The 144,179-nt window shown below is 42.7% G+C and overlaps 3 protein-coding genes and 2 pseudogenes across 21 annotated transcripts; 1 reads left to right on the top strand and 4 right to left on the bottom strand.

The window, feature by feature from the left end:
• The window catches only part of Gm5466 (predicted gene 5466), a 2,428-nt pseudogene extending 74 nt beyond the window's left edge, over positions 1-2,354 (bottom strand).
• Positions 2,355-28,146: 25,792 nt separating this feature from the next.
• Polr3k (polymerase (RNA) III (DNA directed) polypeptide K) lies at positions 28,147-34,617 on the bottom strand. The gene is made up of 3 exons (NM_025901.3): positions 34,408-34,617; positions 32,944-33,031; positions 28,147-30,773 (listed from the first exon to the last, which is right to left on the bottom strand). Exons 1-3 carry the CDS (start codon positions 34,516-34,518, stop codon positions 30,646-30,648), a joined length of 327 nt encoding a protein of 108 aa, NP_080177.1. The 5' UTR covers positions 34,519-34,617; the 3' UTR covers positions 28,147-30,645.
• A 6,899-nt stretch (positions 34,618-41,516) lies between these two features.
• On the bottom strand, positions 41,517-68,818 carry Pcmtd2 (protein-L-isoaspartate (D-aspartate) O-methyltransferase domain containing 2). 7 transcript variants are annotated; one of them, NM_001291211.1, is made up of 7 exons: positions 60,993-61,123; positions 57,639-57,822; positions 56,272-56,602; positions 54,479-54,581; positions 52,338-52,509; positions 47,268-47,395; positions 41,517-44,039 (listed from the first exon to the last, which is right to left on the bottom strand). In NM_001291211.1, the coding sequence occupies exons 3-7, from the start codon at positions 56,576-56,578 to the stop codon at positions 43,919-43,921; spliced, it is 831 nt and encodes a 276-aa protein (NP_001278140.1). In that variant the 5' UTR covers positions 56,579-56,602; positions 57,639-57,822; positions 60,993-61,123; the 3' UTR covers positions 41,517-43,918. The 7 variants fall into 7 exon arrangements, with proteins under 7 accessions (NP_001278140.1, NP_705822.1, XP_006500683.1 ...); NM_153594.3 differs by having other exon boundaries at positions 47,268-47,391; XM_006500620.4 differs by having other exon boundaries at positions 41,525-44,104; positions 60,993-68,818.
• Positions 68,819-71,201: 2,383 nt separating this feature from the next.
• On the bottom strand, positions 71,202-135,645 carry Myt1 (myelin transcription factor 1). 13 transcript variants are annotated; one of them, NM_001171615.1, is made up of 23 exons: positions 135,557-135,645; positions 116,336-116,436; positions 109,401-109,455; positions 108,398-108,428; positions 104,149-104,211; positions 103,083-103,330; positions 100,994-101,893; positions 97,826-97,960; positions 97,072-97,162; positions 95,948-96,061; positions 93,836-94,050; positions 92,337-92,461; positions 91,317-91,586; positions 88,578-88,732; positions 87,750-87,812; positions 87,554-87,622; positions 83,866-83,928; positions 83,364-83,447; positions 78,749-78,970; positions 76,954-77,045; positions 76,218-76,321; positions 73,436-73,579; positions 71,202-73,073 (listed from the first exon to the last, which is right to left on the bottom strand). In NM_001171615.1, exons 1-23 carry the CDS (start codon positions 135,579-135,581, stop codon positions 72,933-72,935), a joined length of 3,510 nt encoding a protein of 1,169 aa, NP_001165086.1. In that variant the 5' UTR covers positions 135,582-135,645; the 3' UTR covers positions 71,202-72,932. The 13 variants fall into 13 exon arrangements, 11 of the variants coding, with proteins under 11 accessions (NP_001165086.1, NP_032691.2, NP_001165087.1 ...); NM_008665.4 differs by lacking the exon at positions 135,557-135,645 and adding an exon at positions 131,636-131,948; XM_006500577.4 differs by lacking the exon at positions 135,557-135,645 and adding an exon at positions 131,510-131,597 and having other exon boundaries at positions 71,208-73,073.
• Gm18895 (predicted gene, 18895) lies at positions 81,363-82,299 on the top strand (annotated as a pseudogene).
• Positions 135,646-144,179: the final 8,534 nt, after the last annotated feature.

Raw genomic sequence — 144,179 nt, 5'->3', positions numbered from 1 at the left:
GGATGAGGGGAAAAAAGAAAAAAAAACCCAGAACTCAAAATAGAAAAAAAAAAAGTTATCGTTTGGGTCACAACAGAACCCAGAGAATATATTCTTATAATTGAAAAATTATAGGTGCTTCATAATTGACCTTCTGATACAAAATGGCCTATTGAATTTGCAACTTGGTTCTTGGTGTGGAGGTCCACAGACAAACTAGGACGTCTTCAGATCTTAGCTGGATGCCATGAGGGGTTATTTGGCTTTCAACTCTTTTTTTCTTGTCTAAGAGGTAGCAGCAGCAACAGTGCCCACCTTCTGGGCAGCTTCTTTCTTGGCATGATGAGCCTGCAAGACTGCCACAGCTTCATCCACCTTGGAGCGGAGGGACTCAGGGGACTCCTGCATGTGCAGCAGCTCAGAGTTGTCTATTTCCAGCAGCATCCCGGTGATTTTCCCAGCCAGGTTTGAATGCATTGTTTGGATTAGCAGGGACAGACGCTCCCCCAGCATCTGCTTCTGCTCCTGGGGTGTGTGTGGGGGCGGGGGTGGGGGGGGAGAGACGCTGCAGCAAGCATGGAGGCAGTCAGGGGCTCCTGAACCTGGACGTGGACTGCAGGCTGGGGGGCCTGCAGCGGCTGGATGGCAGGGTGCGGCCTGTGGACACTGGAGGTGTACTTGTATGGAGCCACAGCCCTGGGAGCAGGAGGTGCAAGGTTTGACACAGCTGTAGGGACGCCTCCAGACTGGCAGCTGTCAGTCAGCCCTTGCTGGGCGGCACCAGCCCCATCAAAGTCCATAGCCAAACGGTCCGGGCACTCAGACCCAGTTGGAGCCAGATGTGGAAGAGCTGGACGAGGCCCAGACTGCTGCAGAGGACTTGGCATTCCTTGGAAGCCTTGAGGTCTCCCGCCTTGCTGCCAGCGTGGGTTAGGCCTCATCTGTGCTAACTGGTTAGGCGTGTAATATGGGGTCTTGCCTGAGCCTGCGGAACTGCGGGCACAAAGTAGCCACCAGCTGCAGGCTGGAACTGATTTAAGATGGCACTTGGCAGGGAGTGCTCTCATCCCCACCACACGCTGCATGTACTGATTAGTCAGGTGAGCCTTCCCCTCTTCCTCTGGGCCAGGGCGACTTACAGAGGCTTGGAGCCCACAATGCTTCCGTTCATCTCGCCGACAGCTTTGGTCGCCTCTTCAGGAGAGGAGAAAGAGACAAAGCCAAACCCTTTGCTTCTTTCGTCTTCTAGCATCACCTTCGCACTAGTGATTGATCCAAAAGGAGAAAACTCTTTCCTTAATTTCTCATCATCAATGGTGTCATCCAAGTTCTTACTGTAGAGATTCACTTCCTGGTGCTGGCTAATCGTCTCCTGCTTCAGCTACTCAAACTTCCGCTTTAACTCAGCCTGCTGTTCTACCTTTTTCTGTGCGTGGCCTACAAATATGGCTTTCCCGCTCATTTCTTTTCCTTTCATTTCTTCCACAGCCTTATTGACATCCTCATGTTTCTCATAACTTACAAAGCCAAAGCCTTTGGACTTCCCACTGGAGTCTCTCATCACCTTGACACTTAGGGTCTTACCAAACTGGCTGAAGAGCTCTTTCAGATTCCCATCATCCACCTCTTCTCCGAAGTTTTTGATATAAACATTGGTGAATTCCTTGGCCTTGGCTCCAAGCTCCGCTTCCGCTCTTTGCGAGACTTGAATCTACCCACAAACACTTTACGGTCATTGAGAAGCATGCCGTTCATCTTCTCGATGACCTTGTCGGCGGCCTCTTGGGTCTCGAAGTGAACAAAAGCATAGCCCTTAGAGAAAGTGTCATACAGTGCCTTGTTGTCTATGGATTTGTCCAGGTTCTTGATGAAGACATTTCCCACCCCAGACTTTCGCAAAGAGGGATCCCCCTGCGACCACATGATGCGGATTGGCTTTCCCTTTATCACGTCGAAGTTCATGGTGTCCAAGGCCCTCTCAGCATCAGCTGGCTGCTGGAAGTTGATGTAGGCATAACCCAGAGAGCACAGGGTGAACTTACCGCGACAGACCCGGATGGACAGCACAGGCCCCGCAGGGCTGAACTTTTCATACAGCATAGGTTTGGTGACGTCCGAGTGCAAATCGCCCACGTATAAGGAGGCCATGGGGTAGCTGCTGGCTGCAGAGTTCATCTCCCCCACCCCCCACGACCCTGAGCCCCGCCAGGAGGACTTCTAACAAGGCCTACTGCAGGACAAAAGGGGCTCCGAGGAGCTGTGGCACACGCCTCAGCGCACAGGTGGCACCAGCGACTCCAGGGAAGGCTGGAGCAGGGAGGCTCTGAGCCGGGACCCAAGTGCAGGACGACTTGCACGGGACTGCAAAAGCCCCAAGACAAAAGGCTCTCAAAAACAATATGGCCCGCTCCTGGAGTTTATACTCTCCAGCTGTCCTGGCTTGGGGCTTAAAACATAAAAATTAAAGTAGGAAATCCCCTCGTAGAGGGGGCAAAAAAAATTTCAAGAGGCAATCAGATGCTGTGCTCACGGCCGCCTTGGGAACACGCGCGTTTCGCAATAAATATAGGCCCCGGGCTCCCGGAGGTTTACAGTTACAGTGGCCCGGGAAGGGGGAAACCAAATCTTTGTGGGTGCCAGGGAAGGGCAGCACGAACAAGTGGTGCGGCCAGCTGGGGCACGGGGCTGCCACGCGGCGCGGAGGCTTGCAGGGGCGGGCCAGGCTGAGGGGGATGGCTCACCACCGGATGGACAGACAGACGCCTGTCCAGAAGCTGTGAAACTCACTTCTCCAAGGGCTCCCAGCACAAGTCACTGTCTGGTTCTTTTTCTTATTTTTTTTCCCTTTTGCTTTTTTTTTTTTTTTCCTCTTCTTTCCTCTTTTCTTTCTTTCTTTCTTTTTTTTTTCTTTTTAAGGTTTTTGAGGCTTTTGTATTTTTTTAAAGCTTTTTCTTTTTTCTGCTTCAGGCTTGCTGAGCCCAAACGCAACACTGACTCTGCGACCCAGGGCGGAGAGAGCAGTCTATGTCTTTTTATTGGGGAATTGAGTCCACTGATATTAAGAGATTTGTTGCTTTTAAGATTTTTGTTGTCGGCTCTCTTCTTTTAGGTTTGTTGAAGGATTACTTTCTTGCTTTTTCTAGCACGTAATTTCCGTCCTTGTATTGGTGTTTTCTCTTTATTATCCTTTGAATGGATGGATTTGTGGAAAAATATTGTGTATTTGGTTTTGTCATAGAATACTTTGGGTTCTCCATCTATGCTAATTGAGTTTTGCGGTGTATAGTAGCCTGGGATGGCATTTGTGTTCTCTTAGGGTCTGTATAACATCTGTCCAGGATCTTCTGGCTTTCATAGTCTCTGGTGAGAAGTCTGGTGTAATTCTAATAGATCTGCCTTTATATCTTACTTGACCTTTTCCCCTTACTGCTTTTAATATTCTATCTTTATTTAGTGCATTTGTTGTTCTGATTATTATGTGTCGGGAGGAAATTTCTTTTCTGGCCCACTCTACTTGGAATTGTGTAGGCTTCTTGTATGTTCATGGGCATCTCATTCTTTAGGTTAGGAAAGTTTTCTTTTATAATTTTGTTGAAGATATTTACTGGTCCTTTAAGTTGAAAATCTTCATTCTCATCTATACCTATTATCCTTAGGTTTGGTCTTCTCATTGTGTCCTGGATTTCCTGGGTGTTTTGAGTTAGGATCTTTTTGCACTTTCTTTGATTGTTGTGTCCATGTTCCCTATGGAATCTTCTTTCTGTACCTGAGATTCTTGCCTCCATCTCTTGTATTCTGTTGCTGATGCTCGCATCTATGGTTCCTGATTTCTTTCCTAGGGTTTCTATCTCCAGCGTTGTCTCCCTTTGGGTTTTCTTCATTGTTTCTACTTCCCTTTTTAAATCTTGGATGATTTTGTTCAATTCCATCACCTGTTTGTTTGTGTTTCCTGTGATTCTTTAAGGATTTTTTGTGTTTCCTCTTTAAGGTCTTCTACCTATTTAGCAGTGTTCTCCTTTCTTTCTGTCTGTCTGTCTGTCTGTCTTTCTTCCTGAGAGAGAGAGAGAGAGAGAGAGAGATTTGAGACAGGGTTTCTTTGTGTAGTCCTGGCTGTCCTGGAACTCACTCTGTAGACCAGGCTGGCCTCGAACTCAGAAATTCACCTACCTTTGCCTCCCAAGTGCTGGGATTAAAGTCGTGCTCCACTACGCCCGGCTCTTCTGTATTTCTTTAAGTGAATTATTAATGCCCTTCTTTAAATCCTCTACCAACATCATGAGATGTGATTTTAAATCCTAATCTTGCTTTTAGGGTGTTGGGGTATCCAGGACTCACTGTGGTGTGCGTACTGGGTTCTGATGATGCCCAGTGGTCTTGTTTTCTGTTAGTAAGATTCTTTCGTTTGTCTGTCACCATCTGGTAATCTCTGGTGTTAGATATTCTAGCTGTCTCTGGCTGGAGCTTGTTCCTCCTGAGATTCTTTAGCCTCTGTCAGCACTCCTGGGAGACCAACTCTCTCCTGAGTCCCATTGGTCAGAACACTCTGCAGGCAAGCTCTTCTATTGCAGGGAAGGTGCACAGAAGTCTGGAGCTCAGATCCACATCCTGATTCCTGGGATCAGAGCCCTCCCTAGAGGCCAACTCTCCTCTGGCAGGGAAGGTGTCCAGAGGTCTGGGTCTCAGCTCTGTCTCCTGACTGAGGATGAAGGCCTGAAAGGACCCTGTCCAAGAAGCTCTGTTGCTTCTGCTGCCCACGTGCTCTCCTGCATAGACTGGTCTCAGTGATCCCAAGATTTTGGGTGTGCTAGGGCCTACCTTTGTCCTTTGACCCTGTTGCTGCTAGCACAAGACCTTCTGGGTTTTTTGGAACTGATGTTGCATTCCATTCACCAGTGATCTGAAGATCCCAGGTGTGCTAGGGTGGCTGCAGCATGGAGAGTCCTCTGGGGACCTTGGGGCCCTCCACTGAGATCATGCCCAAGATGGCAGGGGGGTAGCACCGACCCGAACGAACCCCAGCCACTGGTCGGGCAGGTGTCCTTTGTCCCTGTTCCTGCAAGCACAAGACCCTCTGGGTTTTTTGTAACAGATGTTGCATTCCACTCACCAGTGATCTCAAGATCCCGGGTGTGCCAGGGTGCCTGCAGCATGCAGAGTCCTCTGGGGACCTTGGGGCCCTCTGCCGAGATCGCGCCCAAGATGGCGCAGGGAAATTACACATTTTTAAATTAGTGTTTTATAAAATGTCATCTCTATAGCCACCTTGACTCAGCTCCTGTAGCAGGTCTCCTGGGGCCTCCTGTCATGTCTCCAAGTTGGGGACCTGCAATACATACTGGTGCACAGTTATTTAGGGGTGGGCCCACTAGTACTCAACCAAGTCCTCATGCAGTGCCTTGGGCTAGTTCTTGAATCTTTGAGGGAGGCATGTCCAAGTCAGTTGTCTCTTGAATTCTCTCTTCAAGTCTTGCCATTCAAAGGCAAACAAGCACTGGCTTTTGGGCAGCAGAAGCAGGCTGCAAAGCCATCCCATTTAGTGGCTGATGCTGCCAACAGATGTTAAGCACAGCTTGGTTAACAAAAGCCCTGTTCACAGCCGACTGGTGCTCTCTGGCTTCTGGGTCAAAAGGAGTATAGGTTCTATAGACTTCGAAAAGTCATTCTAGATAATCTCTGGGGCTATCATTCTTTTTTCTGCATCACTTGGCTCACCATAAGTTACATAAGTTTGTGGGCCATCTGGCAGCCTCTTGAAGGCCTGCCATCAGAATTTTGGCGGTGGACACAGAGCCTCTCCTTACCTTCAGCAGTGTTAAAGATCCCACTTGGGTCAAGTCAAAGAAAAGGCTGCATTGATATCAGCCTGGATTTGAGTGGGCAGTCCATTTGCTTCTGGAACTTATTTTCAGGCAACTCCCACAATCCTCTCTATTTCCTTTGTTGTGAGTAGAACCTGGAGTAGATGCTGACAGTTGTCCCAGGTAGGCTGGTAAGTCAGCATTATCAAATATAGAAGATCTGTGAGAGCTGATGGTCTTCCTAAAAATGGGGACTTCTGCAATTTCTAATTGTAAAGATAGATACTAGCAAATGGCACATGTCATGAACTGTCTCCCCTGAACATCTGGGGGTCCCGTAGCCTGGAGGTGTAAGGCTGTAATAGAGTTGATCCTTTGGGCAGTATGGGTCAGCGTGTGAGGTGGACTTCAAGTGGAGTCAGGAGAGTCAGGGGAAGTCAGGAGCTGTTCTTTCCTCTGCCTGTGCTGGCTGGGCAGGAGCAGGGGCAGCAGCAGTGGCAGCATGATCAGGAACATAAGGAGGGAAACAGAGATTCCCCCTCGGGAGCAGAACAGGGAAGCAAGACAGGGGGCCAAAGCTGACCCTCCTTTAGAATAAGAAGGACGGAGAGCAGTACAGCCCATAACAAACATATTTCATCTAAACAGGGGCCTTCTTAAAACAGGTATTGCCACATGGCACTTGTTCTGTGTGCCCCAAGCCTCATAAACTAAATCCCTGTAAATGAAGGGGAGATGAAAAGCCCCCTTCTCGGGCCATACATGGGCCATTCATTCCTGCAAAAGATGGTTAGTTTGCAGGGATGAAAAAACAGACCCGAGTCTTCTGTGACTCAGCAAACATCTTCAAAATGGTTCAGGCCCAGGCCCAGTGGGGTGATTTGTGCCTGTCCCAATCTAGGAATCAAAGAAAAAAGTTTACAAGAGGACCAAAACCACAAACAGAATACAGACAGACAGACACAAATGGATATTCCCAGGAAAACAAAAACAAACCAAAAGGCTGCCTCAGAAGGTCTCCCTCTCTATGCATGAGTGGCCCATAGACCCACAGGTAGTTCAGAATCCAGATGAGAACTAGCAAGTTCTACAGCTTTTGGTAGGGGTTTGGGTAAATCTTCTATTGCCCCTGGCCAGGTAACAAAATATGCATTTGTTTTGTCCTTCTTGGCCTCCAGATTAAACCCAAAGTTAACCCTGAAACAGAAACACAGGTATGGATAAGACAAAAGGCAACCAGGAGACTGGACATAATGACTGGAAAAACACTCTACTACTTGGTCAGAGGGTCTCCAGTGAATTCTGGATGAGCCCCTAGATGTAAAGGCTTAAGATTCACTGGTGAATTATACCTGGGACTCAAACAGTATATACATGCAAAGAGTGCTTTATTCTTCAGAAATCCAGCATGCTGGGGTCTCCCATTACTGAGATAGAGAGACAAGCAAGTGAGCTGCAGGCTCAATTTAAAGCAATTGGGATTCTGGGGTAGATGAGCTTTATGTCACTCTATCTCTAGGCATTCAGGAACTATTACCAGGAGGTGAAGTTGGAGCCGGGTTTTTGTTTTTGTTTTCAATTAGTAATTGATTTAGTCTCCTTAACTGCCAATTCGAAATTTGGCATAGATTCATCCTAGCCTTCTCAAGACCAAATCCACAACAGGTAAGACCCTGTATTATAAAGAAATCACAAACTATAGACATACAATTTGGAGAAATCAAGTTAGAACTGATGTGACAACTTCCTCCCTGAGGACTAGCCCTTATAGAATCAGAAGATGATATAAAAATAATGAAGGGAGAAGGGCAATCTAATTCCTACAAGCCTGGAGCCATAGCAATGACCAGTGTGGAAAGACATCCCAACAATTAATAAGTGGTACTATTATCTTGGTGGTACCCAGTAGCTATCTAATTAGACTGCTCAACAGGAGTGCATTGTGCCTGGTACTATAAATCTAGCCAACCACCTGTGGGTAGAGAGGTCATAGATCCTTGTGTAGTGCCAAGAGAAGTGTTAGTGAACCCCCAAAACTAGACAGGAATCTATCTGATACACATCACAACAGGCCTTTATTTGAGCTAGCTTGGGCCCCTCAGCCCACAGCCAGCATGTAGGACAGTTTTGGTGGAGAGGTGCGCCCAATATCTATCAAGGTAAGGTTTTATAGAAAACAACATGTGGGGAATGGGCATTTCTAGCCTGGCAAGCAATATTAGTTGGTGCTGGGAGTCAAACCCTAAATTTCTGCATTGGTGGTCATTAGGCAGGGGGTAGGCTTGTTAGGAATTAACCTGGAAATATTGGGAGAGATTAATCTGGGGATGCTTGTCTGTTGGGGTTAACCTAGAAACTGGGACAAAGCTCTGGATTTGTTGGGGTGGGGAAAAAACTGGAAAACTAAGGCTAAATAGTAGTCTTACCTGAATTCAAGTTCTCTAAAATGGTGTCTGAACTTAAAAGATTTGGCTTCTCACTATTAGACTTAGATTTTCCAAAACCTACTTTAATAGGGGTTCTCTAATGCTTCAACCTCCCTACTAGCCCATCATCCAAAGGTAGGGAATATATAATGATAAAGAGAACAACGGGATGTGGACCTGCTTAGAAGTAGTTCTTTGAGGTGATTCCAATCTCTGTTGTCCAGTTCTGTAGTGTCAGGATACTAAACACGAATCAGCAATTGTGGCACCGTCTAGAACAAACCACCAGGCCTCTAATGAATTAGTAAAAGTTAATAGGAACAACCAAATCCAACCAGAATGCCTTGAGAAGTTCTCTGCCATGCCTCTCTCAACTAAATGAAGATCAGTGAAGATACAAGACCGACAAAGTATTGCAATGTTAGCTATGCAAGTGCCCTGTTCCTTTCCATTGAATCCTATTTATATGCTCTCAAAACATCATGTGTCCTTCCATGGGTCTTGCCTCAGCAAAACATCACGTGAATCTGCATCGCATGACACAACTAGAAATTTCCTCTTCAGGTCCTAGAGGAGGAATCACTATCATTATCCTAAACCAATGCATTTTTAACTGTATTCTGCCAGGTCTAGCCTGGCTGTGTAAGAGGAGGTGTGACACAGTTCCTGCCCCTGGCGCATCACCAGGCTATTGATCAACATGTGTGCTAATAGTTGCTGTTGCCTTGAAGCTGATCTGCTGTCTCTTCTATTTTACTTTCTATCTCTCTTTCTGGGGAATATACATCCCACATTACTCAGAGCTAATCACTCCATAATAAATGAAACATGCAGTTCTTGGGAATGAGGAATTGAGGTGGTCATGAGGCTGTAGAGGATGAGGAACAGGCCTTCTGCTTGGCCTTTAGGGCCATGGGAAAGGATCTAGACAACATAACCACAGAGGCCATAAAAATCTACATGGCTCTTTGTAGGGACCTTAAAATTCATGGTGAGACTTGTTCTTGAACTTGGAATTGTGAGAAGATACATATACCCTCTGTTCCAATGACTGAGGCATTAATTAGCAAAGGTGACCTTGGGGACATCAAGGATAGAGAGTTAAAATGTTTTCAAGAAGAAAAGGCATGGACAGGAAAAGAAATCTATAGAAAATAAGCAAATGATAGAAGGGATTATTTTGTAGGAAGAAGACTTGTATACAATGTAGAAACAAATATTATTAGAAGGAGAGTCCATAAGGCCATGGAATTGCTGAGATAGGAAACAAAGTTTAGAGAATTGAAACCTGATATATAAGCATATAAAAAGTTAGTACTTTGCTTTCTTGGCTATTTGAAGGATTTAAGATGACAATGCCTATGTTAGTTGCATAAATTTTAAAATTTTGTAAGAAATTATTTTAACCTTAGTAATCTGTCACCTTTCTGTTTTTTACCTGAAAAAATAGTTACTAGACTATTGTTTGCCATACCAGGAAGCTAGAAGAGCTCTGTGCCCAGCTATTCACGAAGAACAGGCTGTGTAAAATCTATGAGGAAATGTGCTTTGGCTTTGTGTTTAGCTTTTGTTTTAAGGAAGCAGGGGTTGAAACAAATTATGTGGAATTCATAAAATTTATGTAAACTAAGTATTTCTAAAAGTATTATTAACGGGGCTGGTGAGATGGCTCAGTGGGTAAGAGCACCCGACTGCTCTTCTGAAGGTCTGGAGTTCAAATCCCAGCAACCACATGGTGGCTCACAACCATCTGTATCTTCTGGAGTGTCTGAAGACAGCTACAATGTACTTACATATAATAAATAAATAAATCTTTAAAAAAAAAAAAAAAGTATTATTAACAATGATTAAAGCCTTGGTGGTGTTTAAATTTAAATATATTAAGTAGAAGACTGGGTTTAGGCTTTCTGGTTGGGGTTAATCAAAAGAAAGAGAAGGCAAAAGAATAAAAAGGGAGAAGGTGTGGAAAAGGGAAAATTCACAAGAATGTGTAGAAGGAAATCAGAGGAAGGAAGAAAGGGAAAGGAAGAATGATGATAATCCTCCGGTAAAGAGAAAGGACTTGAACTGACAACAGTATCCACTACTGACTCGGAATTATTATTGAATCAACACCGCTCCCACTCCACCCCTTTTACAAGACACTCCTCATGCTGAGGTGGGACCTTTGCAGTATTCTAAACACAGATCCTTACAACCACAGGCAACTCTCACACCTCACTAAAGGAGCTTCTTTTTGAGGCAGATGAAAATTGTAACAAGTAGTGATCAAAGTGAACAGAATATGTGGCAATGAGATATATCACCCCAACTTGTACATTTACAGTGCAACCCCTGGACTTATGGCTTACAGAGCATCACAGAAGAAGCAGAAGGAGCCTAGGTCCACAATGCCTACGGTAAGACATTGCCTTCTAGGCATGAATGAGAAATGGCATTCATGCAATCTTCATAATATTGCTGCCCAAACAAGACTTGAATAATGATAACATCTGTCAATATGCCAATGGCAATGGGAGAAATTTCACTATGACCAACTCCTAGATAGATGACGGTTACAGAGAGAGAGAGAGAGAGAGAGAGAGAGAGAGAGAGAGAGAGAGAAAGAGAGAGAGAGAAACTTTATTTCCAAAGATTGTACCATGATGTTATCCAATCCTTAAGCAGTCACTTCTAAACTTATGTACATACTAGCACCAATAAATTGACACAGTATGTTATGTGTGTGTGTGTGTGTGTAGTTTTTAAAGAGGTGATAAATTCGAGAGGGGTGAGCTGAAAGGAAGAGAAGGAGGGCTCTAAATTATATGTGCAGAGTTCTATCAGACCTTCAAAGAAGATCTAATCCCAGTTCTTCACAAACTATTCCACAAAATAGAAACAGAAGGTACTCTACCCAACTCATTCTATGAAGCCACAATTACTCTGATACCTAAACCACACAAAGACCCAACAAAGATAGAGAACTTCAGACCATTTTCCCTTATGAATATCGATGCAAAAATACTCAATAAAGTTCTCGCTAACCGAATCCAAGAACACATCAAAACAATCATCCATCCTGACCAAGTAGGTTTCATCCCAGGGATGCAGGGATGGTTCAATATACGGAAATCCATCAAAGTAATCAGTATATAAAAAAACTCAAAGACAAAAACCACATGGATCATCTCGTTAGATGCTGAGAAAGCATTTCACAAAATCCAACACCCCTTCATGATAAAAGTCTTGGAAAGATCAGGAATTCAAGGCCCATACCTAAACATAATAAAAGCAATCTACAGCAAACCAGTAGCCAACATCAAAGTAAATGGTGAGAAGCTGGAAGCAATCCCACTAAAATCAGGGACTAGACAAGGTTGCCCACTTTCTCCCTACCTATTCAACATTGTACTTGAAGTCCTAGCCAGAGGAATTCGACAACAAAAGGAGATCAAGGGGATACAAATTGGAAAGGAAGAAGTCAAAATACCACTTTTTGCAGATGATATGATATGATAGTATATATAAGTGACCCTAAGAATTCCACCAGAGAACTCCTAAGCCTGATAAACAGCTTCAGTGAAGTAGCTGGATATAAAATTAACTCAAACAAGTCAATGGCCTTTCTGTACACAAAGGATAAACAGGCTGAGAAAGAAATTAAGGAAACAACACCCTTCTCAATAGTCACAAATAATATAAAATACCTTGGTGTGACTCTAAGGAAGTGAAAGATCTGTATGGTAAGAACTTCAAGTCTCTGAAGAAAGAAATTAAAGATCTCAGAAGATGGAAAGATCTCCCATGCTCAGGAATTGGCAGGATCAATATAGTAAAAATGGCTATCTTGCCCAAAGCAATCTACAGATTCAATGCAATCCCCATCAAAATTCCAACTCAATTCTTCAACAAATTAGAAAGGGCAATCTGCAAATTCATCTGGAATAACAAAAAACCTAGGATAGCAAAAACTATTCTCAAGGATAAAAGAACCTCTGGTGGAATCATCATGCCTGACCTAAAGCTTTAACTACAGAGCAATTGTGATAAAAACGGCATGGTACTGGTATAGCGACAGACTAGTAGACCAATGGAATAGAATTGAAGACCCAGAAATGAACCCACACACCTATGGTCACTTGATCTTCGACAAGGGAGCTAAAACCATCCAGTGGAAAAAAGACAGCATCAACAAATGGTGCTGGCACAACTGGTGGTTATCATGTAGAAGAATGCGAATTGATCCATTCCTATCTCCTTGTACTAAGGTCAAATCTAAGTGGATCAAGGAGCTCCACATAAAACCAGAGACAGTGAAACTTATAGAGGAGAAAGTGGGGAAAAGCCTCGAAGATATTGGCACAGGGGAAAAATTCCTGAATTTTTCCTGAACAATTGGCTTGTGCTGTAAGATCGAGAATTGACAAATGGGACCTCATGAAACTGCAAAGCTTCTGTAAGGCAAAAGACACCGTCAATAAGACAAAAAGGCCACCAATAGATTGGGAAAGGATCTTTACCTATCCTAAATCAGATAGAGGACTAATATCCAATATATATAAAGAACTCAAGAAGGTGGACTCCAGAAAATCAAATAACCTCATTAAAAAATGGGGCTCAGAGCTAAACAAAGAATTCTCACCTGAGGCATACCGAATGGCTGAGAAACACCTGAAAAAATGTTCAGCATCCTTAATCATCAGGGAAATGCAAATCAAAACAACCCTGAGATTCCATCTCACACCAATCAGAATGGCTAAGATCAAAATATCAGGTGACAGTAGATGCTGGTGGAATTGCAAGCTTGTACAACCACTCTGGAAATCAGTCTGGCGGTTCCTCAGAAAATTGGACATGGTACTACCAGAGGATCCCGCAATACCTCTCCTGGGCATATATCCAGAAGATGTTCCATCTAGTAAGAAAGAAACATGCTCCACTATGTTCATAGCAGCCTTATTTATAACAGCCAGAAGCTGGAAAGAACCCAGATGCCCCTCAACAGAGGAATGGATACAAAAAATGTGGTACATTTACACAATGGAGTACTACTCAGCTATTAAAAAGAATGAATTTATGAAATTCCTAGGCAAATGGTTGGACCTGGAGGGCATTATCCTGAGTGAGGTAACCCAATCACAAAAGAACTCAAATGATATGTACTCACTGATAATTGGATATTAGCCCTGAAACTTAGAATACCCAAGATAAAAGTTACAATTTGCAAAACACATGAAACTCAAGAAGAACGAAGACCAAAGTGTGGACACTTTGCCCCTTCTTAGAATTGGGAACAAAACACCCATGGAAGGAGTTACAGAGACAAAGTCTGGAGCTGAGACAAAAGGATGGACCATCCAATGACTGCCATATCCAGGGATCCATCCCATAATCAGCCTCCAAACACTGACACCATTGCATACACTAGCAAGATTTTGCTGAAAGGACCCAGATATAGCTGTCTCTTGTGAGACTATGTCGGGGCCTAGCAAACACATAAGTGGATGCTCACAGTCAGCTATTGGATGGATCACAGGGCCCTCAATGGAGGAGCTAGAGAAAGTACCCAAGGAACTAAAGGGATCTGCAACCCTATAGGTGGAACAACATTATGAACTAACCAGTACCCAGGAGCTCTTGATTCTAGCTGCATATGTATCAAAAGATGGCCTAGTTGGCCATCACTGGAAAGAGAGGCCCATTGGACTTGCAAACTTTACATGCCCCAGTACAGGGGAATGCCAGGGCCAAAAAGTGGGAGTGGGTAGGTAGGGGAGTGGGGGGAGGGTATGAGGGACTTTTGGGATAGCATTGGAAATGTAAATGAGGAAAATACCTAATTAAAAAAAAAGAAAACACGCAATCCAGTTAATATAATTACAAGCTATGTGCCTAGATTGGGCAGATACAACACTATACTAACTTATTCCCCAGCTATAAGAACCCCTTCCTACTTACAGGTTCTCCTGGCCACGTGGTTCTGGTCTATTGTGCTTCCTCCTCCTGCATCCTCTCTCCTTCCCCTCTTGTCTTCTTCTCCTTCTCTACCTGCCCCCACTATTGAGCCCCCAGTCCCAACTTTCCCCTTCACTACCCAATCACAGACTCTAGCCTTTATTGATCAGTTAAAATGGGGAGAAGGTTCACATGAGATCACCTGAGTAGCTGATGGACTGCTGGGGCAGGCCTCCTGAAGAAGCAAAATTAACATCAGAATATGAACAGCATCTGGCCAACCCACAATAGGACTGAAAAAAAAAAAAGAGTATTGGATAAGAGTGTTGAAACGAGAGTGCAGTGCATGGGAAATTACTGGATAGAAGAGGGGATGGGGGACTTCACAGGACATCGTGGGGCCTAAGGGAGAGAAAGCCCAGATGAAGAAAGGAATGAGCAACTGAAGAATGTCAGTGCCTGGGGCTCCTTGTGCTCAGACAGAGGAGGCAGCCTCATGTGGCTGGAAAACATGGACAGAACGCAGAAAAGCCCCTTCTAGAGGGCATGAAGGGCCTTGAACGCCACAGCAAACGCTTGGGATTTCTATCTGTCAGTCATTCTGAGCCCAGGAGCACCATGATTTGTTCTGTCTTTCCTAGGAGAGGTCCTGGGAATAGAAGGAAACCATAAAAATAAAGTAATTAATTTAAATATTTAAAAATAATTGGAGATGGAAAGAAAGTTAAGTTTAGCCTATTATATAAAGGAAAAGCCATCACTATTACAGAAAAGAGAATCTGTTTGAATAAAAAGGTTGTCACACATGCATGTGGTATGGCATGCCTATGTATCTACAGCTTGGGAAGCTAAGGCAGAAGAGTGAAGAGTTTGAGACCAGCCTGAGCTACATACTGAGACCTTGTCTCAAAAATAAAAACAAAAGAGCAGAAAAGAGAAGAAAGAGACAAGAGGGGGAAGAAAAAAGATGGGAGGGAAGGGGACTGCTTTCAAGTAGGGGTAGCTCTTATAAATTAATGGTTGACATTAATTGTAAACAGTGCCAAAATTTACAGAAAGGGTAAGAACATGAAAGCTAAATAAAGATTGGGGATTTGAATGTAAGAAAAACAATTTGGCTTATGTTCGACCTCACATACTTCCTGTAACAGGCTGGCTCTGCTCTATTTTACAAGCACTAGAAACAAGTAGTTACTAGTGCTTGTATGATACAGAATATGTTTTGGAAAGCAAAATGCTTTTCTTTAATGCTTCAGACTCATGAACATATATGAACTCATGAATTCTGGAGAACATATAATTTGACTATTTTATTACTTCCTTGTTGGAGGAGGTGCTCTTTGTAATAAAAAGGCATTTGTCTCAGGCTACTGTCTTAAATTTATTTTTCTTTTTGAGTTCAGAATATATGGTTTGACTAGAAAATTGAAGATAGAATGCTCTTTTAATTTAAAAAAAAGCATCTGACAAAAGATAATAGTAACAAAAATATAGTTACAGAGAACTAGCACCTTCCACATTAGCAGGACAGCTACTGGAAGTAGAGCTAGAAACAAGAAATTGGGGACAAAGGTTATTGCCCCACTTGTACAGGACCACGTGGGCTTTGGTCTTTGCTCTCATAAAGCTGCCATCTACACATCATTACAGACTGCTTTGCAGATGGTGCATGGTACATGCATTTTTCCACTTCCGGACCCAGCTATAAAAAAAGAGTCACAATAATTTCCAGCACAGAAACACTGGAGATACTGTCAGAGTGACAGGCTAGGTGTCTGCTGAGGTCCACAGATGTCCATTCCCTGACTGCAATCTTCTTGCTGTGTTCCCATGGCAGAAGGAATACCGGAGCTCTCAGGGTCTCTTTTCTAAGGCTAGAACCACACTCATGAGTACTCCATGAGGGATACACACTTATGACTTGATAATCTGACAAACGCTCATAATCACATTAACCTGTGGTCCCAGTTTCCACACACAGATTTCAAGAGGACATAAACATTCACTCTACAGCACAGAGTAGTATTTCAGTGGCTTAATCTCAAAACTGAGGAAGAAGTCTGAGTGTCTGGGTCTTTGGAGAAGGCTGGCCGGGGGCTAATGCTGACAATGTAGAAGCAGCAGATAGGTTCCTGGTCAAGGCTTAGGCTGAGTAGATTGCTCCATGTATTTCCTAAGAAATACACTTCTAGAAAGCTATGTGAGGACTGGTAAAATGGCTCAGAGAGAGAAAATAAAAAAAGCATGTACCACATAAACCTAAAGACCTGAGTGCAATCCCAGATCTCATGCAAAGGTAAAAAGAACCAATTCCACAAAGTTGTCCTGATCTTCACACATGTGCCATAATATGTATGTGCCCACACATTCATCAGACACTATACACACAATAAAATTAATAATATATGAATGGCATATTTTAGTATATTGGATCTTATACAAACTGCACTACAGATAACTTACATTAGTGTAGCAATCTCTTTGCTTGTTATTTAGACTAATGCACACATTGGCCAATATGATGTGAGAAGTATAATCTCTATTGTTCATATGAGAAAAGTGAAGCTCCCAGAAGAATGGAGGGGTGACATACCAGCATCAGAGGAGTTTACAGAAGAGCCTGAGTACCACCTGCTTATGGTCCAGAGAAGGGGCTTTCAACATGAGAGATGAGTGGCAGAGCTAGTTGGCACCCAATGGGCAGGAAGTGAGGGCTGCAGAAGCTCAGAGAAGAGAAGTGGAACCAAGGTGGATGTGGAAGGCAACCTGAGCAATGTAGGTGTTCCCTGAAAAGCTGTATGAGATCCGTGCCATGACTAGCTTAGGAACAGAAAAACCAAAAGCACAGTTTTGTGCTATCTTTTTTGGTCTCACCTAATATGTAAACCATCCCTTTGTCTTGTATCCAGTCTGTATCTGTCACCCACCCATGTGTAGCTCTATCACTGTCTTTGTCTCAAATCTACTGTCACTGCAGCTGTGTTCAGATGACCCTTGCATAGAAGCCCATTGCTGCCAGAGTGCTTGTGTTTTCTGGCTCCCTTTACCTTACTGTGGAGTGGCACTGCCATCTCACATCATCACAGGAAAAACTGTGCATGTAATATTTTAAGGGGAAAACAGCCTGTTTGCATTACTTTTACTGTAGCATACAGTTAAACATTGTTGTTAACCTGTTATTGTGTTTAATTTAAGGACTAAAGCTTATCATCAATATTCATGCACAGAAAAACAGCATGCATAAAGCTTAGTGCTATTCCACAGGAGTCTCATCATGCATTTCCCATGAATAAGGGACTACTATTGCTACTAAAGGACAGAGTACCGTACAAAAATACATACTGAACACACTTACCAGACTTAATGTTTGTGCACACACACAGTCCAAAAGAAGAAAATGAAAGCCTCATTTAACCAAAGCCTCCTTAGTAAATGTGTTTTCCACATATGTAGAATTTTCAGCCAACTAAAACTTAAGTACCAAAATATTTTTAGTTAAAGCTGTTTTATATGGGAATATTTCTACAATGAGATAATCCCTATAAAGCATAGAACACAAGTACTGGCACATAGAGTTCAATAAGTGTTATTAATTTTTAATGTTATTTAAGTGTATTATGTAAGTGCCTGCCTTAGGAAAACAGAGTAAACAGTATAATTACTCCTCTTGATCACCCAAGGTCATCATAAATAGTAATTACTTAATGAGGCTGTGAGCACAAGGACATCTTGGAAGTTACCAGGAATGCTGGGGTTGTTGGCTCCTGTATAAAAATGTGAGGGATGGCTAATGGTGAGACTGGCTGTCAGCTAACTACTACTACTACTACTACTACTACTACTACTACTACTACTACTACTAACTACTACTACTAGTACTACTACTACTACTACTACTACTACTACTACTACTACTACTAACTATTACTCACTCTATCAAGCTGTCAGTTCTTATGGCTGTCAGTGTGCCTGCACTGGCTATTTCTCACCTCATCATTTCCTAACACTAAGCATCTCTGAGTTGAGACACTGAGCTAATTAAGTATTGGAAATACATACAAACAAGGACTGGTCTGTTTAACCTACCTCTACCCATTTCCTGATTGTTCGGAAACCCTGAAGTTTCCAGAGTGAAGTCTGTGAGTCTATCCAGCTGTGATGCTGCATACCTATAATAACAGCAATCAAGAGGCTGAGGCAGGAGGATAGAAAGCTTGAGGCCAGCCTGAGCTACATAGAGATACTCTGTCTCATAAAATAAAATAAAGGAAGAGGTAAGAGACCCACCTGCCCTCCGACCTTTCCCATGCCCTCAGTTTGGATGTCAGGAACACCTAACTAAGAAGATCCCCCAAATCATATGGGTAGTATCTTAGTTGGGGTTTTTACTCTCATGAAGGGACACCACGGACATAGCAACTCTTATAAAGGAAAATATTTAGTTAAGGTTGGCTTACAGTTAATAGGTTTAGTCCATTATCATCATGGTGGGAAGCACGGTGGCATGCAGGCAGACATGAATGGTGCTGGAGAGGAAGCTGAGACTTCTACATCTGGATTAGCAGGCATCAAGAAGAGAAAGGCAACAACTAGGCCTGGCTTGAGCATCTGAATCTCAAAGTCAACCTGACACTGACAAACTTCCTTAAAAAGGCCACACTTCCTAATAGTGCCACTCCTTATGGGCCTATGGGGGCCATTTCATTCAGACTGTCACAGGTAGAAATAAAATATGAGTGTGATTGTTAGCCACTGTCACAGTGTGGGATGTACTGTATGAGAGAAGAAGCTACTTTCAGTAAGTTTTGTTTTTTTTAATCAATGTTTCCTTCACACTTACATGAGACAGCCAGAACAGATTATGGTTTAAACTATACGTGGCCATTTCACCCACTTCTGATTACATTCACATTTGTTGGTAAACTGTCTTCTTACAAAGTGGAAACTATGTAAGACAACCAGGCCCCTAGAGATTCGTGAGGTTTGAGTTTATGGAGATGATGAAGCAGCAATAGCAGCGGATGAAATAGCTGACATTCTCAGGCACAAATTTGAAGAGGGAGCAGAAAGACAGTGCTTCATATCCCAGAATCCTCGGCCTTATCCCAATGGTCCTCAAGCTTCCTAACATGGCGACTTTAATACAGTTCCTCGTGTTGTGTTGACCCCAACCCTACGCTTATTTTAGTTGCTACTTCATAACTCTAGGTTTTGCTACTGTTATAAATCTGATATCTGGGCAGCTATGACTGCAAGACTTAAGTAGTTTGCACAAATGTTCACATGTCTCTTCCTTTGTCCCTATCCTTTAGAATGCAGAGTTGACATTTAATCAAGATTCTAGAGAAATTAAAGCCCCCATGCTGCTGTGCAGGACTTGTGGTAGATCCTTGCCTAGCCTAGCCTTTTCTCTTATTCTTTTAGCCACATCCTTTAATCACATCTTCTGAGAAAAGACTTACGCATTTGATTCTTCTGATATCACACAGGTGCAGGCAGGAAGCAGGAAGGGCCATGGTGACTGCTAGTGGAGAACAGGCCCATTATTGATGGTAGTAGTGGTGTGAGGTCTGGTCATTTCAGTTCTTCCTGAGGATGCTATTTTAAAGAAATCTCTTTCTCATGATTTTCACGTGTAAGACATAGACCAGCAGCTGGTGTATTAGTGACATGTCATGGCCTCACTCTACACATAGGTATAGGGGAGTTCACAGGTTGTGGATGTGGTAAAAGAGACTGTTGGTGGGTAGTAGGTGTGAGAACCACAGTCTATTGTTTCCAACAAGATCCCTATTTCTATTTTTCTTCCACAGTACTAAATGACTCATTCCCACTGTTTCATTTTCTCTTTGTTAAAGTTTATGTTTTTTTCCTGTTGAACTTGTCTAAAAGGATGCAGTATTCCTAGAGAAGTCTATTTTCTTTTCTTTTCTTTTCTTTTTCTCTTTTCTTTTCCAGACAGGGTTTCTCTGTGTAGCCCTGGATTTCCTGGAACTCACTCTATAGACTAGGCTGGCCTTGAACTCAGAAATCTGCCTGCATCTGCCTCTGCCTCTGCCTCCCAAGTGCTGAGATTAAAGGCATGAGCCATGACTGCCCAGCTGCTGAGAAGTCTATTTTCTATTGTCACCTTGTGTCCAGGACACCTTAAGTAAGACACAAGTGGAAGACAGCACTGGGGGTACCCTCTGGTGGCTTCTACTGAACTGATTTCATATAATGAGGTGATGATGAAAGACTAACTCTGAGAAAGGTACTATACTGTGTACAGTAAATTTCCTTTAAACAAATGTTCATTTGTGGTACTTATTTTATTTGAAAATTTTTATAATAGTTTTTAAACATAATTTTAGTTTAATTTAATAGTTATATTGTATATTATATATAAATAAATTTTTAAAATAAAAGAAAATAAAAATTAAATTTAAAAAGTTTTCATGATCTTTAATTTTAAAAGAAAAATTGTTTCTGGGTGATTGAATCTTTGAAGCACACTTTTGGTAGCCAATTCCCGATGTGATCAGTACTCTAGCTGAAGGATGGGATGTGCAAACTTGCTCAACTACATGTCTTTTATATGACTGTCCTCCCACACAAAAGGGAATATTCTGATCTGTAGGTTAGGTGCTAATTAAGGCATCTAGGTAACACATTATCTTCTTCAAATAGCCATAGAGCCTTTTGATATCTCAAGTAAATTTCAACTACCTTCTAAGGGAGGGGAGACAAGAATTCTTCTCCATTTTTTGGCAAGAGTTTTATATTTATAGTCTTAATACAATTTCAGTATCACTATATCCATAATTTAGTTAATATACTTAAATTTAATTTTCTGATAATGAACAAATTTATAGTAGACTAAGATGACTAGAAGGAAGAAATACGCACTGCACTTAACAACAGTTTTCAACAGCAGACTCTGTTAACTGTGAATGTGTGCATCCGAAAGCTGCTCTCTTAATTTGCTGATACAAAATTAATTGCTGAGCACACTCCAGAGAAATAACACTTTTTGTTTTTGTTTTTGTTTTTTTTTTGTTTTTTGAGACAGGGTTTCTCTGTGTAGCCCTGGCTGTTCTGGAACTCACTCTGTAGACCAGGCTGGCCTCGAACTCAGAAATCCGCCTGCCTCTGCCTCCCAAGTGCTGGGATTAAAGGCATGTGCCACCATGCCTGGCTGAAATAACACTTTTTAATTTAATGTTTGCTAGTGAAAATTTCATGAAATAACAAATTGGAAAGGTGATTTCCTGTATAATGTGCTTCCTGTGAGTCAGCTGGTCAAGAAGTGATTGATACTCAGCAGTCACAACAAGGTAATTGTTGTTACCCTCAATGCATGTCAAATTGTGTAGTGATAGCAAGAACTCAGATGCATCCACCTTACAGTGTAAGTCACCTCAGATGTTTTACAATATTCAATATAATGTTGATTCTAAGAAAACACATTGAATTATTAGACAATTGTGATCTCTGAATGCACATTACAGACCAGAATTCATTACCTGTTCACCAGACATTACCAAGGAAAAACAGTGCAAGACCACAGAGACCAATCACAATTCATGCTTTACATGATGTAGAAGAACACAGGAGGGAAAGCTTTAAGGAAAACACACAGGACTTTTCTCTCCCTGACCATCACTAAGGAAATGGAAAGGCACTCTGGTCATTGTGTGTTCTTCCTATGAAACTTCCAAATTCTGAAGAAGCTTGGAATTAAACATTTTGAAAACTAATAGTCACATAACAGGGATCTTTCTGGAACTGCTTCAATGCGTCAGCAGCAGATCCCATATTCTGATGCTCTGTTGAATGGCAAGGAGGTGGACATGGAGGATGGTCTAGAAAGACTGCCATGTGAATCTTAAAGATACTCATCTCTACCCTATCCAATATGTGTCTGTGTTTAAATAAACGCTATCAGAAGCTAGAGGGAAGCACCTTAGGACCCTCTCTTGCATCTCATAACACAATGGAGTTGGTTCTCTTTGCCCAAGGATCATTAAATATGTTAGAGCATCTCCTGGAGTCCTTATCTGGCTTGAGAGGGCCTTTACTGTGCTTTAAACTCTAGTCCCTCTTGGTCATTTTGGTGCCTCTTATTGTCTCAAGTGGAACAGACTGCTTTAGAACTAATGCCTAGGCTTACTCCATATCTCTATAGTATGGGCTTCCAGGAGCTAACAGAAGTGGAGGCATGACTGTACTCTCTGAGTCTACTCCTCAATATTTTCACCACCTTAGCAATTTCCCAAAGATTAGACAGTTAATTTGTGACTCAGGGTTCCACATCCATGGATTTCTGCTTGAAAAACCTGGGCATGATATACACACCTATAATCTCAGCCTTCAAGAGGTAGAGGTAGGAGGATTTTCAATCCAAGACTACCCTGGGCTACATGTGAGATTCACTGTCCTCATGGAAGAAAAAGAAATGGAAAGGAAAAGAAGTTGTAGAAGGATATAGATGAGGAAAAATGGAAGGAGAGAGGAGGAGGAAGAAGAGACTATTTTTAAAAATGTTATTTCTGTATCAAACATGTGGAGATCTATTTGCTTGTTTTAATTTCCTAATAATTCAATGTGTTTTCTTAGAATCAACATTGTATTGAATACTGTAAAACATCTAAGTTGATTTATGGTGTAAGGAGGATGTGTCTGGATTCTATGCTATTACTACACAATTTTACATAGGAGACCTGGCCATCCCCAAATGTGATACTGAAGAGGCCTGGAATCAAGGTCCCATGTATACAGAGAACTGACTTTATGCTGACTGTTAACTACACCTTACAGAAATTGTCAAGGTGATAATCAGAATCTAGGGGAAGATTCATTAATACAGATGAGTCTGGCCCATGTATGGTTACACATGGTCAGTGTCAGGGAGGTGTCACAGGGTCAAACAGTGATCACCAAGAGCCCTCCCATCTTGTCTTTTAGTTAGCCTGTTCTATAACAAGAGGTATCCAGATGAAAAAGAAAGCAAAACCCAGAGACAATACCTTTCATTGCTCTCTGCTTTTTAACTTCTTTCTGAAAACATCTGTTGGGAGGCCACCTACAAAAAGTACATTAAACAGCATCTAACATAAACCTGACCAATCTCTCCCCTTCTGTGCACAGCAAGTACCCATTACTTACAGTGCAGTAGTACTTTTCAAGGGAGGACACAAGGAGAAAGGTGGGATTCATTTCTCCTGCTAGTCATAGGTCAGCCTATTTGTGGTCTGATGAAGCAAGATTTTTTTCTATTCAAAGCAATAAAATATCTATTACTGTGTGCTAAGAATCAGAGCTTTTGCTCAGTGCTTTCTTCTTTTTAAAGATTTTATTTATTTTATGTATGTTTGTACACTGCCATTGTCTTCAGACACACCAGAAGAAGGCATCAGATTACATTACAGATGGTTGTGAGCCACCAAGTGGGAGCTGGAAATTAACTCAGGACCTCTAGAAGAACAATCAGTGCTCTTAACTGCTGAGCTAGCTCTCCAGCCTTTGCCCAGGGGTTTCAATACCTGCCCAGTAACTTGAGTTTAGATATGATCATGAATAGAATCCCTATGATGGCACAAATGGCTTCATAGGGACAAGTAGAGAAACCTCATTATCACATTTGCTCTGCCTCACTAGGTGATGCCCTCATCATGTTATGATGTAGCAAGAGGGCCCTGATCAGATACTGTTAGTGTGTTCTTTAAACTCCCAGTCTCCACAGTCATGAGCCCAACAAATCTATTTTCTTTAAAATATTACTTAGGCTGTGGCATGTGGTTATAATTACAGAAAATGAACTAAAATAGTATCTTTTGTTTTGTTTTCTAGTCAACTTGAGTATCGAAACTTTGAGGGATATAAATATAAATTTAAAGAATTTATTTAGGGCCAGTGAAATGTCTCAGTGGGTTGATGATCTGAGTTCTTGCCCCAGAATAGATATGGTGGAAGAAGAGAACTAACTTCTGAATGTTGTCCTCTTGTCTCTACATGTGCACCATAGTACTCGCATGTGTGCAAGTAGGTACACCCACCCACACAAGTAAATAAATATTTTAAAGTTACTGTATTTTGTAACATTTAACTCAACAATATTAATAAACATATTTATTGATTAAGCTACGCTGTATCATAAAGCACATGCAGTGCTGTATTCACTCAATAATATTAACTCTTCTACTTTTGTTTCCAGTTTTATATTAACTTTTCATGTGACTATTGGCAAAAGGTATTTTTATAATTTCTACTGTCAATGTTGAGCCTCTTAAAAGCATTCTAAAGTCCATGACTTTTGTGTCTGACCTCTATTGAAGGCTGTGGCCATGCCAACTAGAAAACGAGTTCAAATTACAAACTTCCATTGACTGGAAAATAAGCTCAAATAAGCTGCTACCTTATGATTGACTAAGAAAGATGATTTCTTTCATTAATCCTATCATAAGCTTCAGAATTTGAACAATTACCCCTTTCTTAATTGGTGTTTAAAGTCGGTGTACAGTGACTTTCAACAGTTCCAATGTGAAGTCCTTATACTCATTATTAATCCTTTCTCAAGTGGATTTCCTTTTATAGTTTTTAAATGATTTAAGTGGCCTCTGTTAGCACCCTAAACTGACATTACTAGAGGTGTTTTTAGAGTTAAATGTCCAAAATAATTTACCTGTGATCACATTCTACATTGTGAATCTTTGTAGTGATTTGACATTCGATGCTTCTTCCTGATGAGTAAACTTTAGGAGAGGAAAAGCAACATTGTCTTCTCATAGCAGACACAGATGTGGTCATTGTCGATCATCACAAGGACAGACTATTGAGCTTCTTGACTTGGGTGCTGAGAACAGAACACAGGCCCTCTAAAAGATCAGCAACTGCTCTTAATTTTTTAGTCATTTCTCCAGCCCCCAAATGTGGGTATATTAAAAAAAAAAATAAAAACTGGACAAATCCCTGCTGAGTAAGGTAAAATAAAAATATTACTAAAATAAAGTAGAGAGTAAAAGAGACAGAAGGTAAAAAGGCAAGCGAATGATTGCCTGCCAACAAACACATTCAGGTTGGCTGTCATTCTTTCCTTAGGTGTCCATTATATTCTGCTTTCCATAGTGTGTAATAGATATAGTTACTTGGAGCCTTTTTATAAAGAAGCTGTCTTTTTTCCCCCTAATTTGAAGCTCCTGGAAATTTCTCTTTGTATTTGATGTTTTGTTATTTCTCTGACAAAAGCAGCTCATTTAGTTTTCTTTATATATGACTCATGAATTGTTTCTTCAAACATTGCTTTTATTCACTCCTTGCTATTCTCTTCTCTTTATTTTATGTGTTTTGTTAGCCATTTCATATATCTATGGATCTATGCTCCATTTTAATTGCACTTGTATGTGCATCTCTCTCTCTCTCTCTCTGTGTGTGTGTGTGTGTGTGTGTGTGTGTGTGTGTGTAAACCTCAGAAGTCCATGTTGAAACCAGAAGATGACTTGAGGAAGTTAGTTCTCTCCTTTCACCATATGTGTCCCACGAATTGAACTCGGGTCATTAGACTTGGTGGCAAATGGCTTTAGCTGAGCCACTTGCTGTCCCTGATTAAACACTTTATTGCACCAGGATTTTTTTTCCAAGGCAGGATTTCACTGTGTAGCCTTGACTTACTGAAACTCGCTTTGTAGATCATGGTGGCCTCAAACTCAGAGACATCCACCTGCCTCTGCTTCTGGACTGCTGGGATTAAAGACGTGCCACATCACCTGGCTACAACGAGATCCTTAATTCTTAAATTTATTGCTTATTTTACAGCCAAAACATGACTCAGTTGCAAATACTTACCTGATAATGACATACATTTTATTACTAGAATATATTTTATGCAGACAGGAACTGTAAAATGTTGACATAAATCCATGAGCCTATGACTTTAATAGGACTACCCATTTCTTAGGGGACACTCACTAAAGCCCATAGAAGTCTTTTTTTGAAATATGTTAACCATTTCTAAACTAAAGCACTTAGTTGTAGTATTAAAAAGAATTTGAAAATTATGAGTCTTTTTCCCTTGTGTGTTGATTGACATATTGAACCAGCACTACATCTCTGGAATAGACCAGCTTAATCATGTTAAGTGACTTTTTGAGATATTATTGAATCAAGTTTGCAAGTATTTTTTAAAGAAATTTTGCATATATGTATACTTGTTTTGGACATTGGTCAGTAATTTTTTATTTTGTTTTTTTACCTTGTTTTAGTATCAGGCTAATACTAGTTTCATAAAGAGTTTGATAATATAGCCTTCCTTTGCTATTTAGTAGAATAGTTTGAGAAGCATTTGTGTTAGTATTTCATTAAGTCTGGTAATTTTTAAATTAGTAGATATTTGATTACTGCTTCACTTTTATTGCTTTCTACAAAGCTGCTAAATTTTAAAAATATCTTCATAATTTACTTTTCGTAAGTACTATACATCTAGAAATCTATGTTTTCAGAGTTTTCCAATTCATTGGTGTCTTAGTCAGGGTTTCTATTCCTGCACAAACATCAGACCAAGAAGCAGTTTGGGGAGGAAAGGGTTTATTCAGCTTACACTTCCACACTTCTGTTCATCACCAAGGAAGTCAGGACTGGAAACTCAAGCAGGTCAGAAAGCAGGAGCTGACACAGAAGCCATGGAGGGATGTTCTTTACTGGCTTGCTTCCCCTGGCTTGCTCAGCCTGCTCTCTTATAGAACCAAGACTACCAGCCCAGAGATGGCACCACCCACAAGGGGATCTCCCCTCTTGATCACTAATTGAGAAAATGCCCTACAGCTGGATCTCGTGGAGGCATTTCCCCAGCTGAAGCTCCTTTCTTTGTGATAACTCCAGCCTGTGTCAAGTTGACACACAAAAGTAGCCAGTACAATTGGAATATTTGATTTTTAAGGTAAGACCTAGCAATTTTTCTAAATTTTATTAATGTGTGTGGTAATAACTCTCCTTACTCTCCAGGTTATTAGCTTTGAGATATTTCACCATGATTTTTTTATTAAATTGTTTTGAGAATTTTATATGTGAATACTATATTTATCTCATTCTCATTCCTCCCTTTCCCCCAAACTCCTCCTACTTACTCAAATTCACACCATCTTTTTTGCTTTCATTTCTTCTCTCTAACCCTAACACTAAACCCCCAACCCTAAACCATAACAGCAAACTCAACCCTAACCCTAACAACCCTAATAATTAACCCAACTATTAACCTTAACCCTAACCTCCTAGCCCCCTAACAATACCCTAACACCCTAAAAACACCCTAACACCCTAACCCTAATCCCCCAACCCTAACCCCCTAGCCCCAAACCCTAACAACCCTAACACTAACAACCTTAACCCTAACCCCCTAGCCCTACCTTATCCCCTAACCTCAAACCCTAACCCCCTAGCCCTACCCTAATCCCCTAACCCTAATCCCTAACCTCAAACCCTAACCCCCTAGCCCCAAACCCCTAACCCTAACCCAAAACCTAACCCTAACCCCCTAACCCCAAACCCTAACAACCCTAACCCTAACCCCCTAGCCCTACCCTAACCCCCTAACCTCAAACCCTAACCCCTAGCCCTAACCCTAAACCCTAACCTAACCCTTACCCCTTAACCCTAACCCATAGCCCTAGCCCTAAACCCTAACAACCCTAACGCTTACCCTACCCCCAACCCTAAAACCCTAACTTTAAACCCGAACCCTAACCCCCCTAACCCTAAACCCTAAAACCCTAACCCCAACCCTAACTCCCTAACCCCCCTAACTCTAACCCTAACCCTTAATTTTAACCCTTAAGATAGGAAAAGAACTCAGGGTAGGGTTGGGAAGATGAAATATGTGGGTAAAAGGCTCGGTATCGCAAACCTGTTTGATACCCAGAACCCACAAAAAGAAATGCAGATAACCAACTCCACAAAGTTGTCCTCTGATCTATGCATGAGTGTCGTGACATGTACTCATCACTACCCACTACCACACTTATATGCACTAATAATTTTTTAAAAGATTAATTTAATGTGTATGAGTACACCGTTGCTGTCTTCAGACACACCAGAAGAGGGCATCGGATCCCATTACAGATGGTTGTGAGCAATTGTGTGGCTGCTGTGAACTGAACTAACCCTAACTCTAGAAGAGCAGCCAGTGCTCTTATACCACTGAGCCATCTCTCTAGTCCAATAATAAGTTTTAACACATGACCTTTGAGTTTAACTTTTCCCAGCTGTAAGTCTATAACTCACAAAGATAGTTTCTTTGTTGACAGTCAAAACTTAAACCTTAACTCCCTTGTAACGTGATATATTAAGAACTGTTTGAATCCTTGTTATCTACAGAATCACTCTGTGATCTGAAAATAGGGGTGGGGGTGGAGTATTACTGAACAATCCTCTTAAAAGGCCACCCAAATCATAAACATGGCTATTTTTAGGATACTTGACCCAATTATTGTGAAATTCTTTTCTGAGGCCTAATCCTGTTGTGGGAAATATTAAAAAGAACGGCAAGTTCCCGAAAGGGGTGTTCTTATCTCAGCAGACTCCACCTGACTCGCCAAGTTCTCTTGGGGGGTTGTTGCCACACCAGCCCATGCAATGACCACCTACCTCCAGTTAGCTGTCACAATTCCTAGTAACACAGTAAAATCAAAACTCTAGAAGCTTATAATTAGTCAGATTTATATATCAATAAATTCTCAATTCACAAGATACCCACACAATAATTTCAGAGTCAATCGATGATACAAGCTGCCCACCTAGATTAGACAAGTTATCCCAATTATTCTATCCCTATACTACAGCTACCTGTGGCTATTTAAAGCCACGCAGAATCTGAATTGTCCTGTTTGTCCTCCATTTTCTTCCTCCTCTTCTCCTCTGTGGCTCCCTATCTCTACAACTCTGTCCAATCACAGGCTTCTTATTGTATTAATAATTAAATTAATTGGACAGGGAAAATCCTGCTACATAATCAAAATACCAGCTTTGCTGAGAAAAGTTTACTGAACGAACTGAGATTGACGCAGGCAGAAGCATGGGGCTTTATCTTCCCTTCCTATACTGTACCATCTTCTACTCCCACCAGCAAGGTGAGAATGTCCTAACCCTCACCAACAGTAAACATCCTCATTCTTCCACACACCTCTGCCATCCAGTACAAGAACTGAGGCCAGAGCTTGGCATATACAAGTGCTTTAATACTCAATACACCTCATTCAAAGAAGACTTCGTGGCTCTACTTTGTAACGGAGTTATTTAAAGGAGATAAGCAACAAAGTTCCAAAGGCTTGAAAGCAACCAGAGATCAAAAATTTCAAAGTCAGCTTTGGTTTATGAATTATTCATCTATATCACTATTTAAGGATTTTGAAAACATCAGATACTCATGGGAGGAATCTGTTATTTTAGATTTCCTTACTAGCTACATTTCTTATCATGTGTAGAACTGTCCAGTTACACAGAACAGACCAGGACTTCCCACATACAAATATGTCCACCTTACAGAGCAATACCATTAGTGGTTTCAACAAATATGCAACTTTTCTGTTACTCTTGTTTGTTAGAGGAATTCGTGCTTGTGAGCTCTCTGAGATACTCTCAGACACTCTCATCTGAAGTTGGTCCATATATAAGCTCATTCTTCACATAGCCTTAATATGTAACTTTTCTAAATTTATTGAGGTTAAAATAGATTTTTGGATGGGGTTCAAATGGGGCACAAGCTCTACTGTAGACCTTTCTCCAAATCAGGTAATAGAAAATGGTTTTGGTTACTTTTTAAAATTCCTATCAAAATCATCCAGAAAGTCCAACTCACAGAATAGTTTTGTTTAGTTATTAATCATACAAGATGAATCGAGTAATTCCAGACTTTTAAAGTGATTTTTCAGTATCTTTATAAGTATTTTTCATAATTTCTCTAGAAAGAAAAAAAGGGCTAGAGATATAGCTCAGTTGGTAGAATGCTTATCTAGCATGCATGAGGCTTAGAGTTTAATCCCCAGAACTGCATAAAATGAAAATAGTTCACATGCCTATAACCCTAACACTTTTCCAACAAGAGGCAAAAAGATTAGAAGGTTCAAGGTTATCATTGGTGGTCATGGCACACACTTTTAACCCCAGCACTCTGGAGGCAGAGGAAGGTGGATCACTGAGTTCAAGGTTGACTTGTCTACATAACAAGGACAGCAAGGACTACACAGAGAAAACCTGTCTTGAAAAACTAAATAATAATAATAATTTTTATTTTTACTGACTATAAACCAAGTTCCTAGTTTGAATGGTAAGGAACAGGACCTGAACCCAAGTGAGCATCCTTATGTGTATCTCCCAAGGACCTGACGGCCCCTATACATCAAGGACTTTATCTGTTAACTTGCAGATGAGTTATATTTCACCCTGATCCTTCACCACAGAAAAGTCAGCTTACTATCATATAGCAAAGACCTTCAGTACACACAAAATTCATGCTTGCAGCTGGGCAAGTCCTGCCCTTAATCCCTCCAGCGATGTCCACACTGAGCATTGCAGCACTTATAGAAGGTGGTCATTGGCTCGTCTGCAGAACGCGTCTGAAGCTGCATGAAGTAGGCACGGGGATGTTCGCATTTTGGACATGGCTCTGACAAACAGAAAAGCAAGTTATCCACATTACAAAAACATTAAGTGTGGGTAAACATCTCATCTCCATGCTCAGCTAGACTCCCTTATGGTCTCCCTTACTCCAGCTAATGGTGAGTTTGCCAATAGCAACATCCTTCCCACAGCACATCAATAATAAGGAGACTAGAGAGACCTTGTTTTATAAAAGCAACAAAAGCCTTGAAATTTGAAAATGAGTAGATGTTTAAAGGTTTTTTTTTTGAAACCCCCTCCCCTTCTATCCCTGGGTTTCACTTCCCTTCTCAAATCTGGTTGAAGAATGGCTGGAAAAGCATGGGAAGGGTCTATTATAGTCTGTTTGTGGGAATGTAACAGAAATACACACCCACTGAGGTAGCACACAGCTATAATCTAGCACGTGGGAAACTGAAATAAGAGGCTTGCTATAAAGCCAGCCTGGAATACATAGGGAATTCTACCTTAAAGATAAACAGATTAAAAACAAACAAACAAAAATTTTAAGCCTCTACTAATTCTCAACTTCCAGGGCTTTTGTTGCTTTTATAAAACAGGTTCTTGAGGAAGGCCTCAAAGTCACTATGTAGCTAAGATAAAATTGAACTCCTGATTTTCCTGTGTCCATCTCTCAGTTGCACTACCACACCTAGCTAATGATAACTGTTAACATAGAAGATCTGTATATTCCTCTATAGAGGAATCACGCACTGCTACTCCTTCTAAAACAGCTACTATTTAAGGTCATCTTCTTTCATTCCATTATCACATTTAAGTCTATCAGACATAAATCAAGATGTAAACATTACTTTTTAATACCCCCAGTTGCACCGGGCATGGTGGCGCACGCCTTTAATCCCAGCACTCAGGAGGCAGAGGCAGGCGGATTTCTGAGTTCGAGGCTAGCCTGGTCTACACAGTGAGTTCCAGGACAACCAAAGCCATACAGAGAAACTCTGTCTCGAATTTCCTCCTCCCCCCCTTTTAATTTTTTTAACATTATTTTATGTGCATGTTTTGCCTTCAGGTATTCCGTGAATCATGTTCATGCAGTACCCTTGGATGCCAGTAGAGGGCATGAGATCACCTGAAACTACAAGTACAGAAGGTCTGAGCTGCTATGGAAGTTGGGAAGGAAATCCAACTTAACCACTGAAATCCTACCCAACTATTTCTTGGTTGACAGACTGACTGAGGCAGGGTCTCATGAAGCCCAGATAAGCACTGAGCCTTCTGCCTATACCCGGAGAGCACCAGAATTATAAGCTTGAGCAACCATGCTTCACCCCTAGTTACAATTTTTTTTTAATTCATATAATAAAAAATAAAATGAAAATAAAAGACCAGGGCTGATCATTTTTTCAGTGTTGGTATTTGAAAATACATACAACATAACTCTCGAGAAGCCTACACCTGCTAGAGCATGGATCTCTCTTTCCCTCTCAACAGCTATGTTTACATCAATGTTGAAACTTTTTTGTAATGAACTCCAATTTTGCTTCAAGAAGAGAATATGCACCAGATTTATTTTTAATTATACTTTTCCATATCTGACTTGAGAGTCTAAATGAAACAACAGTTCAGGTATCCGTATGGTAACTTTCCTTTAAAGAATACTTGAAAGAATCTACTTTAAAAAACATTTAATACAGCCAGGTGGTGGTGGCATATGCTTTTAATACCAACATACGGGAGGCAGACAGGTAGATCTCTGAATTTGAGGCCAGCACAGTCTACAGAGCAAGTTCCAGGACACCCAGACTACACAGAGAAACCATGTCTCAAAAAACAAAATCAAACAGCAACAAAAATGTAAAACCTTGTTTAGAGTTAGTGACAAACACTAGCTATTTGTCATTACTTTGTTATTTACATCTTCTTAAATTCTTTTACACTTACACGTACGTACGTGTGTGTGTGTGTGTGTGTGTGTGTGTGTGGTGGATGGTACAGAGTCACAAAAAAAAAGTTTCCATCAGTCAGCTCTCTTCTACTCTCTGGGCTCCAAGAATCTAACAGGTTTGGCAACAAGTGCTTTTACCTGCTGAGCCATCTCACTGGCCCTAATAACAGACAGGGTTACATTATAATAATAAATTTATTATTATTAAATATAATAACGAGTAATAATAAGCAGGGTTGAGTCCCTAGCTCTGTTATGGGAAAATCCTCACCTGCAGTAGAGTCCACATTCTCCCATGCAGCTGCTCCACCAAGCACGTCGTCCACTTCTTTTAGCTTTGGATACTTTCGGTTTGTTACCTAATAGAAACAAGACATCAGATTTGAAGTAATTGTACAGTTTTACAAGTGGGCCACCAAACTACAATCTCCCTCCAGCATTCCCTCTACAAAATTTATCTTCTTCAAAGAGCAGTGTGAGTCACTGAAATGTAGGGGTCTTGTGACTGGGATGTCCCCCAAAACAGCACAGAGGTTCAATGTCAAAGGTCTCTAGAAACAGAAGGAAACACCAGACAGAGCAGGAAGAAAAATCAGCCTAGTAAAACCTCACTCTTCTCTCATACCCCTCAGACACCTAATAATCCAACAGGAGTGACAGACATTTAACTGGGTATACCAGCACTCCCCAGGTCATTTTGGCTGCTTTCCTAAGTTTATCAGGCATCCTTCTAATTTCGAAATTATGTCACAACTCATCTTACCACAAATCCAGACTCTAAACTCCTACCATACAGCTCTAATGAGCAAACATTAAGAATGAGATGTCACCAAGGCCCAGTGGTGCACACCTGCAGTCACTGAGGTAAGGAGGAACAAAACAAGAGTTGAAGGGTACACAAAACACCAAGGGCTAGAAATACAGCTTTCTGGGCTCCAACACAAGCACCACACACACAAAATAGCAACAAGGATATAAAATATTAGAAGGCAATGCATTCTGTGAAAAATATAAAAGGAATGTGGATAAACTGAAAGTGCTGGGGTTTGGTTTGTTTCCTGTGCCTGTGCGTGCGTGTGTGTGCGTGTCTATGTGCTATGCAGCCCAGGTGAGCCTTGAACCTATTCTCCTGCCGCAGCCTCTCCAAGTGCTAAAATTATAGACATGCACAAACAGCCAGAAGGGCAGGAATCTAAATAAGGTAGCCATTATTTTAAAAGAGGAGAGGGAGAGAGAAAGGAAGAGGGAAACAGAGACGCATACATGCACACATACACGGGGGTAGGGGGTAAGGCGGAGAATGAATAAGTGTGATATGTGCCTGTGTAAGAATGACTCGGGCAAAAGGAAGGACCTAACAGTACTGCGTACATGGTGAAGATTCTCTAGAATAACGACAGGGGCTGGGAGCAAAAGAGCCACAAGAAGAACCCAAGGATTTCAAATCAGAGGCGAGGCGCGGACTGGTACGCCAAGGACAGCACGAGGGGAGTGTAGGTTTAAAAGGTATGAACTAAAATTCTCACAATTTTCGGAGTATCACAAAGTGGGCAACGGAGAGCTAGAGGGGGGTGGGGGGGCTTCGACGTGGCCGGAGCGACGCCACTGGAGCAGCGACTGCTGGACTTGGGGTACCACCGCAGCGAGAGCACAAAAGCCTGCAGGAAGGTCTGAGCGCGCCGACGCTTGCTGTGCCTCCCAGAAAGCAGAGAAGGCACCCGTCTGTGGAACTTACCTTACGGGTGATATTATGGACGTAGGGGCAAGTGTTGCAGGCGAAGCGATGGCAACGCTGCCCCTCCTCCACAATGAGTCCGTTCCCGCAGCCCGGGCAGAACAACAGCATACTGCCAGCTTCCACACCTCGCTTCTGTCTGGCGCTTCCGTGGTGCAGGCGCCCAATCAAAAGCCGTCTCACTTGCTCCGTAACTGGCAACCCGGGATCCTCAAGACGTTCCCAGTAGGCACTGCGGCGGGCAGCCTCGCACACTCCATTGGTCACCGCAGATAATCCTTTCCCATCCAGCCAATAGCATGCTGCCTGCACGCCCAGCCCTGTCGTTTCTGCGCGTGTGCACACGTCTCCCTAGCTGAAACGCCAAGAGGACTGGACCGATAATGCTGGCACCACCAGAGTACCCAGGTGAGAGGTTCTGGGTGATGAGGAGACACTTGCCGCACTCCGAGCCATGGACGTGTTACAGGAGGATCATGCTGCTCCGCAATATTCTCATCCGGAACGGACAGAAAATAACCAAATGTCCCAGGAACACTGTCCCCATTGTTAATACTACGTCTCAACTGCTGTCTGACTGACGTACGATATCCTATCTGGACCTGCCATTCCTCCATCTGGCCATTTCTTCACCTAGTTTCATTCTGCCCTTTCACTTACACAGCTAGACTCAACCCTGCAGGTAACAAATACCAGCAGCTCCTTTTCACAGACGTCCAGCTGACTCTTTTATCTCATTTCCTATAGACATTTATATTTCCCAGCTCTGGCTTCTCAGATTTCTTTGAAACTCCTTGCCTCTTTAATCCTCTGCAGTCATTCTGCAACATGCACATGTATGTGTGTGTTGTTTTCTGTTTGCTTTAACTATACACAAACTAAATATCCAGGGAGAGGAACCCCAATTGTGAAAATGTCACCATAAATTGACCAGTAAATAAGTCTCTGGGGGCATTTTCTTGAGTTAAAATTGGTAGGAGAGGGTCTAGCCCATTGGGGGCGGTGTCACCACCAAGCCAGTGGTCCTGGGTGATATAAGAAAGCAGAATGATGGGGCTGAAGAGATAGTTCAGCTGTTGCTTGTTCTTATAGTGAACACTGGTTTAATTCCCAGCACCAATATGGTAGCTCACAAACGTCCATAACCTCCAGTTCCTGAGAATCCAATGCCCTCTTCTGACCTCCGTAGGCACCAAGCACGTCTTTGGTGCACGAACAAGCATTCAAAAAAAAAAAAAAACAAACAAACAAAAACCCTCATACACTTAAGTAAGTCTAAGAACAAAATGGAGAGAGAGAAAAAAGCAATCTGAGAATCTGAGTAAATCATGAGGAGCAAACCAGTAAGCAGCATCCCACCATGGTAATGGCTTCTGTTTCTGCAGCAAGTTCCTGCATTGACTCCCCTAAACAATGGACTCTTGACATGTAAGCCAAATATTTATGGCTAGTTTTGTGTCAACCTGACACAGCTGGAGTTATCACAGAAAAAGGAGCTTCAGTTGGGGAAATGCCTCCATGAGATCCAACTGTAAGGCATTTTCTCAATTAGTGATCAAGGGGGAAAGGCCCCTTGTGGGTGGGACCATCTCTGGGCTGGTAGTCTTGGTTCTATAAGAGAGCAGGCTGAGCAAGCCAGGGGAAGCAAGCCAGTAAAGAGCATCCCTCCATGGCTTCTGCATCAGCTCCTGCTTCCTGACCTGCTTGAGTTCCAGTCCTGACTTCCTTGGTGATGAACGGCAGTGTGGAAATGTAAGGCAAATAAACCCTTTCCTCCCCAATTTGCTTCTTGGTCATGATGTTTGTGCAGGAATAGAAACCCTGACTAAGGCAAATTGGTACCAGCAGAGTGGGGTATTCCTGTGACAGCCTGACCATGTTTTGGGGAGGACTGTGGAAGGACTTTGGAACTTTGGGCTAGAAGATTCACTCAGTGTTAAGAGCTCTGTCAGATGTTGTGTAGGAGCTTGGAAGATAATGTTGAGAACAGTGCAGAAGATGGAGGCCTGGCTTGTGAAATTTCAGAGGGAAAATTAAAGACTCTTCAGAGCCATTGCTATTTTGGAGTTTGATTATTCTGTGGTTCTGGTTAGCTGGAGCTGAAGAATCAGCTGTGATTAACAAGATACCAGAACTACTAAAGCAAAATCTTTGCATTACTGGCACTATTGATGCTGGTTAGCTGGAGCTAAGAAATTAGCAGTGATTAAGAAGAGACCAGCATCGTTGAGGTGACATCTTCTGGGAAGTGTTTTCTGAAAGCACAAAGAAGTTGTGTTCCAGAGATAACCAAGGTTGTACTCCTGCTGCAGTGGGACTTGGTAATGTGTAAGGGTCACCCAGGTGGTACTGGTTTTGAAGGCATGAAGGGGTCACGCAGAGCAGCTGAGGCTCGGCACTGTGAGAGGCCATGGAAGGCCATTGGTGAAGGTGCAGCCTCAGTTGCAATTGACAGCCCAGGACTGAAGGGGTCATGCAGTGTTTTGGAGATGCCAGTACCATGAGATGACCACCAAGAGCAGCAGCAGTGGAGTACAGGCATCTGGAGCCTAGAGGATGACGTGTGTGCTACAAAGGGCATAGCTGAAGAAGTGGCCCAAGCCCTTGGAGGAGCCCAGAAGATCGTGAGTTGGATCCCAGACATTGGATGGTTGGAGATTGATTTTTGCTTTTGATTGTGACTGTGCCCTGATATTTTCCCTCTTTAAGGAAGGAAATATTTTAGTGGATCCCACAGTTAAGAGACTTTTAATTGTAAAAAGACTTTGGACTTTAAAAGATATTGGACATTTTAAAGGGATTGACTTTTAATATGTAAAGACTGTGGGACTTTTAAAGTTGTTTAGATCTTGGGGATGAATAAGAAACTAAGGGTTGAGGCTTACTAGTGATGTGTTTGTGTATCAAGTTGACAAGGGGTCAATTGTACTGGCTAGTTTTGTGTTAACTTGACACAGCTGGAGTTATCACAGAAAAAGGAGCTTCAGTTGAGGAAATGCCTCCATGAGATCCAACTGTAAGGCATTTTCTCAATTAGTGATCAAGGGGGAAAGGCCCCTTGTGGGTGGGACCATCTCTGGGCTGGTAGTCTTGGTTCTATAAGAGAGCAGGCTGAGCAAGCCAGGGGAAGCAAGCCAGTAAGAAACATCCCTCCATGGCCTCTGCATCAGCTCCTGCTTCCTGACCTGCTTGAGTTCCAGTCCTGACTTCCTTGGTGATGAACAGCAGTATGGAAGTGTAAGCAGAATAAACCCTTTCCTCCCCAAACTGCTTCTTGGTCATGATGTTTGTGCAGGAATAGAAACCCTGACTAAAGAAGTGTTTTATCATAGCAATAGAAACCTAATTAAGACAGGTATATTTACTGTGTGCTGTGTAGTGTGAGATTTGATAATAAATTCATAAAAAAAAGAAAAAACTTCATTCCAGCCAATATTACAGAGTAAAGCAGGAATACTTTACAGTTGATTTCATTGAAACTGCTATATCGGGGGCTGGCAACATGGCTCAGCGGTTAAGAGCACTGACTGCTCTTCCGAAGGTCCTGAGTTGAAATTCCAGCAACCATATGGTGGCTCACAACCACCTGTAATGAGATCTGATGCCCTCTTCTAGGGTGTCTGTCTGAAAACAGCTACAATGTACTTACATATATTAAATAAATAAATCTTTAAAAAAAAGAAACTGCTATATCTTGTGACTTTCATGTTATTAATTAAACCCTGACATTGTAAAGACACAAATATATTTGTCCATTTCTGACATAGCACACTCAATGCAATAAGCCATTTTACTAGGTGTGTATGAAATATATTGTCAGCCTTAAATATATATAATAAAAAGGTTAAAATTTACAACTAATTTATTAATTTTTTGAGGTTTTATTTTGCCTGCATGTATGTCTGCACCACATGCATGTAGTGCCAGCAGTGGTCAGCCAAGGACATCGGATACCCTGTGACTGGAGTTATGGACAGTTATGAACTACCCTGAAATTGGTGGAAATAGAACCCAGGTCCTCAGGAAAAGCAGACAGTATTTTTAATAACTGAGCCGTTCCTCCAGTCCCCTAATTTATTTTAATAAAGATAACTCTGAATGCAAAAAAACCTTGGATAGTTAAGTGTCTCTGCCTATTCCTAACACAATCTAGACTACATTCTATTGGCATGCATGTTGGAGCTGGGAAACAAAATATCACTAGACATGGCTGCATATGTTCTCTCATCAGCCCAAAGGTAAGCTCCAAGTCACACTCTCTAGGACACACAAAAAAGTGTCCCTCAGATTGACAGGTTGGAAACTGACATGGGCATAATGGCTTTCCATGAACATGGAGTGGGAGCTGTCATGAACTGTGAATGTAACTTTTATTCTCCTGTATTGTCGTCTCAGAGGCTTACTGCCCATCTGCTAATCTAGGCCTAGTCTTGGAAGCTTCTACCCTCTGTACAATCTAATTTAGGCCTAGAAGGTTTTCAGCTTCTGAGACTTACTGCTGAATAAGCTCACCTTTCTAATTCTGAGCTCTGATTGGCTGGTTCAACTCAGCTGTTTTGGCTCAAACTGCTCTCCAAGCTGACTGATTCAACCTGGCTTTTCTCAGTCTCTCCTCAATTGCTCTGCTTGGCCTCCTACTAACTTTGACAATATGTTCTAATCTTCTGGTACATTCTGTCTTTATCTGTGTTTTTCTCTTCACAACCTGTCTCTGTAAAAACTGTCACAGGAAAACTGCCTCCTTCCTTCTCTCTCTTCTCATGAGAGTTAGGTATATCATAGTCTGTAAAAATCTTCCTCCAATTAGTCACTTTTTCTGCCACTCAATTAGACATCACTTTAAAACATGGGTGGCACCTTCTACAAACTAACTTTACCTTCATTGTTTGGCATTAAAGGTGTGTACTAAGGGTGTGTCTATATTCCAGCCAGTGGGATTAAAGGTTGTGTGCTAAGGGCTGAGCCATACCACTACTAGAAACAGTTTTTTCCAGTAAACAAACAACAAAAAGCCTGCAACAATGAACCTGAAGTTCCACCATCCAGCTTCCAACCTTAGTCCTGAAGAGCTTACCTAAAAACAGCTGGATGGTGGAGATTCCAACACAGTAACAGCCTGAGGAACATCAGGCAAGTCTACCATGTAGATATTGGAGGCCAGTGCTCAGCACGTGCTCAATTTTCCTGGTCACTTGTGTGTCTTTTTGTTCCCAAATATTTGCAGCTGAGGAGGCTAAAGCATGGAGCTCCCAGCTCAGGTCTCTGCTGGTTAACTCTAGAGAGTCTGTGCCTGTTTCTTTGAGGGATTCTTGGAGAGAGAATAATTTAGGGGCTGATCAAGTCTACACCTGGAAAACTATAGGCTGTGCTGTCAGTTTATAATGGGATACCCGGCCTGGGCCTGTTAACAGCCTGGAAGTCAAATACTATGTCTGTTGTTCATCAACTTGACAGTGAGGTCGGGGTCCAGAACAAAGCTCTAGTGCCAGCTGGAGCCCTCCCTCCAGTCACATCACTTCCTGTTCTATATTTTCCCAGGAACTGAGAAGCCTCTCAGTTCAGGTGGGAGACCCATCAATATCTTGTGCAAGGATTCTTTTTTTTTTTTTTGGGGGGGGGGGGTTTCGAGACAGGGTTTCTCTTTATAGCCCTGGCTGTCCTGGAACTCACTCTGTAGAGCAGGCTGGCCTCGAACTCAGAAATCCGCCTGCCTCTGCCTCCCGAGTGCTGGGATTAAAGGCGTGTGCCACCACGCCCGGCTTGTGCAAGGATTCTTGACAGAAGTGTGAAAAGTATGCAAACTACAATCCCACCTGCCAGAATGGGATTTCAACAAGATCTCCCACAGGATGATCCAGAAAATAAAGTTGAAAGTCAGAGGTGATGTACCCTCAGGCAGCCAGAGACAGTTAATACCTTCTCATCACATTGTTATATCCTTAGAGTAGCAAAGGGAACACCCTGGAATGGATAAAATCCTTCACCCACCACTTCCAGGCTTCAGCCCTTCCTTGATCCTCACCTTTACCATAGACCCTTGACCCTTCTCATAAGTGAGAAAAAAAAATTTTTTTCAGAAAAATAAGTTGTCTTCCTGTAATTCCTTTTCTTATTTTTTTGAAACAGTCTCCTACTATGTAGCCGAGGCTAGCTAGGAGCTCACAATCCAAATGTCTTTACCACCAAAGTGCTGGGACTATAGGTGTGTGCTACCTACCCAGATGGTCTAATGATTCTTGCTGCTCCATATCTGTTCTGTCTCCATAACATCATCACCTTCCTGTTTCTATGACTAGTTCAGACCCTTCAATCCATTTGGCTCACCAATTCCTTATGTTCAGTTTTCAGTTAAGTCTCAAAACTCAGATTTCATATTTATCACTAGCATACAGGTTCTATATTAAACATTTATACATGAGTATGAATCTACATAAGAACCACACTAATTAAAGCAAATACTAAATGTATTGCTTTCCCTTTAACATTCTCAAAATATGAGCAAATGATTAAAATAGCAAATAAATATATTCTTTAAAGTTCTTTTCAATTTGTCTATTCCAATTCAATTTTTGGGGGGGGGGGGGTCTTGGTTTTTCGAGACAGGGTTTCTCTGTATAGTCCTGGCTGATCCTGGAACTCGTTCTGTAGACCAGTCTGGCCTCGAACTCAGAAATCCACCTGCCTCTCGAGTGCTAGGATTAAAGGCATTCACCACCACGCCCAGCTCCCATTCACATTTTTAATTATGGACAGTAGGTAACGTTCCTTCTATCATATATAAGTATTATAAATTAAACAATACAAGTATCTGGTGAAGGAAAATTTAGTAAGGAAAACGACATGTATTAGTAAAAATGTTTTTAAAGATCTCTTTGATATGCATGTGTGTTTTGCCTGCATGTACACAAGTCACCACATGTGTGCCTGAGGCTCATAGGAATTCAGAAGAGATAATCAGATCCCACGGAACTGGAGTTATAGTCGGTTGTGAGCTGCTATGTGGCTGCTAAGAACTGAACCTGGATCTTCTGCATGAGCCATCTTTGCAATCCCATTATGAAGTCTTAAGAGAATGTTATCAAGAATCCCATACTCAACACAGAAGCAATACTGAGAATAGAATGTCGTAACACGATTTTATTGATTCATTTGTGTTTACCCATATGTTTCACCTCATTAAAAAAAAATCAGTGTTTCTAATTTCTTGGATTTTCAACTTTAAGTTCCATGTTGACAAATCTATTTTTATGTACACCTTTGATTCTTACAACAGAAGTCATGTGTTTAAAAATACTCACTCCTTGAAACATAGCCACTGTCAATATTTTGTTTACAATACAGATCCTGAAGACAAACATTAGACTATATTAACATTTATTAGCCTGAAAACAGAATGTGGGATATTATTGTATATACCATTGGTATATACTGAATTCTGGCAGCAAAGTGTTTATGAGAAAATTTAAAATTTCCCTGGTAGTATAAGATAAAGGCCAATCTATTTCTCACTTGTTACAACTATATTTCACTGAATTGTGGTTTAAAATCACAAAGTGATAAAATATAAATACAAAATGCTAAGAAAAGTTTAACATATAAAGGGAAAATGTCTTACGCATTGTCATTTTTTAAAAGTCCAGCATAAAGGCAAATGTGGCTTTTCAAAATGTAGCCCATACTCAATTACAGGAAAAAATTCAATCAATCCACCTAATATACAAACTTCACAGGTATCATTTATTTAATTTTATGTCCAAAATTTTCCAGGTAACAAAAGTCTAGCTAACAATCAGAGTTAACATCAAGAACAACCTGCAAACGACAAACGTTTGCAAGTCAAGTTAGAGCATGCACTTCCTTCTGAGAGAAAAGAAGCCCAAAGTGGAGTTAAAAGGCAAGTAAAACCAACTATGAATTTCTTTAAATAGCTTATATTTAAAGTCATGTAAGTGTACATTATATTTATAATGTAGGGTATTATACATTTTCCCAGCTATACATGCAGACTATAATGTGTGGTAAAAATGATTCAACTAACTTAAAAAAAAGAAAAAAGAAAAAGAACCAAAATACACATTTAAGATGGAGAAATCGCAAAACTATCAAATTTCTCCCTGCAAGTCACGTGAGGCTAAACTAAAAGTCAATCATAAGATCTCAGTACTTAATCCTAAATTAGTACTCTAACTTGGGCTTATTACTAACAATTAACACTATTCTTTTCTTTGGGCTAGAAAAAAAATTTTTTTAAGAGCCAGCTTTTGGAATCAGCAATGCAACTTCAAGTCTTTCCCTCTGACAGCAGAAAGGTTGCCCCTCCCCCCTTTATTTTTAAACTTGATAGTTCTCAACACCTATGGCCTGGAGATAACAGATTTCACATGTCACTAAGTTAAACTGCTCTAATGCAATGGAGCTATTAAAATACATATATCTGTTCTTAAGAAAACTTACAAAACTAACAATTTTTTTCTCCAGAATTATAAAAGATAAAAATCTATGACCTGGTACTCTAATATGACCAAAGAAGTCAAGAAGTGCGGGCGTTCTGTGACACTGCAGTCTCTCCACCTGCACCGAAAATTCTCATGTAGATACCTTAGAACTGACTCATGAATCACTGCGATGGTTCAGGAAAAACTTTTCCTCTCAGAAAAAGAGATCACTTGATGGTGGTTCCTATAAAGCATCAGAAGGAATCAGGGGAGGATCGACTGCTTGAAAGTCTTTGGAAAATCCTGAAGGATATCTGGCATTTCTATACATTATTCCTCCTTCTGTATCTCATTTTCTTTTTCTTTAAAAAATTATGGATGATTATTTCACATAATATTTGATTAGTTTGATTTAAATAAGGGAGGATTTTCTGAGCATAGAAAAAGGCAAAAGTCAGAGGCCAGCAATAGAACCATCACATGAAATTTGCGTGGTGGTGTGTCACACCTTTACAGACTTGCCCCTTGCCTCACACAGGATCCAATCAAATTTAATTCAAGTCTCAATGTGAAAGCTTGCCTCTATAAGGAGCAGACATCATGCAGTTCCCAATGAGTTCAAGTTACAGTAGAGCCAAAAAGATGCACATCCCACCCCACCCCCAAAGAAAATAATTCTATGCAGTTTCTTGTTAGACTGTACTTAAATAAATCACACCATTACATGGGAAGTTTTAGAGCACAGACAGGAACCAAGAAAGGGAAAAGACATGTACCTGGCCAGCAGTTTCCTCTGGGTATCCTGGTCCCACTCTCCCACAGCTCACTTTTCCCTGTAATACAGCAGGTAGTACTTCAGGGGATCAGGCAATGGGAGGCGCAATACCCTCTGACGAAGGAAGTTCACTGGTGGCTCAGGCTTGGTCTCCTGTAAGGTCCTCTCTGCCACTTCCCGCCGATCCTCCTCTGCATCCTCACAGCTGGTGTCATCAGAGGGGTTGGAAATTCGACTGGCAAAAACCTCTTTGTCCAAAAAGACAATGGTCTCCATTCTGCGGCGACGGACTCGCCTTCTTTTAAACATAGGTGTGTTCTTCAGGCCACCTCCTCTTGTGGCTTCCTGTCGCATAGCCCTCTTGATGCTGCCACGGATAGCAAGCCGGGCCAGGTCCTGTAGGCTGCGCACGGCTGGTGGTGCTGTGGACAGGGGCAGAGCCTGTGGGCATGGGTGGGGCCAACCCACATCTAACTTGCTGAAAGGACTTCAAAAAGGGGAGTATTCTAAGCAAATAGGAACCAATGGTCTACTTTGCACCACACGTGTTTCTCAAAAGTTTTGCAAATATACTAGTTATCAACTCTGCAAAGGAAAGAAATGCTGTCTAGATGATCAGTGGTAAAATTTGAAACTTAGGGTTTGTTCTCACAGCCTAGTTTATAACTCTATTCTGCTCAATGACATCACAACATCCACTCAGTAATACAGCAATCTACATTTCTAACATCCTTTTACAGGAGTTTAAATACGTTAAAACAGAAGGGACTCTCATGCTATCAGCAACATTTGTAACCAAAATCATAACCCCTGTCTAGAACCCACCAATATCTTCTGCCCTGCAGAAATGCAAGAACTGTCATTAGACAAGGTTCTAACAACAAACAGCGTCTCCCCAATCTTTTTGAGGCACCAACCCTTCTCTCTTTTCTTTTGTCCCTGAGAACATAGGCATGTGTTCTCTCTGCAAGATGAAGCTATGGTACCCTGCCTGCATCCTGTCATTCTACTGAGCAGTTAAGGCCTTGTCTCTCAACAACAAATTACCTGTACTATATATATCCTGCTCTCACCAACTCAATTAAGAAAAGATTAGTTCCGGAACATTTGCAATCCAGCTGTTTCCCCAAGATGCTAAAACAGTCTCATCGCTGGCCACTGGGTTCCCAAGTATCAGCTCTGACCTGTCCAGCTTTCTCTGAGGGCCACTAGGAAAACTGATGCAGTTCACTATGGCCAGGTTCACAGCCCTTCTCTATGACTTGACTTCTCTTAGGCCTTGTGACACGCCCAAAGGCTCAGTGTCCACTCTACTCCTCTCTCAGTATGACTACTAATCCTTGGTTTAACATCTATTCTGTAAATTTAAATAATATAGACCAGTTCCCCAAGTTGAAACTTAGTCCCAATCAAGTCAAACCTACCCCAGACTCAGCACAATACCTTAGGCTCTCCTGTTCTTCCTCAGAAAGGTCATGTGTCCTGGAACCCTTCCTGTTGAGAGGCTGGTGGTGTCTCAATCTTTTTCTCTTGCATGATAGGGAAAACCCCATCATTCCTGCCTGACTTCTGCCTCCAGCCTGCATGCATGCCATTTAGGAGGATGCTCCAGGCAGTGCATGTCCAAGCTGCGTGGTCTCTTTGTATGCTGGCTTTGCTATATGGTTTCTCTTATTCCCTTGGTCTCATCAACTTCAGTGATCTAGAAAAGATAGAAACTGCAAACACCCTACCCAACTGATCACTTTAGAAATTCTAACCAAATCACACAAATGTTTATTACTCAACATTCGCATTTCAGGAGGCAATGCATGCCTAAGGTTCCTAGCCAGGCTTGATAAGTCCTCATACAGAAACACTCATGTTTAACTAGATTTTCAAAGTCTCCCAAATGTTTTCATGAATTCTTGTCTTCCAAACCCAGAAACTGTGCCAAAGGATGGTGCATTTTCTTAGTAGGGGCACATTTGTTTAAATAACAAAATTTCAGAAAACCAGTCTGACAAATTCACCCTACAAATGATTGATAGGATTATACCTATACAAATGTACGGCATCTTGAATAATATCTGAAGCTCTCCACAGCCACATAGTGAATTAAAACCCAACCTACATTCCAGTCAGTTTCTCCAACATATCCCACAGTGACTACACCATGAAATGTGTGTCCCAAAGTTTGCCCGGTTCTAGCTTTCTACTCCTCTCTGTAACTTTAGGTTTTTCCACCATTTTAATAAGTTCTCCATAATAATAACTGAATATGAAAATTAAAGGATTAGATTAAATGCTGATGAGCAACAGCTATAAAAATTAATCAAGTTTTTCCTCTCAGCCTCTGCTCCCAGAAAAAATAATTATTCTCTAAGACTAATTATTCATTGATAGATGACTAGGCTGTAAGTTTTGGCTTGTTTTCTGACTTTTTCTTAACTCATTATCCCTGTTATTTTAACCTGGGTTCAGCTGCATGGCTGGTTTCTTCTCCTTGTCTTTGTATATCCATCTCAAGAGTTCCTAGAGCGAATTTTCCCTTTATTCTATCCTGAGTTCAGCTATTTGCTAGTTTATGTCTGACCCCTCAGCATTTCAGCTTAAATCTTCCATGCCTCTCATTATTTCTCAGAATTCTCTCTTTCCCTACTGGATGTCTGACCTCGTATTTCCTGCCTCAGCTTATTGGCCATAAGCTTTTATATTGACAGGTGATATGTAGTAAGAGATTCTCTATACCTCTCTTAAGAAAGTTTCCTTTCACCCTGAACATAACCAAGCACAACATAACATCATCCTCTACATAACTTCCCTCATCCTTCCAAGCTCTTTGTATGTTTCATTGTGGCTGGTTACCAAATGTCAAGGCTTTGTCTATGTTACCTGACACACAAAGTAGGACAATTTAGTAAACAATTCTCCACTAATTGAAGTATTTTTGGAAGAAATTAACCAAAATGTATGTGTTAGAACTATTTATAATTCACATTCATAGTCTCTCTCTCTCTCTTACACACACACACACACACACACACACACACACACACACACTCAGAGGTTTACCAAATGTTTTAAGTGATCAGAAAAGTATGATGGATAGTTTTCATTTGGAAATCCTAAATCCTCATCACTTTGAAATCCTATTTTTGTAAAAAGATATTTTAAATATGAAACAAACATCAGGATGAAGGTCAGCCTACATTAGCTCCATGTACAGCCTGCATCTTAGAGAGTAAACAACACAATGGTTCAAAGTATGTGAGGCTACACAAAATTTCTCAATCACACAGCAGAACAGGTTCCTCACCTATATTTTCTTAAAGTGGCATGAGACAGGTACTGTGAGAAAGAGGGCTATATTCGGGTAACAATTCCCAGCAAGCAAGGCAAACTGCCTATGATTCCCAAAATAATCTCCTTTGTGTGTGAATCTGCTACTCTCAAAAGCATGACTAGCAACAACATTTTATAGATTTAAAAGAAGATTAAGATCACCAAGATGAACTAAAAAGAGATACTTTAAAAATATCTAAAACATCCTGTATAATTTGAGAATTCAACAGAGGAGATTAGCACTCTTTAATATCAAAATTTTTTTTGTACATTCTGTTTCTATTCTAACTTTAATCAAAGATAAAAGACAGGATGTTCATACTCACGTAGCTGGACAAGTCTGGACTGTCCTGATTCCGAACGGCAAGGCTGGACCAGAGGGGCAAAGGAAACAGCCAGAATCTTTTTTGTCTCCCAAGCAGAAGGACCTGTGCGTGTTATCTTGGTCAACTATCTCAAAGACAAAACAAAAATATCCAAAGGATTTGGTCGCTGGACAACTTATATTTAAGTGTAATCATTTTTATATAGCAAATCTAAATATGAAACAGCCTGTTTATATACACCTAATGTGAGACGACTAACAACATAAATATTCTTATGAAAATGCTAAGCATGAACATACTCAAACTCCTTGACCTAACTTCTGTTTATAAGAAACACAAATGATAAGTCAGTTAAAGGACTACAAGAAAACATAAAAAGGTAATGAAGATAAGATTTATAAAAATAACTTTTTAGGATTCTTCAAAACAGTGGCTGAAGGTAAGTCGGGGAGGGCCTGTCCTCAGTAAAACTAACCAAAGATGTACAACGGCTACAATACTTCAACCATTTACCCTGAATTCTATGTGCTGCTATCAGGAGTAGAGCTGCAATGGCATCCAAGGCACAAAAACATCTGAGCTTTAAGCCATCTGCACCTGCAATACCTAGAGGACAAGAGAGGCCCAAATGCCAGACGCTAAAACCTTGTTGCTGTAATTTTCATCAACATCAATGTGTCATACTAGATACCTAAGGCAACTGTCCTTACTCTCACTGACAGCACTTCAGGGGTGCGGTGGAATATGCTAGCTGATAGACTACAGTGTGGGTCATCAAAGCACTTTATATTATAGGATTAGTACCAAAGAATCCAATTAAACTACACAGCCTCTATGTGTTCATTGTGACTAGGACAGTCTACATATGCCCTTAATAGGTCATAAGACTGAGAAGATTATATGATTATCTTTTCTAAAAACATCTAACCCAGAAACTCATCCAAAAATAAGATTCTCTAAAAGGATTAAACAGTACAATTACTAAAGATTAATTATATTGAGAGCAAACATATTCTTTTCAGAAATTTTTGAAGATTTATTTTTTTATTCTATTTTTGGGTTTTTTGGTTTTGTTTTGTTTTGTTTTGTTTTGTTTTCCCGAGACAGGGTTTCTGTGTGTAGCCTTGGCTGTCCTGGAACTCACTTTTTTGTAGACCAGGCTGGCCTCGAACTCAGAAATCCTCCTGTCTCTGCCTCCCTAAGTGCTGGGATTAAAGGCATGCGCCACCACTGATGGCTGAAGATTTATTTTTTAACTTATATGCACATGTGAGAGCCAGTACTCTTAAGAGTTCAGTAGAGAGCATCAGATTCCCTAAATCTGTAGTTTACAGACCTTCATGAGTTTTCTGAACTCAGATCCTCTGTAAGATCTGTATGCACTTAACTCCTGAGCCATCTCTTTATCACCTAGAAACGTAAAACCTATTTTATTATTACTTGCATGTATGGGTGCTTTGTTTGTGTGTTAGCCTGTGTACCTGGTATGTACCTAGTACCTGGCAAGGCCAGAAAAGGGTTTCAGATTCTGTAGAACTGGGTTACAGAGGGTTGTGAGCCACCGTGTGGTGCTGGGAATTGAATCCAAGACCTTAATTAACCACTGAATCATTTCTCCAGCCCCTTCAGAAACTTTTTCTTAAAATTTATTTATTATATGTAAGTATAATAAAGTATATTATATTTATATATTATTTATATTTTATATTTATATATTATTATATATTATATGTAAGTATAATAAAGTAAGTATAAGTAGCTGTCTTCAGAGACTCCATAAGAGGGCATCAGATCTCATTACGGATGGCTGTGAGCCACCATGTGGTTGCTGAGATTTGAACTCAGGACCTTAGGAGGAGCAGTCAGTGCTCTTAACCGCTAAGCCATTTCTCCAGCCCAGAAACTCTTTTTTTTAAAAAAAAAAAAAGAAGAGTTCTAGTTATAATGATCACCAAATATTTAACTATAATACATAAATTATACATGATTCCTTAAAACTATAAATCTGTATTTTATAATCTAGATGAACAAATAGAAATAGTATGAGGATGCCTATCCTCTTCAAGTTAATCTAGAGCTAAAATGATCTCAATCAAAAATTTACAGTGATAATAAAAAAATTAACAAAACCTTATTGGTTACCTCCCTTTGTCAAAAAGTCAGTATTAAGAAAATTAACAAGCAAACAATAATAACCAAAATTTATCCCTGAAGTATAGGGGGACCAAATAACTAATAGTAGTTTTCTCTGTATCAACGTTAACCAGCACCTAAATACCAAGAGAAAGAAAGAAAGAAAGAAAGAAAGAAAGAAAGAAAGAAAGAAAGAAAGAAAGAAAGAGTTTAAATGTATTATTCTACAGTTCTTAATAAAACAATGAATCAGGCTGAGTCATTCCAGTCATTCTACAAGGTAAACAGAAAGGCTGCTTATGCCATAAACTTAAATGGAGCTTGTCTTCTAGATCTAAGGTTTTTACATCCAAACAACTGTATACTAAAAACATTCAGAAAGTAAATCATGTATCACTGGACATGTACAGATTTTGTTTGTCATTATTCCCTAAGCAACATAGTAAACAGCTATTTATATAGCAGTGACACTCTATCAGGTATTACAAGTACTTTAGAGGCATTATAAAGTGCAAAGGAGGGCATGTGTAGGTTGTACGCCACTGCCATTCTACATAATTCTATAAAGGATCTGAGGCAACTGCACATTTTGTCATGAGTGGAGGAAAGTGGTCTTAAAATCAATTCTTTCTATACTGAAGATAAACGTCTATCATAATACATGACTTATATTCTTGTGTTCTTCTCCATCAAAATATGCCAAAATATACCAAGCTTCTAGATCTGATTGCCAATAGGTAGAAAATACAAAGAATAGAAGAATATGCAATCCTCCACCACAGAGATTATGGGCTGGAAATTCCAAAGTGTAGGACACACTTTAAGACCAAAAACCTAGTCCCCTGAACAAATCAGTTACAAAGAAAATATGAGGAAAAGAAAATAACCCAAGAGATTAAAAAATAAGAACTAGGATGATGGCCCAGATGGTAAAGTACTTGCTGTGCAAACACGAGAACCAGAGTTCCAATTCCCAGCACTCAAACACTAGGCAGGTGGTGTGGTCCACCTGTACCAACACTCAGAAGATGGAGACGGGATCCCCAGAGGAAGGTAGCTAGCTAGACTAGCTGAATTGGTGAGCTCTGGGTTCAAGTGAGAGACCCTGACTCAATACATAAGGTGGAAAACATCCAAAGAAGACACCACATGTCAATTCTCTGGCCTCCACATGCATGTGCACATGCATACAAACAAACTGGTACCCACCTACATGTGGTGGCATATCATAACATACATACATACATGCACACACACACAAAGAGATTTATCAACTAAATGTACCTTGTAAACATCAAAATGATATAGATTTAAAATTAAATGACTTAAAATTACTTTCATGAACTCTCTTAAGCACTACAAGTTACAAGCTAGTCTATACAAGAAAATTTCTGAAAAGGGTGGGAATGTGTAAAATACTTTCTATCAATGTATTAAGCAAGCACACTAGTAGGATCAAAATTGACAGAAGCCATGGCTTCTTAGCAAAGGCTAAGGCAAGCAAATGAGTTTTCTGACAATGGTTCACCATTCCATGAGACTGTGATGGGTGAGCTCTGAGAATGCAAGGTCCTTAAAGACTTCACCCCAGGATTGCTGTTACTGTTGATATGCCTTTCCTGTCACTATTGCACAACCTAATGATTCCTGGGCATCAGCCCATGCTATTGGGCAGATTTTCTGCAGATCAACATGAAGATGTTCTCTCATGTATTACGTCTGTATAGACAAATTGATGATTTCATAATTCCTGATAATGATTTTATAGAATTCCTAAATTTACACAAGTAATTTCAAGCCCTCTATAGAATAAAAGCTGCAAATAGAGCTCTGTAAACTTTCATGTGTCACAGGTCAATTGAACTAGAAAAAGAAAGGCTTGGAACAAATGTACAATCAAGGAAAACATTCCGTCTAGGTTAAGAACACTTGGGAATGGACAATTTACTGTAGGTACAAGGATAAAAAATAGAATTATAGACTGGTTTATCTATACAAAACTTCAAAATAAGACATAAAGCAGATGATTTGTCTCTTGACAAAACCATGCTAACTTGTGACATAAAAATTATTGCTTTAAACTTATAATTAACTTATGGTGGGGGCTTGTAACAGATAATGTTTAGTCAAATATTAGTCTTAATGAAAGGACATGTAAATAATTCTGTTGTAACTCCTTAAACCTTATCAATCTATGACATGAATTATTGCCTTAAACTTACTATCAACTTACTGGCATGTAAAAGTATTTAGAGAATCATGTAATTAACCTGTTGAAACAGTTCTACCTGATAGTTATATGAGGCAAATTTTTAGAGAAAATAGGCTAAGAACAGAAATAAAGATCAATGGAGCTTCTTTTCACTGCTTCATCCAGAGTGGGTGTTTTTTTTTCCTCTCTCTGGCTCACAAAGAGTTAACAAACTCTGAGCCTCTCACCTGATCAGCAAGGGGCCTCTAGTCAAAGAACCGGAGTAACTAACTTCTTTTCTTAATCCCCTGCTGCTAACAGCAGGAGTTTATTGCCAGAAGCAGCAGCTTTTGGTCACAGAACAGCAAAGAGTTAAAATTAAAAGAGAAAATTTAGCAAAAGTAAGCTACTCTTGCCCCAGCAATTGTCTATGCCACCCATGGCTGCTTGCTGCAGTCTATCCTGAATGTCGGGCTTGTCACTGGCACGAAATAAAAGGAGCTAGAGTGAAGAGAAGGAAGAAGAGGAGGGAAAGAAGAAAAAGTAGAGAGGAGGAAAGAAGAAAATAGAAAGAAAAACAAGAGAGACAGGAGGTAGAAGATTCAACATAGTGCAGTTTATGGAAGACCTCTATATAGCTTTGTGTTACTCTGTTAATAACTTGGCAGAAGCTACCACAAGAGTTGTATACATGAACTGACTGTGAAGGAGAGTATACACAATGTCAGCTCTGTAGAGAACCTGACCTTCTCTTCCAAGGGCATGACAAGGATGCCTCCAACTTTGAGAAGATTTTTCATGTACTCTTCATGTTCTTTCTGCACACCAGCCCCACAATAAACACGATCATACTGACAACAATCTGGAGCAATCTCCAGGCAATTTCCAGTTACAAAGGAAGGTTCACAGAAGTCAAATCTGAAAGAAAAAAGTTTTCTGTAACTACATATGTTGTTGTAATAAGTACATAAAAACAAAGTTATGCCTGCCATGTTGGGAACAAGCAAAAGAAACTTATTCTAAGTACTACGATTTTGCTCTCAAACTCCATTTAACAATATGGGAGAAACTAAATTCAGGGTCCCAGGCCCCATGGGATATGAGGACTTCCCTATAGCTGGACAGCTTCTATTGTAAACAGCTGTCTGAGTCTAGACATCTTAGGGACAGTTGTATGAGTCCAGCTATCTCAAGGACACTTCATCTTGCTGGCAGGGTCAAACAAGTTAATGTTCCCAGGCCTGGGAAGAAACACCTACCTCACTCCTCCAAATGTTTTCTTAAATGCCTGTTAATAGGCAAAGCATATAGAAATTGCTGTTATCTAAACCAAGGTACATAAACTGTAAAATTATATAATCAATTGTCTGTTATGCCCTAATTAGCTACATGCAGCTGACCAGCTCCTTTGTCCCCTTATCATTCTGAGCTCTGGACCTAAAGTCCAACAGAATGAATCAAAGACCTTGAAGCCAGCTGCCCTGGATGAGGCCCAGTCTCCATGGGCACTCCCTTGTCTAACCCATAATGTCAACATTCAGTTGGATAACACTGCGGCATCCCTCAGGTCCCCCCTCACTTTGTGCTCCCATCCTTTAAGAATGTTGTACCGTCGTCTCCCTTCCGGGACATGGTTCAGATCCTGAACTAGCTGCTTGCCTGGGTGCTCAAAAAATAAAGTTTTCCTTTTAAAGCTTCTGTATCTGAAGTGAGTTTTCTTGGCTTCCTCCCCAAACCCAACCACCACAGGTTATGTTTTACTTACAAAATCACAGAACAATGTAACACTTTGCAGCCCCAGGAGTTAGAAGCTACATTTCCAAATAGAATCATACTATAGAAATAGAACCTTATACGTTACAAACAAAATAGAAAAATGTGAATGTTCCAACGATCCAGATATAAAGCAACACCAGCCACCATTTTTCACTGTTTTCACAATGCTCAGCACTACATTCAGTTGCCTGACAAGCAACTGGGGATTTTACTAGATTTTGATTTATTTATTCACTGTGTGAATTCACCTGTGTATACATATGGGTGTGCCACAGTATTTGTGAAGACTTCAGAGGACAACTTGTGGGGGTCAGTTCTCCTTTCATCAGGTGGGTCCCAAGGATCAAATTCAGGTCATCACTCTGGGCAACAAGTGCCTTTACCTCTTGAGCCATCTCACCAGTCCCAACAGGAGGTTTTTCTTTAAAAAAACACTTTCTTTTTTTGAGACAGGCTTTCCTCATTAGCTAGCCTGGAACTTGATATGTAGACCAAGCTGCTCAAACTCACAAAGATCTGCCTGCCTCTGCCCACCACTACTGGCAAAAAACACTTTTTATTCTTTGGAATGCCCACTCTTTCAGAAAACAATTAGGTGATATAAATTTTCTACACTGGAACATAAAAACTGAGCAAAATAAATTATTTGTCTTTTTCTCTTACTATAATAATGAAAATTTGATGTTTAGTATCATAAGTTATAAAACACAAAGCTGGCAAGGTATGGTGACACGTGCCTTTAATCCCATCACTCAGAGGACAGAGACAGATGGAGCTCTATAAATTTGAGGCCAACCAGGTCTACATAGTGAGTTTCAGGACAGCCAGGGCTATTAAAAGAGACCTTGCTCCCCCCACCCCCACCCCCACCCTCACCCCAAAAAAAACCAGAAAAAAGAAAAGGAAAGAAAAAAGAAAGAAAAAATAAAAACTATAAAGCAATTAATACCAGAGAATATTAACACAGTAACAAGGGTAGACATACATATAACCTAGGATCATCCAACCACACTTTAACTATGTTTTCTGGCATATGGATACTAATAAACTGGCTTTTTCTATATATAATTAACAACCTTTGTTTGAACTAATAAATAGCGTCTGGCCGTACTTGTCAAAGCTGTCGCTGGTTCTGATGAAGACATCCAGTTTCTGCTTCGCGTACTCAGTGACATCTGAATGAAGCTCCACCCCGTGGTTCACGCCGAAAGGACCTGAGAGGTTTGAGAAAACAAAGCTCTTAGAACGAGGAAAAGAACCCTTGCTCATTTGTTTTCTGTACTTTCTTAATTACAACACAGATAATTCTGTAGTGTATAATTACAGAAACTCACAAGGGTTTGAGGTCTTAGCATATCCGTGGCTCTAAACCACCCAAGGGAGTCTTTCAATGTGTAGTATAGGTTACATTCACTAACATAGTATTTGTTTTGATGCCTTGGCTTCTCAAAAAGCTCTCAAACATTAAAAGTATCATTTGCAAACTGAAAAAAAGGCAAGAGTAGTAGCTTTTACAACAAATTTTAAAAACCTGTATTTACAAATGAAATTTGTATTAGGATTTATCTATATTTCACAGCACTTTCATTATTATTGCCGGCAGTATCAAGTGCCACAGTGTCTCCAGGCTTACTCTTTTACTAGGTATTAAGGTGGGTGGGTGGGTGGGTGTGTGTGTGGCGTGCACGTGTGTGTGCACATGTATATGTGTGTATCATGGCAGAAGTCAACATCAGGTTACTCAATGTTACTTTTGGAAACAGGGTAGCACTAAATAAACCCAGGGGTCAACAACTGAGATAAAATGGCTGGCCAAACAAGCCCCTAGAATCCTATCTGTTTTCCAGCTCTGAGAATACAGACACACACTGCTACACCTGGCTTTTTTTTTTTTTTTTTTTAACTTGTGTTCACCTTTACATGATTTGAACTCAGGTCTTCATGTACAAAGAGTATTTACAGTGAGCCATCTCCTCAGCTCCTTAGGTGGCGGTTCTTTTTGTTCTTTTTTTTTTTTTTGGTTTTGGTTTTTTTTTTGGTTTCCAGGACAGCATTTCTCTGGCTGTCCTGGAACTAGCTCTGTAGAACAGGCCAGCCTCAAACGCCTGCCTCTGCCTCTGCCTCTGCCTTGAGTGCTGGGATTAAAGGCATGTGCCACTACCACCACAAGGCTTCACCCTTAGGCTCTTTTCAATAGCATTTCTAATATAGGCAGTTTTATTATTTATTTTCCCCCAGTCAAAACCACTGCCTTAGTCAATCAAAAACAAATTAAGATTAAAAATCATATCAATTAAGAAGAAATGCAAGCAACATCTGAAGTCTTTGCCTCACTACAATGTTTTACACAATGCAAAAATTCAATAGCTCTTCAGCTGATAATTCTGATATCATCATCAGAAACGGCTATATTCATACATCTGTAAGGAAAATAGCCTAAATGGCTCCAAATATCATAACCTAATAAATCCCTTCCATCTCTGAAAATTCCTTAAAAATACAACTACTCTCTTAGTAGCAAACAACAAAAGAGAAACTGTTACAAAGAACTTCAACTACCAAAGAATTTTAATGACACTCAAAGGAGATGAGGAAAAGAGTGACTAGAATAAACCAAGAAATCATCATGTAAGGTTAAAATTTACAGGCCTTTGCTGTTTTCCATCATTCACAGCAGAATGCAGCAGTATAGGTAGGAGGAGACATAGAAAAGGCACCCCAGCCCCACAACTCAGAGCCCACAAGTGGATATATCATCAGTCACCCACCACCTCCTTTCAGCCAACTAATAGGAGGACCGTGATCTCCAACAGGGTATGCAACCAGCCCACAAAGCCTTCTACCTAAAGTGAAAACCAAGTTGTCCTAAGGCAGAGGGGACTAAAGCTCTGTATCCACACTCACCTAGAATGAGCCCCACCATGGAGCTGAGGTAGCCAGTACCACTGCCCAAATTCAGAAATGAAAGCCCAGGCTGCAGATCCAGAGCCTCCATCACCTCCGAGTAGATGCACGGGGCTGAGAGATGAATATTTCCATGTTTCCATGCCAAGTCTTTGTATGCATTTTCTTTAAATTCTTCAAGATAATAATCTGCTCGATCAATAGCGCGGAAAGCCTGCTCTACTAAGTCCGTCCGGATGTACTGGGCTTCCTTCAAGTTATCAATGAGCTCATCGTTGTCCTCCCCAGCACTCACAGCACCGCCCATGTTCAAGGTCACAGCCAAGCAAGGCTACAATTAAAATTTCAATAACTATTTACATTAAGGGCAAGAGCAAAAAAACAAATCTCTAAATATATGCTATTTCCAAATTCTCAGTTCTGAATGTAATAAAGACGGGAGTATGTTTTGTCAATAACTACTTCACCCTCCAAAGATGCCAGTATTGGGAGTGGAAATTCTAGGGTCAGAGGGATATCCCAAAGGGTAAAGCACTTGTCGTACAAAGCTCATGACCCAAGTCCACTCCCCAGAACCTACATAATGTTGAGAGGAGAGAAACGAGGGCCACAGGGTCATGATCTCCTCATGTACACAATGGCATGTATGAGCCCACACACCATAATTAGAAAAAAAAACAAAACAAAACACTAGCTCCACTAAAGATTTAAGCTAATAATAAATAACAAACTATATGGTGTTTAAGTGAAATTCAATTTTTAAAAATTTTTACATTTATTAATTTGGAAAGTATATTTGCTGGCCTATAGGTGCCACAATTTGCAGGAATGGTCCCTAGGGATCAAACTAAGATTTTTTAGACTGGGTGGCAGATACTTTCAGCCACTGAGCCATACAGAAATTCAAATTTAAATGGAATTGAATGGAATTAACATTAACTGGATCACTACATCTCAACATATACACAAACCCACCCACAAGAAGTAATACATCCAACCTACTGATTAGGTTTCTCTGGTGTTTACGTTTTAGGTAAAAACATTCACAAAACTTTCTTCCCAAATAGAACACATTGTGACACTTTATTGTAACAAACATAAAATCAGTTTCAAGGCTAAAGTTTAGCAGTAGACAGGGTCACTGCCGGGGCACTCAGAGGCCTACTTACTATATAGCTTCCTTTTCCTTGCTATCTAAGAAGTATATTTCTTATCTTCTATCCCATGTTGGTGAAGAAAGCATCCCCTTTAGGTACAACTACTAAAACAATATTCCATGATCCAGTGAACAGGGAATATTTTTTTACCCCGGAAAGGTCTTTTTCTTTCTAGAAAATGAAAAATATCCTCCCCAGTTTTATACTGACCTCGGGTGACTTTTCCAAACTAATGGCTTTATTTCTTAAAAGCTGGTGATGCTGATATAAACGGTTGAAGGAAAGACTACCAAACCACAAAAGATTAGTAGACTTTCTGAATCTCAACAGCTCCTGCTCAGGAGTTCAAGGTGATCTTCCGTGAGTTCCAGGCCAGCGTGGATTATATAAGAACCTGTCTCAAACAATAACAACAATTATGCTATGGTCCCTGTTCCCAGTCTTCTCTCTGGAATACTGGAGACAGGGCCTAGACACACCCATCCCTAGACACACCCATGTGCACAACTGGTAACAGCAGTGCTAGAGAATTAAGCCTAGAAATGAAAATCAACTACCACTCTAGCATCTTAAAAAAAAAAAAAACTTTCTTGATATAAATTCTTTTCCATTTTATGATGAAATAATCCATCTTCATAGTCAAGAAAAATATTAGATTTTCAAATCACAGTTCAATTATTAAAATTTAATCTACTTTTCAAGTGAATTCAGAGCCCTTGCCCTAAGTTGTAACTAGTCCCTAGTGCTAATAAGCTTGGGCTTAATCTTAGATAAGCCACTTAGTTCTATTGCTACACTACTGATCTAAAATAGTCATATTAAAATTTGGGACACCAGTTGAAAATAGAGTAATGTATTTATATGCTTACAGCTCAGTTTAGGAAAAAACCTTTAACACATGTCCTACATAATCAAGAAAGCCATCCTCTTCACCCTATCCCAGTTCTATAAATTAATCTTCAGCAGGTACCACATTAGATATATTTCATTTGTACTAGACATTTATGTTACTGAATTTTTTTACTGAAGTAAAAGCTAATTCCACATTAAAAGAATTCCAGTAATAATAATAATAATAAAAATCAGCCACCTGTTTTTATAGCTACTACCTACCAGACAGCACTACATTGAACATCAGAAGGTAAGGCAAGCTGGTCTGAGTTACTAAACTGCTCACAGTCACAGACTGCCAGAGGAGCTGTGGTAAAACCAGCACTGTTTAGCCAAAGGCTTTTGTTTTGTACACAATATGGATACAGGTGTTAAAGACTCACAAAAGAACACCATTCTTTGTTAACTTCTTGTTAATACTTTGATAATCAAGTATAATGTGCATTGTGTTGGTAAACTGTCATATGCTGTTTAAGTCTGTTGAAAGTGGATGATGAGAGTGAGGACTCTCCTGTACCAACGCCAGTATGTTTGTTTCTAGTAGTCTCCAAATGTTCTCCAAAGTACCTCTTCCTGGAGCTTGGTGGGTACCTAATTCTATGATGGGTGAAAGGAAGAACAAAACAGCGCAAGAGTAAAACAATTTGTCCTTGAGAATAGCTAAAAGACTAGCCATTTACAAGACTGTTTATTGCATGGTATAAAAATGCCTTGGTAGAAACAAGAAACCAGAAGTTCAGCCATGGCAATCTCAAACATGGAGAGAAAAGAAAGTTCAATTGGTAACTCCAACCGACAGCCTCAACTTCTCCAGTTGATTTCTACTAGATGACTGTAAGTGCCCAACTTGATGATGTTATCTATCTACTATCTATCTATCTATTTTTCTTAACTTGGAAGCTTCACTTGGGTTCTCTATCAGGAATTTCAAATGGCTGCTTCAAATGGAATTTTCGCAGATGATTTCTGCTGTTACCTTTTGTTTGGTCTCTCAACTGTGCTATCCCAGTCATCCCTACTAAAGTGAATACTCAACTTGATGTTTTCTATCAACTACTTCTGTTACTAACTAGTTCTTTTACTTTTGCTTGCTATATATACTTAATAAATTCACTCATTTAAAACAGAAAGTGTGACTATTGTAGATCATTCTCTAGACTACACAGAACACCAAGGTAGCCCTATCAATTGCTTTTGGTGGAGAGTGGGTGAATAATGATAGAGTGTGGTACTTAGTATTAGCTTTGTCTGACAATCTAATATTGCCTTGCATAGAAGCATCACTACTTGCTGCTGAGATAGATGTGATCAGTCACCATGTCAAAAGAAAGAAAGAAAGCCCTAAAACATACTTGAAAATACTCTCTCCAAACCAAACAGTATCACTGCACAAGAATGCAGTGCAGTAGATTCCAACTGAAAGCAAAGAACTATTTTTTAGGAGATTGTCCTTCCTTTACTACCCTACGATACACACTTTGCTACTTGCTGTAATGCTTATTACAGTTCCCATTCAGAACTGATTAGCACAGGCCAACAGAAGAAAAGGGCATAGGAAAAAAACTGAGCAGCACAGGACCCCAAGTGGACAACAACAACACAAGTGAAGCTGGACTAAAGAACCCTGTTTCATATCTATACTGCGTTTGAAAAAACTGCGACAGCTGGCCCACAGTCAAGTGGATGTCACTTTCTTAGGGGATACCTTGCTAGGAACATGTATTCTAAACCATCATCCTGCCAGCAGAACGAGGAAAATAGCCAAGGCTTCTTGTCTTGAAAACCAGAACTCTTGGAGGGTGTGCCTCAAATGCATATCACTTGTGGTCTGCATCTGAATGAAAGCTGACCAGTAGTATGTACTGACTAGGGACAATTCCTACTGTTTCGTGCGTGGAAAAGCTTTGGGACTAACCGAAATTAAAAAAAAAAAGAAAAGAAAAGAAAAAAAGAAAAATGAGTCCCTTCTCCCAAGTCTCCCAGCAAGGTCTCAGAGGAGGATGGAGAAAAGCCAGGGCAAAAGGAGAGACCAAATGCCACCACCTCAAGAGGGCCCACTTCAATTCCCTTTATATATAATCAGTGCTGAGCCTCTTAAATACCTCGTTCTAGAGACAACCTACCAGACGTAATGGAGCCCACTTTAGCAATGTCTTCAATAAGAACAGAGAACAACAGTGCAGGGCCCAAGAGAGCAGAGGGCAGATACTCAAGATGACGGAGTTGATGGCAGAGGCACAGGCCTAATAAAGAAACAAAGGGTCCAGGCCCCAGGGGTTCTCTCCAGCTACTTTAGATCTTTCCCCAAAGGGGTCTTTTTTTTCTCCTCTGTAGGATACTCTGCCTTCTTCCCAATATCCACCCTAGGTATAATTTGTTTCAATCATGGTCAATGCCCGACTTGCCCTTGAGCTAATTGCAAACATTTCCTACTTAATTAGAAATAGGTTGTAGAACTAGAGCAATCAGATCCCAGAATTAGCAACAGGCGGGGGGTGGGGGGGCACGCTGGAGGGGAGGGAGGTGCTGGGCAGGGAGATGGGGGGGCGGGGGTGACAGGCGCTGGGGTTCGAAACTCTCGGAGATGGTAAGATACACGGACGCTGGGGAACGGGTAACCAGAGCTGGAGAAGGGATATGGAGGGAAGGGCCGAGGGGCAGAGACGGCTCTACCTCGGCGCTCAGCAGCCCCCGTATTGAGTCTCGGAGAGCAGTTCTTCAGACGCTTCTGTCGCTTCGGACGGACCTCAGCCGCTGTAAACATCCGCTGCTACCTCTGCGCGTGCGCGGGCTCTACCTGAACTGAGCATGTGCGGTTGGAGGACACTCTTAAAGGGGCAACGGCACAGCCCACGAGCCTGCCACTTTCCACCCACTGGTTTGAGTTAAGTGTGTCCCTGCCTGATTGGTCAGTCACTAGGTGGTCTCCGAGCATATCCCGGCCTAATGATATGAGAAGATGCTGGCGTGTCGACGGGAGAAGGGCATTTTGCCTGCTTATGTCCACTCAAGGACAAAGCCCCCACAGTAGAAAAGGCAGGAGTTAAGAAACAAGAGTGATAGATTGGGTCCACTCTCCTGCAGGAGTTACAACACAAATGACTGCCGGCCCTGACCCTGCCAGGCTACCTGGTCCAGGGGATGGCCATCTGCACACTTGAACCTTGAACCAGCAGTTCTGGCCACTTCTAAGAAACCTACAAAATAGACCAAAGTCTAAGTGATCTTTAGGGCTACCTTTCAAGATTGTTCTGAGTTTTTGTTCTATTTCATTGGGATTGCACATCTCCTCTATACTGCTTGGAGGGTACATGTTGAAGGAAGTAGTGTCAAGAAGGAAGGAGTCTGGACGCCTGAGTCAATAGCTGTAAGAAAGTCACTCAACCTGCAGTTGATTGTGGTACGAATGAGGAGAAAATGATTCTACTATTTTTTAAAGTTTGCGTGGGAAGGCTAAAGACCCGAACTAGATAACACAATATTGATCAAAAACAAAACAAAACAAAAGTATAGGCCTAACAACATCTGATTTCATGACTTACTATTAAAATTACAGTAATCAAGAGTCATATGGGGGAAATAAATTGATGCTATCAAATACAAAACTTAGGTTAGAGCTATACAAATATAGTAAACTCACCTTTGATAAGAGAACAAATACAATTCAATGGAGGAGTGCTGGTCTTTTCAACAAAAGATGCTGGAATAATTAGACATCCACGTGTAAAAATAATAGAGACATAGCTCTTCCAAATTTGATTTCCAGTACCCAAGACACTTGGCCTTTGCAGGCACTCAGGCATGTGCACACACACACACACACACACACACACACACACACACTTAAAGGTAAAATATATCTTTTTAACACTGGCATCATTTCTCTGTAAAATATACTGTCAGAAGAATAAAAAGGTAAGACATAGACTGAAAAACAATATTCCCAAAACACATATCTGATAAAGGATTTCTAAAAATCCTTAAAACTCAACAATAAGAAAATAAACAGCACAAATAGAAACGGGAAAAAGCTATGAACATATGACTCAGCAAAGGAAATATACAGATGGCAAATGAGCATATGAACATATCAACATAATTTGTCATTAGGTGATGCAGATTTATAAAACAATGAGATATCAATACACACCTATTAGAATAGCCAAAATTTATAAAATCTATAATTCACCAAATACTGGTGAGGATGTAGAGCAACAGCAGCACATCACTTTCATTGCTGGTGGGAATGAGCAATAATAAAGATACTCTGGAAAATAGTTTGTCAGTTTGCTACTGAACTAAGCAACGTCTTAGAAGATGTGACAGCAAACAAGTGTAATGCCAGCACTTAGTGGTGGAGGAAGAAGGACCAGGAGATTAAGGTCATACTTTGGCAGTGTAATAGGTTCAAGACTAGCCAGGGCTGTACAAAACTATTCCAACATACATAAAACTTTTTAAAAAATCACCATTTGAATTCCTAGATATTTACCACTATACACAAAACCAGCACATGTAGGTAGTATAACAGCTTCATTTGTAATCATCAAACATTAGAAGCAACAAAAAATATTAAATAGATGGGAGGTATAGCCACATAACTGTTTTAATCAGGGATTTTTTGAAAAGTGAGCTACTGAGCTATGAAAGGACATGTAGCAACCTTACACACTTAATTGCTTTTTTTAAATTTGGTGTGTCTGTGGTGTTTGCATGCATATGTAAATAAGTATACATGAACATGTGTGTATGTACATGTAGAGGCCAGAGATCAATGTCTAGTCGCTTCCTTTATTTCTCTCTACCTTATTTTTTGAGACAACTATCTCTCACTAAACCTGGAGTTTAACCCAGAAAGCCCCAGGGATCCTCCTGTCTCTGCTTCCCCAGCTCTGAACCATGCCCAACTTTGTAGCTGGACTTAGCTACTTTGTGGGTTCTTTTTCTCACCCTTTACCCACTGCCCCTCCCCACTGCATCATCCTGTATCAATAGATAGGAGAGAAAGAAGGACAGAAGGAAGAGAGAGATATCTGTGAATCAAATTTCTTTCTTCTTGTTTCTTTTTTGAGCACAACTACTAACAAACTGCAAACAGCCCCCAAATGACCAGTCTCCACCCACCTTGCCTCTCAGGGCCCTAGACAATCTGGAACTGTCAAACAAGGCCTCTGCTAGAGCCTGAGGCAAATCACAGTCAGCTGCTGTGGTCCGTCCAAAGCAGCCCCACATCCCCACACCTGGGATTAAGATGAAAACACAGTCTAATAATATTTCTGTGTTTCTTAAAGAAACCAAAATTGGAGAGTTCTCACTAAACAACTTTCTATATGAATACTAGGGAATTTAACCTGAGGTCCTCATGCTTACGTGGCAGACACTTTACCAGCTGAGCTATCTCTTCAGCTTCCAAGTGCTTGCTGCTAAATGAAAGACACTCATATGGAAAAGCTATGACATATTGTGTGATCCCAATGATATGAACTATGGAAAAGTAAACAATCGTAGAAACTCTCAAAACCTCGGTGATGGCAAGAGAAGGGTCGATCATGAAAGACTATTAAGACAGTGAATGATGCCGTATGATACTGTAATAGTAGAAACATGTGATCATCATTTGCCCAAACCAGGAAGTTATGGATGTAGCTCAATGGTAGAGCAAGTGCTTACCTAACTTGAGCAAAGTCCCAGTGCCACAAAAACACATAATATTCTATCTCAAGAATGAACCTTAATGAAAACTATAGACTTTAGTTCATAGTAATATATATTGATATCCATTTTAACAATGTATATTAATGTAAGCTATTAAGAACAAAAGAATCTGTGCATAAGTGAGGAATCCATGAAACTATTTGTGGCTGAAATTATCTATAAACATAAAACTCCCCAATTTAAAATACATTGCATTTTTAATTGGAAAATTTCCAGACATCTAAAAACTAAAAGAACTCAGGAGCCGACCTATACACTGTGAAGCAACAGAGTTTGGGTTTTGGGTTTTTGTTTTTGTCAGGCATGAAACCCAGTGTTCCAGATGGAACTATAGATATACACAAAAGAATGGCAGGCACAAGATCCTCAAGGTTAAGTGTGAAAGACAGCTCTTTTCTTGATCTCATCACTAAAGATACCACTTCTTGCCTCATTTATCCTTGTTGTGGTTGTTGTTTATAATAGTCAAGCAGTGCCTTAGCAATTACAATATTGGTTTAAAAAAATCCAGTTGAAGTTTCACAGCCAAAAACCTGGCTCTTGAGGTACTCTGTGTCTGTACATCAGACAATAGCTGCATGTTTCTTTTTATGCTTGGAACTTGGTAGTAGGGAAGCTGTTTCAATGCTGACTACAGGAAACTCAATAGGTGACATGCCTCAAACTGTGCAAAGTTTCCCCCATGTGGCAACCACCCTGTCCTCAGTCCCTTCCTTACTCCACCCTTCTGATGTCTTTTCTGAGTACTTTTGCCTTAAGCTCAGTGTTCTGGCCTCTGGGTGCTTGCATACATTGAATGTTATTTGACTTTATCAGTGCCAACCTGGAGGTGGGTAGAAGAATCCTAAGAAAGAACCTTACTAGGAAAGGTTAATGTTGGGCAGCTGTGATTGGAAAAATGACAAGATACAAAATCTGCCACAAGACATCACCACTGTGCAGCTGAGCTGAAAGAAACAGCCAAAATAAGTCATCTTTCTGTTTGTTTGTTTGTTTGTTTGTTTGTTTGTTTTTCAAGACAGGATTTCTCTATGTAGCCTTGGCTGTCCTGAAACTCACTCTGTAGACTAGGCTGGCCTTAAACTCAGAGAACCACCTACCTCTGCCTCCCAAATGCTGGGATTAAAGGCATGTGCCACCGCCACCACAACCACCTGACTAGAATAGGTCATCTTGAAGGGAATAAGGAAGGAATTTTCTTCCTCATTTTAGGCTTTTTAGAATAGAATTAGTAGTCTTCAGACAGGTACCAAAGTCTCTCTGCTGTTTACTACATAGCTACCACAAGAATATGAAGATATAGAACTACATGTGTGGAATAGTTGGGAAAAGAGTCTTAACACTATTTTTTAAAAAAAGAATTAGTTTTACATGGGCCCTGGGAAATGTTTGCAAGTATCAATTTTGTGTCACTTTGGCTGGGTCTATATAAGGACTATATGTGTTCATATCTGAAATGCTGCTGACATAAAGCCTTATAAAGGCCATATACAAAGAAGCCTAGGTTGGGACACTTTTAGTAGATGGGACCCAAGATCTCACTGTCAGAAGCTCATGACCACCTTTATCTGAACCAGTCCCTGCCAGTACTCCTCCTTGTCTCTTATGAACTATGAGATGGAAACTCAAGGGGTGGTACCCTGTAAGTAAAAGCTATTCAGAAAACTGCAGTGGATATTAGTCCCAGCTTAGTTAAGAGGAGGTGGCCACAATAGATGACTCCACACAGTGGACTATGGATGTCAACCAGGTCTTTATGTATAAATAGGAGAATCTTGTGTGGTGGTTTTATGCCCACACATATGAGCTTGTGGCAGCTGTGGTCACATATATCTGGTGGCCACAAACAACAGATAGCCTCCAATTGTTCATGGTAGCTAGCATAGATGGGAAATGATGAGAAAGTGAAACAAGTCTAGGAATGTTCTTTCAGTGTCAGTCTTGGTGAGTGATCTGAGGCCACTGACTGTGAAAAGCAAAAAGATAGCCGGCTGCCAGGTCTTGAGGCCAGCTCCAAGTTGGCTCCCTACAGGCAGTCCAGGGCTAGCATTTGTGTGATGAGTCACCATGTATATATTTCCACTGTCCCAGCACCCACCTAGATATCTCCAGTGACTCAAGGCTGGTACTAAAGCTCCCTAAGCTCTCCCTCCCTCCGTTCACTTAGTATTGTGTGCTATTTGCCTACAATGGTAATCTGGACCCAGGAAACAATGGCATTAGCCTGTCTGCTTCTTTAGTACCGGAAGGGTATCTAGATGGTGCACAACTTTCCTGAAGCTGGAGAAAGGCACCTGTAATCTCTATTTCTCCCTCAACTGACATGGGAACCATGGTAGCCCCTTTACCTCTTGCTTCTTGGACACCCACTATGTCTGACTATTCTGTGAAGATCCAGTTGATTTGGTAGCACCCCCTCTTCTTCAAGAAATGGTCTCTAGAGTCTATTACTATGTGTTATCTAAAGCAGCAGGCCTACAGTGAAAGGACTGTAGGCAATCTTGTCAACACAACCAGTCTCTATACAGCTCAGAGAAGTTTCCTGGGCCTCAGTTTCCCCATCTGTAAATGGGACAACCTCACTCTCTATGTCACAAGTAGTTGAGAAGTGGCAGGAGCCTGTGCAGGTAAAAGGGCTCTGTTCAGACTGTCTTTCTATATTACTCCTTCCTACTCAGGACTGAAGAAGTTTGATGCCTAAAGGGGATTACGGATACCAAAGAGTGGGGCTGAAGGTCTCACATGGAACTTTCCAGCACTTCTGCTTGGTCTTTATTTCTCCTCACAATCTTCTGTCCTAAACATTCTCATATTATCTTTTTCTGTCTAAACTTCTATAAAGAGCTATGGCAGAGCTAAAAATAAGAAAAACATATTTGACAGGATATGAAGGAAACAAGTAATAGTGTGAGTGATTAGCAGAAGGTACTCCTGGAGCAGAGATGGGTTGGTCCAGTGAGGGACAGTCACTTGCAGATGCTGGGGATGTGGAGTCACTGTCCTGCTCACTCTTTCTTCTCTGGACTCCTGTAGGAAAGCAAAGCTGCCTGTGCCCCATTCCACTGCCACTACAAGGCCTCTCATCTTGGTGTTAGTGGGTGTTCTGGAGTGACCCCATAGGGAGTGAAACTACCACCTGCTCCAACTTTGTGGGTTCTGGGTGTGACCTTTGAGATCAGCATTGGCTTGTGAGGCTACAAGGTATAGCCAGCCTCCAGAAGTTCAAACCAGCACAAATAAACACCTTGACCGACTATCAAATCTGTTATAGGGATGGGTTACTCTGGAGTTCAGGAGACACTGTTCACATGTGGGGAGGGTGCTGCACATTCCCTAGTATCCATATTCACATGTTGCCTTTCAAAGGCCCCAAATAATCATTTATTCTTCCTCTCCTCAGTGAACTTGCTCAGTTTGGCATCATTGGATGGTTGGAATCCAGGTAGCAATATTACTGGGTAGGTGTTTCAAGGAGACACAGTGGTGATCCACTTTGGCAGCTCTGGTGTGGCTGTGAGATCTTACTTAGGGTAGAAGCTGATGGAGATTGGTGACTTGCTGAGTCCAGGGAGGTCCAGACTTGGAGCAGCCAATGGGCTGCTGTAGTCACTGGGGATGTAAAATATACAAGTGGAGCTCCAGAAGGTATCAGAGCTGAGATAAGTACCTTGGGGGATGTGTGGGTCTCTCTCCTCACTGCAGACATCATCCTCTGGGATAAGGAGAAGACCCCAATGTGGAAAAAGCCCCAAGGAACATCACTAAAGGCCAACTAGGGTGTGTGTGTGGGGGGGGGGGGTAACAGGCTTCAGATAAATTAGCACTCTGGCTTGTCTGCATATTGCAGATACTGAGAGAAAAACAACTTAAGAAGGGACTACAGAAGCATCCAGGAGGGACAGCGTGGAGCACTGCTCTATCAAGTCAGCAGCCTAGGACTGGCTGAGACACCTACAGTTGTGGATAAGGGGTCCTGTGGGTTCTACTATTTTAAACTAGCTTATTCTGAAGATTATTGTTTTGATCCTATATGACCTTTTGGAGTTTTCCATACGCTGCTCTTCTAGTTCCAGAATATTGGGAGGAACTTGGAGCCCCCTAATCCTTAGTGTCAAAGACACAGGACAAGGTCCACAGTCCTAGGCATAGCAAATGGAACAGCATAGAGATTGTAGCCCCTGGGAAATACACTTCATTTTCATTATAAGGCCCACAATCAGCTAGTACTTAGGAACCCCTTCATGCGCGTGCTATATCAGCTCCCAGTAAGCCACTATAACTAGTTAATGGGTAGGTCCCTCCTAACCCTGAGGCTTCACTCCATCATGGAGGGACTAATCCCATGCTGTACGGGGAGTGGTCTACTTCTGGGCACAGAATCCAGTTGAGAGGGACTGGGGGTGTACAAATGTTTGTGTATACCTGTTTTTCACTCTCAAAATTCAGCTAAATGGCAGCTTTTAAGGCATTGGGGAGGAGGAAGAGAAGGCAATAATGTATTCAGAGGCCAGAAAATTCCTAAATATTCTTAAGTGGGAGACAAATGGCCCAGGAAACACAAAAATGCTGAGTTCTAGTCAGAACATAGGAAGCTCAGAACCAACAACAGTCTAGCCTTTAAAATCCTCCCCGCACCCCCCCCCCCCGCCTCATCCCAAGAACAGGAGATGTTCAAGTATTCAAACTAAGATGATGATGTCAAATGCTTTTAGAAGCTGCAGACCCCAGATCCCAGCCATGATTGGAGAATGATCTCCTCCACAGAGAAACTAGAACTTTATTCTCTTGAAAGAGTAAGAGAGTATTTACAAACTGTGAGGAATTGCTTCACTATGGAAAGAATAAATTCACCAAAATTAATTCTAGAATACATCTGCTGAGACTTCAAGGCACCTTCATTTCCAGCACCCAGCAGACTAGTGGTCTGTCCTCAAAGCAAGAGTCAGCATCTTCACAGCTTTGAACCTCTCATGCCAACAGTAGGGTTGTTCATCTTTCTAACACACCAGAAATAGTCATGTTCCCACCTTCCTAAAGCTGGAAGAGCTGCTTGCTCTCTAGAGCCATGTCCAGGCCCAGGCCTGTTTATTCCAGTAGAATCAATACTCAGGAGCCAAGGGTATTGTGGTATCTAAAAGCTGAGCACTTTAATCTGAAAGACACTAAGAATTGGGAGGCTCCAAGTTTCCCCCAGTATTCTGGAACTAGAAAAGCAGGTATGGAAAACTCCAAAAGGTCATATAGGATCAAAACAATCTCCAAACATTTGAACCTCTTTAAAAAAGAAAAAAAAAGGGGGGGGTTCTTTCTCTTCCCCAGGATTTCCTTTTCTAAGAACTCCCTACATGACCACCAGCTAGATCTCAAACATGGCCTCCATTAGAAGTCTTAGCAACCATTCATCTTATGGAAGACCAAACGAAGATTTGATCATACTGTCATGGCCACCAACTGCTCAGTTCCTGGCCAGCCCTGAGCTGGGGCAACTGCTGTAAATGTGTTTCAGACAGATAAGGACTCCATTTAGAGCCTATCTGAGACTAGGTACCATTCTTTCCTCAGTTGCCTATAAATTTCCTACTTCTAAAATCCTCTGTGACCCACCCCACATACCCACTACATCTATGACAGTGAGCTCTAGCACTTTTCTCCTACCTACATAGTGTTCGTAGTTCTGTGTACTACTTGACAGCTCTGCAGAGACCAGAAGCAGAGAGATGAGTCATCAGAGCAAACAAACCTCACTACAGATGACCTCCTGCTCTTCACAAACACTTTCACAAACTTTGGTGATTTTTTGTATTGTAGCTTTTTGGAAGTCCTCTGATAAATTAAGCTCTTTGTGTTTCCTGGGCCATTTATTCATGCTCTGTATGATTATGAAGAGGCCCTAGGTTGGAGACTGGAATGGGCAGTTCCCCTGACATGTAGTATTTAAAGGGTATATGACAGGCTAGACCCTTCGAAACCAAAAGGAAGAAGACAATGGGCAGTGACAGAATAGGGCTAATGAACCAAACATAAGGCTGCTGCTCTCACCTGAGAGCAGATGTGGGCCTCTCCACCATTGCATCTCATTCTTCTACAGTCCTAGACTTACCTCTGTAGGCAGCTATATTGGGGCCCTGGAAACACCCTCTCCTCTTTTTCTCCATCAAGGACCATCACATATCCGGTTCTTAGGACCTAGGATGAGCTCAGTTTGTAACAGAGACCCTCTGCTTGCCCATACCCTGGCTCTTGTCATAGCAACTATGCCAATGTTAAGAGTTGTAACCCCAGACTACTAACTACTATCTATGGTGTAACCTTGTTAAAGGAAATCTCCAGGGTACTCTTCCTCAAAATCTACATGGCTCTCTCATGTATGACCCTAGTCCTTATGGTTTTGTCTGTGTAGAACAGAAACTGGAAACAAAGTCCAGAGTCTCTTAAGAATTTCTCAGGTAAAATGGCTTCTGTCTATATATAAGAAGAACTCCACATCTGCTTCCCGGCAACATTCCTAGAGAAGTCAAGTTGAATGTGATGAAAATCTGAACTTGGGAAAACAAGAAATCCACCTGTCATGAAAGTGTAACAGTAGAAAGGTACCTCTGAAAGGAAAGGAAAAAAAAAGCCAAAGTACATGAGCGTTTAAGACAAATAAAAGGAATCCATTGCCTTACATATGGGAAGTCCAAGAGTAGACTGCCTACAGACATAGCCAGATCTAATAGCTGTGAGGTCATCAGAGAGCTCTCTCTTCCTCACCCCTAACTCAGTGCTCAGTTCTGCCTTGTACCAGAATATCTGAATTCTCATTTATTTATAGATAAGAAAGATGGTATGAAAAAAAAAAAAAAACGATGGTATGGAAGCACAGGTATACTGCATACCTCTAATCTAGCAACCCAAGCTGGACAACTGTTTCTTCCTGACTCTAAGAGAAAACTTGGAGGCGGGGGTGGGCATGATGTGGATACGGCTGGCTCATGGGAAAAGGTGGGGTGCAGTGAATTAGATCTTGGAGAACCACACTTGAGGGAAGGCAGGTCCAACAGAAGTGGTGGCTGAGCCACACTGGTACCAGAGAAAGACTTAAATAGAAAGGCCCTCTTACCATGACCACCCTCATAGCACTCCCAGAAACATAAGGATCAGAGTAGCAGCCTCCTCACAGACCATAGCACCTATGCACAGTGAGACTTTTATTAGAAATCACCCTCCAAACACACCACGAGGTACTGTGAGTCCAACGTGTTTCCTGAGGAAGGAGGGTCACAGTATTGGGGTATCAAGATCCTGGGCAGCTTGGCCAGCGAGTCCATTGCCTAGAACTGACCATGGCCAGCACTCCCTCACAGCAACATGAATCATCCATGAGAACCTCCACAAATGCAACACAAGAAACACCAGAGCACACACATCTGCACTACACTTAAATAATAATAAATACAGAATTCCATTTGCTGTTATTGGCCTGACAAAAGGAACCCAAAGGGAAAAAGAAAACCAAACACCTTTCTCTCTGGTGGACCAATGGGGAGAAAAACCCAAATTATCAAAATTCTTCAGTTACAAAATACTTTTTTAAAAAATTCCATTATTAAAAGAATAAATAACAAAATATATAAAAAATAACTCGGTTGCATCAAAATTATAACTAGAAGTTATATCAAGATTCTTTGTGGCCTATCTTATAGTCAAATAAATGTTTTTGTTTCAATTTAACTTATTTAACTCTTATGGTGCCCTAGTGTGTCATCTAGTTGATATAGTATAAAATAAATAAATAAAAATAATAAATAGCAAACATTAACATAAGAGGGTAAGAATATAAATACTTATGACAAAATTAAATAATTTACAGAATAAACTAACTACTTTCAGTGTCTTCCAGGAAGTGCAATTTCTCTACTTTTAAATACTAATTTGGAATTGCAGTCACAATTGACTTGGACTCTATTTACACAGTAAGAACATTGTGTTTTTAACACATTAAATTAAAATTTATCCTTTTCACATCTTAAATGAACCTATAAAGAAGTGAAATCTTGGTGGTCTCCCTGTAACAATTTACCACTGGTCTCCTGCCCCACTGCAGTCACCTTGGATACAAGGAGCAAACCTATGCAGGAAAAGATACAATGATGGGTCCAGCACCTGGATGGAGGTACGGAAACCAGAGGTTTGGCCCAGTGGTCTTGGACTTAGAGCCCAAGCCAGGGGTTAAAAACTGGAGCCAGGAGAAAGCAGATCTGCACAGCTTAAAGGCATCTGCTGCCCAAGTAAGTGGCCGATTTTTCAGGGCCTCCAACTGAAAACAAAAAAAAACCTCCAGCTGACTTTCTATGATGCTCATCAACTGTGTAGACTGCCATCTGGGAAGCCTGTTCCTAGATTCACCTCTGAAGCAGAGTATTGTGCACCTTTAACACAAAGTTGAATTAAATGAAAACACAAAACATACTTGTCATGTGGGCTTCAGTGAGCATAGTCAGAAACCTAGGCATGCCCTCCTGCTGAGACTAACACCCAGCAGGGCCATGGCTGCCCTCCCAACCTTGACAAACAATGGAATACTGTGGCTGCAAACTCCAAAACTTCCCTGAGTGAGAACCTTGTCCATGAGCTTCCACCGGAGACTTTGAGCTGCTCTTCAGACTTCTTTTAAAAAAACAAAAAACAAAGAACAAAAACAAAAATAAGTCACTTTGCAATACTTCAGTGTCCCCAGGCACTCACACAGAGAGGTCTTCATGCCTGGGCCTAATGAGGACATCATAGGAGACACTGATTCCCAGGCTCCCCTTTGGGTAAGCTGCACAAGGCTGCACCCAGGCTTCCAATTAGAAGTAGCTAGAAGTCAGGGTCCTTGCTGTGAGGAGCAGAGCAGACTCCTGTGTGCAGTGCAGCCTAGACCTGAATGCCCCTCACAGCTTGCTTGATCGTTTCCAGAAGGCCTTTGTTCTCCGGATTCTGGTAGCAGTCCTGATTGGAGTACATGTCAGTGAGGGTGTTCACATAGGCGTCAAAATTCTGTTCACATATTGGTTCCTAGAGAACAGAACCAGATTAGCAGGCCCTACTACAGTGGACCCCATATAGTAGAAACTAGTGAGAAAGCCTTAACCCCAGGCAACAGGACAACAGTAGCAGTCACCCCTGGTAAAACTAAAAGTCATAGCAACAACACTCACTGAAACCCTATTAGCCACAATTCATGAGCTACTCAGGACCAGATCAATAGCCAACAGCTAGGCCCACAGACCACTGAGAACACTGAATCATTCTCACAGGATCCTTCCCTAAGGACTCATTAACAAAGCAGTGGGTTACACCCACTGTTCCAACCCTGGAACCATCCCTAGAGCAGCTGCTAGTTCAGCAGTAATACCCAGAGGTGATTTGCTGCCTACCATGTGTGGAAGGCGAATATTGGCAAGACTTTGGATGAGGGCTTGGCTAAGCCCGGACAATTCCAGAAACAGGGCCTCATTCTGCTCCTCAATGAGCTTGTTCTCCTCCTCGATGTTCTTCAGGTTCTTCTCCATGGACGAGATCTGTGGCAGAGACATAGAAAATGCTGCCTTCCCTTGGCCCTGGCTTAGTATGAAAGTACTGGCCATACCTCACTGTGTTCTAGGAAAAGACAAAGCTCATCAGTGGGAAGGAGACTTGGTTCTGCTCCCCCATGGGGTATCCCATCCAAGGAAAGAGATGGTAGAGCTCTGGTCCCTGATTGGAGAGCCTCTGCCCAAAGGAAGTAGGAGCTGGTATGCCAAGCACTTAAGGGTACATGTAGCTTTCTCTGCCTTGTCCCTCCTAGGGGTAGAGAGAAATTACAGACTCCAAGGCACCCTGGGCTCAATCTCTGCCCACTCTAGTTGTGCTCTGATCTTGCCAGGCCTCCTGTTCCTTTTTGTAGAATAGTGTAGAATGGGAAGAATCTCATGCAATTTGTGGGTATTAGGTTGCCCCTTCCTGAGTCTTTCCTTCCCATAAAAGACCAGCAAGCTGACTGCCTAGACTCCAGACACACCTCCAGACCAAATACAGACAAATTTCTCCATTTTCTACACTGACAATGAACCAACATAGGATTGTGTTGTTTCTGGGATTTCTGGCATTAAAGGTCAGTCCCTAGCTTAACTATTTGTTTCCAAGGAGTGAAAGACTGAACGCATGAGAAGACAATGTGTGATGTGAAACAAGGACAGTGAGCTCCCAGGTGAGGCTGAATGCTCTGTGGTGACTAAAGTAGTTCTAGAGACCTGCATTCCTTCTTCTTTGGCCTTTCCACAGCAGGCATGGAGTGCCCTCAGAATGATGGCTAAGACTGGCAAAGGAAAGCAATCAGGTTTTTACAGATAGTCTTTGTTTTGTGGTTTAAAGATAGAGTCATCTCTTTGTACTGACTAGACTACTCTTAAACCTATGAGCTCACACACTCCTCCTGCCTCAGCCTCCTGAGTGGCTGAGTACCACCATACTAAGCTTTGCAAAAAACTGACTTTTGAAGTTAGAGGGACGGCTATGTAGTTAAAAAAATACTATTGCTCTTTCAGGAGACCCAAGTCTGAGTCCCAGAACCTATATTTGGGGACTCACTACTGCCTGTAACTGGCTCCAGTGATATCTGACATCTCTAGCCTCCATAGGCACACACACACACACACACACACACACACACACACACTCACACTCAGAGGGGGAAGGGAAGGGGAGGGGGAGGGGAGGGAGAGAGAGAGGGAGAAGGAGGGAGAGAGAGAGGGAGAGGGAGGGAGAGAGAGAACTCAGAAGTTAAGAGCATGTACTGCTCTTAGAGAGAATCCAGGTTCAGTTCCCAGCACCCATATCAGGCAGTTCACAATCTCTTGTAATATCAGCTCCAAAGGATTCAAAGCTCTCTTCTAGCATTCATGAGCAATGCAAACATGTACACACACACACACACACACACACACACACACACACACACACACACACGCATGTATGTATGTATGTAATTAAAAAACAAAAATGAACTCTCTAACAAAAATAACTGTCTTAGACAGGCGGTGGTGGCGCATGCCTTTAATCCCAGCACTTGGGAGGCAGAGGCAGGCGGACTTCTGAGTTCGAGGCCAGCCTGGTCTACAAAGTGAGTTCCAGGACAGCCAGGCCTATACAGAGAAGCCCTGTCTCAAAAACAACAACAACAACAACAAAAAAAAAACTGTCTTAAAAATATGACATCTGGCAAATAGAGAAATAAGAGGTGCTACCACAAGGTTGAAGGCTCTGGGGACTCTGAGAGAGGACCTATACTGTTCAGTGTCTTATTTGGAGACACAGGTAAAGAACAGTGATGATCCCAGCTAAATGACTCTGTGCCTTCTGTTGTCACCTCCAGTGGTCCTGGAAGACAACAACACATCAACATGTATAGAACTCATAGTACAAACTCTTCCTGACTCTATGACTGCTACTACATATACACAGCCTCTTGAAATGGCATTAGCCCACAAAGAAGATAGATTATCAAGACATGTGGAATGAAACCTGCTGTGACTGCTGCCTCCAGGAAGGGGCTGTTTTCCTATTTGACTTCTTTACCCTTGATTGATTCTATCCTTTTGATCTGTCCAAACCATTAGGGGACACTCACATAACATCAGCTCTTTTCTAGACACACTGAGCAATCAGAAGGTAGGGCAGAAGCCCTGTTGCCAAGCAACAACCCTACTTACCAGCATTTAACACGGAAGGTTTTCTTCCAAAAGAAAGTCCTGAACAAGATAGTGGAAAAGTTCTGTTCTAACCCACATTCTATTGAGATAAGCAAAATCTTTAGAGGAGGATGGGCAAGTCCTGATACTTGTGTGTAGCTGTGCTGGTTCAGGCAGGAATAGAGCAGATGAGCTTTCATTGCTAATGAGACTGGAAACATGAATTGGACAACCAGTACTAGCAGAACCAGAACACTAGCAGACTGATCTTACCAATGGAGCTATCTAAGACAATGACTAACACTAGCTAGACCAGGGGCAGAGAAGACTCCCAAGCAATGCAGTGAGTGAGCAGCTAACCAGGGTACTGGGTGCTATGTGCTGTGTGCTTTGCTTCCATTAATTCAGTACCAGTGATACTGATGGAATCAGCAATCCACAGGCTGGCTCTGGGTGGCAGGAAAGAGCCAAGTAGAGTAGTGTCACCCACCTGAGACTGCAGCTGCACCATGGCAGCCTCCATTTCCGAATTGGACTCATTTAAGTCTCGTATCTCCTGATTTAGCTGCTTGATCTCCTCATCATTCTCCAGCACTGCCAGAAAATAAAAAAGGAAGAAAGTAAGAAAAAAAGGAAGGAAAGGAGGGAGGGAGGGAGGGAGGGAGGGAGGGAGGGAGGGAGGGAGGGAGGGAGGGAGGGAGGAAGCAAGCAAGCAAGCAAGCAAGCAACTGTGGTTCTGTCAAACTGCTTTGGAGACAGAAAGGGAGATTTTTGTTTAGAGGTGAACCTCTTGCCAAGTCCTAAGCTCCTCTCTTGGGCATGGATATTGGGAAATCCTGGAAACTGAGAACAGTATTATCTTCCTCTTTCCTTGACCTTGGCAGGAAGTATAGGTCTCTACAGAGACATTAACTGTTACAACCAAAGGGAAATGTGTTCAAAGAGAATCTCCTTTCCTAGATGGGAGTGGTCATACTGTCCACAAACCCATGGGCATGGCTTTTGGTGCCTTCACATCAGACTCTGATCTACATAGTCACCAAACACAAAGTCAGAGCCAGTGGTCCCATTGAGAACATGGAGAACTTCGGGGCTAATGTTAGTAGGACAGTAGCTCAAGGCAAGAACCACCATGGATCATTTTCAAGGGAGCTCAGCTTCCCCCAACCCCTTCCCATAGTACAGAGAGGACAATAAGAAGGGATATCCAAGAAGGGCATCCTCACCATCACTTGTCTTGAACTTTGGGCTGAGAATCTCATCCCCTGAGAGTTTTCCTTTCTTTCCAGCAAAGGTTGCTCTGGGACAGCCAGACAAACTAGAAGCAGAAGTTATACATCACTGACCAGTTCAGGACATAATGCATAGGCAGGTCCAGGATCTCACATCAGGACTATACCATTCTATTCCATCTCACCCAGATGACCCTGCATGCTTCCCTATGGTGACATTGCTTCACCTCAGCTTTCCTGCCTGGTGAGCAAGGATGCACTACATGAAAGGGGCCCAGGCAGGTGCCCTCTCAGAGCCTTCCCTACTAGGCAGTCATGGCTGCCCACGGGTCCTAAAGAACCAGAGCATTGATGCCTCAAGGTGCTATTCCTCTGGGCAGGGGCTGAGGCTTGCATGCCCCACCTGCTGGCATTCTGGAGCACTGAACTCTGCGAGGGGGTCCTCAGAGCTAACCCCACCTGAGAGATCCTTCAGGATATGGATGTACCAGCATTCACAGGTGATTCCTTTAATATAGCTATTCAAGCAGAAAAAGAAAACATATAAAAACATGTGGATTATCACACACTACTTCATGATTGTGTGATTTCATCCACATCATAACTCAAGGTGGTGAGTGAAATGTACTGCAGAAGCACAGTGTTCAACTGCCCCACCCACTTGGTCCAAGCTCTGGCGGTCTCTTCTGTGGTCTTCTTGGCATTTCCTTTATGGTCTGTATCCTGCGGTGATCCCAGCTGCCCAAATGAGACCCCATTTTTTCTGTGCTCCTAACTAGGCCCCTCACTCTCTGAGGCAACTGGCTAGATACAAAGTTCTGTCTCCTTTCCTTTGTTACCCCATTTAGTAGGTATGCCAAGCCCTCCCCAGCTCCAGCTATATGAGAACTTGTCCTCCATACATCTCTGAGCAAGCTTCTGGCTTTTTCTCCAAAGTACATTTTGCCCACAGCTCTGTTGTTTTCCCCAATCCCTGATCACTATTCACCAGATTCAGTAATTCTTAACTTATTTAAACTATATGTTCCTACCCACCCTGCTCAACACACACTCAAAATGGCAATGGCAGGTTGTTCTTTTGTTCTCTGCTCTGTCTCTACTCCTGGATGCTAGTGGACTCTCTGTAAATATTTTTGTTGAATGGATGCATTAACTTTGTAGGTGGAAGAAGAAAGAAGGGTGAGAAGAAAGAAGAAAGGAAAGGAAGAAAGAAGGGACTAGGAATTGATTTTCACTCCAAACAAAAGTTACTAGACAAGATCAATGGCTTCTTAGAACAAAATGGAAAGGGACCTGGTGAAGCAAAGCCAACTCAGCCCCATGGCAGGCACTGTGGGCAGGTGATAGAATGAGCATTGCCTAGACAAGAAGAGGTCTAGTTACCAGGTCCCTTGCAAAGCAAGCAAGGGCCTTTGCCCAAATTTCAAAACACGGGCCCAATGTAAGAGGTAGGGAACCAAGGTATAGGAAACAAACTTTTCCTGAGAAATCAAATATGAGTAAAGACAGAGTCTGTTCATGCACGGCCTCTGTATTTAACCTAACAATGCTCATGGGGACAATAAACACCAGGGTACAGAGGACACTTACAGGAACAAACACATGCTGAAAACAAAGCAAACACTATCTTGTACCAATAGTCTCCATAATTTCTCTTATTTAGCTACCTACTGGGGTCTTGCTTTCCCTTGCAGAACTGCTGTTCCCACTAAGTACCAGCATGCTCCCACCAACAGGAGTAACGTTCCAGACCAAAGGCCCCTGATTGTTGTTGACGTGTGTCAGGTACCTTCGGTGGGTGAGGAAACTGCCGTTGGCATGGCCAGAGCCGTCGCAACCTGGGGTGGGGCAAGTAGGGCCCTCATTCTTCAGCGACTTCCACGAGAAAGATGAACCATTGAGAGCTCCCTCTTTCTGCCTCCGAGCAGCCAGTGGGCAGCCAGAAGCACTCCTGTGAGAGGCATATTTGCCGCTGATGTGGCCGAGCCCCACACAGCCTGGAACTGGGCACCTAGACACAGAAAGACTGAGGTGACCACAGGGGCCCTCGGTAAGAGGATCTGGGAATCCTGCACAACCAGGCTCTAGATATCCAGCATCATGTACTTTATACTTTTGAGTGAGGCACGAAGCCAGCTGAATCCCATCGCTGGCTTTCCAGATGGGGATGTTGTCCCTCTCCCTTTTTGCCCATGGCTTTTGCCTAGCAGGGCCTGCAAATCAGGAGAATGGTGAGGGCACCCTAAACTTGTTAACATACAGCTTCAGAGCTGTGACCTACCATGGCATGGTACCCATGGGTATTTGGAGAACACAGTACTCAGACAGGAAAGTCTTGACTTTGACTACCCATAATTACCCTGCTGGAGACTGTCCAGAAGCCATTCCTTTGTTCCAGGTACTTGAATACAGAGATAGAAATACTATGGTGATAATATAGATGCAGATGACAAATGTCCTAGGCATGGTGTATGAAGGATTGGCTAGGACCAATGAGATAAGGAGAGCAGGGCCTCCAAGAATCTACCTAAAAACTTCAATCTAAAAACTTCCAGCCCTTTCCAACAAATGCAACTCAATCAAGCTACCATTTGTCATATGTCCACTATATGCTAAGAACCAGGCAAATACATAGGATCCAAGGATATTGCTGCCATATTTTACAGAATTCTCTGTGGCTTCAAAGAAGTCAGACAGGACATCTTCAGACAGAGGGTCAGAATCAGTCTCCTACTGCCAGGTAATCTCTTGCTGTCTACTGCTCCTAGGGCACAGGGCATAATGCCCAGCTGGAGAGTAGCAAGGTGGCAGCAGCAAGTTAGTACCCCATCTCAACTCCAGGAAACCCTTAGAGATAGTCTCCTAACCACCTTTGCCAAGGCCCTGATTCTTCTTCTATCTGAACAACCCCATTTTTCTCCTCTCCTCCCCTTCTTGCTCCTCCAGCCTACATAGGCCTCAGACAACATAGAATGTCTACAAGGTCAACACAAGGTAATCTGAGCCTGAAGCCCATAACAAGAACACCTCACAGAGGCTTTGGATAACTCACATTCAATGTCTAGCTTCTCAAATCTGTGAGATATGGCCAAAGATAGCTAACCTGAATGTTGAGATGAGACCCCTACTGAGTCTCCAGTATCACAAACTCAAAAGATCAGCTAATACAGGCTCTTTAGTCACTTCAGACAGCTGAATTCTTCTAACTACATGAAGAGGGTTATCTAACCTCCTTGCAAAGAGGAATCTCATATATAAGCAGTATTCAGGAGTGATTTTTTTTCTCTTAACAATGGTGTCAAATCTTCAAAATCATTCTTGACATTATGTTGAGACATGAATATGGCATGAGCCAACAGGCTTCCACGCTCCTTGGATGAGCTTATCTTTTCCAGAATGAACAGTGGGGCATAGAAGCCATGTATGCAGTGATATGAGACATGGGTCCAGGACAGTAGAGAACAGAGGAGTAGCTCTCAGATCCAGAGTGGCTTGGACAACATGGACCTCCAGGAGAGTTCAATAGAGCAGGGAAAGTATCAATACCTGACCTCTACACTGGAAGCTCTGTTGACTTCTATGACCTCAAAGTGTTGACATGACTTAGTTTCAAACAATTCTTTATGAAATATTAAGAATGAGAATTCTAGCACAATCCTTGCAAAACTACAACTCACACATGCTAACAAAACCCCACCCTTCCATAGGACTTGTTATACCCATTAGACTAAATGGTTGGTGGTGGCAACCCCTTCTGAATGATGTGAGGCTGGTTGGGCCTTTATTGTGTGGCTAACTCAATTTTGACTACAGCTGGAACAAGCTGGGAGAAGTGTAATCCCAGGCCAAGTTGTTTTTTGTCTAAGTGAGTGACTGGGTGTTATTGGCCCAGTAAACAACACAGTCAAGGAAGGCTTGCTTCTTGAAAGCCCACTGGGCCCAGCCCCATCAAGCAGCCTAAATCCTGATAACCCCCAAAACAAAGACACCTGTTCTGTTTGCCTGGTGGGGAACCTTCTGTCCATTTTACTAATTGGTCAGTGGGTAATTCCTATTTGAGCCTGTGACAGGTCATACCTGCAAAAGAGTGAGTTGCTGCAGGAAACTAGCTCCCTATCTTACAGCAGTACAAGTACCTACTGACTTCATCACATAAGGTCAAAGTTTCCCATAAGCCCCCAGAGGAAATATCACCCACCCTACCCCAACTTTGCCCCAGGAGAATGGAAATAGTCAACTGTATTTTTGCTTCAGGGACATGTGTCACTTAAGATCCACAAAAGATGTGGCAACTTTCTAGAACTTCTGGTGAGACAATGATGCATTGCTTTGAGCTCTTTTCTGTCCCCCCACCTCCCGAAGTTCTAGCCCATGCACTGGCAATAGCAAATGATTTAAAAAAAAAAAAAAACTCTTACTATGATATTTTGGTGGTCAAACCCAATTTCCCCAAGAAAAAAATGAAAAGGGATTAGAAGAAACTAGCCTTGAAGTAGCACCCTGATACCTAACAGTGAGAAGTAACAAAATCTCCAAGCTTAAAAAGCTGTCTCTGGTTCCTAACTAGGAGACTTATATTTAAAAAAAAAAAAAATGAATAGAAGAAGCAATCAAAGATGGTAAAGCAGATGGTAATTTTAGTTCACTAAACTGGGCCAACAACACCCAAATATTCACTTAGCAGAAAAAATAGACATCTTCAATGTGTTTTAAGAAAGAAGGGAAAAGATACAGAGAGAAAGGAGAGTAACAAATGTTACTTGTCGGCTCTCAGTAACTTTATTGGATTTATACAATGGTGAGAAAAAAAAAGACTAGGACAATGAGAAGAAGGTGGCTTGAGAAACTATTTTAGAGATTATATAAGAAGAAGGCAAGAAAGATGGTCAGAAAATAACATTCCATTGTGAAGGAAACCACGACACAGGCGAAAGGTGTCATCATCGTCTTAGGTCAGAAAGTCCACTTTGTTTTTACTCAATATGATTTTTTTCATGTATATGAACATACAGCTGCTTGAAACACTGTATGCCTTCCAAAAGCCAATATCTACTCCTAACAACCAAATTGTATTTATCACCTCTCATCCCAGTCAAATTACCAAGCGTAGTGATATCAAATACATTATAGATGAAGACATGCCAATTTATTGTCAACCATAAGAAAATGGATGACTAATCTTCAAGTTCCAGAAAATATCCTTCTCTCCCTTGTTAAACTCTCTTTGCAGAAAAATCCCTTCCTGAGAGGAAGGAAATGGAAGAAATTGATCAAATGCATCAGGTAAAATTGGTGGGCTTTTATCTAAGTTAGGGAAGATGGTGCCATTATAATAGAGAAGTATGTAAGCATGGCAAGCTACTGGCTACTGTTTTTATAATTAGCCAACTATGTAGTGTTTTAAAAGTTAGGTGAAGAGTAAATATAAAAGCCTTGACTTTGCCCTTTATGTATGCTGATTTCAGTGTCAAGATGAAGTTATATAAGTCTCTCCATGTAGCTCTTGCTCTCCTGAAATCTACTATGGAGACCAGGCCAGGCTGGCCTTGAAATCACAAAGATTTGCCTGTCTCTGCTTCTAGAGTGCTGGGATTAAAGGTATGTCCTACCATGCCAGGTTGTAAAAACTACTTTTTAAAAAATTACCCTAGCATCTAATAGGCCATACCTTGGAATTGATTCAGTTGTGTACATGAACAAGTAAGACCAAAATGCTAGTTATGTGTTTTTACTTCACTGAAAGACCCTTTTTAAGCTAGATAATTTTTACTCTGTATCTAACTGGTAATTAGAAAAAGAAAAAAACTTATAAAAGAGAGAAAATAAAGACCAAGGATATCCTTTTTAGTCTCCAGACTCCCCTCCTTCATTAGTTCTAGACAGATGTGCTGATGGTCAGAGAGGTAATATTCAAAGATACAATATCATCCTAATGAACTGCCCTCTAAAACTTTATACCTGAACCTTCTTGTCAGACAAAAGACACACTACAAGACCTGAGGGGACCCCAGAACCACTTTGGGGCAGTAGGATACTTAGCTTCCCAAAGGACCTCTAACTTGAACCCAGAGAACACACTCTGGGATCAATATCCAGGAATCAATGTGTCAAGTTCCAGCATTTCTGTAAAAATGAAGATTGTTATCAATCACTTTAGTGGCCAGGTGTGAGGAAAAGCCTAAAGTAAGCTGTTTCATTTCATTTTGGTTTTGAGACAGGCTCTCAATATGTAGCTCATGCAGGTTAAACTCAATGATCCTCCTGCTTCCAACCTCTCAACTTCTGGGATTCCAGACTTGTACTCAAAAGGATTTGTTTCAGTTTTTGTTGTTTAGTTAAAACATTAAAAAAAAAAAAATCTCAACTTTTCAAAATAATGAAGGAGTCATCATGACCCAACATACTTCATCAACTCGGGGTCCTCCTTGTCATCCTTGGTAGGCGCCACCTTGAGTCCACTCTTCTTGGCACGTGGGCAGCCTGACAAACTGGTTTTGAAAGAGGAAAACATGCCACCTCAGTCCCAGAACAGCAGCTCCCTCACTGTCTGCCTCACGCTACTCCCTCAAGTTCTGTGGCCCCCTGTGGGGGTGGGAAGGAGGGAAGAAAGGATCAATCAGTCAGCTGACTCATTAGGTATGCTTTTGTGTGGAATAGACTTGACTCTTACAGAGCCTTCAAGCAGGGCAACAGAACAGTCAAAAGTGGGAAACCTCTTCAGGAGCCTCTAAGCTGACACTTTGTCTTTTGATTTACTGCAAAGGGATAACTGAGCAATGCTGGAAGCACCAACAATTCAAAAGAGATATAAATGGGCTCTAGGTGTTGGTAACTTTAATACCTTATTCAGAGCATTAGAACTTTGTCTAAGTCAGACCTTTCACCACTATCCTTATCCCCACTTACCTCCGGTGTGAAGCATAGTTCCCTGTTATGTGGCCAGAGCCATCACAGCCAGGTGTGGGGCACCTGCAGAGGAACATAGGATGAGACAAGAGCTGATAAAGACATATGCCCCTTTGGGCTCAGCTCTCAACTGAGTCCATCAAAATCTTAAGCTCTAGGTCCCTCAAACATCCCGTCCCCCTTTAAGCACCTCTTTACAAAGGAGCATCACTACTTTAGTCTGTCATTGCCAGCAACAGGTATTTAATAGGATTATATCAGGGACTCAGGACTGAACCCCTGCCCTCCCAGGGAAACCCAGAAAACCAATAAAAAGAGTAGGTGAATGAGCCTAGCTTTACACGGGACCAAAAAAAAATAGAGCACTGGATTCAGCCTGCTGTGTTCACTGTATCCAAAGGAGAGTGTGTGTTTCTGGCTTAGCCTTTTATTAAGTTGCAGTCATATATGATTATCTAGAACATATTTAAGTCTTATGTTCAATCATGAGAACTCAGAGACATGCCCATGAGTACCTGCTATGTGGCCCCTGCAGCCTGATCCCTGTTTGGTGAGTGTAGAACTTAGCCAGTGGCTTTTATGGGCACATGGACCCAACAAAGATAAAATAAGAAACACAAAATAAAGAAAAAAAAATCAAGGTTTATGCATCCAAAACTGTCTCATGAATATATCCCACACAGTGGTAGAAATTATACTATAATATTATTAACATGGACTTTTCTTGAGTTATTTTCTCCCAAATGGAAAATCATGGCAGGTGTTGATTGATGAGGCTGACTTGGAGGTAGACCCATCTCATCAGATCTGCTGCTTTGCATCTTGCCAGTAATTACAGTGTCATCCTATGGGAAGCAGTGAGCATTTGGTATTGGTTATCCAAAGTACTGCTCCATGGCACCCAGTCCCTAGGAAGCCTCTGACTTCATCTATACAAGCAGTATCTGACCTTTGAAATATAGTACTTCTTATATGAAGGACAGAAGCTAGAAGTCTGGCATCCCAGAGGATGGCATAGCTGGCATCATTTCTTCTGACTTTATTTCTGCGTGTCCCACCCCCCACCCCCCAACCTTTGAGGGTATCTTCCCAGACTCCTTAGGTCCCTCACAGTGTAAGATACTGGATACTTCTTTGGCTCTCAAGCCATTGACCCACCAAATCTTTCTCTAGTCTTCATGAGACCATGTAGTGGATGTACATTACAGTAGTAGGGCTACGTTACCACCATGGTAGCCCTACTGTCCAGAAGTCCAAGTACAGGGAACTGAGAATAATTCCTCCATGCTTTCAGTAGAAAGAAGCTCAGTCTGAGACTCAGGAATTCTACTCCTTGTCTTCATGTCAAGGAAACATCCAGCAGAGGTTTAGTACAGAAAGTGGTGGTCACTCAGCAGCCACAGAACAACCTAGGCCTCTGAGCCATGAGTGGCACCAGGGGTGAGGTGCAGATATACTCAACAGCACCTGTGAGTCTTGGGAGGGTCTGTGGCTTCCCAAGAACAAGCCAGTGCCTAGAATGCAGGAGAATGTTCTGTGTTCCTTGTAAAGCCATTACTTGATGGCTTTCCTGCAAGTTACTCTTAAAGTGGATAGTGTCCATATAGTAAGAGGACTGAGTTTCCTTGATATACTCCTTATGGAAGCAGCCACAAAATTTAGAGCTGCCTCTATCCTGACTATTATCTGCTTCTAAGTGCCTTGCCTGAAGAGAAGAAAGAATTTATACCTAAATGACGATTCTGCCTTGGTGATACCTCAGATCTCTGTGTCTCTCATTCCTGTACTGCAAAAAAGCTGCCAACCCTCTTGACAGCCTGACATGCCTCAACTGTATGGAGTAGTATGTACATTTACACCATGGTGAACTGAGCAGCTCTAGGCAGCCCCTTATCACACACAGGAGGAGAGTAAACACTCCTGAAACATGCTTAAAAACAGAACATGCCAGATCATGTCTGTATTTTAGCATTTTTAGGGAGACCACAAAAAGAGCTCACTTACACTACTTTGGAGAATCTGATATCTACACAGACAAAACAAGAATCCAAGGAGCACTGGGGTATCAGGAAATGTAGAAAAGAGGTCAGATTCACCTTCCCCCAAGACCACACTGGAGTCTAAAGCAACAAGGCGATGGATCCAGAAAAAGCTCTGGAACAAGAAGTGCTCAGGAGTCAGTACAGACACCATATATCCATATATCCATATATCCATAGAAGGAGGCTCCTCCACTGTTCCCACAGAAGCTTTATGTTAAAGTTTCTTTTTAAATAGACTTGGGGTGCAGACCCTCCCAGGGTCTACCTTCCAATGGATCAGCCAAGCTTCCTCTTGTTGGCCCTGAATGTCAGTTTCAGGGCCACAGAGTATACAGTTATATCCTGAGATAGGGAGTTCTCTAGGGCCTGAGTTCAAAAAGGAAGCAGATATAAAAATGGCTATGAGGGTAGGAGAGAATACAACAAAGACAATGAAGTGTGGAGGGATGGCATGTGGGGGGGGGGGGGATGTTCCCTGAGGCTACAGGACTGAGTTCTCCAACTTTGAGTTTCATGACTAAACTACAGTGTTAGTGAGTGAATGAGTAATTTGAGCCTACAGGCTATGCAACTGACATTCACTATCAGAAGGAATGGAGCTGATTAGAGAAGAACAGAGTGGACACTGGAAAACCATGGATTTCTGTCCTAGTGTAAATCAGCTCAAGTCCCTTCTGCTATTAGCATTCTAGCTCCTTGTCCAAAAGGCACTAGTACCCCACACCTATCTGGTCCTAAATCAGATCCAGGGAGTCTTGGCCTGGATTCAGAGCCCCTATAACAAAGGACTGTGAGAGGGAGGGCTCCGGCCCAGTTGTGAGGGACTGAACAACAGGATAGTATCTCCTTCTTCCAATGTCTCTACTCAGCTCTGGTCACCTGAATAAGGTAACCACAGCTCGGGATCATGACGGCTGTAGTGTCACAGATCGACAGAGAAAATGAAAGCCAGAAACAATGGAGGCACTAGTTCCAGCTCCAAGAGAACAGATGCCTGGAAACCTCTGGGTGCTTGTTTCTCTCTTCTGAGGACTGTCAGGCAAACTGACAGTTGTGGGTGCCCGTAGAACCTGGTCTGCACATGTGTTAAGGCAGAGAGGCACAGAAGCAGGGAGAGATCCAGCAGAGAGAAGGCAAAAAGCACTGCGTAGGACTGGGAGGGCACAAGGGAGAAACAGAACAGCCAAGGCAGGCAGGGCTGGGGTGGGAAGCAAGAGACATTCTCTGGTATTGTTAGTGACAGTTCATTTGACAAGAGCCCCGTAGCCTATAGCCACTAAGTCACAGCCAAGTTCCAGCTTTTCTTAGTATCTAGAGTGGAAATAGGAAAAGCAGGCCCGGCAGCCCTGTCAGAGTCCTTGGGAGTAGCTGGGGAAAGAGCTGGAGCAGTACAGGAGCTCTGCTCCAACAAGTGAGACAGACAGTGCTCAGAGGTTCAGATTGCTCAAAGCTGGAGTCACAGGTGCGAGGACAGCCCAGCCAAGCAGAATCAGCCCTTTCAAGCCCTGCTCCTCTTCCCCATCCCAGGAAGGCAGAGCCAGCCTGGGATGGTATCTTAGAGAAGGCTGGCTTGATAGGAGCCTCACAAAGGAGAGAGCAAAGCTAGAGCTGCCCAAGAGATAGGCAGTCAGTGAGCGCAAACATACTTGAGGTCAGCAGAGTGGGCAGCCATGAGGTTTCTGAGGCTCTTGTCAGCAAGAGGGCAACCAGAGAGGCTGAAAGAGAAGAGATGGGATATGGGGTGAGCCATAGAGGGGAGCAGAGGAGATGAGGAGGAACCCTTCCCCCCTACACACACATACACAAAGCACCGGAGCCAGACCAGAGGAGCAGGGCACGAACCTGCGATGGGAGGCATAGTTCCCGGTGATATGGCCACTGCCGTCACAGCCGGGGGTGGGACAGCTGGACAAAGGAAAAAGAGCGTCAGAACAGCGAACCATGCACACCTGTAGGCCTTCCCCCAGAACAAGTCAATTAAAAGCAGGTGGCCATCCTCAGATCACAGCTCTCACCTTTGGGACTGAAAATCTCTCCTATACAACGTAACTCAAGAAGGAAAAAGAATTTGAAGTTAGGATACCTCTGACGCATGAGTGTTGTGTGTGCATATGCATGCTATGTGTAGACATTTGTGCTCGTGGATGTGTAGATGAAGTACTCCTCCCTTCTCCAGTTCCTAAAGCAGCCCAATTTTCTCTGAGAATGAGAACGCAGACCCAGCCAGCCTGGGAAGGCCTGGTGCCCAGGTAGAAAGAAAATAGCGGTGTACAGTAAAAGGACAGGAGGATCCCTCTATCCTCCATAAAATTAGCTCTGCGTACAGGTGAGAGTTTAGATCAACAGTGGAAAAGGTGCTATGCATAGCCCTTCTAAGTCTTATAGAGGACATGTGGCAGTAGAGGTTAATGAAAGACACTTGCCTGTTCCACCCTGAGGTCCAGCAGCTCCCAGAGCTGAGAGCTGCTGTCTGAACCTCTCTGCCCACGACTACAATATCCATCTTGCCCTGATCTGTTCTAGATTGTGGGCTGGATCATGTTCATATCCAGCTCAGTGCAAAGCTGAAAGAAAACTCATCACTGTGAGCTACCTGGATCTAGGTAGTTGTTGGGTTCTAGGACCAGGTCTGCTTTCCCTGGGAAGCCCGTCTGTCAAGGCATCACTTACGTGAGAAGTTCCTTCTTTATGTCCTTGGAAAGAAACTTCAGCTTAAAGTTGGTTAGGGTGACTTCCCCTGGATACTTCCGCTCCTCAAAGTTCTCTTCTGACACCTCCTGATCATCTGCTTCAGAAGAAGCAAAAGAGTGTGCTGCTGGCTCTGACTGAAGAAAGAAAACAAAACAAAACAGGGAATGTTTTAACAACTGGCAAAGAAGTCAGATGTCCAACCTAGTGGGAAACAAAGAGGGACCCTTTAGTAGTACTCACAAGATATTTTACCTTATGAAAGAGGGAGAAAGACCTAGCAACCCCAAGACAGAAGACCATACTATGAAAGCCAGGGCACTCAGCCTTGGCCCACCTCCATCAAATTACCACAGGTAATTTGGACACCCAGGTGCAGTACTCTTTAGGGCTCAACTATCAGGAAGTGCTAAATAAGGTTGCTGAGGTATTTCTAAGTTGAGTTGGATAACATACTAGTAGCCTAATGATAATCATAGTAAGCCTGAGACCCCTGGTGCACAACAGGATGCCTTGATTAGATCAGACACTTAACAAACACCACTAACTGACCTCTAGGCCTGGGAGTATTTTCTAACTACCCATAGCCTCAGGGGTGTGGCACCTGGAGTGAGGAACAACAGCCCTTCCTTTGAAAGCCAGGGGTCCTACAGCCTTAGAATAACAGCTTCTAGCAAAACAGATACACAAGATTTTAGGTTCCAGAAATGTACCAACTTGCTATGTGGGTTTCAATAGGCTATGTAGGCACTGCATCTGAAAAGTTGCAACCCTTAAATAAGAGAAACCCATGAAGCTGCAGCAGCACCCAGAGCAGCTCTGGGGAGCCAGACTGTAGTAATTGTTATGATTCTTGTCATTAAACAAAGCTCTAGGATAGTGATTTGTTTGCCTAAGCATTTGGACAAAGGTCCTCAGAAAGACACATTTAGGAGAAGTCTTTAGGGTCAGTGAAGCTAGGAAGTAGAGGTGCCATAATAAGGGCTGAGTGTACCCATAATATCAGGACAATTGCTGCCAAAATTGGTGAGTCATTGGGAAGAACTGATGAGAGGGGCTGAGTAAGAAACACAGAGCAGAGGGAGAGGAATGGAAGAGGCCTGATCTCAGAGCTTTCTGGGGAGTAAACTATGACTAGGAAGTGTGAGGAGAAGGAAGGTTTGGGAAAACTTGGCGAAGTCTGCAGGGAGAGCGTGGGGGAAGGCCTCAGCAGGAGGACCTCAGGACCTCTAAGAGAGATCCCACTGCAAATGGTACATCATTTCTAGGGAGACAATGAAGTTGCAAGAGGATATGCTGAGGAAATGGAATAAAAAGACCAGAGCTGGGCTGGAGAGATGGCTTAGCAGGTAAGAGCACTGACTGCTCTTCCAGAGGTACTGAATTCAATTCCCAGCAACCACATGGTGGCTCACAACCATCTGTAATGAGATCAGATGCCCTCTTCTGGTGTGTCTGACAGTTACAGTGTACTCATATAAATAAAATAAATAAATCTTTAAAAAAAAACAGATCAGAGCTGAACGAAGGATAATAAAAAGGCAAGGAAGGGTCCCAGGACATCCACCAACCCAAGCCCAATAAATAAGTTGAGAAGCCACAGTTAGGAGACCAGTGAAGAACTTAACCCAAGAATGAAAGAAAATAGCGAAGACATTACACAGAGGGCACCCAAATATCTGCTAGGGCTCCTGCCTAGTGCAAGAAGAAATCAACTTCTACAGATTCGGATAGATATGGCTCTGTGTGCACTTCCTTTCTGTGAGGGCTTATCCCCGTACTCTTCTAACCCAAGTTAACCCAAAGGGCTGTTAACTATGTTGTGTTACCTAGAACAGAAGCCCAGTCTATCCCTCTAAAAATTGGGTAATCCTCAGTCTTAGCCAAGGATGGAATAAAAGTTTGAAAGAGGGACTAACTTACAGACAAGTAGATTTAGGTGGGTCTGGCCTACCTCACCCACCTCCTAGAGATATATGGCCCAACTCCCTTCAGATATTCCTTCCAGAAGGTGGCGACGGCTAGTCTCACAGTGGCTGTCCAAACTGCTTCTTAGGAAGCATCTTAATAGAGTGGAGAAACTCACACATTTTACATTCAGGTGTGTAGAACAATAGGGAAAGGAATGCTCTAGCTCAGACTCTGATACCAAGTTATTGCTCTCTCCCCATTCAGTAGTCATCTTGGGAACTCAGGTCTTTGCCCACCACAAGGATCCCATGCCAAGACCCCTGTGCCAGAAGTTCCTCACTGCTCTTGGTTCAAGGAACCAGGCATCAAACCACTGTCTGGACAGCAACTGCAATTGATGGACTACGTTAGGGAAGTGGAGCAAGGAAGCCTGGGAGCTACTGATAAAAGGCTCAAGAAAACAAGCTTTTCCCAAATCATCCCTAGGAGATACAAAACACCCCTCTCCTCTTTGGAAAGTCTACATCGTTGCTACCCACTAAATTCTGTTGAGGTGAGAAGACCCACTCTCTTTATGGAACAAGACTGAGTGTAACAACGCAGGAGAAACCTTTGCTGCAGGCTGTGACCTGAGTTTTGAATGGCCTGAAGATGAAGAATCCTGTATGAAAAGAGATAGACCTTGAAGGTTTATGTAGACATAAACCTCTTAAGGAAAAGATATCTAAGAAGCAAGCAGTGTTCACAGCAGTCCTGAAAGCAGCTGAGAGCCTACACACTAAGGTCACATATAGGGCCCCTGGCACCCACCTCCTCAGGCTCTTCCTCTCGAAGCCGACTAGGTTTGGTGTAGTCTAGAGGACGGTCCCACTCATCCTGGCGAGAGGCCTGGCTGGACTGGGGTGAGGTCATAGAGCTGCTGGGGGCACTGGTACTGCTCTGACGTTGAGAGACATCAGGAGACTTGACACCAGGGCTGCTACTGCAGCTGCTACTGCTGGGGAAAGTGTTTTCCCGCTTGCGATGTTTATGCATGCTCAAGTCCAGAGTTCCATTTTCATCTACCTCAATGTCCACAGCCTACAAATATGAAGGTTAAGAATAGGGTTAGCAAACTGAGCCACTTCCTGAAAGTGTTTTCTGGTCACAATACTGACTCTTGTAGAAAGAAGCAATCAATGCCTGCTTAGAGGAAAGAATTAGCGCCATATCCTAACCTCATGTAAAGAAGCCCTGCAGCCCAGCCCCTTTCTCCTACACATTAGGAAGCCAGACCCTTGAGATCACTGCATGCTTTAGTGAAAACAGGTCTTTGACCCTAAGACATGTCAGTCACTACTAACTTCCAGAAAAGCATATAGGAACACAATATGAGCCTGACCTTGAGTTTCACAGCACAAAAACTCTTTTCATGGCTGCTCACCTACCCTTTTGGGTTATCTGAGCCATTACCAAATGGTCAAATATAATTAAAAAAAATATATCAGCTAAGGGCTAGAGAGATGTCTCAGCTGTTAAAAGCATGTATTAGTCTTTCCGAGGACCATGCTTAGCTCAGTTTCCAGCACCTATATCAAGCATCTCACTATAGCCTATAACTCCAGTTCCAGGGTATCTGATGCCCTCTGGCTCTGGACACCTGCACACATATGATGCACATAGACAATGCAGGCACAGTTGTGTGCACATAAATAAAACATAAATATTTTTAAATAAACATCAACTAGCTTCCAGTTGCTCTTGGCACCAGCCATAGCCTTACTGTAATTTTCTCAGTATAAACTCTACCCATTCTTCTCTCCCCAAAGGGTTTCAGGATTGTATGTTTACCTTGCTGGGGAGGTCCTGTGGCTTTGTGCTGAGGTTCTCTGGCATCTCCCAACATCGAGTGGAGAGGTTCAGGATGGCTGTGGCAGCCATGTGTGCAGCCTCAGCATCATGAGAGTAATCGAAGCCTACAGAAGAAGATAAAGTATTCTTATAAAACCACTGGAAGATTAGACTGCACCTGGAGGAAGTGACTTTGGTAAAGGCTGGATGCTAAAAGGGAACATCCTAGACTAACATAGACAAAGATAGAAGCAGCAGACAAATAGGGAGAGAGCTAGGGGTCAAGGCATAGCACTCCCACATTATCGCTCACTTCTACTGCTCTTGTCTCCAGCACTGAAAATGCATCTCATTTCTGACCTTTTGGTCAGAAATTTGGGCAGAAATAAGAAAACTCTAGAAATATACTCTAACAGACTTAATAACTTCAAACAAACAACAGGGAAAAAACCCATGTTCACCAACAAATACTTTTGATTCTATAATTCTGTAAATAAGATACATATTTGGGATAAATGCACCTGGAAAGTTTGTCCTCTCAAAAGATGTTATTATGCTTTCACTGACTTTATGTCCCCAATAATTACTGCTTCCTTAATAAAGCAATATTACTGTAAGTGTATAGTATTTTTTTTCTAGAAATTATGCTGCAGTTTTAAAATCACCCTCAGAAGTGATATTGTGAGTAAGTAAGAAACCACCGTTATTTCCAGAAAGATTCAGACGAGTGGAAAACTGATTTTTAGCCCCTTCCCAGCAATGCCGGCATAGCTTCCAAGTAAGTGCATGTGCTTGGAGATGCTTGAGAATGGCCAGCAGAGTCTGCTAGTGTTCAGAAAAAACTCATCCCAGAGGTTACTAACCCTAAGAACTGTAATCCTAACAAGTTAGAAACTTGTCTTTGCTATCTGTGGAGCAGACAAGATCAGCTGGGAGATCTCTGGGTCTCCCAGTGCACTGGGTACATTTCCATCTTGCATTCATTTCCAAGGCTAACCACAAAGAAGTGCAGTGAATGACAAGAAAAGGCATGGATGATTATTCTAGAACATTTCCAGGAGTTATTTTTGTCAGTATAATTGCCCTTAAAATGTGCTGGTAATGTCACAGAAAATACCATTTCCAGTAAGATGGTCCCCAGGAAACCAAGAAGCTTCCTGCCATGGTACCACCCTATCTTGTTGGACTCTCCTTAAAGGTGATGCTGGAAGTGGACACCCTGGGGCAGACCACATCAGTGAAGCGATTCTTAAGCCTCTGGACATACACACCCATAACAGACCCATGATTTTCTTAAGAAACACATAAAGGCTCAAAGTGAACATGGGTAAGATGCAGGCCCTAATGATACCACAACTAGCCCACTGGAGCAGCTGAAGAAAGAGAGAGGATTCAGGCTGGCATCCTGTCCCTCCTAGCTCCCAAGAAAATCCCTCCCCCACTGTCCCTCTCAGGAGCAATGTGAGAGGAGAGACATTAAACAATTCTCCCCAACTTACATTGGAAGGCTTTGGGTGAGGTTTCGCTGGTCTGAATCTTTGGGGCAAGCATACGTTTGCCAAAAACCTGAGCATCAAAACTTGCGTAGTCAAAGGTGACTTTGGAGAACTTCTCCAGCTCCTTGGCCAAGTTGGCCCTGGGCGTGGCGGGAGCCACATTGGGTCTGTAGCTCCCATAAGGTGGAACCTCAAGCTGCTTCACAAAACACATGGGCCTGGGGTATGAGACAGAGATGCAGAGTCTGTAAGGTTGGGACTCAAAGACCCCATGCTACCTCTCCCCCAACCCTCCAATGGCGCAAGCCAGGTCTTCATGCATCAAGGTGATAAGGAAAACCCAGGGAGATACACACACTTCCAAAATCCTGCCCCTAATGTTTGGTCAAAATTCTGCCTCCCAGAATTAAGGGACCCTAGGATAGGCCCATTATCAGTTGCCTATAAGGAGGAAACAATAGAACCTGAAAGAAATAATAATGTGTTCTTATGCTAGTATTATGCCAAAGTAGCAAGCTTGAACTTCCTCCAAAATGTAAGAGAGCAAGTTCCACGAGCTCAGCTACACAACAGTGAGTTTCTGAACAGGAAGCTCAGAGGTGGAGGGGAAATGGAAGAAAGAAGGAGCTCCAGCAAATGCCCTAGCTCTCCTTGTTCTGGTCTGTAATGAGCAATGGCTTCAGTGATCAGCGGTACTTGGAAATGATGGTGAGGATACCTGAGAAACTTGAATGTGGCTGAGGAGAGAACCAGAAGGCTGGTACTGTAAGACCATTCTTAAGGTCCTGTGAAGACCACATAACAGCAGTGATAAGATTGGCTCTATGGTGGAATGAAGTCCTAGGCTGGGCACTATGCTCAGCAACTCCTGGGGAAGCTGCAAGAGCAAGACTATCTGATACCCTCAAGGAGACATTTAACTTGACCTCTACATTGGTGTCATTTATTGGCGAAAGGATCAACAAACAACTGACAAGAAGCTGGAAGGAAGAACAAATAAGATGGACAACTATGCTACCTGGGACCCACAAAGTCAAAGGTGTCCATGAATGGAACACAAGTACTCCACAGAACAGGAAAATAAGTCCCTATATCCCTAAGCTGTGTTTTGTGGTAACGCACCTATTTAGAGTCCCTTTGGAGTTGGCCAGGAAATGACCAGGGTATAGCACTTCCAAGGAAAGTAGCCAAAAAGGAAGGTGGTGATCAGGGGTCCTATAAAGAGGCAATAGTGCCATGTCAGCCAGTGGTTGGCTTTACTGAGTACATGGTCTTGTCTCCCACACTGCATGTGAGAAGAGAAACATGGAACAGGAGTCTAAGAACCAGGGAGAAGGAGTTGTGAGTTCTATATTCTCAGGAAAATGAAGAACTGTGTATACTGAGTGAAGATCAAAAGTGACATTATACTCTCAGTCAGTGACTTGAATGAACCTCCAACCCCAGAAGGAGACTATAGTTCACCTCAAATAAATCTTTTAAGGCAGGCCATCCAGGAACATGAGCCCAAACTTCTGGCCTTATTTATAACACTCACTTTCCAAGGTTACCTGTATGGAGAGGCACTAGGCAAATTTGTCCTGGTTGTTCTGTCAGAAGGCCCCTCAATGATACCATGCATGCACATGCATTAGAACACATTTGTAAACTTATTCATATGGGTGTACATATATACAGAGCATGCAGACATGCATATCCCTACAGGTACCTATGCCTGCTGTTGTCTCCAATGCTTAGTACCCACAGGAGGCAGCACTCAGAGGAGCAAGTCCTCTGCCCTTCTTTCCTCTGCCTTCCTTTCCTCTGCCCCAGAATAGAATCCATCCTGATGTGGGAGACATAAGAACAACTAGGTGCTCCCTGTATAGTGAGGTCCTCAACTAGTGTAGTCTACTATCTCTACACACTAAGACTGAATAATTTTCCTGACTGTATCAGATGTCTTAGGAGAAAGAAGGGCAGAATACACTGTGGCTAAGGATAGGCAGCTGTTTGCACCTTGGATGAGGCGCTTTGAGTGTAAGTGTCTTGTGTGCCAAGAAGCATATTCATACCACACAGCCATAACACTGAAGTCCCTGAAGATATTTGGAAAGTACTTCTAATCTCACCTACCTGAGGATCCGATCTGAATTGGAGTTATTTTTGGGAGGATCTCCTGTCTGCAATTGCTGCTTCTCATGAGATTTGGCTAATTTTTCAGCAGCAGCAATGGGACATCCAGATAAACTAGAGGAAAGAAAAGGAGAGACATCTGAGCCTTTTCTCCAAGGTATGTCTGTCCCAGCTTGCCAAATATGTGGTCCTGGGAGCAACACCATTTCAGATACAAGAGTTCTAGGTGTAGAAAGCCCAGGGTCAGTAACACACCTGTCATCCCCACAAGACAGATTGTTCCTCCATCTCTGTCCTCAACCACAGAGAACAAATTTCTCAGGCCAATTCTATTTGGGATAATTCACAGAAAATGAAATATACTCTAAAGCTCTACAAACTGTGAACAAAGGATTCTTCTACATGGATAGCTGTCAGATTCAGCCTTCTTCTCCCTCTTCTCCCATCTCTCCCCTTTCAAATGCCCGGACTGGATAACTCAGGCAAACCAAAGGCTATGTTCAGACCACAACTTGGGTACTGCCTTTGGAGTACACTAGCCCTCCTCAGGATCTACTATGAGCTCAGCTACCAGCTCCTGGGACAGCACATCAATAGGGAATCCAGCCTCTTTTCTAACAAACTGACCTCTAAAGCCTAGGTATTCTTTCCAAAGCACATAACTACAATGGCCCAGACAGATCCTGTCAAGCTTATAACACTCTTGGTGGGGTATGGTCCCTTCTTGGATAAGATGAGCCAACAAATAAATCTGTCCAGTAGCCTGGAATCCCCATGTCCATTTGATCTCATCACCCACTCAGAGTAACTCTAGACATTCCTATCCACATCCAGGTTTTTCCTTCCACCCGTGAGCAAGAGCTACTATGCAGAGGTTTTCTGAAAACACAAACTCTCTACTTTCTCTCATCACAGCAGTATCAGATTTCTCACATGATCACCTTAGTTCACAGGGTACTTGCAGAAACACCAGAGAATGGCCAGCCCTTCAGCTGACACCTGCCAAAGCAGGGAGCTATATGTCTGTCCAGAACCTATTCCAGATAAAGGCTCAAGGCCCAGGCAGAGACATATACTACAGGCCCAGCCCTAATTTCCTACCATGCCCCAGCTTAATTCACTACCTTCTGTGAGTATTGCGGTTGCTGTTCACATGGCCTTGGCCCGTGCAGCCAGGAGTAGGGCACTTCAGTACATTTTCATGCATGGCCAAGACTGTAAGAGAAGCAGAGAGAACAAGTAATGAGACCAGGCATGGCTACAATGGAGAATGGCCCAAGGAAGGTTGGGAGTCCTGTACAAAGGCTGCAGCTGTGTAAGCAGAGTGCATGGCACTCAGAGCCTAATGAACTCAGTCAAGCATGTCCACTTGGACCCTGCCTCCCACAGAAGAAACTAGACTGTCTCTGAGCTTCATTTTCATAATTTCTGCCTCTAGTCTAAGAATGATAACAGACATCCAATCTTCAGCTTTTCAAACAAAGAGGCAACTCTGTCACGGCCTCCACCTGTCCAGTTCAGTGAATACAGACTTCCATTCCCACAGTTTGTATTTGACTTAGGCTGGTATCTATAGGTGGACACTTCAAAAGACTGTCCTCTGCCTGGTCTACAAAGTGAGTTCCAGGACAGCTAGGGCTATACAGAGAAACCCTATCTCGAAAAACCAAAAACCAAAAACCAAAAACCAAAAACCAAAAACCAAAAACCAAAAACCAAAAACCAAAAACCAAAAACCAAAAACCAAAAACCAAAACCCAAAAAAACCCAAAAACCAAAAACCAAAAAAAAAAAAAAAAAAAAAAAGACTGCCCCTCACCTTATACCACAAAACTCTAAACTTTAATCTTTGGGATAACCCTACATGAAGCTACTCACTCTCTGGAGGGATTCTATCCTTGTGGGGACAGCCAGACAGGCTGCGGTGATGAGGGTACAATCCAGTAACATGGCCAGTGCCATCACAGCCAGGTGTCGGACACTTGATTTCACGCTTCTCCACCCTGGAAGGATCTAAATAAAACACATAGGACATATTATGCAAAGCTAGGAGACTGGGAAGGGAGAGGTAGGAACAGTTCCTGTCTCCACTTTTACTGATCCAAGAAAGGCAGAAGCTGAAAGTGAAGCAACTCCAGAAAAGCTGCTCCAAAGCCCAGGGAATGTTCTTTCCACCCCATATAGGAGGATGGACAGTAGCTGGAGTGTAGGCACTGTGTAAGCCTTGCAGGTAAAGTATCTATCAATACCCTTGAGAAAAGGTGTCCTTGAGACTTGATAAAATGAGGGAGACACAGATTATATGACTTATCTAAATCTATATCCTTAATAAATACCTGAGCAGAAAATTAAACTCCAAATTTCAGTTGCCAACCTCACCTCTATAAGTACATGTTGACTACTAAGTGTGGCAATCAGAAGAAAATGGGGGTCCTCATGATGTCTCAGAGAAACTTCTTTTTGATAGGCCATGCCAGAGCCAAGCTCAGAAATTCAGCAGAGGGAAGAAGGCCTGCTCAGTCTCTCCAAGTTCAAATGTATAGGGAGTCAGATTTCTACCAATCCAAGCAAGTGGTGATATGCTAAGGGACTCATATCTGTACCAAATACCTGCCTGAGCCCCCAAAGTCTTGCTGTCTGTCCCTCCACATGTCAAAATGTGTGTTCTTATAGCCTAAAGATACTGTCTAGTATCCTGTACTTCTAAACCTGAATTGCACCTGGCCCCTAACATTTATCCAAAGGTGAAAGTTCTTCAAATACCTAGGCTTGTTGATATCAAGCATTCAGTGTCCCATCAAAATCTTCAAACCCAAAGTCTGACAAACTCAAGCTCCTGTACCTATTCTAAATCTGTCTCGCCTTCAATGTACACACCGTCAAATGGTTACCCTAGTCTGACTTAACCTTAAGGGTATCATCTCAAGAGCCACCCTCCAAGTCTTCACCCAGAAAACATGTTCCCAATCAATCTGTCCTCTGATCTTACTTCACAGTCATGAGTATTCTCAAAAAGTGTGTCCTCATGTCTCACCAAACTTCTGCTGAATTCTTACTCCTATAATTTTCTTATGTCTTCCCATGACCCACATGTACCTCCCAGGACTCCCCACATACATATTCCCTACCTTCTTAGTTCCTGACTTCAGTGTCCAAGCTCTCTCTCTCTCTCTCTCTCTCTCTCTCTCTCTCTCTCTCACACACACACACACACACACACACACACACACACACACACACACATCTTTACTTTTTCCTCCCTAGCACCATCCAACCCTTTCTGGAAACAGGCTGAAAAAGGGCCCAGAGTTTGACCCAGAGAAGAAAGTTTTGCCTGGGACAGGGAAAGAGAAGACTGAAGTCAGGACAGCTCCCTGATCTTAGAGTAGAGGTATCAGGCCTAGGGAAACCCAGGGCAATTCAAAGCTGGCCTATCTAAGGACTGGCCTTCTTGCATTGTGGTGATGACTCTCCTGGGAAGACGCTCTGTGCACCTGCTCTGAGGCAAGGAGACACTTGAAAAGAGCAGATTGCAAGCGTCACATGGCCAGCCTGCTCTACAAATTTGGTGTCCGTGCTATAGCTATGGCCATAACATTTGTTCAAAGTCCATCCTTAGATCTGATTTCAGTACAGAAGTGGATGTTCACAGTCATCTATTGGATGGAACACAGGGCCCCCAATGGAGGAGCTAGAGAAAGTACCCAAGGAGCTGAAGGGGTCTGCAACCCGATAGGTGGAACAACAATATGAACTAACCAGTACCCCCAGAGCTCGTGTCTCTAGCTGCAAATGTAGCAGAAGGTGGCCTAGTTGGCCATCACTGGGAAGAGGCCCCTTGGTCTTGCAAACTTTATATGCCCCAGTTCAGGGGAATGCCAAGGCTAAGAAGTGGGAATGGGTGTGTAGGGGAGCAGGGTGGGGGAAGGGTATAGGGAACTTTTGGGATAGCATTTGAAATGTAAATAAAGAAAATATCTAATAATAAAAAAAGTTCACACTGCTAATAGTAACACTCCCTGGTCACCAAACATTTAAATCTATGAGTCTCTGGGGTTATTTTTATTCAAACTAACTGAATTTTTAATTTTGACCTTGTAACTTGCATTGTGTCTCATATCACATTTGCTCTGAGAATAACTAAAGGCTATATATTTAAAGCTTTCATCTGCTTATATAATCCATATTCTTGATTTTCTCTCTCTCTCTCTCTCTCTCTCTCTCTCTCTCTCTCTCTCTCTCCCTCCCTCTCCCTCTCCCTCTCCCTCTCCCTCTCCCTCTCTCTCTCTCTCTCTCTCTCTCTCTCTCTCTCTCTCTCTCTCTCTCTCTTTTCTTTTGTTTCCTCCTTAACTGATTTCTCCAGGCATTTGTTGAGTTTTAGTTGTTTGTTCATATTAAAGCTTTCATTGAGTATTAAAAAAAAATCTGACTTCAGTGTCCAGCCTCTCTCCTATATCAATCCAGACCAGATCCCTTACACTAGCCCAGTCTTCCTGTCCTCTTCTAGACATAAGCTACTCAGTGAAGCTAGCTGATTCTGCCCATAAATCCAGAGGAGCAAGAGAGAGATGACTCAAATCAGCTTGGAGGTCACAACTCTATGGAGAAAGTGCTGAGGATGATTAAATATGGCCTTAAAAACAGTTTTCAAGGGTTGAAGTCATCAAATGTCAGGATCTGTCACTGGACAATCTCTGCTACAGGTTTAGGCCAGGGTGACAGGATTATGACCAAGTGACATAGTAACTGGGTTATCTGCCCTCCTGCTTTCCTTCCTCTCCCCTACCTAGCCTCCTCTCACATATCTCAGCTCTCTACAGATCACAATACATAAAACAGTATGAGTCCATGTCCTCAATTTTTGACCCAAGTTCTGAGATTATTATCCTCAAGTGCTTTTCAGTTTTCCTCCCATTCCAGTCTATAAGGGGTTATAAGCTATGAGCGATGTTTCTCCCCAGCCTCTATCTGCACTCTCAGTAGAGGTTGTCCCTATTAATGGGTGATCAGAGTGATGGGTGATCAGAGCAGGCCACTTTAGCCTACCTTTGCTGTAGCAGCTCTTCCTCACCACGTCCAGGGGCTTTGCCATTTTCCCTGGCTCTCCTGGGCCCAGATGGCCCTGCTCAGCAGGTGGACAGCCAGACTCACAGACCGCTCGCACCTGCTCAGCCTTCAGGGCAATGGCCTGTTCCAGAAGGCCTAAATTCCCACGGGTCATCATGTCATACATTTCTGATTCATCTGTGACTGCTGACTTCTGGGAGCGTGAATCCTCATCCTTGTCATCATCAGAGCGAACCTCCACGATGACTGAGTACTCAGGTTTAGGACTAGATAGCTCTGGGCCTCGGAACTCAGGAGACGCCTTCTGGACAGAGGTATGGGAGGTGTCTTCCCCAAAGATAACATTTGGAGCTGCTTCCTCCTCCTCCTCCTCTTCCTCTTCATCTTCCTCCTCCTCTTCTTCCTCCTCCTCCTCCTCTTCTTCTTCTCCTTCCTCTCCCTCCTCCTCCTCCTCCTCATCCTCTTCTTCTTCATCTTCTTCCTCCTCCTCTCCCTCCTCCTCATGACCTAGGACTCCTTTCTGCTTACTTGACTCTTCACTAACCATATCCTTCAGAGACTGGGGGCATGGCTCCTGGGAACGTTCACTTGTGACTTCAATGACCTCCTCCACATCTTCTGGCTGTATAAAGAGGTCCTTTTCACCCTCGTCACTGTTGACCCCCATTGCAGCCTCATCCTGAAGCTGATGAACAACAGTGGGGCTCAACTTAGCTACTGAGACGGAATCCTCCTTCACAAGGGCCTCTTCAGCAATTTGGCCCAGATTTAGGAGGGAAGTTGCAATGATCCCCTGGTAGCTACTGTAGCTGCTCTTGGAGAAGCCAGAAGGGCTGCTTGTGGGGTTGGAGTCAAAATGGGGCTTGATGAGGCTTTTTCCTGCATAAAACAAGAAACAACGGGGCCTTGAAGAGAGCATGGGGGAATGTTTCCAGGTCTCTGCTCCCAACAGTAGCCAACTCTCCACCTATCCCCACCTGCCCACTCTCAGCACTGTAGCTTAGAAAATATGGAAATGAACTGTAAGCCATCCTGTCAGCCTTCTGCCTGGATTCAAAAACCAAGAAGGAATCAATTTTAGCTAGATTACTTTGATATTTTTCAGTTCTTATTCCTATTCCATCCATCATTTATTTTCTCAAAGCAGATAGATCTGCATTTTATACAGTGGAACGTAAAGAAAAAAATCAAATGAAAAGTCATTTTATAATTGAAAATCACTTATATTTTGACAGAACACGAATTTAAAACTTCTAAACATAGTAACAGATCTTACTACATGCTCATCCTGTAGAACTCATGAATCAGTGTTCTTAGCAACAGTAGGAGCTAGCCCTACGATATAATATCCCAAGAGGCAGGTAAGTCATAGATTTTTTTCTACATGGAACACAAACTTGCTTTATTCCATGGACCATGCATTCCCTTTAGTCCCAAGAAGGAAATCAGTGAGGGCTCAACATAGATTGCTTCAAAAATATGGTAAAACTCTACCTCAACCATTTAAAGTCAGCTGATCCCAGAAAGTTGGGAAGTCAGCAGACTCTCAGATGCCTTCTTTCCTCTCTTGGCTTCTATGAGCAGCCCACCTTCAGAGTCCTGATTCACCCTGAAGTGAGGTATTTCATCAGTACCTGCTCTTGGTGTCTGAGAACAAAGTAGATCCAGCCCAGTCAACTCTCATGGGCCAGGAAGGATGGGCTCTGTCTAAGAGCATCACACGGACAGAGGCACAACAGGCATTATTTGTCTTTATTTCTCACACACATGGAGCCTTGCCTCAGAATCAAACTTTTGAGAGTGCATGGGAGTGATTGCAAGATGCAAGTCCAGATCCATTTTCCCATCTCTACCCTGCACACAGTGTTCACACACTCTATAGTAGCACCCCCTCCCAATCCTGGGCAGACCCCTTTTCCAGGAAGCTGCACATGTCAGGACAAGACATTCCTTGTTCTCAAGACAGCTTTCTGCACTGAACCGAGCTCCCCCATCCCCCTCACAGGCTGCAATTCTCCAGGGCTACACTAAGCAGCCTTTATTCAAAGGAGAAAGAGCAAAATAGTACCTTCAGCTGTCTGTGGGTGATGAATCTCCTCCTGTCCTGACATCTCAGCCTCAGCCTCCTCCAGGGGTCCTTCTGATTCATCTGAAACAGAGACGTCCTTCACTTCAGCATCCTCACTGCCATCACTGTCCATGCGGTAACCCTCATCCAGAGCCAGCCTCAGAGGGTGTGACTTCCTCTTGGATACCAGGTGCTCAGTCTCAGCATCCTCCAGTTTTCTCTTCTTGGCCAGAGGGCAACTCTGTAAGCTGAAAGGGAAGATGGATGGTGCCAAGAGCCAGGCCAGTTCCCTGAGAAACCCAGGAGGCCATTCTAAGAGTCTCTCCTTCTGTAGCCATTCTCAGATGGAAGCTTCAAGTGCTAACATCTAATTACATACATCTAAAAGTTTCTGATTGTATTTTAAATTGCATTACAGTGAGCCAAGTCTACATATAGAATGAGGATTCAGGCCCCACTGGCCTAGATTGCTACTCTCTAAGTGGATCCTTAGACCAAACCACCATCCCACATCACCCCAAGCTTATCTCAGCCTACTTCCTCCCTTACTGGCCCTTTTCTTCTCCTCCCTCAGATCTCCACACCTATACCCACCCAAGAATTTGACACTCCAGTCCCCTAGAAAACCTAACTGACCACAGGGAATGACTATGCTGACAGTTGTAGCTTACATGTAGCTCTCATATGTACGAGGTCTACTTAAAGTTATACCATACCAAAATAAATTAATTAATTAATTAAATTTAAAAATTGTTTTAAAAAGCTATGCCATACAAATATACCTAAGACTCAAAATAGTCCTTCTGGAAAAGCAAAGGTGCCAAGAACATGTAATCTACCACCTCTTGTGGCACATTCATGGCCAGGCTCACCTTAGTGAAGGCACCAGGCACCACAGGAACACAGACCAGTGGGAAGACACTAGGCCTTAGAAGGGATAGGCCAGCTTGGCCTCAGCAGTCATAGTCAAACAGAAAGGTTTTAATCCACAAAAGAAAACATATCTGAGAAGAGAACCCCAAACCTCCTTCCTGGGAGTCTTTAAGAGTATTGGCAGGCCTCATACCTTCGATGTCTGGAGTACTTGCCCCGCACATGTCCTGAACCAGTACATCCTGGGGTAGGACAACTGGAGGAAAAAGCAGGAGAGAGCACCTTAGGCATCAGAACCTGGGTCACACCCTAAAGAGCAAAAGAGGGTCTCCAATGGCTCATCTTAAGATGGACTCTGTCAGTTTGCTAAAAAGTCATGAAATAATCCAGCCCATTTAAACAAATGAATAGCTAGTTACAACTTTATGAATGTGTTTAATTGGAGATCTGTACAAGGTTAAGGCATTTACTGGGTAGGTTCATTTTTCCACAGCAGACATTTCACCAGATTTTAGGGGGCTTGAGATGCAAGTACCATCTCTAAGGGGGTCTCATGGCCTGTCTGACCCAAGTCCAGAGCACAGAGTTTGAATTTCTTCATGTTCATCGCTCGTACTGTGATGCTTCAGCCTCCAGGGCTATAGTATGTCCTACCTTTCTACCAAGTATGGAAGGAGTCTGTGCAGACCAAGCCAAAACCACAGCTTGTAGGAGAGACCCTGTTCTAGTACCCAGAGCCTGGTGTTGTTCTCTGCTTCCACAGAGAAAAGAAAGCCAGCGGAGGCAATGCACTGAGAGATTCCCATCCTGCCTGGTACAAAACTGGTTGGATGCACTGAGAAGGTCAACCCCTGCCCCATTCCAAGATGGAAAGTACAAGAGGATGAAAGTGAGACCCTCCGAAGTTCCTCACCTTCAGCCATCCACATTACCAAACCGGTAAAAACTTCCAAACAGACGCACTAACACTGACCACTCGGCACAGCCAAAAGGCTCATAGGATTACTCAGGTTAGAACAGCTATAGGGGCGCCTATGCGGTATGAGAGTCAAGGGTCCATCACGGTTCAGAGTTCTATGGATGCAAGAAGCTGCTACTAATTTATGGTACTGTAGACAAGCAAGATGATCTGTGAGGCTGCGTGAGAGAGCATATTAGATTTCAGCCCCTTGTGGGGGAACCAAACCTGTCTGAAAGTGGAGACAAAGAACCCACTTCTAACAGAATTGCTGATGTGGACCAGAGTTCCTATTTTTCTCCTAAAATTTGGCACAGCTTCTCAAAATCTGCAAAGGGAGGCAGGTAGGGAGCAGCTCTTTGGGACCTAAGAAAGGGCCACTCCACCTTTGTTCGGATACCCCTGACAGTTTCCAGGAGGAAAAAGCAGAAAGGTATTTTATCAGATTTCTTTTTCAGATGGAGAATTATTTCTAACCACGGACAGCCTATTGTAAAATCTGTACTCAAATTTGCTTTCACTCTCTCAAGAACTAGCTTTGAGACTTTTTACAAACAGTTCGTTGTTACTGGGATTTGAAGCTGAGGTCCCAGTTAGTCAACTAATCACTTAATCAGGCAATTAGGCAACAGCTGCTGTGGAGGCCTGTGGGACACTGGCACTGTCCCCATGTCATTTGTTCCAAGTAAGTGTGATACCCAACTCAGAAAAGTACAGAAAAGCCGGGCATGGTGGCGCACGCCTTTAATCCCAGCACTCGGGAGGTAGAGGCAGGCGGATTTCTGAGTTCGAGGCCAGCCTGGTCTACAAAATGAGTTCCAGGACAGCCAGGGCTACATAGAGAAACCCTGTCTCAAAAAAAAAAAACAAAAACAAAAAACAAAAAAAAAGAAAGAAAGAAAGAAAGAAAGAAAAGTACAGAAAAGGTCCCCCGCCAGGTGGGCCTGTACCTTCCCACCCAGCTCTGAGCCTGAGTACATAAAGTTGCCAAGGCCGTCTGGACAGAAACTGAAACTCCTTAGACACAGAAACCGGAAACATCAGAGTGACATGAGATCTAGCCAGAGCTTCAGATACTGTAATGAGATCAGACATCAGTCTTGAGCCTCCAGGGTAATCTGTGAGCACACCAAGCATCTAGGAGTATAACTGACATCAATGCCCACTTATAAGAACACATGAGAAGCAGAGCATGGTGGTGCATACCTGTAGTCTCAGCACTCGAGAAGCAGAGGCAGGTGGATCTCTACAAGTTCCAAACCAGCCTGGTCTACAGAGTGAGTCCCAGGACAGTAAGAGCTACAAAGAGAAACCCTGCCTCAAGAAACAAAACAAAAACAAAAAGAACAAGTGAGAATCTCATGAGCATATATGAGTACTTAGAGCACACTGAAAATTCATGTGCACTATCATCTGCTAATGCCCTACAGTTGGGCATAAGTGAGTGATTGGCAAGGCTTTCAAGCCTCCTGAGTCTTCTCTAAAAATAGGAGAAAAGCAAAGCCAAAGTGACCCTTCCTCTAACACTTGGTGCCCATATGTGCTCATAAAGTCATAGGTGTTCATGCATGCTCTTAGGCAATTATAGGAGTTCATAGGCAGACATAGGTGTTTGGGTATGCTTATCAGCAATCAAAAGCAAAGTCTTTGAATCCCTTGATCTGGTCTTGGATCTCATGTTACTGAAGCCAGGATCTGAGACCCAAGCAAATGGAACAGGTAAAGAGCTGAGGACTGACTGATGGGTACCTCTCAATAGGTACTTTGGCGGCTCTGAGGGTCCAAAGACAAGCCACAGGCATCTAAGAACCTAATTTTGGGAAGAGTCCAAATCCCAGGCTAGAGCATCATGACCTAACCACTCCCCCTTTAAAGGGACTGACTCCCTTCCCCAATGTGGGTGATAGGAATCTTTTACTCACCTGTCCTCTGACAGGAGCTGGCTATGGCTCACCGAGAAGGACCCCAGATGAAGAAAGGTATACATTTAAGAAAAGGATACATTTAGGGCAACCCTAACCAGCCCACTGATGTGTCTCTAAGATATTGATCCCAGCCCTCCTCCAACTCCTGCCTCAGCAAAACCTCTCTGGGGTCCTGTAATGGATGCTGAACTTCATCAAAATACAAACTGTAGTGTATATCAGTTCCTTCAAGGATGCTGAAGGAAAACTATTAAATCTATTTCTCCTAAGAGCTAGGGTTAAATTCAGGACACAGGAAATTTTTAAGATGTCCAAGAGGCCTCACTGAGTCTTGCTTATTCCAATTCAAGCTCCTCAGATAATCTTGTAACAACCATTCTTCAGCCTCCCGGATAACAAATGTCATTTTAAGAGCTTTGCCTAAGTTATAGGGTAGCCCAGGGCCAAGGGTACTGCAAGGTGAGGAATTCTGAATACATCATCCATGAAGAGTCCCACAAACAGGGCTGCATTCAAACGAGTTTATCTAATATCATGATTTACACATATATAATATTCTTCTCCCAAACCATAACAGCAAGCCCTTTGTAAGTCACAGTCTTAGGCTGGGCGTGGTGGCACACACCTTTGATCCCAGCACTTGGGAGGCAGAGTCAGGCGGATTTCTGAATTTGAGGCCAGCCTGGTCTACAGAGTGAGTCCCAGGATAGCCAGGGTTACACAGAGAAACCCTATCACAAAAAAAAAAAAAAAGTCACAGTCTCTATTCTGGCACACCACAGTGTGAGCCCCACCCAAAAAGAGGTCTTGTCTGCTTCTCAGATCAGAGTTATGCTGTCCTGGTAAACAGACCCTTGGAGAGGTAAAGAACTTGTGCTGGTGACATATAAATGATCCCATATCAAGAGATGGTGTCAGCCTGGCGTGGTGGTGCACGCCTATAATCCCAGCACTCGGGAGGCAGAGGCGGCAGGCAGATTTCTGAGTTGGAGGCCAGCCTGGTCTACAGAGTGAGTTCCAGGACAGCCAGGGCTATACAGAGAAACCCTGTCTCAAAAAACCAAAAAAAAAAAAAAAAAAAAAAAAAGAGAGAGAGAGAGAGATGTTGTCACACACATTTAGTCACAGCACTTGGGAAGCAGAGAAAGGAAGATTGCTGGGAGTTTTGGGTCATTGTGGTCTACACTCTGTCTCAAAAAATAAAAATGCTCCCACCACAGCTTATGTGTAGTCAGCCAATGTGAGCCATGCATACTGTAGATCATCCCCACATGGCACGGTGGACGGCAAACAGGTAGACACCATTGTATGCAAAAATCACCAAAAGCAACTTGTTGTGGTTTGGGGGACCATGGTGACAGTGCAAATGCTAGTGAAGAACAGTTCGAGGGTGACCAATTTTGAGCTGAGAAAGAGCATAGTTGGATATAGACAGCAAGATATGTCACAGAGAAAAGCTGTTTCCTCAGACACAAGAGTTTGTGGGAAATTTTATAAAAATTACATTATGGGCAAGAAGGTGGAGAACAGTGCTTATGCAAATAGGAATACTTTCTTACCTGAGGTCTGCACCTGTGGTCTCTGGGGGTCCTGGGTAAGATATAGGGAAAAACAAAAATACATATACATAGGACTTAGACTTTCAGAAGAATATTTCCCTAAAAGTATAAACCTAATAAAATAACTAACACTTTCACAAGGACAAGATGCCCACCCTTTGCTGACCTATAAGAACTTCCCCCGAGGTCAGTAGAGTAAGCTGCCCCCTTAACAAGGTGCTTGGTCTGGGATCCCTACACCAGACATACACACACACCCCAGATTTTCAGAGAAGACCTGATAATCTCTCTACCCTCAGGCTCAGGGTGTTATCTCTCTGTAATTGCAGATAGATGTCAGCTTTTGGCAGGATATATTACCTACCAGATTAAGTTGCACAAAGACTAGAACCAGCAAAGATGTGGCTGGTCACAATGATGGGCACTAACTACAAGATATGCAGGAGTCCAACCAGAATAGGCAGCGCTTACATATTCAAAACTTTTGAATACTCTGTGAAGCCCAACTGGAAGCTCCAAGTGAGAGAGTTGGGGTGGGGTGAGGGGATGACCAAGCAGGTAAGCCCCAGTCTTAATAAAGTGAAAAGGGCCGATCCTCTCCCTTCCACCCATTATCAAGTCTACCTAACAGCCTTAAAATGTCCAAGAGCACCAACAATAATCTCTGGAAAGAAAGGGGCCACTGGCCAAAGGCTAGTGGTGGCCGAAGGCCAGGGACCTTTCCTTTCTAAATTAAGCAGGTTCCTGACTGAACTCTGCTCTCCCACTCTGTGGAACTGTACTTGTCCCCACACTCATACAGCCTGAAGCAAATCTGTATGAGCTGAAAAGGGCTTCAGGAAACCCTTAAATACTGCATCAAGGAACAATCGAGGAGCCCTAAAGTCCCAGATGCCTAGTATAGGCCAAAAGCTACCAGGAAGCTGAGCATTTAATTACATCAACAGTTTAGAGAGGGCAGCTGCCAAGGATGGGGACCAGGCCAGACTGCATTGGCACTGACCTCGGAGGGTCTTGGACCGTGTGCGGGCTCGCTTGTCATCACTTTCTGAGCTCATCTGCAAAGTAAAACAAGCACAATGTTAAGAACCACCCAGGGCAAGCACCTGCTGTGTCGTAAACCATCAGAAGCACTGGGTCATTTTCTGACTTAAGTTTTGCTATGGCAGGAAGATTATCTGTGAACAACAAGAATGGGACCAAAAGAAGCAAGTTGGGAGAATGTGGGGGTTCTGCTGGGGAGAGACCACCAGGCTTAATGATATCTTATTCACACCTCCTAGTGTCTCACAGCACTCCACCCACACTGCTCCAGTTTCCTATCTGCCCACAAAGCCTCGAGTGCATAGGTATTCCATAATAAAAGGGGCTCCTGGCACAAAGAGTAACACCCACTGCTTACCTTATCAGGCAGGTACTGAGGTACAGGGCATATTGCTGACCATAGATTCAACTGGTGGAGATGAAACTGGGTCCACTTAATATAGTCCAGGGCCTATCTCCCATGGACATTGTCTTCCTACCCTACACAAGTTTTAATATTCCTAATATACTAGTGTCATGTGGGTAAAAATTGGTTGCTTGAGCAACACTGAGGTGTTCTCTGGCCTCTGGCCTCTGACCTGTCAAGTGTATTAGAATCTTGACTCACCTAGAGAAGCCTCCATAGGGCTGCTGCCCACAACATGTACTTTGAAAAAACCACAGAAGAGCTACTATGAAGGTGACAGCCACAGATAGGGCACATCTGAGGATGAGGGTCCCCAGGTGAATCCTCATCTTGTGTCACCATGGCAAATCTGAAGGAACAGATAAGATGTTGGCAAACTCTGTGATGTGGGAAACAATCTTCTCACAGATAACAGGACTGAGAGGAGCAGGTGTACACCCAAGCAGAAGACTGGCTAGTTAAGACTTACTACCTGCCTCCACAGTCAGAAGAGATAGGAGGCAAACCAACATCTCTCCCAGACCATGGATTATACCAGGACAACAGAGCTCTGTGTGAGTGGTTTGGAAAGGAGGAAGTAAGAGAATGGGATATGCTGCAGAAGGAAGAGACTGGCAAATTCAACCCTCTACCTCACCAAGTAGGAAAACAAAACAAAATTAATTCCTCAGTTGGCAGATGAAATTCACAAGTGAACTGTTCCATGAAGCAGTATAGCATACAGTGATCTATATAATTTGTTAAAGAAGAAAAATTAAAATGGGGTAATTTATGCAACCTGTCAGCTCCAGGGTATGGAGCATAATGCCATAAGCCATGTGTTTATTATAGCCTTCTCATAGAACAGAGACAATTACTATAATTTCTATTTTTAAGGCAGAGGCTCCCCGTGGACCAATGGCTCACACTTAAAGTAAAGAGAGGAGCAGGTGTCAAAGGGACGTCATTACATCTATGAGCCTTCAAACGTCGATTGCACTGAGCCAGTGCACAACGCCTTCTGAGGCAGGGCACACAATACATCTGATTGCCCCATGCCTGTGTTCAGCTGAAATGTAATCTATAGCTTTTTGTGTCAGTTTTCCCAAGGAAATTGGCAGGCATTCTGCTAGATTAAAGTATGCCTTGGCAATTTGGATTTCCTGTGGATAAATTATTCAAAGGGCAGAGAATAGAGAGGGTTACAGGGATGTGTAATGGGCATTGCTTGCAAACTGTGAGCTCCCATTGATGAAGCTAACAGCTGTGGCATTCATTGTCCTGAGCACCTTCTCTTTCCGATTTACTTGCATCAAGTGTTCAATGTACAAGAAGTTCTCTTCAGTTTGCATAGCTTTGATTTAAGAAGGAAACTCCTGAACTTGTGGGAGAGAAGCCAGGCTCTTTAGTATGATGAAAATGCGCTCATAGGATCTGGATGACTTGTGAAGTCAATGCCAAAGGGTGATTCTCCTCTCACTTTTGAAATTGACAGTGGTAGCTGCTGTAGAGGCATCTGGCAAAAAATGTGTGAGAAATTCACATGCTTTCTTCTACAAAGTACTGCAGAAGGCATCTATAGACCTCTTACCTATAAGTAGTATAACTATTAGGCCATCATGCTCAGGGAAGCACTGTGCTTAACACTGCCCAGACTCACTGACTAATTGGCCTGGCATCAGATCCTAAGACTTCCTGCCTGTTCCATACATCAATGGTCCCTGCCTATGGTACAACTGACTGATGCAAAGGCAATGAGGTGCTTCTCAATTTTCCCTTAATTTGTTTTGTTTGTTTGTTTGTTTTTGTTTTTTTAAACAACCCTTTTATTTCTTCCAAGCACAAACAGTAACTGTTTTGCACATTAACTCAATCGCCTCTTGCCTTGAGGGTGAAAGGGTCTCTTTGTTCAGACAAATAATCTTGCTCCACTGTGAGATCGGGGATCTTTCCCAGGAACATCTGCTGTTTCTCTAACATCAATGTTACACTGCTGATAGAGCACAACTTTAGTTCTGACATTTTATCAAGTTTTACCTTGTATAGGAAAATTGGAGAAAATAATTTCCAAATACAAACACTGTATTCAGCCATATCTATTACTTTAGCCTGAGAGAACTCTGTCTCTATCCAGGCACTAAACTTGATTCCTTGGTACTATCTTAAAAGCAATCTCACTGGAGGGTGTTTGTTTATTTTTGTTTTTGTTTTCATTTAATTTTGTTTTGTTTTTGCCTCGAACTGTTCTGCATTGCTTTAGTAAAAGCAAGACCAGTCATTCAGGCTTTTTAAACACAATTACTAGACCCTTTTCATACTCACTTGCCAAACTGAGCTCCCTGTGTCAAACCTTTACAAAGTCAAGAACCAAAATATCAAATACAACAAGAAGCCTCAAAACCTGAAGATTACTTTTGGCTCTATTTTGGTTGTCTGAGAAATAAACTCAGAAACTCAATACAGCCAAAACAATAAATAGCTGGTCTTTAAAAAGAAACGATGGGGCCAGGCATGGTGGCATACACCTTTAATCCCAGCACTGGCAAGGGAGAGGCAAGCAGAGTTCTGTGAGTTCAAGGTCAGCCTGGTCTATATAGCAATTTCTAAGCCACACAGGCTTAAAAAAGAAGAAGGGGCAGGGAGAGGAAATAATAATCAAGAGTTGTTTCTTAGAGGCCCAGGGATTCCCTAAGTCAGTTGGTTCTTGTTGACCTTTACTTTGACATCTGAGTCCAATTGCCCACACCCTCCAGCATGGATGGGCTTCCTACCCACTTCTTGCCTGATATCCAAGGATTATCCAAGGGCAGAATCTGTGCTGAAACTTGACCCCAAATGGAGGTGACATGGCCTTGGGAGTTTTTCACATCATTCTAGAAAGGCAATGAAGCTGTTCAGGAGTGAACACAAAGATAAATAACCTCAGATCCCTGCGACCCTGAAACCCTGACTAGGGATAGGAACAGTGATCTGACAAGTGAATACCTAAGAGTATCCACGAGAGACACCTCAGCATTGAGGTAAGTTATCCCCAGGAGCCAAGAGTACCTTTGGATAGACAAATCAAACTCAATGGTCAGACCTCTGCCATTCCTCTGACCACATCTCTTTATTTGTTCCTAACCAGTTCATTTCCTGAAAGGTCCCCATCTTGTGCTGAGGAGAGCTCCCACCTTCACAAATGTGAGGTCATTCACTGCTGCCTCTTGCAGAGAGCTATTCAGGACACATCAAGCAAAGCACAGCAGATGGAGAAAAGAATGAGTGAGTATGTGGGGCAGTCAAAACTATCTTAGAAGCTGGTGCTGGTGGAGGAGGGATAAATCAGAGAGAGCTGAGCAGATAGCTGCAGAGTCTTGATTAGAAATTCTGGGCCTCTTGATACCATGGGCCATTCATTCTAGCCCTGGATTGGAAGGAGATACTTTGGTGTTTTATTTTACTTAAAATGTACTCTAGCTAGGAGTGATGACACATACCTTTAATCTCAGCAGGATTAAAAACAGGCAGAAGCAGACTGATCTTTGTGAATTCAAAGCTAGTCTAGTCTACATAGCAAGTTCCAGGCCAGCTAAGGCTACCTAGTGAGACAGTATCTCATGGTGGAAAAATGTGCTCTAATAACCAGAAAAGCTAAAATATTAGAATAGATTTAGAACAGTTTTTAAAGCCATAGGATCATGTAGATTACCGTGTTCTAACAGAAGACTAAGGTTTTTGTACACACTTCCTCTGGAGACCTGGGGGAGGATGTCTTCCCTGCACAGAGGAAAAAGCTGAAGTAGCTATGGGGTAAAAATGTAGCAAAAATTGGTCATCCCTTGCCCTGGTTCACTTGGCAGTATCTTATTCACTCCATTGAGAGAAAAAATAAATACAATGGTTTGTCTTTTGGGGGGGCTCTCCTTGTGGCAGCCAAAAGGGTTACAAACTGTCTTGTGTTCTGACAGTAGTAGTAACCTGTGCAGACCCAAGTCCAAATCTACCACTGTGTTGGGGAAAAGAGCACTCCACTTAGGATTCATGAGCAACCTTCAAGCACCAGACTTACTTTCTCCTCCATAAAAACTACAATCAGGACTATCAGAGTCTCTATCCCATTTTCTGATTACCATTAATGCTTGCCCTTCCTTTTGTATGTAAGCTCATAGGCACAGAAGGATGCAAAAGTTCCCCTAGAAGTACATTCTACTTCCTATAAACCATGTGCCCGTGCCCCTATATCCCGCTAGGAGTCATCATAGTACTTCCTGGGTCTTTGCAATGGTAGTTCTGTTCCCCTTTGGGGTATATCCTAATACATGTCTGACATTACCCTCACTGTTCTTCCACCAATTATACAATCTACTTACAAGTAAGTAGACCTGCCACTTCCTGTGATATAGAAATGTCACTACCCATGAGACATTATTCAGAAAATGCCTCAGGATGGGGGTATCTTTGACAGTTCTAAACATCAGATCTGGGCTCACTCCAACCCCTAAATAAAAATTATAACCAATTAGGCTACCTGGTAAAGCAGTCATATCTGTTTCAAAGTTCATAAAGGGAATTTCTTTCTTTGTTTCTTCTTTGAGACATAGTCTTGCTATACAGCCCAAGGACTTATATTGTCCCTCCTACTTTATCCTTCCAAGTGCTGGGATTACAAGTGTACTTAGTTATAAATGGAATTTGTATCTCTCCAGGGTCACTGGTTTGTATCTCTCCAGGTTGTTGATCCAACAACATCAAGTCAGACAGCTAAAAAAGAGAGTTACCTCCATCCCTGAAGTTACTTCTGTTTAATTGTCCTTACCAGAGATCCTTGTTTCATAACTAATTGTCCACTAAGTAGTGTATGCCTTGGGACCAAAGGTTTTATTCTTTAAGGTTCAGAAGGCATTCAAGGTTCACCATCTGTGCCTAACATACTAGCACATGGTTTCCCCTAACGTACCAACATAGGCCTTCTCTAACAGCCCCACATGGTCCTAAGCTATCCAGCTGCCTGAACTGTAGTGAGTTCAGAAGGCAAGCATACCACTGATCTTATTATGTGGGCCACTTCCACGGTCCTTCCTGTTGGCTCCTCATCTTACCCACATGCCATCTTAGGTCACTAACCTATGCTATTTCTCTTAGTCTCTGTCAAAGGAAATCACCTATGCTACCCCTCAGTTCTGACCCATCAGTCCATTCACATCTTCCCTCCTCTGCTGGCCTATTCTTTATCTTAGTTTTTTGTTTCTTTCTTTCTTTTTAAATGCCACCATGTAATAGCTGTCTTGGAACTCACTATGTAGTTCCACTTGGCTGGCCTTGAGCTCACAGAGATACGTCCAAAGTAAAACAGATTGGCTTACAGATGACACAGTCATAAAGCCTTAGTGCTGCTAATAGGGCCCAAGTGTCAGCCACAGGCTTATTACCAGCACCTGCATTCTGAACAGTCACATGTAGCTCATGGCAAGCTCAAACCTTCTGAGCATGTTGTGCCTGGTCTGTGGAGAAACCAGAGTCTTCCTACTTCACTTTGACAGGGTACCAAGCAACTACAGAAACTATTAGGCTTAGAGCCACTTTCATGGTCATATGATCTAACACCCATGTCTCTTGGGGAATCCTCTGGGCTTGGGTACAGTGAAATGAGAGAGGTCAAAAATTCAGTAATAGAAATAAATAATATTTTATCATAGGACACTGTGCTAATCATACTCAGCACACTGATAAAGAATCAAAATGAGTCTGAGTACTTAGCAAAGTGATCATAATAGACCTGTTAATTATACATTTCTATCACCAGACATGAAGGAGAAATAGTATATTCTAATAGTAAAATGCAAGTACCCTGAGATGTCATTCTGCCTTAAACTCATGGTCTTTTCTATCTATATTTAGGCTGTCCCTTATCCTGGATGCAATGCCTAGGTGTTGACTGAGACACTCAATGCAAAGCTTCAGCATCTCAGATAATAAGTTGACATCTGGACACCAGAGAGATGGATCAGTGGTTAACAGAACTTATTGCTCTTTCAGAGAACCCAGGTTCAGTTTCTCGCACTCAGTGGCTCACAACCATCTGCAATTCCAGTTCCAGGGAACCTAATGCCCTCTTCTGACCCCTTACATCACGCACAAGCATACATACAGGCAAAATATTCATAGACATAAAATAAGTGAATCTAAAACATTTTTAAAGAGGTTGGCATCTGGCCTCCAAGTATGATGCCCCATGCTTCTTTCTATTTTGACTCCCGGCTCTGATGTCATCTGCTCTGGAGAGTGGGTCTCAGACAGAGTAAGTCAGTAGGAAGTTGTAGAATTAGAGGGTTAGTGACCAAAACCAGGGTCATAGATAGGTACTATCCCCAAGATCATCCCCAAGAGTATCCTTGGGAAGTAAGGATCCTGTGTCACCTCTATTGCCTGGAGTTTTATCTATTCATCCTTCTTTCTCTAACTAAAAAAATGACTAGGTGATCTTGGTCCCCATCTCATCTGTGAAGGACCCATGGCCAAGCCCTTACCTTGTTGTATCTACACAGGAAATGTCTCTCAGTTCTGCAGCTACTAGTCTTGTCTTCCTGTGTCCACCTCTGGGTCAGAAGTTTGCCCCGGAACTCATTTTCTGAGGATTTAAAAGAATAGAAGTTCAGAAAAGGGAATTCTGACAAATATCAGCTAGGCAGACACATGAAGAGAAAGAAAAAAAAATGCAGGACACTTTTAAATGTAGCACAGCACAATCTCTGGAATCTATCTGAAAGACAAACAAATTCACTGCTCATGGGTGTTCCAGGAGAGAGAGAGAGAGAGAGAGAGAGAGAGAGAGAGAGAGAGAGAGAGAGAGAGAGAGAGAAGAAGAAGAAGAAGAAGAAGAAGAAGAAGAAGAAGAAGAAGAAGAAGAAGAAGAAGAAAGAAGGAGGAGGAGGAGGGAGGAAGAGGGGGAAGGGGAGGGGGAGGAGGGGGAGGAGGAGGGAGAGGGGGAGGGGGAGGTGGAGACCCTTACTCTTTAGAAGCAGAGGGCCTATACCATGGCCTCACCTCTGGTGGCTATTTTGCACATGTGTCACTGGGTGTAGACACCCTGTTCCATTCTGGGCACTAGTATGGATCATATGAGGCCCACTTGGAAGCAAAGATGGTATTGAGGGATTTTGAAAACTAACTGGCCAATGAGTGAGTAACTCAATCATAACTACATTTTTTTATTATCCCAAAAGAATGTGCAGCTCAGGTCCATTTGCTTTTGTTAAATGTATGTTATGTTTTCAACTTCTCAAGCACCCACTGACTGAGGAAAGTGAAGCCCATCCGGTGGGCCTGATCATTTCTGATAACATGGCCTCTCACAAGGAACTCTGCACCCCACTAGCACTCATTACTTGTTTTCAGTATATTTTCTCCTCCTGGTTTTACCTCTCTCCAGAGCAATGCCTACAGTTAATATTTAATTCTCATAATTCACATAAATTCACACATCTAAGCAGAGGCTGAATATATCAGCTGGACACAACAAAGAAATTCATTGTGTACCTATTCCCTGAACGTCATTCCCTGTCTCCATGACAACCTGCTTTCTATGCTGCAGTTTCAAAGGAAGGTCATTAGTTACCAACAATAAAAACAGGAAATGAATATTCCTACATTCTGCTTTCTTCTCCTAGGAGAAGGCAGATTGAGTACACATTATCATAAATATTATCTTCTCCACCACTACCCTATATTTTTAGTGGGATGCATTACCAAAACTGTTTTTATCCAGAATTCTACCACTCCTGGCCCCAGTCACCCTATATCATGACCTTGTTCCTTGAAAATATCTCCATCCCCTTAAAGGGCTCAGAGTCCCTTCATGAGCCAAGACAAAGAATAAATTAGACGTAGCTGCCAAAGCTACAAAGTCTCCAAAGGAACAGGGGTCCTGTAAGACTGGGGCACATCCTAAACCACAGAAGATTCCTAAAAGAAGAAGCCTGCTTCTCTTTGAACTGTGAGTTCCCTATATGGAAATACTGAGGATCAGCTTCATTTGACCAAAAAGGGATGAGGTGTAGGACTTTTCTCACAATTCAAGGTCTCTGGGTCTCATCTATAGAGGGAAGTTAATGGTCGTCATTATTGAGCAGGTATCAGGTATGCTTTCCCACAGATATATCTATATAATCTACATCTCTCTATATATAATATATATATCATCTCTATGTCTGTCTGTCTCTCTCTCTCTCATCTATCTATCTATCTATCTATCTATCTATCTATCTATCTATCTATATCCATCCTTGAGTCTTATAGCAGGAACTGTAACCTAGTGCTTATGTACCAAAAGAACCACTAGGCAACTGCCACCAACAACATAAGATATCTAAGAAAGGGATCCATGCAGAAGAAACCATTGGGAAGAATACATACTTGGAAGGTGTCATAAGTGAACAGTCAAGAATTGTGCCAGCCATTAGGTACTCTTTATGGGAACTGGCATATAAGGGTTATCATGTGTCTCCACTGTACCATTAAGGAACTGGGAGACAACTGGACCCTGAAAGGCTCAGGGTTCTGATTCTGAATATATGTCCCAGAGAACATGCTATAGAAGCCTGTGTACTGACTGGTTCATGAGGCTCAATCAGAATTATTTGTTATAGGGTCATATACAAACATGTGAGGTGACTGGAGCATAGCTCAATGACAACTGAAGGACAGTACTTAGTCTAAATTATGAAAGGTGTCCCAGAAGCTACCTGCCCTAAAGGCATCTCCTGTGGGTCTCTTCTGCTCCTTAGCTTGTCATGCATATGTATCTGAAAAGGAACCTCTAGTGTTCTGTGGGATGAGAGATAAGCAATGTATGGCACTTCTACTGCCTCACCATCCCTAAGATTTTGGAAATCAGCCCTTTGGGACTCTCCACCACCTTTAGCCCAAGAACTAATGTTTTAAGTCAACCTGAGATACCACATCTGCACAGCAAAGTACCAAGACCTTAAACTCATCTACTCCCTAAAGTGTGGCTCTTATCTAACATTAGTAACAAAGCCAATGAAGCATTTCAGAACAAAAGCAAAACACAGGCTTTTCCTCATAACCCGTAGACACAGATCATAGAGCTCAGCAAAGTGCTGACACCCATGTCAAAACTTTGTATAAAAGATCCTGAAAGCAGCATGACACAATTTTTCTTCCTTTGTCTGCAAGTTTCTTGCAGCAATAAGAATCACTAAAAGGAGTCAGCAGTGTGGGGTTCTCATATGATCCCTTTATTTTACACTGGGACATATATATGGCAAGGTCCTGCCCTATGAACTCTGCATGCTATACCTTTAGTCTACTATCTAGACTCTATAAAATCCATAATTCTGATCACATACTAAGTCCAACAGCATAAAGTACTAACTAATCTGAGGAGAGCCCTACCCAGGAGTGTGGAGACCAGAAGCTATGCTTTCCACAGATTCACAGTGGTATCACCAAGTGGTCCATAGTTCATGATGACCTGACTCTATGGTCACCTTTCCCTATAATTCTTAACACCTTTGTACACAAAGTGAGAATAACTACTTGGAGATTAAGAAACATTTGAAAGAGCCCTTAGAGATGCTTGAAAACAGTGTTGATTTTGTCACTGTCACCACCTTTACCACCAGAAATTGACTAACAAAGAGGTTTTGGTCAAACAAGACTATTTGCGGATTCTCAAGTGTCTGATAAGTTCATCTGAATCCTATTTCTCTATGTGAACAGCCTCCATACTGGAGAACATGCTGCGTAGAAACAGCACCTATAGCTAGGATAGAGTGTTCATTGTAATCTCTGTTAGAGACCTAGAGCCCTTCTCTGTGTTTGTTCCACAGGGATCCCAGATCCACAGTTACAAGATTCTGTGGGGGAAAAAAAACAATTTTTTTTTACTTAAAACAAAAAATTTAAAGACAAAGTTGAAGGACTCATGCTTCCCTGTTTCAAAACTTACCATAGCACTAGAGTTACCAAGATAATATAGTGTCCTCACAGGATGACCATGTAGATAAATGAGATAGATATTCAACAATGATGCTCGAATGATTTAATGGGAAGAATAATCATTTTAATAAATGTACTGAAACAACTGGAATCTAATAGAAAGAAGATAGACCTCAAACAGTTTAAAAACATGCAACTCACAATACATCACAGACGTACCTATAAAACTAAAATTTTTAGAAACCCTAAAAGAAAACCCTCTTGACTTTGGATCAAGCAATGGTTTATTTCTTGTATAGAACACCAAAAGTACTAGACATAAAACTAAACTATGCATGGTGGCACATGTTTATTCCAACACTATGAAGGCCTCAAACAGTTAAAAAAAATGCAACTCACAATACATCACAGACGTACCTATAAAACTAAAATTTTTAGAAACCCTAAAAGAAAACCCTCTTGACTTTGGATCAAGCAATGGTTTATTTCTTGTATAGAACACCAAAAGTACTAGACATAAAACTAAACTATGCATGGTGGCACATGTTTATTCCAACACTATGAAGGCTGAGGCAGGAGGATTACATGTTCAAGGCCATCCTGGGCTATATAGAAAAACCAAGTCTCAAAACAACAATAACAAAATAATATAGGTCTGGAGAGAGGACTCATTGGTTAAGATCACTTGCTGTTCTTACAAAGGCTTCCACTCCCAGTATCCACATGGCAGCTAACAATCATCTGTAACTTCAGTTCCTGAGAATCCAATGTCTTCTTCTGGTTTCTGCAAGCACTACATGCATCAGCTGGACAAACACACACAAATAAAACATCCATACATATAAAATTAAATCAATGTTTTTAAATTTATATATATATATATATTGGACTTTTTCCTGGTTAGTTTTTGTCAACTTGACATAAGCTAGAGTTATCTGAGAGGAGGGAACCACGATTAAGAAGATGCCTTCCTGAGATTGGCCTGTAAGTGCCAGGTAGTGTTGGTGCACACCTTTGATCCTAGCACCCAGGAGGCATAGGCAGGTGGATCTCTGAGTTTAAAGCCAGCCTGGTCTACATCAAGAGTTCCAGGACAGCCAGAGCTACCCAGAGAAGCTCTGTCTCATAACAAAACAAAACAAAATAAAACAAAAAGAAAACCAACCAAACAAACAAACAAACAAACAAAAACACAAAAACAAACAGAAAGAAAGCTTACGGTAAGCTTATGGAGCATTTTCTTAATTAATCATTGATATGAGAGGGCCAAACCCATTGTGGATGGCGCCACCCTCTGGTCATGTGGTCCTGGGGTATATAAGAAAACAGACTAAGCAAGCCATGGGGAACAAGCCAGTAAGCAGCACTCTTTCATGACCTCTGTTTCATTTCTTGCCTCCAGATTCCTACTTTGTGTTTCTGCCCTGACTTCTCTCAGTGGTGGTATGAACCTGAGAATTGAAAGATAAAACAAACCCTTTTCTTCCCAAGATGCTTTTGGCCATGGTGTTTTATCACAATAAAAACCCTAAGACAGCTTTCATCAGAGTTGAAAACACTTGTCTTCAAATAATACCATCAATAAAATTCTCCTACATGCTTGCAAATCACATATTTGATAAAGGATTTGTGCTGAGAATAAAAAACTCTGATAACTCTTTAATAAGATAATGAACCACTTTTTAAAAAATCAATGAACTTGAAAAGATATTTCTCTAAAGACAATGTATAAATGGATAATATACATATGAAAAGACCTCAACATCTAGTCATGAGTTAAATGCAAATCAACTGCAAGGATATCACTTAAACTCTCACTAAGATGGTTATAACAAATTCAAAACCAGACAAGTATGAGTTCCAATCTGTAGAAACTAGAATCTTCTTCATTACTGTTGATGGAAATGTAAAATAGCAGTCACTTAGAAAACTATTCTTGGAATTCTCAAGTTTTCAGGTTTTTTTTTTTTTTTTTTTTTAGATCTAGGTTTTGTTTTATGTGTATGAGTGCTTTGCCTGCTTGTGTATCTGTGTACAATGTGCATGCCTGGTGCCCACAGATTTCAGAGTACAACATTAGATCCCCTAGAACCTGAGTTAGGGATGGTTGTGAGGTACCATGTGGGTTCTGGAAACCTAACCCAAGTCCTTTGCAAAAATCATAGTGCCATCACTGAGCCATCTCTCCAACCCCAATTCTCAAGATGTAAAATATAGTTACCATCTAACCTAACAATTTGATTCCTAGATATTCGTGGTGATTTGAATAAGAATAGCTACCATAGGCTCATACTTGAATGCTTAGTATCAAAGGTATGGCACTGTTTGAAAGGGTTAGGATTAAGAGTTTTAGTCTTGTTGAAGGAGACACTGTATCTCTTATATCAACCGGAGACAGGCACATAAATACTGGCTTTCTACCTGGTTAGAGAAGAAGACACACTTTGCAGGGTCTTATGTGCTCCAGAACCTTGAGAATAAAAGATTTTAAAGGAACCCATGCCAGCATCTCACACAGTGAACTGAAAGATAAGGTAAGGATTCAATTTTCAGTATGAGTCTGCTTAGGGAAAAGATTCTAGATTTACTTCAAGAGAACAATTAAGTGGATATTTACATCAAAAAATAATATTCTGGGTGCTAGAGAGATAGTTCAATGGTTAAGATCACTTGCTGCTCTTGCAAAGGACCTAGGTTTACTTCCCAGTGCCCACATGGCAGCTTATGTCATCCATAACTCTTGGTCCAGGTGGATCCAAAACCCTCCTCTGGCCTCTACAAGCACCAGGCATATGCATGGGGCACATGCACACAAGTATACACATAAAATAAAAATAAATAAATATTTTTTAAAATAACATTGTGACAATAGGGACTGCCCAGAAGAGATAAACTTCCTCCCATAGGTGTTTGAGTTCCAGGTCTTGAAGGCATGCCAACAATTTGTGGGTTACCTCTAGGTTGTGCAGTGCCAAATTCTTAACATGCCACCTTTGTTTTTTTATCCCAGGTTGGGAACACTGGGTCCAGATTCAACTTAGACAATAATAACCCAGGAAATGCTGGACTAGGGTTAAAAAGAAAAGATGATTCCATAGAAGTGCTGTGGGATAGGCCACAGAGAGCAGGTGAAGCCTGTGTATCCTGTTCCTTGCCCAGGGACCTTTGTAACTCCATGCAGTCAACATGAGCCAAGGGAGACAGCTGCTTCTGCGAGCCAGGAAGTCCCATGACCTAGATAGTTACAGATGCTCTTCTACTTCTGCCAGAGCAGTGTCAGGGCACATCAGTAGTTAATCTGCATCTGAGCAGAAGGTTGGACAATCATGCCTGGTGATCAACCAGCCACACAGCAGCATCCCTGCACCTGCTTATGTAGTCCCCTGCCTGGAGAGTTAGCCTCCCAAGCCATTCTTAAATTTCTCTGTAGAACATGGATGTGCAGCTGAGCCCTGGAGTTAGGTATAAGCTTATATCTAGTCTAGTCTAAAAATATCCTAATCTATTCTAAAGGATAAACACTTCCTATGTTTTATCTCAATCCTTCTTCTTCTTTCCTTGCTACTGTTCAGATTTAAGACAAAGCTGAGAAAGGCAAGAAGGAAAAATCAAATAAAATAATAGTGTAAAGGCCACAAAGCTAGCCACGGCTCATTTTAGACTGTGGGGAACCACTACTGGGGGTCCTAGGAGGACAAGACCTTAAGGACAATGACCTTACTCTAACATTTTACCATGGGTTACTAAGATGAACTCAGTAATGGGGCCACAGGCTGGCCTCTATTCTCCAGCACAATTCTCTGGGCATAGAGCAAAAAGCAAGAACAGGAGAAATGGTGGGGAAATAAGGATCATGCTCTGGCCAATCAGGAATGCTCTGAACATCAGAGGAAGGCTAATGACTCATTAGTCAAAATACTACATCATGAGACTTTACAGATATCGTTTAAAATGAATAAACATGGGATCTGGAGAGGGGGCTGACGAGGTGAACTAGTGGTTAAGAGCACTGTCTGCTCTTCCAGAGGTCTTGAGTTCAATTTCCAGCACTCACATGGTGGTTCACAAATGTCTATAACTATAGTCCCAGAGGATCTGATCAGATACACATGCAGATAAAACACGTATGCATAAAATATATAAATAAATCTTTAAAAACAACAACAAAAATTAACAAACTGAGAGTCTAAGGGGAAAGGATGCCTCCACAGTGTCTTCTAAGTACTAATTAATTGCAGAAGGAAAAGAGTAACATTAGGGACACACTGGGATGGCCCATCTGAATGAGTGTAGAGTTGGCATGTTAGACAAGGAACACTGGAGTCAGGCAAAGAGAGAGCTGTTCCTATGAACTCAAGTTCAACCACAAACAAACACAAATTGGAGGGCATTCTTCCAGTGCTCTCTCTTCAAATGGCTCTCCATTATGAAAGTCAGACGTAACATGGAAATCATTCCTATTTCAAACTGACCAACGTTAGACACCAGGATCCAGCACACCCCTCGAGGATCTGAAAATTAAGCTAGCAAAGGAAAGAAGGCTCTTGACTGCAAGGTATGTCTGCCAAGATCACTAGCAGCATACTCTAAAGAGGTTCAGAAGTGGTTTTGTTCTATACTTGAAATACTTCTTCAGGTTTGAAATTATTTCAAAAACAAACAAAATTGTAATTTACATGGATAAGAAAAATAATTTATCAGTAGAGTTCTCTGGGAAGAAGCAAGATTAAAGTGGGATAGGAAGGGAGTCTCAGGCACAACCTTTTAAGGCCCCTCTTTGCCCCCAATACATTGGCTTCCAGATCACTAATCTTCGGCACAGGCCCAACTCCTCTGGTCTTTTTGAATTGCTGCTTGGAACTCTGCTTCTGGCCTACTAAAAAGCCAGAAATCATCCCTAGACCAGAAAGTCTGGAAGCCTAAAAGTATAAGAGGAAGATAGAAACTGAAGCTGTCATGGAAGTTGCGTGGCTGCCTCCACCCACACAGAACTCTTTGGTTTGAACCCTTGCCTTTTTTGCTCTCCTTGCTTGGAGTCCTTGAAGCTCTAAAACTGCACCACCTTCCTCCCCAACCCTTCCAACCCTGGAAGAGTACAGTTGCAGTAGACATTTTTGTCCCTACCCTTGGTGGATAGGAGTGGACAGGTCCGGGAACAAAATAGCTTTTATCAGGAAACAAACAGGGCTACAAGAGAGACCAGGGGCAAATTTTGTTCTTCTTCTTTCCTGGTTTAATAAAGCTGAAATCCAAAGAGTAGAATACTTGCTGAGTGGAGCAGACGGACCTGCTTTTGCTGAGTTTAGGTGAAAATGAGAGAAGAGAAGGGAGGTGGGGGTAGGGGAGTCGGGAATTCTATAGCTTTGCACATTTCTCATTATTTTGCTTCTAAATCAGCCTCTGCTAGTACTTTCTCTATTCAATAAAAGCCAAATGCAAGCCATGTCCCCTAATCTCTCCAACAGCAGCTCACTGCTGAGAAAATAATACAGATGTAACTTCCAACATCACACACTTTCTTTTTCATTTATATGCAAATAGTGACCTTTCACCCAGGCTGTCTCAAAGAAATGTTTCCTTAAAAATGCAAATAGCATGTTGCAGGCAGTTACTATGACTGAGTCTTTCTTATATTATTATCATTATTTCTTTTAACCTTACCAATGCTGCAAAAACAACAGCTAAAGTGCTCCGCAGTAATAATGACTTTTCAAACCAAATCACAGGACTGGCTCTTCAGGCGGCCTGTCATTGGAGGCTGCCAACAGAGAAGGATGTCCAACTCAGGCAGCAGTGTCCCCAGTAGTCAGTGTCACACTGCTTCTACCCAGCAGTGGCTGTGATAGTGGCACTGCCATGTGGCCAGGTCTCAGCCCCAATAAAGTGCCTAGACACTAGTAGGACCACTCTGACCCATTCAGTCACAAGTGGAGCTCTACACTCATCCCTGGCCTGCACTGGGCTGGATAGAACTCAAGATGCTCTTGGAGCCTCAGCAGTCACCATGAAAATCCCACTCAGAAGAGTGAAGGTAGAGATTCCAGAAAGAAGTGACTCCCAAAAACCACTTAGGGAGGGCCAAAGAAGAAGCTAAGAGGAAGAAACAAGCATCATCAACCTGTTCAGAGGCACTGTAGAACCCATTCCTGATTGACACTTTGATCAGGCCAAGCCACAGGCTACGGACAGCCCCAGGGAAATAATGCCTACCATCCCCTTGCAGCTTTCCCTGAAGAGGTGGTTAGGTTAGGAAAGCAGGTGACAAGATAACAAGGCTGATATCTGGCTTCACTGAGTCATCACCAAAACATCTTTTGAGACCAGGCACCAAAAGATTTGCTATGTGAACCCTGAGACCAAGCACAGGCCCTGTTTTCTTCAGAACAGAAGAGGCAGGTTGAGTTCAGAACTACACATGGTAGTCTGGGAATTATTCCGACAGCCTAGCACTAAGACTAAATAGGTAGCTGTGTCAAGACTGGTACTCTTATCCACCAATACCAGAAACTCCCAGTCAAGCAATCTAGCTCAGAAAAGAGCAGGCTCTACCTCTTCTCTCTCTTGCCTTGAAGAACCAAGAGGAGATAGTTTTTAAAATAGCCCCATTTTCCTCCTTCCATACTAGTTCCTGTAATTCTAAGACCCTTGCTCAAATTTAAATTTGGCTAAGGAAGCACAAGCCTAGGCAGCTGCCTGCAAACTCACCACCATGCTCTAAAGTGACCTTTCTACTCAGCAACAGCCCAGTGCAGATTGTAAGGCTTAGCACTGTGGAAAAGTAGGCATTAATTTTCCAGACTTGATACACAGTGCTCATTTAAAAAGTGAACAGAAAGTTTTGGAGAAAATACAAATATGTCCTAATGTCCAGAAGCTTTGTTTCTTGAGTGACTGACTGACAAAAGAGAAGAATATCCAGTGTGATGGGTTAGCAATGTGTCTACAAGTCCTAAAATCATAGCCCCTGTACTAAGTCACAGCTCTCAAAAATTCTACCTGGAAATATCTATACAAACTGAAACCCAGATCACCATTGCCTATACACAAAACCATACTCCTGAAGATGAAGCAAGATATTGGGCAGAGACTCTCAGAAGATCAGAGATGCCACAAGAGCCCAACTCTATATCTGACAAACTCTTCTCTTTCTAAAAGTGGGACTAATCTAGAGCCAAGCAGATATTCTCGTTGAACAGACTAAAATGTCTTTTGGAGCCAGGCATAGTGGTGCTTGCTTTTAATCCCAGCACTCAGGAGGCAAAGGTAGACAGATCTCTGTGAATTCAAGACTAGCCTATTCTACATAGCGATTTACAGGACAGCTAGGGCCACAAAGAGAGATCATGTCTTACAAAGCCAAAAATAAGGAGCTGGAGAGAAAGTCCAAGCAGTTGAGTACTTGCTGATCTTCCAGAGGACCAGGGTTCGATTCCCAGGACCCATATGCAGCTCACAACTGTCTGTAGCTCCAGAACTAAAGGATCTGATGCCTCTTCTGGCCTCTACAGGCTAGACATTCATGTGGTACAAAAACATACAAGTAGGCAAAAATCCATATACATAAAACAGCATTTAAAAAATAATAAGCCGGGCGGTGGTGGCGCCACCCAGCACTTGGGAGGCAGAGACAGGCAGATTTCTGAGTTGGAGGCCAGCCTGGTCTACAGAGTGAGTTCCAGGACAGCCAGAGCTACACAGAGAAACCCTATCTCGAAAAAAACAAGAAACAAAAAACAAAAACAAAAAAAACAAAAACAAAAACAAAAAAAGAATGAAAGAAAAAGTAATAAAACATTTTCTGAGTTATAGTCATTATTTCTTTTTAAAGTAGCACTGAATTTTTAAAAATGAAAAAAAAAAGGATGAAGCAATAAATGAAGTTGGTCTTACAAGAAAAGCACACTCACTCCTAAAGGCATTTGCCAAGAGGAGAAGTGAGTTAAAACTGTATTGTGTGAGCTGTCTCTTGTGAGACTATGCCGGTGCCTAGCAAACACAGAAGTGGATGCTCACAGTCAGCTATTGGATGGATCACAGGGCTCCCAATGGAGGAGCTAGAGAAAGTACCCAAGGAGCTAAAGGGATCTGCAACCCTATAGGTGGAACAACATTATGAACTAACCAGTACCCCGGAGCTCTTGACTCTAGCTGCATATGTATCAAAAGATGGCCTAGTCGGCCATCACTGGAAAGAGAGGCCCATTGGACACGCAAACTGTATATGCCCCAGTACAGGGGAACGCCAGGGCCAAAAAAAAAAAAAAAAAAAAAAAAAAAAAAATGGGAATGAGTGGGTAGGGAAGTGGGGGGGAGGGTATGGGGGACTTTTGGGATAGCATTGGAAATGTAATTGAGGAAAATATGTAATTAAAAAAACTGTATTGTGTGGCTTCTAAGAACACTAGCTTGGCAGAAGCCTGAGATCAGACAATTTAATTTAATTCAAATGAAAACACCTCTTACATGGTTTCATTTTTGTTTTTAAGTGGCATTTAGGAAATCTTAATATATGTGGAGAAAATAAAATATGCAAGAACTTGAAGTGACAGTACCTTCTACTTGGAACCCTAGAACCTGCTCTCATCTGAGCAGTGGACAGTCTGTAGTGTCTTCAAAAAGCAGAAAGTCCATGGGGCACAGCAATAGCAGCTACTCTATTCCTTTCAAATAAAGTCAGCATCTTTCTTTTTTCTTTTTCCTCTTCTGAAGCAGTGTTTCATATATTCTATGCTCAAGTTTACTACATAGCCAAGGATGGCCATGAACTTCTGACCTTCCTGTCTCTGGTTCCCAACTGCTGGGATTACAGGTGTATCATCTCCAGTTTGTGCAGTACTAAGGATCAAACCCAGCCCTTCACACATACATGCTAGGCAAGCATCCTGACAATTGAGCCACACCCCTATCCCTTCAATCTCCTAGCTGGGCACCTAACCCAGGACATTGTGTTTGCTAGGCACTTGCTCTTCCACTGAGCTCAGCCTTCCCCTCAAAACCCTTTTAATGCTGCCCCCTCAAACTTCCCTATAAACTCAGACCACAAAATTTCAATTAAAATTACATCTGTAACCAATGAACTTTTGATTACTCAATTTTAAGTGCACAGGAAACGCAGACAGGCAGTCCTAAGACAAGAAGGGAAGAAAAAAGGATTTGCTCAGGGATCCACAGAGAAAAGCCAACAAACAGTGACTTTGCCCTGGTTTTCTAGGGTTAGGATAGTGGAGCACAAAATATTGGAGTTATTACCAGTGTTCAGAGTACCTATGAGCCAGGGCCACCAGAAGCAGCCACCTCTGCCACTTCTCAACTCCCTCTCCCATGCCACTCTGAGTCCAATGCTAACGAAGGTATTCTGACTGCTCCTGAACCTACTTTTACCTCCAGCCCAGGTAGTAGGATTGCTCTATCCTAAAGAACCTATTTTTCCAAAGCAGGGGTGCCTTTTACATTAGTTTATCTAAGAAGGATTCAATCCCTAACAATCTGCTTGCTTCAGTTAGCAGCTATTGGAGGCCTAATAGGTTCCTGGCACTTTGTCAGTCTGTAGGCTCCTTTCGATTGTACTCATCCAGGGCTGGGTCATGCAAACCAGCATTCCAAATAGTCCAGCCACTGCTAAGTCTGGCTATGCCAGAAGGTGGCCTTCTGGGTTCTGAGCCAGTCTTTCTATGGGCCTGGCTTTGGCCTTTATTCCATGTTACATGCTCGCATACAATATCACCCATTATCATCATCTGCACATTTGATAACCAGGACCAAAGGAGGACTAATCAAGGGAAGTGAGAGGTCCAGGCAGCACCTTGTGAGCCCTATGACCAACATGGTAGCCCACTGCAGTCAAGCCTGCACCTTCATTCCAGTACACCCTGCCATCTCTGAACACTCACAAGAATGTAAGCAGAAACTGCCACAATATTAGTACAGAACACTTTGTAATTCCAAAAGTGAGGAAGGTCTTCTCAGAGTGGCCTTTCATCATACAGCCCCTGAGAGTTTAAGACAAGAATACAGAATCTACACATCTGGGGGCTACCCAGAGGTCTGCAGGCAATACCCTCAGTTGCTGTTTGAACAGAAGCTAGAAGAATTCTCAGGACTACACCTGGACTCTTACTCTAAAGAGCATGGAGAGCAGGTTGATTTGGGATGAAAACACTTACAGATCCTTGAACTCCTGAACACTAATTTTGCTCAGCACTGTGGATCAACAAATTCCTTGAAGTCTAGCACCACCAAAGTACCTGGGAATCAGATAGCCTTTCTACAAAAAGATTCCATGAAGCTGCTTCTTTCTTATATTTTTGGTTGTGAGCCTAGCCTTTAACAGCTGAGCCATCTCTCCAGCCCTGCTTCTTTCTTTATGAAAGTAAACTGACTCAAATGCCCTCTTCTGCACAAGGAACACAATTTGGGAGGGGTAGGGCCATGCCTCAGTTGACAACAGCATACTACTGGGTACATAATCTTTGTTTTCCACTCTTTTATTTGTTAGTTAACACAGCCATATGGACTGAGGTAAAAATTACAGCCAAGGGCCAATGGAAAGAGGCTGTAGTGGCAAAGAGCCTGAGGCTGAAGGGAGACACACACACACACACACACACACAGCTTGACAGGTAAGGACCCAACACCCCACACTGTTGCCACCCCAGAGAAACTAGCACAGCCCTTTAGTGCCAATTAGATGCTCCCCTCCTAAGTTTGCCTTAACACATTCCTATTTTTGTTCACTTGGCCACTAGCCTCAAAGATACCCTCAGGACTAAGATTCTTTTTTAAGCCAGTGGAACCAAATGCATCCTCTCCCCCTCAAAAAAAAAAAAAAAAAAAAAGAACAATTTAATAGTCACAGTCATTGTTTATTATTATTGTTGTTGTTGTTTGCTATTTTACAGCTAACACAGTCTGACCAGACACATGTAATCTTCAAGCCATTTCTTAGAAGCTTTATTTCAGAAATTAAACAACCAACTTTACCAGCCAATGATATCCACTGATTCAAAGATTATATTGAAACAAGAAAGCATCCATGTCTGAAAGGAGCAGGCAATGAGTAGCTACAGCACTCATACACAAACTTCCCTATACTTGATTATTATCCTGACTCATAAAGAATATAAATCTCATGAACAGAGCCAACTCCTCCAGAGCACATGTGTATGCAATGGCATCTCTGTGTTCAAAGCTCAAACTGACTTCCTAGTTTTAAACATGAAAACCCAGTTACACTGGCACTACAAACAACTGCACATCCCAACTACACAAACACACACAGGAGGAACTGAGAACAGTAACAGCAAATGCTACCCCTGGATCCCACAGACACATGCTCCCTGGGTGTTGCTCCTGAAGTTTGAAAGTATGTGACAAGAAGACAAAATGCTCCCAGGATCATCTCTTCTGGGTACCTGGAGTGTGTGTCCCACAAGAAACAGCCAAGCTCCAAGTCTCTGCTTCAGATAGACCTGCATATGGGGTCAGCATCCTTCCTGGACACAGATCTTCTGTGTCCCATGGCCAGGCACATCTGTGCTCCTTTTCCAGAAATACAGATAAAGTTTCTTGTCTTGATCCACAGTGTCCTCCTCCCCTTATGCCTTTTCTATTAGACACACAACATGCCCATGAGAATCTCAGAAATGCAGGAAGGGCAGAGAAAGAGGAGGAACACACAGCCCAGGCAGACAGGGAGAAGAAAGCCTTGTCCTTCAGAACAATTTAAAAAGACATCCCCCAACCTGCTTTTTCTGCAAAGAGAGCTTTCTTAGAAATCCTCTCTGCTCTAGCCCTCCCCTCTGTCCAAGGGGAAAAGCTAAGCCCTGGGTATCTGCCTTTGTCAGCAAAAGAACATAACATTGACTTACCTTTCCCCACAGCTATTGTCTGTCCTCTTTCAAAATGACATCACGGAAAGCAATCATGAAATTTACATGGGGGGGTGGGGGGAGGACGGGGGAGGGGAAGGCAGCTGCCTCCCTCACCGCAGTCACGTGTGGGGAAGCCTGTGTGTGGGTTTCAATTAAATATCTTCTCCCCTCAGTGTGCGAACTCCTAAGCCAGCTAAAGGCGATGTCTCATTTACTTAATGACCGCTCTCATTAGCAGCGGTGGCACGGGCTGGCGGAGGAGGCTCCTTTGTAAATACGCTACCCATGAACCCTTGGGGCTCCAATATATCTGTTTACTCTCTGAGGTGAAATAAATTTACAGTATAACATCAGAAAGATGGATCTGCCAAGTTGAAGGTGAGAGGTGCTCCAAACCAATAGCTTTCCTGTTTACTGTTCTGAGCCTCACCAACAAATGTGCCCAAATCTGCCTAAATATATCTATAATCAATATACAGCATGATTGGGTTTTATCAAATGTAAAACACACAAAAGAGCAAGAAGCATTATGCCAACCATGCTCACTCCCCTCTTCTTTTTCTGCAAGTGGTTCAGTCCAATAATTCCTAATAGCAGCGACCGGAATGACAGATGCCCTGGGTTAGCATGGCTCTGGCGAAAGTGCTTTACAATATTTATTGGTGGTTAGGAATACAACCTCCCATCATAAAAAATGGATTGCAGAATTTATTTCTCAAATGAACTAAAAGTGTTATATGGGTTCATCTTCATATGGAAGTACCAGGAATTAGGGTGGATTTTTTTTTCAGAAATGATACCTAAGGTCAAAGATTGAAACAGTAAAGTATATTCACAAGGAACAGAGCAGAAAAGATGTTTTTCAATGACACACTTTCCCTTTTTGTTTTAATGTTTTGATACTAAAGTTCTCCCAAAACAAACAAACAAACAAAAAACACTTTAAAAATCTCTAAGCACTGCTATCCTAACCCTAGAAACATAAATTCACTGTCTGCAAGGAGCGACCGCCAAAACACCAAGAAGGAAAGTCTGTGGGACACACGCCCTGGAGATACAGCCTGCCTGTCAACCTCCTAACCTGCCAATTCTCAGTTTCTCTCAGTTTACAGAGCTGAACACAGGAACAACCTCAGGAGAACCCCGGGTTCGTTTGTCACCCCAAACTCATCCTCACACTGACAAATCAGAACTGGAAATTGCACTGGAAAACACAAAAATGAAAGCCAAATTATGATCCTGAGAAGACACTACTGCCACATCTAGAAAACAAAGCATGCACAGCACAACACAGAGGTCATTTCAGGTTTTAATAGAAAACAAATACTGTTTCCTGGCAAGTTGTGCAGAAATACCATGTCCTGCTTGATTTTCATAGACAGGCTTGGGCCACCAGAAGTCTGGATAAGATAGAGCAAGTATGCTGGTTTTTGCAAGGAGAACAGGTTGTAAGGACCTTGTGGAATGTAAGCAGAAGCCTCTCCTTCATGAACAATCCTTTCTAACACATACTTCATCCTCTATATACTGTACATAAAACAAGGAGCTTTGTTCTGAAACAGAAGTTATGTATGATATTTCTTACACATACAAGTAAAATACAAAATTCATATGGGGCATTTATTTAGCTCAAGCAAAAATGAAACAAATGCAAGCCTGCCAGTGGTCAAACAAGATGAAATATTAATTAGCCCAGGGAGGACATTTGAGAGTCCTACAATGATTGCCCACCATTTTCCTATTCTTTCGTGAACTCCTATCCATTAGCATAAAAGGACACATTCGGCTGAGAGCACTCCTGAAAATCCACCTCTATCTCCTCTGAACAAGCTGTCAGAGCTGGATATTTTACATCCCAAACCTTTAGCATTCAGAAATTCTATTAAAGCCTTATCGGCAGAATGCAGGCTCGGGGTGGCACTGTGTGCCATTGTTATAAGGAGAAGGTGGGGTAGAAGGGAGAGCCTGTGTTGAATTAACCTTACCCAGCAGTATTGAAGACTCCAGGAAAGCCATTTAATTCAGATTCATGATAATCAAACTTAAGAAATAACACAAACAGAGAAGACAAAAGGGAGAAGCCAATATGTGCTACAAAAAAAATCCTTGTGGGGCATCATTATTTTCTGAGGGAATGGAAAGTGTTTTTGCACAAACCTCAGTCTGTCAGCATTTCTATCCCTTCAAGCAGCCACAAGCTTCTTTGAGAGTTTTAGCTCAGTGGACTAGAATATGCTCCAAATTCTGCCTGGGGCTGTACTTTGAATATGCAAGGAAATCTCAAATCAGTAGCCAGGGAGAGCCCAGGACTGGCAACCTATCTGGTAAGTTAGAGATGTAGAGAGTTTTCAAGCTGGTTTGAGGAGTAAAGATTCAAGATCTTTGTCTGACAGTGTTGGAGAACAAAGCGGGGGGTGCCAGAAAAGAAGCAGAGTGGAGAATTTCCAGCCAACTCTGGGGTTTGATCACCTCCCTTCGACCCTGAAAGGAGCTGAGAGCGGAGGCGTGCCGCAGACTGATCAGCACTCTGGACAGCGCTCCCTTCACTCCACACCCCCACACCCCCACCCCCACGGAGCTGGCCTTTGTTCTCTACTCGCCAAAGCCTGTCGTATGCACCAGGTCCTCAGTTGCCAGTTCGTCTAGCAAGGCAAAGCAATTCCAAAAGTGTACTACCAACTCAAACAGCTCCTGCTTGTGACAACAGCAAGGTATAATCTAAAACTTTTTTTCCTTATATAAGATAAAATTTTGTCAGAATTTTTAAGACTCATAAAACATTTTTTTCAATAGTACACTGTTCCTTTAAGCTTTATTTCATAAAAATATGAAGGCAGGTTGCACGTGCCTTTTTAAGTTTGGGAAGATCTACAGGTAAACAATTTCTGTTGGGTTGGTGGGTCCACAGACTTTTCAGAGGAGGAAATGGAGAGATTTGAAAAGCTAAACTATGACTGCTGTCGGCTCACTCGGAAAGTGCTTTGTGTGCGCTGGGAGAGCAGACTTAATTGTTGCTTAACTGGTAGGATCATTTCAAATAAGGTGTAATTACTTGTGCAAATCCGCACACAGACATTCCAAGTGTCAGTTCATTTGCTTCATAAAAACTCTTTCAAGTAATTTTGTTCTAAACTTTCTGCATCTGTAATTGGCACCACCTTCTCCAGTGACCAGCTGGGGGTGAGGTTTTCTTGTTTCCTTCTGAAAGCTTCCCGCAGATGGGCGCCTGCCTTAATGCTGCCGGCGACAATTAGGGCGTTGTGTGCGCAGCCGAGATGGTCAGCATTAATATTGTATAGAACAGCTGAGGGCTGGGGGGCGCTGCCCCAGGCAGGCCCTGGCAGATGGAGCAAACAAAACCAGGAGCCACTTTACCCACACTCCAGGCTGACTTTGTGTGCTTGTCTCACACTCGCAAACATTTGGCAATGAGTTTATGAGACTCCCTCACACACATGCACACTTATGCCCTGCAACTGTGAGTGTGATTAGGATGTACCTAGCAGAAGAAGACACAAGACAACCAGTATAGATGTTCCCATTCACACAAAGAAGACATGAGAAGTCACAGTCCACCTCCACTTTCCCAGCCTCCTGGATCAGGGGTTGCTAGTATCTCTCCCTCAGTTGGCCAGCCAGCAGTCCTAAACAGAAACAAAGATACAAGCAGGCTCGCTACCCACCATCCACCCAACTTCCAACCATGGGTAAGCTGTGAGGCTTTCACAGGGTTCTGGGCTGTCAGCACCTCTGCCGAAAGGGACCCAAGATGTCCCCAGGGTCTCTGGCTGGCATTCAAGAGGAGTATATGTCTATCACTTTTTCACCCCAGAAAAGAACACTGAGCACTGACAGGGCATCCCGGCAGAACTATGAACAGCCTGGGGAGAGGTGCAAGGGGCTGGGGATGGTACGCACCCAGGAAGCTCCCGCAGAGCGTCATCCTGGCAAGATGGATGAACCTCTTCTCTGGAGCCTGGATGCAAGTCACTTCATGCTGGAAAAAGTTGCTGCACAAACTTCTGTGTCCCAGGACCCTGGGAGCACAGACCACAACCAGCCAATCAAAACAGAGAGCACATAATCACAAATTGATGCCGGCTGCCTGCCAATGAGGCTCCCTTCCCCACACAATGGGCCTCAGGCCCAAACAATGGGCCCCGCCTGCAGGCCAAAGCAGGGGAGTAGGAGTAGCCCCTCCCTATACTATAGTTGAACAGTGAAGGAGGAGATGTGGCTAGAATTGGGCTGTCACACTAGATCAAGCCTGCAGTCTGGTGGGAACAAGTCAGCAAGTGGGAAGGAGAACAGGCTTTTTCAGGGATGAGTCCTCTACATTACCCTATGTACAGGATAGCCCACTGAGGCCCTTTTGAATAATGAACTTGGACACAACAGGCCCCCCAGTACTGAGAAAGCAACTATCCAGGTAGACACCAGGGTGAGAGCCCTAAGCTCTTCTCTCCCAGCTTATGACTAAGCCCAATCTGGTCACTTCCATTCAGAAGTAGTGTCTATAATAAGGGTGAGGCAAGAGAACTGTTCAGAGCTCTGTAAGAGGCATATGCAGAGCGAGCATGTTCCTCATACCTGGGACCTCTAGCAATGCCCACATCCAAAATGAAGAAAAACGAGCAAGCAGTGGACAATCAGGAGTGGCCCAGGGAGGCAGGAGGCAATGATGCCACTCAAGTTGGCAGATGCTCTAGGGGATGGACCAGGCTATCAAGGGATCTAGGGCACTAAAGTTAAGAGAGAGCCACCTGGGATCATAGGGTTTCTGAGTGGTGCCATGAGTTGATCAGGACAGAAATCTATGGCTTTTTATGAATGTCTGGGTGCCTATTAGTCACAGAGAGATAATGGCAACCTAGGCAAAGGCTACACATATGAGTCTAGAGTAGAGGTAGGACTGTAAACAAAGGCAAGTTGTGTCACTCAGAGAACAGAGTGAGTGACAAGTTCTGAAACTGGTTGAAGTGACAGGAAGGAGAAAAAGAGAGGTGGGATCAGGAGAGAATAGAAGGCACATAGAAAGAGAGGGCAGGGAGAAAATCAGAACCTGGGAAGAAATGGGGGACATGGTGAGTAGAGGGAGAAGGAAGGAATCTGAGGTAATGGGTATGTGAGGCAAGAGGAGACATAAGCGTTGGGAGCCACGTGGGCATGTGAGAAATTGGGATACAAGGGAGTAGGGCAAACGAGAAGAGAGAAAATTGAGAACTGAGATAAAATGGGTAGCAATAAGAAGTGGGAAAAGGAGGGGAAGTGGAGCAGGGAGGGAGTGGGGAGCAAAGGTAAAATGGGGGGACAGTGGGGAACAGGAGCAGTTGATAGTTAGAGGAAACTGGAGCAGAAGTGAGTGTAAGAGAAGTGGGGAAAGGCAGCTACAGGTGCCGTGGTGGACAGTCAGGTCTCCCCTTTCTGTCTGTTCCTAGCCATGTAGATCTCCTTAGATGAAGTGACCTTGGACAGGTTGTCAATGTCTATGTAACTCAGTTTCCTTATAAGTCAAATGAAGATCCAGGAACACTACACAGGGCCAGAACATGTTAGCACCGCTTCATTGAAAACAGCCACTGTCTCTTCCCCCCTTCCCACTTCAAGATTCCATAACCTAGCAGCCCCCCATGCATCATGACCCCCCATGCCTGAATTATCAAGTCTCATTTGTTCCATCTGACTGGAACGCCTACCCACCCTGAAGGACATTAGTAGAAATCAAGGAGACACTTCTGGAGTGCTGCTTCCTTTGTATAGATCCTAGACTTAAATTTGGGCATGTTTTGAATTATCAAGACAGTTCAACCCTAACTCTGACTTAGGAGGCCCCTGAGCCCCAGCAGCTAGGTACTGAAGGCAAGCAGTACTTGCCAACAGCATGTCAGAGATCACCAGACAGCGTGTGTGCCCAAGAGAGTTTAGGAGTGTTTATTTACCCAGGTCACAGCCCTATGTTTAAAGCACAGTTCTGGTTGTTGACAGCAGCTGTTAACCCAGCTTTATTCTGAGCTCTGGCTAGCTACAACATCTGCCTTCCCTGGATTCTCAACCATAGTTGGAACTGCTACTGGCCAAAAGGGAGATCTCTGACATTACCTGTAATGACATTACCAGCATGCAGTACCACACAATGTCTCTGCTAGCCTATCCTAAGTTCTAAAAGTATTCTAAGAATCTCTAAAAAGGTACCCCTAGCACACATTTCAGAGTCTCTCTGCCCTGACCCCTTGACATAATCCAGAACTTTAGGGCTCCCAGATCCTCTACAGAACCAGAGCATAGGAGCCAAGATGTCTGCCATGCCTAAGTCTTGGCTTGATCTGCCTAAGATCTCAGGATCCAGAGCCAGGACTCCATCCACAAGTCAGCTAGCCTGCTGCTCTGACACGGGTAGAATAGAGCCTGGGGAAACCTACCCACCCAGAACATGTTTGCACTGCTTCACTGAAAACAGCCACTGTCTCCACCCCCCCCCCACCCAACACACACTTCAAGGTTCCATAACCTAGCAGTCCCCTCTGCATTGATAACCTGTCCAAGGTCACTTCATCTAAGGAGATTTACAACCATGGCTAGGAACAGACAGAAAGGGGAGACCTGACTGTCCACCACGGTACCTGTAGCTGCCTTTCCCCACTTCTCTTACACTCACTTCTGCTCCAGTTTCCTCTAACCATCAACTGCTCTGTTCCCCACTGTCCCCCCATTTTACCTTTGCTCCCCACTCCCTCCCTGTTCCCCATACCCCTACCCACCCTACAGGATTAGTAGAGGCAAGGAAGGTCAAGCTGCCAGCCGGGCCTCTAAGCAAATTGGTCTGCAGAGCAGAAGTCACTCAGTAGAAACTCCAGTCAGAAGTCTTCAAGCTCCCAAGAAACCCAAACTCAGGGTCCTAACAGCAGATTTTATAGCAGCCTAGGCCTAAGGAAGCACTATTGGAAGGGATGGAAAGAGAGCTACCCTTGACGCCACATCAGGAATGAAGCATTTCCTTGTAGCATGAACTATCTAAATCAGACCTCAGGTAGGATTGGAATCTCCAGAGAGAGACCACTTTCCTGTCTATCTCCTATGCACCAAGCTAGAATAGGGTGTAATTGACCTCAGAGTGACTTGCAGGGAAAGGCAGTTCAACAAGATGCCCAGTTCAGCTAATTTATTTCAAACACCCAAGTGAATGAGGAGCCTGCTGGCCTAGGATACTGTGCTTATCCAAAATCTCCTAGAAGGGATGAGTATTAACTAAACCCACAGGGGGTGAGAGAGAGAGAGAGAGGAAGAGAGAGAGAGAGAGAGAGAGAGAGAGAGAGAGAGAGAGAGAGAGAGAGAGAGAAGGCTGTGTGGCTAGAAGGGAAAACACATTCAGTGGACAGTTCACTTGGGTTCAGAACAAAAAAACACATTCAGTGGACAGTTCACTTGGGCTCAGAGCAAAGTCTAGGCATAAGCTAAGGAGACTCCACCCAGGGTATGAGCAGATCCAAGGAAGCCAGACACAGTGCCCTTAAGTCCCCAATTACTAGCCATACTGGGGCTGGGGAGGATGAGACAGATATGCTCAAAATCAAACTATGGAACATAAGGGACAGCCCCTTGATCCCTTGTTCCAGAAGCTGCCCTTTAAGGCCTTCTTTACCAGGACATAGAGAGAATAAAAAGCAAAGAGCAACTGACAACACTGGAAAGTCGGGAGGTGAACAGAGACAAAGACCATATTCATAGCCACGGCTGCAAGGGTGATGGATAAACAGATAACATGGACCAAGTAAGGAAGGGTGGAAAAAGACCCAGGACAAAGGTCAAAACTCAGTAGACTCATGGACAGAGAAAAGTGGGGTGAAGCTTTGAAGCAGACTGATATGTAGACGTACACCGTTCGTAAGGACTTGTCAGAAATCTCTCAAGAACAGCAAGAAAAGTGAGCAGCTGCTGGGATCCCCACTGACATTACCTTCCACCCTGCAGGGGTCATGCTGCTTCTATGTGCATGTGCTTGTGCGTGCACACTCATGTGAGCTTAGGGATGCCCTGCTCCAGGCTCTGTTTAAGTGGCTTTGGAATTGTGTTGCCAGAACAGATGGCCTCAGAGATAAAGCAGCCAGGCAGCCGGACAGAGAGCAAGCTGTGGGCGGTTGCCATGGCAAGCTGGGCTGGCTAAGTCTGCTTGTTAGCAAAGAGCGAATCCAATAGAAGTCAAGACAAATGAATGCATGGAGCAGGGAAGTACCTGAACAACCCCTGAAGTCTGATACCTTGGCAGGGCTAAGGTACCAGGGAAACACCATTCAACTCCATGTCAGGAGACAGGCTGAAATGGAGCTCAGTTGGTAAAGTACTGGACTGACAACCACAAACACTTAGATTTCATTCCCAACATCTCATAAAACTGGGTGTGGTGGCACACACTTGTAATCAAAGAACTAGGGATGTAGAAGCCAAAGAATCAGAAGTTCAAGTTCATACTCAACTACATAGTGCATTTGAGGCCACTCCTGATGACTTAGCATTCAAATATATGTGCCTATGGGAGTGATTCTCCCCCCCCCCAATTTTTTATTGATTCTTTGTGAATTTTACATCATGCACCCCAGTCCTATCATCTGTCCATCCCTTCATATCCACCCTCTGCCCTTACAACCTTCTCTTCTCCAAAAAATAAAAAAACTCACAAATAAACAAAAGATACACAAAACAAGCCTAGAAAGCATCTCATTGTGGAAGCTATAATGTGTCACAGTGTGTTCATACATCTTCACTTGTGCATGCTCATCACAATGAGTCACTAGTCTGGTTTCCAGTCTCTGGCTTCTGAGACACCATCAATATTGGATCCTCACCAGGTCTCCTCCCAGTTGTCTTGTTGTTGCCCTGTGTCATGGAGATCCTGCAGCTTTGGATCATCGGGACCAGCCCTTTCACATGTCCCAACAGTTCACAGATAATGTAGATTTGGAGGTGGACCAACTCAAAGCCCTGAGCTATCCTGCTCTCATGCCCTTGGGCTGGCTCACCCTTGCCTCCTCCATCAGGGCCAGCTCTACTGTGTTGTCCAGGCAAGGTGCAGAGCCTGCTCTCCCAAGTGCTTCAGCCATGAAGGACTGGGTCAACTCATCTGCTCTCACGACCCAGGAGTTGTGGGGAGGGGGCAGCTCTCTTGTCTGCATCAGATGGCAAGGAGCAAGGGGGCAAAGTGAATCTCCCCTGTACATGACGGTCATTCTTATTCAAGCCATCATGCATGCATACATAGAAATATATGCACTTATATACATAGAAACATCCACATAAGTATAAATACACATAAATATACATGGTAAAGATTATATATATATATATATATATATATCTCACATATGCTCATTGGTTTTCTTGGGGAAACAAAGAAACATTTATTCACCCCTAATAGAGAGGTCACTAACAGACCAAAGAAATGACTCCATCCAAGTCCATCCTGGTAAACCAATGAGTTTATGAAGTTTACTTGCAGTAATATGGGTAACTCAAAAGCAGTTATATCACCAAGAAGTCCCCAGGCACCTACAGCTACATCATTGAAGATTTTTGTGAGATTCGTGTAGGTGGTCAAAACTGCTCTGGTGTAAGATGGTAATACTCATGTTTAACCCAGAGGAAACCACACACACACACAAGTCCTGGGTTTTCTGCAGGAGGCTGGGCCTGATGACTGCATATAGTAATAGAATAGTACATTAGATATGCTGGAAGCTAACTGAAGGAGCCATGTTGGAATGTGGTGCCTTAGGAGCCTCAAGCCAAGAATCCTGCATGACCTTCACTACCTATCCTTACCGCTCATATACCTAGAGCCCTGAAGATGTCTACACCCAACTACACACACACACACACACACACACACACACACACACACACACACACACAAAGGACCTCTCTGAGACTAGAAAGAAGAGGGAAAGTTGACCAAGCAGACCACTCCAAGCCCAGAAGAAAAGAGTGGTATGGGAGAGGCTGCTAAAAGAAGGTCTAGAGCTGGCTGTGAGGGATCACCAGGAAGTTTCACCCAGGATCTAAGCATTCAAAATAGGTCCTTTCTGATCCATAGAACAGTAGTGGTAAACCTGCTTCACAAAGATCACTTGACATTCAAACTTTGTACAGTTGAATACTCATTAGACAGCTTCCATGTTGATAAAAAACAAAAACAAAACAAAAAACACAGTAGACACCATGATATGTTGATGAATATTAGTATAGTCAGGTGATTTCCTCCTGAACTTCACATGTTGCCTGTCTCTGCACACCCTACTCAGAGATAACCCACAGTTCTTCAAGAAAGGCTTTTATATATTCTGGACCTAGGAGTTCTCCATAAACTGTACTAACCTCCCCTGATGTGAAGACCTACTGGGTGGCCCCCACCAACAGACTCCTATAAGTTTCCTACCCTATCCATCAATTGGTATATTCAGGGTCTGAAGGCTCAGACAGTGACTAAACTGAGGATCAAGGTAATAGCACAGCAAAAGAGAGACTCCAACATTACCACCGACCTTTTGTCATTGGTACAGAAGTAAAACAAAAGCCTCAGGGAAGCAGCACGTAATGAAGTCCACATTTGGAGTTTCCATTGTTTTACCACCAGTGACTCCTGGACTAACTGCTGGTCATCACAGGAATGAATTGGCAGCAGGTTCCATCAGCGCCCATATGCAAACCCCACTAATGCAGAGCTAAACAGAGCAGAGCAGGTTGCTAGAGAAAAGGTACAAGAATAACTTCAAGAATACAGCAGAGGGAATACACAGGACTATGGGAGAAAGGTTAGGCAAACTTCCTTCCACTCTTGCCCTTCTGGTAGTGACTCAGTCATATCACTAGAGGTCTCAAAATCCCTTGCTAAAAAGAAAGAACTTTTGCTTTCTGAAACAGAATGCTTTGAATGTGGACCTGAAGTGGGCTTACAGGAACCACCATGGAGTTTCTTATCTGCATCTACATAAATGCAATGTCTGTTTAGAAATAAGGCATTACCTGCTGGTTTGCAGGAAGTAGTATAATGCATAGTAGTGTAGTGGCATGAAGTGCTTTGGCTATTACCTAGCCCCTGGAAGGCAACAACCAGGCAATATCCCAACAAATCATCAGTATGTTTCAATGTGGTGACTTGATCTATTGAATGTGGTCAGGTTAGTGGGCTTTTCTGAGACCCCTGGCAATATGACTGAGTCATCACCAGAATCAGACCCCAGTAGAGACCTCTCACTGGTGCATATAATCCCAGGCTCTGATCCATATCAACCAAAGCACACTTGCAGAATCAAAGATGTTAGATGTCCTGAAACTTTACACCAAGAATATAATAGCCCAAGCCTCCAGTAGAACCCATCCACAGACCCATGGAATTGTGTAGCACACCAGTTCCACATACAGGCCTGAAGCCATACAGCACCCTGGTCAAACAACAGTAGCTCAGATCTGACCTGAGCTACTGTACTCTCCTATGACCATGCTCTTGCTTTGAGCTTCCTCCAGTCTACATGACCTAGAAATTCTAAATCACAAGCTGTAACTGCTTTAGACTCCAAATTAAAAAAAAAAATAGTTTCCAAACTTCCACACTCTGCTACCTGTGATCTGAAATTTCAGTGCCTCAGGCTGGTGTTGAACAGATGAAAAGCAGGATAGGACTCTTTTCTCCACCCATAACCCCCGCACTTTACTCCGGTAGAGGAAGACCTCTACCTTTCTGGGTTGAACTCGTGGCCTCCTCAACAACCATCCAGGACTTCAAGGACCTCACAACACATCATACTCTCTGCCAAGCTAGCTGCTATCAGCCACATGTGACCAGATACTTTACACTTCCATACACAAGGTGGGCTCTCACTGACCTGTTCCAAGTTCTACTTGTTTCTGGGCTATCAGACCCAAGCCCTCTTTGCATAGTACACAACACCATCAAAGGAGTACCTCTTGATATTCATGTTTAGTTTTCTTAACTAACACAGGTCCCTGGGAGTTCCTGGAATGTTGGCCCTACTCCTGAAATATCTACTGGATGAATGCAGTATCCTACTGTCTCCTAACACCAACTCTCAATCTCAGGTCACTCTATCCTGCCCACAGAACCTTTACTTAACATTCTCCAGAGCCTGGCATCCAGTCTGCTTTCCTCTGTGTACACCAGATCATGACCTTATTCTTTGATCTTTTCTACCAATCAAGGTCAAGTTTCAGCTTTGGTACTCAACCTTTGCTCTCCCATCACCAGACATTTATATATGGCTTTCCCACTAAATGTCTCTGACACATATTCCTCCCATTCAGTGTGGGGAGGACACTTTATCACTAGTGTGACATGGAACATATGGGTTCCATAAAGAATATAAAATCACCCCACCAGGAATGGTGTGTGTCCCCAGCCTCCTGCATTTTGTTCATCAGTGTTCTCCTTTGGGGATCTTGGGGCTTCTGGAATAATGACCATTGGCCACCTGCTTATATGGGAAGCCCTTACTACCTCATTCCCTAAGTACCAATCAGTTTGAAGGTCACACTG

This window comes from Mus musculus, chromosome 2 (genome assembly GCF_000001635.26).
Source record: "Mus musculus strain C57BL/6J chromosome 2, GRCm38.p6 C57BL/6J".
Lineage (NCBI taxonomy): Eukaryota > Metazoa > Chordata > Mammalia > Rodentia > Muridae > Mus > Mus musculus.
Note: the sequence above shows the minus strand (reverse complement) of the source record. Positions and strands in the feature narration are given on the sequence as shown.

Coding starts and splice junctions, on each gene's coding strand:
- Polr3k (NM_025901.3), bottom strand. CDS start 34,518: ATGCTGTTGTTCTGCCCGGGCTGCGGGAACGGACTCATTGTGGAGGAG. Junction 33,032..34,407: donor TCCATAATATCACCCGTAAG/GTAAGTTCCACA, acceptor TGTTTCTATTAG/GTAACAAACCGAAAGTATCC. Junction 30,774..32,943: donor GAATGTGGACTCTACTGCAG/GTGAGGATTTTC, acceptor TCTGTTTGTCAG/AGCCATGTCCAAAATGCGAA.
- Pcmtd2 (XM_006500620.4), bottom strand. CDS start 56,578: ATGGGCGGTGCTGTGAGTGCTGGGGAGGACAACGATGAGCTCATTGAT. Junction 47,396..52,337: donor TCATGCCCTTGGAAGAGAAG/GTCAGGTTCTCT, acceptor TTTGTCTTTGAG/ATAGTTGACCAAGATAACAC. Junction 44,105..47,267: donor GTCCAGACTTGTCCAGCTAC/GTGAGTATGAAC, acceptor CCCTTTTTGAAG/TCCTTTCAGCAAGTTAGATG.
- Myt1 (XM_006500578.4), bottom strand. CDS start 131,255: ATGCTGACCCCATATGCAGGTCTATCTGAAGCAGAGACTTGGAGCTTG. Junction 92,462..93,835: donor CTCACCCAAAGCCTTCCAAT/GTAAGTTGGGGA, acceptor CTTCTTCTGTAG/GCTTCGATTACTCTCATGAT. Junction 88,733..91,316: donor GAGAGGAAGAGCCTGAGGAG/GTGGGTGCCAGG, acceptor TTCTTTCTTCAG/TCAGAGCCAGCAGCACACTC.